Raw genomic sequence first — 121,896 nt, forward strand, 5'->3', positions numbered from 1 at the left:
TTCTTCTAGTCATTGAAATCAGGTGGAAATCAGCGTCATGCAGACAGACATCTTCCCATGATGCAGAAATGCTCACCAAGGCACTTTTCCATCATTTACCAGCAGTCCTGGCTAACCGAGGAGGTCCCAGCTGACTGGAGATTGGCAAATGTTACACTCGTCTACAAGAAGGGCTGGAAGGATCTGGAGAACTACAGACCTCTCAGTCTGACCTTGATCCCAGGGAAGGTCATGGAGCAGATCATCTTGAGTGCCATTATGCAGCATGTGCAGGTCAACCAGGTGATCAGGCCCAGCCAGCATGGGTTTATGAAGGGCAGGTCCTGCTTGACCAACCTGATCTCCTTCTATGACAAGGTGATCTGCTTAGTAGGTGAGAGAGACTGTGGATGTTGTTTACCTGCACTTCAGTAAAGCTTTTGACAGTCCTTTACAGCATCTTCCAGAAGAACTGGCTACTCATGGCTTGGATGAATGGACACTTTGCTGGTCAAAAACTGGCTGGATGATTGGGCCCAAAGAGTGGTGGTGAATGGAATTAAATCCCTTTGGTGGCCGGTCAAAGATGGTGTTAGCCAGGGCTCAGTTTTGGGGCCAGTCTTGTTTAATATCTTTATCAATGATCTGGATGAGGGGATTGAGTCACCCTCAGTAAGTTTGCAGATGACACTAAGTTGGGCAGGAGTGATCTGCTTGAAGGCAGGAAGGCTCTGCAAAGAGATCTGAGCAGGCTGGATCAATGGGCAGAGGTCAGTTGTATGAGGTTTAGCATGGCCAAGGGCTAGGTCCTGCGCTTGGGTCACAACCCCATCCATACTCCAGGCTTGGAGCAGAGTGACTGGCAAGCTGCCTGGCAGAAAAGGACCTGGAGGTGCTGGTTGACAGCCATCTGAACATGAGCCAGCAGTGTGCTCACGTGGCCAAATAGGCCAACAGCATCCTGGCATGGATCAGGAATAGTGTGGCCAGCAAGAAATGGAAAGCAAGAAAGCAAGAAAGGAAGGAAGAAAGAATGAAAGCAAGCAAGGAAGAATGAAAGAAAGAGAGAGAGAAAGCAAGCAAGGAAGAATGAAAGAAGGAGAGAGAGAAAGCAAGCAAGCAACAAAGAAAAGAAAGAAAAGAAAACCCACCAGCCCAGTAGAAGTTTAAAGAAGTAAACGTTTTCCAAGTTATCATGCAGTGTAGAGAATTGGTGACCATCTCTCAAAGTGCCTTTTGATTCCCCAAATGCTGATGGGAAATATTCTGGAGGCACAAATAGACTACAGATGTTGGAGAATACATCTTAGAATTCTGCTGAACATATTACCCTACTGGGAGGCTGTTTGGAGTCTCTGGGGACATTCCTTTGAGAGCCCAGCTGATTGTCTCGTATTGAAACAACATGTCCAAGATACATTCCAAGTCAAAGAAAATAGAACAGGGGTACTCTGACCAAATATAAATCATGGGGGTAAAGGGCAGTTTATCTTCCTTCTTTCTACCATTCCTTTCCCCCTCCTCCCCCCCCAATGAATACTGCCCCCAGGGAAACAGACCTCTGGGTAAATGACTGCCAAACATGATGACTCAGACATTAGGCACTGTCCCCAAGTGCTTCACAGATGGTGTCTGGATGGGAAACCCAGAGCTTTCGGCACCATAAGCCTTGATACTCTCTTTTTTTTTTTTCCTTTTTTTTTGTTTTTCTAAATTCACTGCAGCATTACTTCTGATCTCATGTCAAGCCCTTACAGCACTGTTGCCCCCCACAATGAATTCTGATCCTGACCTTATAACAAGCAATGTCATTGGCACGTAAAAAAGATAGGAGGGAAATCATAGCAGACCTAGGGGAGTGGGAAAAACAAAGCTAAAATAAACATATTACTTAAAAGATTCTCTTGTGTCTAATTGGGGAAAAAAAGAAGGAAAGAAAGAAAAGAAGCTAGCATCCATGTAAAAGGAGAAGAGTCTGCTGTAAAAGGCAGGCATACTGTGAAGTACAGTACATGAGCACAATTGCATAATAGTAGGTACTCTGAAAGCAAATGTTCTCTGTACAGTGTTTATTGGTCTGCTTCTTTTTGTGGAATCCTGTTTGTTTCAGTAAAATCCTGTTTCTTTCAGTTTGCTTTATGTCCCCCCCAAGCTAGCACATCTTGGGAAGAACATCTGGACATGGGCAAGCCTGAAAGCAATGGCTTAATTCTGTTCTTCTCCAGTACTGTATGTTCACACCAGACACTGGAAAAGTCCACTGTGGAAAAAAAAAAAAAAACAAAACAAACAAAAACCAACCACCAGAAACCAAATCAATAGCTATTTTTCCTCCTATGAAGAGAAGCTCAAGAAAAGCCCTGTAAAGGCTTGCAGATTATGCACAATGAATCAAGCTATCACAACCCTAAATGAAACATATCATGGGAAATGTGAAAGAGCCCTTCCTCTCTCTCCGTCTCACACACACTCACACTCACATACACAAACCCAGCTGCAAAGGATAAAAAAGGAGGACTTGCACTTTGAGAAGAACCAGGTCCAGCATGTACTCTTTTCTTCCTCTTCTTCCTCTCCTTTTGTTTTTAAGGTTTACCACCAGGATCATCCATAAGAAACAAAGAATTTGCTACAACTGGAGAGAAGAAATAACTAGATATTTTTGTGGGTTTCTTTAGATTTCAAAGGTTCTGTAGCAATTCATTGAACTTCTCTGATCTGCACAGATTCAGCTGAGTAGTAATTCCATTTAAATCAATGGAGTTACTTCAACATGTGCAGAAAAGAGAGAAGATTCAGCCATTTTGCTTCCAGGTTCAAAGTCAAAAGTCTTAGAATTAAAAGCAACAACTCTTAGGGCAGCTGATTTCAGTATTATTTAAGAAGGAGCCTCTGATATAAGTTGATAGCACTATGCAGAACCAGCCTCCCTCAGTCCTGTGTTTTTTATGGGCTGCATCAACTCTTGCAGCACTTTGCCTGGTGCATCAAGCCAGGGTCACAAGCATAGACCACCACAGGGCTCCTCAGATGGACACAGTCACTTCAGGGTCATTACACCTGGAAATGCACACTTCTCAACAGCCACTTGGTGAACTGCTGAGGAACCAATGGTGTAAATCAGCAGAAAAGCAGTCAGGTTTCTAAAATGTGCTTAGCAGGCAGTTTTCAAGCCCTGCCTGGTTTTGGAAGCAACTTTGTCAAAATTGGAGCCTCTCCACAGAGTGCTTTGATGTTGATGAATCGGTAAATTCCAACGAAAACTTGTTTAGTCAGAATTTTTCTGACCAGCTCTACTTCCTCCTCCTACCAAGCCTATTCACAAATTCTCAAGCGTTCTGTGTGGCTCCAAGCAAAGGTTTTCTGCCAGTACCATCACAGCTACAGACCTCTGTGCTCAGGGCTCTGTAGACACAGCTGAATACAGGCACTCACCTCCTGAGGTCCTCCCTTTTCATGTCCCCATAGGAGGGCAGTGCCAAGCAGCAGCAGAGATCTCAGCCTCCTTCTCCATCCACAGCACAGCTCCATCCAGACCTGTGTAGCCTAGGAGGCTTTGTCATGGTGACTAAAGTACCATTATCCAAACTTGACACCCAGAGAAAGTGAAGGTTAGAGAAATAACCAGTTAGGAAATGTCATGGCAGCAGTAAAAGTAGACTCCCACTCCTGATGCCTGGCCCTGTTTTGAGTCCAGCATCTCTTGGCACATCTAGATTCACAGCTACTGCCGTGACTTGGGTCCAGCATGGACATGGGTGAGCCGGTGCACAAACTGGTGAGGGAGGCTGGGAGAGAATAGGCCAAGATTATATTAAATTGTTTCCATCCCAGGCTTGGAAAAACAATGCACTGAGCCGAGACAAGGTGTTATTGTCTGCTTTTAACTGCACCCTCCCTTTCAAGTTTTTCTTTCTTAATAAAGTATCTGAGGTCATGCTATTGTCATTAGAGCTTGGCGAGTGCTCCGCAGCTGTCACCGTGGCAGCAGGAGTGTGCCTGGTGCCAGTCCCCTTTGTCACGACAGCCGCAGCAATGTAAGGAGAAGGGCCTTGCAGGATGCAGGACAATACTGGGAAGGAAAAGGAGGGAATCCTCGACCTTGGGCCAGGGCCTGGTGGCAGACTATTGAACCCTGCGCGTCTCGACAAACCGCAAGGAGTAAAAATTCTTGGAAGCTGCAAAGGTTGCAAGTGAAAACAAAAGATTCTATCGTGTAGGAAACAGAACAAAACACAGAGAAATTTGTTTTGTTTTCAGAGATAAAATAAGCAAACAGCACTCTGCGAGGGTCAGGAGCGCTGCACCCTGCAGGCAGTACTCAGGGCAGCCAGGAGGGTAGAAAAGCTGGAGGGAAGCTGGGAGCAGGTAGGAAAGGGCTCCATAGCCTCCCAAATCTTGAGGGACTCCCTCAAGAGAAAAAAGGATAATGATAGTCTCTAACAGAATCTAAACCATAAAGTCATCTAGCCAAACAAACCCCTGATGATGTAACACAATCAAATAGCTGTCTGTTGAGCCCATAGCTGAGGCAGCAGAGAGAAGCAACTGCTACTGAGCTTTGCCAGTTGGGCAGCTGAAAAAAAGCTCTGTGTGGGACAACCTTACACTTAAGAATCAAGAATCAAGAAGAATCAAGAATCAAGAGTGAGAGTAAAGCCTGCACCCAGTGACTGCAGGAACAGCCACTGAAGATGGTGTTACTGGTCCATGCAAATTTGTTAACATAAATGTTTCACAGTTGACATGTTTGAGTATTTTACCCCCATTTTTATCAGCAAGACCCAGAAAAGTGGCCTGGACTAGGAGCTGCTTAGCTATTGCTTTTCTGCTCACTTCTGAAGATCCACCACAGAAACACCAGCAATTACTAACCCACACCTAGCAATCAGTGCCACCTCTTTTGCACCAGAGATCCCTACAGACCGTGTGCATGACTTTACAAACTTCGTGGGTGTTCCTTCAGGACAGGAAGTGAATAAATAAATCATATCCCACTGGAATCACCAGTGGAGTTCTGGACTGACAGGATGCTACCCAGGCAGCAATTAGGCTGGGATACCTGAGCCAGTACCCCCGTGTTTTGAAAAACACCATGACATTTTGAATGACCACAACTGGCCTCAACCTCAGCTTTATTCCTTATCCAAAAGAAAAATACTTTTTGGAGCAGAAAAACCCCACAGTGGGTGAGCAGGACTCACAGTGCCACCTGCTGAACCACCAGGACTGCTCAGGGCAGCAGCCAGTGTCCCTCTGAGAGGCTGGGGATGACCTGGCTCTGTGGCCATTGCAGCCAGCCTGACAGTAGTACCAGCTTGTCCTGCCCAATTTCTTTCTGAAAAAAAAATCTCCACTTGGAAAAAAAATAAAATCAAAACCCCCCAAAAAACAACACCAAGAAAAGGACATCTTGACAGATGGCAGCAAGGGAGGTACAGGGTGCTGTGGCACTGTGGGAAAGCAGCAAGGGATTGGGATTTGTGACGTGAGAAAGATGCTCTCTTTTCAGCAAAGCTTTGGGTCACAGCAGACTCTGTGCCAGCAGCCAGGCTGGTTATTACCCTGAGACAATACAACTTGTTCTTTTTCTTTCTCAGTAATTTCACAGCTTCCAGTCCCGGCTGGAGTCCTCCACTCCCCTCCTCCCCACATTGCAGCCTGTGGATCCATTGAAAAAAGATGCTGGTAAAGCTCCCTTATAATTAAAAAGGGCCAGTTAATTGCAACAGACTAAGGACACATCTTTTAACCAGTTCCTTTTGCCTTTTTCCTATCCTCTCCCCTCTCAGTATGGGACAGCAAGTAGCTAAGACCTGAAAAAGAAAAGTGTCTGATAGAATTCCTCCCCTCCTGACAGTGTGGTGTAGTTGGTCACCGGCTCCCAGCAGCTCAGATCCAGTAAGAGCAGCAGGCCCAACCCATCTCATCCCTGGCAGCAGGTGCATTGCTCCCCTGAGCTATTCCCATCATAACAGCTCTCATGCAGACTGTCCCTCTCCAGTATGACATCACTATCTGAAATGATACAAAGCACCCAAAAAAAGGAGCAAGTGTCCCTGGTGCACCGAGAAGACTGATGCCAGGACATGAATTAGAAACAGAGCTGGTTTTGTCTAGCTCAGGTACTGTAAGGGAGCATGGTGAAGCTTCAAAAACAAAGCAGGAAGGTAAATGTACAGAATCTTCCCTCTGAGGGCAAGCAAATCCCATGGACAATCTACAGGATAAACTGGTGCAGGAAAAGGGGGGTCCAGCTGTTGGGCAACAGAGATGTTGTGCAGTCTGAAATGGCTTAGGGAACATGTGTGTGGCATGTATTTTTCCTGTGGCATGCCTACAGGAAAGGGGTTCACATGGTAGTCACAAACCAGCTGTCCTTTTCTTTGTATCTTGCTTAACCTTATTTGTGCTTACCATCTTTTCCACTTTTTTTTTTTTAATACTAGTAAAAAAAAAAAAAACAACAAAACAACAAAAAAAACCCACAGTTTCTTCTCTGCTCATAAACTACTCTACAACCTTTCTGCAGAGAAGAAACAGAAGGGGGAAGGGATGAGCAAATGTGGCATTGACTCTGTGACTGTGGTTTTTGTTTCCATAAACCTTAGAGCACAAGAATGCATGAGATATTTACACAAATCTTTCCACAATTCCTGTGGCCTTTGGGAGCATTGCATTTGCATGACTTCACCACTGTGGCTGGTTTGTGCTTTCTCAGCAGCATTGCCTGCAACAGGGAGCAATCCTGGCCATTCCCAGTAGTTCTCCCTCTCCCACCCTCAGACAGGATCACACCAGCGCATGTTACATACGAGCTATGGTTAACGCAGGAGTTCCTGTCCTGCCTGTTGTCCAGTTTCCCAGGAATGGTACAGGATGTTTCCCAATTCATCTCATAAATACAAAATGAGAAAAACGTCCTACTCAGAGAAAGTGTTAGTCATTTAGATCTTGAGGGAAATATCTTGGGGTAGGAGAGGGAGGAGGATGCTTCTGAAAGGTTACTGAAGTGAGGTAGGAGTAAGTTGATTAAAAAAAAAAAACATAACAAAAATGCTAGACAGCTTTTACATCAACAAATCACACCTACCTGCCCTGCATCACAGGATGGTGGGAAGCTGAGTGCCATGGAGACAGAATCTCCAAGTGAACAGTCTATGAATAAGAACTTGGCTACTGGGGCTCTCTCCTCTGCTGCCCTATCAAGGACTTCCAGCAATGGCTTTGCTCTGTCTATACCTCATTTTCTCAATCTAACAAAGGGATGTTGCTCAACCTTTGCAAAATACTTTGAGTCAGTGCACAAAAAGCTCTGTGTAAGGAACAAGGCTTTTTTTGACACTGAATGGGAGTATCAGGTCCCTGCCATGTGGGGAAACAAAGCCACAATGTCTACAAGGTGAGACAGTCTTGCCCTTTCACACTATTGCAGCTGTAACCATTTGGCTGTGGCAGCCTTGGCTTCTCCAGTACTAGCAGATGTCTTTAAAAGGGAGGTTGCACCCTGTGTGTTTGTTCTGGTGGATTTGACTCATCAGAAAATCATACAATGGTTTGGGCTGGAATGAACCTTAAAGATCGTCTAGTTCCAACCCCCTTGCCATGGCAGAGAGAGGAAAACCTTCCACTAGACCAGGTTGCATAAAGCCCCATCCACCTGGTCTTGGATACTTCCAGGGGTAGGGCATCCACAACCTCTCTGGGCAACCTGTTGCAGTGCCTCACAGTGAAGAACCTCTTCCTTACATCCAGTCTAAATGTACCCTCTTTCCATTTGAAGCCATTGCCCATTGTCCTATCACTGCATGCCTTTGTAAAAAGTACCTCTCCAGGTTTCCTGTATCACAGAATGTTAGGGACTGGAAGGGACCTTGAAAGATCATCCAGTCCAGCCCCCATGGCAGAGCAGGATCACCTAGGGCAGGTCACAAAGGAACACATTCAGGTAGGCTTTGAATGTCTCCAGAGAAGGAGACTCCACAACTTCTCACTGGACAGCCTGCTCCAGGGTTTTGTCACCCTCACAGTGAAAAAGTTTTTCCTTGTGTTCACAGGGAACCTCCCATGGCCACAGCTTTCACCCATTGCCCCTATGTCCTATCACTGGACATCACTGAGCAGAGCCTGGCTCCATCCTCCTGACACAGATCCTTCACATATTTACAAACATTAATGAGGTCACCCCTCAGCCTCCTCTTCTCCAAGCTAAAGAGCCCCAGCTCCCTCAGCCTTTCCTCGTGAGGGAGATGTTCCACTCCCTTAATCATCTTTATGGCCCTGCACTGTAGGAATCCTTTAAATACTGGAAGGCTGCTGTAAGGTGTCCCTGGAGACTTCTCTTCTCCAGACTGAACAACCCCAACTCTCTCATCCTGCCATCACAGAAGAGATGCTCCATCTCTCTGATTTGAGGGGTGAGATGACTAGTGGAGAACAGGCACTGCAATTGTGTAAGTCTCCAGTCTGTTGCTGTGGACTTTACAGGGCAGCCAGGTCTCATGAATCCCTGTTCAAAGCTGTGCCTAATCTCTCTTTCCCTCTTGGGCTAAGCCTGCAGGAGATCCAGCCCAGAGGCAGAACTGCAGATTCATTTGTAGGAGTTTAACACTTGATATCAGAACCAGTGTGCAATGACATAAGGCAGAAGCATAACCACAGACAGCTTGTAAAAATTCAGCTTTGTCCCTCACAAGTGAATCCACACTTGAAACTGCAGCTATTGCCCATTGTATTCTCCAGCAGGAGACTCACTCCTGCTACCACTTGAGTCAGCAAATTTCTCTATTTGCAGTAATCCTTTACTTTGTCTTTCTTTCATTATTATTAAAACAATTTTTAAACTCTTTAATGTTGTCAACCAAATGGTGTTTCAAATTATATTTTCCAGGAGAAAAAGAAAAAATACAAAACAAAAAATAGACAGCTGAGTGTTCAGAGGGGAACACTTAGTTATGTTATAGTTCAGCCTGAGACACTGGTGACTTTCAGAAAGTGTTGAAATTACAGGTTCATGACGTACAGAGTGTTGAAACACCAAGTTACTGCAACACTTGGTCCAACATGAACTTGCAATTTCAACACTTCCTAGGTCTTCTGTAAAACTCCATAAGTGACCAGAACAAATGTAAATTCCCACAAAGTCTAAAGCAATGTGCTCTACACAACAGCACAGATTGGAAAACTCTTTTATTTTCCAACCTTGCTACCCTTACATGGGATAATCATTCTCAAAGTATGTCTAATTTGTGAGGGAAAAAAATGTCATCCAGGATTAGCTACTCTCACAGCGAGATATTGGTCTCAAGGTACAATTGGTCTGACCTGGTAATATCTCAGTTCTTCCAACTACTCAACTTTTTCCTTGGTGTCACAAAAAAACCCCCAACAGTACCTGCCTCAGCCTAAACAAAGGATATTTATCAGCCACCTCCGAAATGTGCTGTCCTGCAGCTCAGCAGAGACCATAATAACAAAATGTTAAACACAGGGATAAAAATCTTCTTGACCAAAGGGAAGCTGCAATTTAAAAACACAGCAAAATTTGATATTTAAAAATACACCATGGCATTATTTCAAAATACCATTTGTTATACAAGCAGGAGGCAGCGGAGCAGGCAGGATCATGGCTTGCAGTGTTTGTTTTGAAGATGAGGAGAGTACAGGATTTGAGCTCGACCTCTTTGTAGGTTACACTTAGCTCATTCGGTTTCATTTACAAAAGAAAAGAGTTTTCACTCAGGGGAGCTGCTGAGATGCAGCTTTATGCCCTGGCTCCTGTAAGCAACTCAGATCAGGAGACTCCTACACCTGAAGCCAGCAGAGATGCAGCCAGCTGGAGCACTTGGCAGGACAGGGACACTGAGAGCAGACAGGAGATAATCCATGTGTGCCACAGCCCAGGGACAGGGAAAGAGATCAAGTAAAACACTCAGGCTGCGAGTCCAGACGAAATCCAGGTCTCCCCTAGGGGTTAAGTGAGACTGGCAGGGACACTGGACTGCTGGAGGAATCCCACCACTTTCATGTATCCTCCTCAGCACTTACGCAAAGCACCCTCTAATAACGGAGATGAAATGGGAGCTTTAACAATACATTTCCTTTTGTTTATCTGGCTCCGTTCTGAATATTTAATGCTAATTTTAGTACTTGGGCACTTGGGAAGGGGTAAAACGGAATAAACACGTTGTGCATATTTGGGCTGTAAATATACAGCCCCCTGACATAGCAGCTTGGGTTTTTCTGCATCAGTCAAAGCTGGAATAAGCTTTTGGTGTTATATACAGCTACAGTTCTCATTTATTTGGGGAGAATATAGTTTCTTAAGATAGCACAGAGTTTACTTGGAAAAATCACGATAAATGATGATAGTCTCTCATCTCTGCAACTTCTAACAGAAGCTGCCTTTTTTTTTTTTCTTTTTGGACAGTTGCAGTGTGCTGCATACTAGGAAGAAGATACTTATGATAGGATTTATTTGTAGCTGTGAGCCAAAATACATATTTGCCTTAGACAAGAGTCAGAATTATCACAAAGAGCCACACCGACTGGGGTTTAATAAAATTGGACCAGGGTGTCAGGTTTAAGCTTGGTAAAGTTGGCAGCTGGGATGAATTGGACCAGAAATGTGCTGTGTAACAGGATTTCACTGGAACTCTTCTGCAAAAAAAAAAAAAAAAAAAAAAAAAGAAGAAGAAGAAAAAAGTATGTGGAATATGTCACGGTAACAGTTGACAGTGTAGCTGCAACACCAAACATTAAATAAATAAATTCCATACGTAACACAGGCCCAGAAAAAAAAAAAAATAAAAACTTTTCAGGAAAGCGCCTCGGAGCTGCACAGCCTCGCGTCTATAAATCTCCATTAAATCAGTTTGAGTGGGGCGAGTGTTAGAGACAGAGCTGCCAGAAATAGCTCTTTTCCTGCAAGATGTAGAAAAGATTACAGCTGAGATTGAGACGGGGTGGGGAGGGAAAGCAGGGGAGGGGTGGGGAGGGGGAAGAGAGGCAAAGGAGTTGAGCTGGAGGAGGAGGGGGAGCTGTGAAAGGCATCTCATAAAAGTCCCATTTGTTGGAAGGCTGCAGGAAGTGGAGGCAGCTTTGGCACACGTGGCCATGGTGCTAAATTAACTGTTAACACAAATAATCAAAGTGCAAGGCCCATCAAGCCGCTGGCGCCAGCGAAATGAGGGAGCGGCCAGGTCAGCGCTGCCTCTGGAGTGAGTGGGCTAGCAGGTGGAGACCAACCAGGGCCTGGACAGGATGGAAGTGCTTACAGGACACACTGACCCACTGGCAGAGGAAAACACCGCTGCACTCCTGCTTTCCAGCTATTGTGTGCACAGCCACTTCTCTGTGTATTTTTATTTTGCATTTATTATATAGTATTAAAAAAAGTTTCCCCTATTTTATCTCTTTAAAAAACAAACAAACAAACAAAAAAAAAAAAAAACCACAAACCTTTTCAGCAAGTTTGTTTCTCTCAACTGCAGTTGAGAGCTTGGACACCCCAGGGTGAGCTCAGCCTCTATTTGGCAGCGTTGACAGAGGGAGAGCTAAGCAGGACAAAGGAAGAGTTATCAGGCACAAAAGAACCAGTTGCCCTCCAGTGCTGCCCTTGGGAAGGAAAACCACTGCTCCTCAGGAAGAGATGCTACTTGCTTTGTTCTCTCTCTCTTTTAGAGGTTCCACAGTCCAGTTCTCTAGTGCAAATAGGATGCAGATACTTTGCTAAGTATGGCAAAGCAACTCAGCCGTGATGCACAGAAACCTACTGCTGCCCTGTGCGGAGTGGAGCAGACAGGGTGGTGGTACTCGCTCCCACTGAGTAGGATTAGACTTGTGAGCAAGCAGGGACTGCTCAGGTCTGAAAGGATCTCACTGTACTGCCCTGGGGAGACAGAAAATTGCTCCATCATCCTGCTCTGCCCTCAATGAGACAGCTGCCTGGCTGCCACACCAAAATAGTAGGAGTCCTGTGCTGGATTCATTGCCTGCTTCTCTCAGCTTCCTGACACAGGACAGCTGTAAACCCCCTTTAACTGCCCAGTAAAGCCAGGTTTACAATTACTTTGCATGACCAAAGCACTGCCAAGCAATCACAGTGCAACAGTGAGTCACAAATCATATATTCACCAAAAAAAAAAATCCCACTTGTAGCTACAAGGTGTGATAATAGAGAGCACGTTATCATTGATTAACATAAAATATGCTCCAGAAAACAAAACCTAGAAATAAGCAATCATCCTGGATTTAAGTATTTATCATTGTAATTAGTTATAATTTATAATATATCGTTTCCATCATTGGAAACATTCCAGGCCAGGTTGGACAGGGCTCTGAGTGACTTGATCTAGCTGAAGATGTCCCTGCTCACTGAAGGGGTGTTGGACTAGATGACCTTTAAATGTCCGACCAAAACCTTTCTATTACTCTATGATAATGAGCAACATGATGCAAAAAGGGAATTGTTTCAGTGAGGATACACATCTTCAGAGCATCTAAACCTTAATTATACCTTTAATTCATAACTGAAAGTATGAAAATCTAATGTTTCTTTAAAAACTTCTCCTTAAATTTATCTCAGCTGACAGCAAAATGTCCAACACAATTATGGAGGGCGTGGGTGTAAAATCTTATCATAGGGCACAGTCACTGCTTTTAGTAAAAAAGTCACTAATAACTAAAATTGGAAACAAAATCATCATTAAGTGTGGCAGTAATATTCACACATCTAGAAATGATGTTTGAGTTGAGGTTTAAATTCATACAAATTATATGTAATCATCCCTATCTTCCATAGGGGCACTCTGCCATCTATCAGATATAAAGTCTGTGATAGATCCAGAGATGCATCTTTAATAAAAGAGCTCATCCTCAGTTAACTCTGCAACCTTTAACTGAACCACAGCCAGCTGCATGATCTGTACAAAGAACATTCAGGAACTCTAGCAGCAGACATCTGATGTGATCCAAGGAGCAAGGTATAAAGATAATTTGCTCATAAGTCAGTCAGATTTGTGTTGACTTTTACAGGATAGGAAAACGTAAGATATCTCAGGAAAGAAAAATAGAAAATGGGGCAGAGACAGAAAAACAGAGACAGAGAAAGAGAGAGAAAAAATCATGCTGTCATAGGCCAAAATTACTTATTATTACACTTTGCCCCCCTCTTGGTAAGGGTTAAACTGACTTCACTGAAACCTTCCATGTGTGAAAGTCAACTTGACACAGACAGAAGTTTTCTGCAAGGGAAAGTTTCACAAAGCTGAGAGCTATGACTTACACCAGAGGTTAGATCCCCCCTGTTGTACTTGTCACTATCAGGTTTACCTCTATGGACACGTTATAGCCTCCCCTAAAGATACCATTGTATGTCACTGGCTGGGGCATGTGTCAGATGACAAGTGCTATCACAGATACCAAATTAATGGAAAGTAATGGAAATGTTATAATTACTCTGACAAATGGAAGCCAAGCACTTCCTGAGCAGGCAGGAAAAGGCTAATTGCAAATTTTAGCAACTAGAGACTCTTTGTTAATTGAATGAGAGAACTAAAAGCCCATAAACCAAAATGCATATGATGATTAAGAGCCCCTTCTCTGACCCTAAACCAACTTAGAGAAAGAACATAATTGCTGCAGTTTGATAAAAATTACTGAAGATACAAAAGAACCAAGTCAGGAAAACAATGTTCCAGACATATAAAGATGAGGTCGCTCCAAACACATCAAGATTGTGTAAGAGCTGACTTGGCTCCTGTCCTACAACTAATAAACCCAGCCAAAATTTGTTATTAGAGTTTCCAGAGTATATTGTAGTTTGCACTAGCTGTGTAATGTTTAGCATAGCCAGTTAAATGGCTATCCCTTTTCCATGCCAAGACACAGCTCTGGGTCTGCTCTTCCCTGTGCCCAGACCTTGAGGCAGGGCTCTTCATAGCACTTGTCTCCAGCCTGTGCTTCCTGCTGATCGTGGGACCTGCTGAAGTGTGGCTCTGTTTCATTTTGGCCTGGGTTTCATTCTAAAGAATGATCTGTCATGAGAAGAGCAATCCAACAAGAATTTGGGATGTAACTGAGCCAAACAGCTCTGAGAAAAGATGGGCATGGGGGCAAATAGGTTTCCTGCTGAGAGATGCAGTCTGTATCACTCTGACCTCACTGTGGATTTACACTGGTGTGAGGTAAGAATGATCCCCACCCTCCTTTACATATTTCTATTTCTGAATTGTCCTTCCTTTCAACTGTCAGGAAGGGATTTCTCTTGCCCACTGCTCAAAGTGAAAGCAAGAACAAGGCTCTCACTTATGTGTAAGAGACTGGGAGCAAAAATTCCTGCTTCTCTTTACAAGGACAAAATAATTCAGGAGACTGCTATAGAAACAGACTGGAAAGGAACCAGTTGCTTCCTAACACATAAGGAAGAATATCTCCTAGCCTGAAAGAATAAAGGTCAGGTAAAAGGAGAAAGCAGCCTGGGCTGATTTACAAAAGCCTTAAGTGGGTTCAGAGGCTTTTTTATTAACTAACATCTAAACCCTCCACCACCATCTGCAAGTGAAAATCATGGAAATTCTCATTCCACTCATTTTTTCTGTTTTAATAAAACCCAAAGTATCTAGAGTAGGAAATATCAATGCAGCAAGACATCCAAAACTGTAACAAACAAGGAAGAAAGAAGCAGTAAGGGTCTGCCAGAGACAAAGAAGTGGGTGGGAAGACACAGACAAAGTTCTCTGTGCAGAGGTACGTTCTTCCCACTCCCCATTGTTTGTTTGAATCATTCCTGTGTGCCTTTTGCAAGCTCTGTTCTAAACTGTCAAGAACCTGGAGCTGTGTCTGGAGAGCATGCAGTGCAATGTGGCCAGTACTTATTGGAACTGTCTGTGACCTTATCCACTACACAAGTAAAGAATATCTGGGCTGTGCACAAAGTGAGTCACAAGTCCTGTATGACACCAACATTGTGCAATGCTGATCCCTAAGGGAAGCTCTTACATATGATCACTGGCAACAGGTTCCTGAAGCACAGGGGTACGTGAACTCCAGAATTATTTTGCACTGTTTGGAATGGAGGCCACCTACCAACATGCTCTCTCAAGTACAACAACAATTCAGTGGTTTTCTACTGCTTACTTCTGTGTTTACTTTCTTTCAGTCATTTTCCAAACAGCATTAGTGAAGCTTCTTCCTCTGCAATGTACGACATGCTTGGAAAGCCCAGTGGCCTCCCAAATACTATCTATATTAAAATTGGAAGGTTCAGGCTTGTATTAAATCCTTTCACTAAACTCATCCAAACAAATGTCAGTTCATAAAACATGGCATCTAATGTGGAGAGATTTCCAGATCTAGTTTCAAGCAGTTTTTTGCCAGCCTCATTCTGACACATCATGCACCATCACTAGCTCAGACCTTACAAGCAGTCATCATATTAGTCAATTAGCCCTGCATCCTTCCCCCAGCTCCACAAGGAATAGCTCTCAGCTGTAGAGCTAGCTAAGCCTTCAGATCCCAAGCTAGCTCATCTATGGTGGTTTGGGGATGTCTACACTGCTTTACATTACTATGTATTTTCATACCCCTGCTCTTTCTTACAGACATGATTGTCAAAAAATTCAAAACTCTATAGGCACAATGAAATTGTCAGATAATAAATCCAAAAAACATCAGAGGTCTGACAGCAAGCCTCCGTGCAACTCATATCCATGTGATAACAAAATAGGCCTCTATCTCATTTCAGCCAATTAATATAAAACTCATTTTTCCAATTTAGCTTTCTCACAGCAAAGATGAAGGGACAAAGGCTCACCTGTACCAGTCTAGAGCTGAAAATGCAGAGCAGTCAGGAGCTTTCACTGATGCAGAGAGAGGCAAAAACCAAAGCAAGATACTCAAAAGGCGGTTCCTGATCCAGCACAAATGGATACACTCTCTTAAGTTCTTCTTTTCCCCAGATCCTGCCAGGCTGTGAAATTCATTTCCCAGGAGTCCTCCAAAGGCAGGAAAACACAGCAGAATGGACCTAATGAAGAAAGTTTTCCTGTTGTTCTGAAAGGGATTAACAAACACATGCTATAGCTTTTGAAGAATTGACAGCTGTCAGTTCAGCCCCATAGCAGCACACAGGATGAAAAGTGAACTTGATTTAACTTTGACTTCTTGTATCTTCAACAGAAAACCAAGGGGGGAAAAGATCACTGGGAATGGTCACTGCAACACTCTTTTCTAGAGGATGGTGTAATATGGCTGTTGATATCTATGGGATATCACAAGGGCTGATGGCAAACCACCATTGATTTCTTTCCCATCTTTGAAACAAGCAATTCCCAAAGTACTGACAAGCAAACTCAAGAACTCCTTATTTCATAACCTAGGTGTCCACCTACACTAACCTAATGTGGTTTGCTGCCTTTAGTTTCCAGGCCACATGCAATCCTAGACTCACACAATAGGCAGTACTTAATATTGCCCAAGTGGCCTTAAATAATCCTTTCATTTTCAGTTGCCACTAACCTTTGAAAGGAAAGAAGAGGCTGCCTGAACTAGCACTTTCTCAGTTTGTTCTATCATGAACTGGTTTTTCTCAATGGAATTTTGCAGAAGCAGTAAAGATAGCTATGCCAGGAGACGGGGAGGGGGGGGAGGAAGGAGGTTTTTTATTCCTGAGGGCTTTTCCTTTTTCCTCATAGTTTTCCGCATGATATAGCTCCTCTTTTCATTGCCCAGCAGGGAATCCCAGAGGCCAGAGGAGAATTTTCCCTTTGGTCTTAGAGCATTCATGACGGATTCTTGTTTTAAGAAGAGGTTATTAGTTGTTTGCTCTCGAGTATTATATCATCAACCTTACAGCAAAGCTGGTCTCATTCTAAATTTTGTTTATTCTTTGGCATACATGAGATATCTTGGGTTACACAGCTAACACCCCTTTACACACCAAAGTCAATTAAAACCTTTGCACTGGCTCCAGTGGTGCCAGATGAAATGTTGCAAAGGTGCTGAAAAAATTATCTCTTTGGGGCTTAATTCTGTTTCCACTGGTAAAATTCTCTCTGACTTTGACAGGAGTTGCTTTAAGTCCATTGATTTAAACTATTCCACGACCATAGAAGGTTGTGCTTGATAAGGAATGCTCATAGACCTCGAAGTCTGTTTGTTGTACCTTATTAATGGAAGTTATCACTTAAAAATGTCTTGGCCACTGTTGATTTTCACAGGATATATTATAGCTCGTATAAGTTACTGCAGAAGTAGCAAAAGATACAGAGAAGATCTCCTGTTAGTGACAGTACCTAGCTAATTTTTGAAACATCATAGCATTTCCAGCTCCTTGATAAATAATTGGAATCATAGAATCATCGAATGGCTTAGGTCAGAAGGACCTTAGAGATCATCTACTCCAACCTCCCCACCATGAGCAGGGATGCCTCTCAACTAGACTCAGCTGCTCAAGGCCTCATCCAACCTGGCCTTGAACACCCTCAGGGAGCAGGTATCCACAACTCTCTGGGCAGCCTGTTCCAGAGTCTCATCACCCTCGTACTGAAGAACTTCTTCCTAAGATCCAGTCTAACTCTGCTCTCCCTCAGCTTAAAACCATTCTCCCTTGTCCTATTGCTAGACACTGTTACGAAAAGTCCCTCTCCAGCCTTCTCGTAGGACCCCTTCAGGTACTGGAATATTGCTGACTTTGGTCAGAAATTTCACCAGTGCAGACTTCTACCTATCTGTTACCTTATACAGCCATTTTCAGCCCCATTGTTATCTGTTTCAGAGCTTGGGATGGCATAACCTAACCTCACCTCAGTACTTAACTTCCCAAGGCTCCTACAGCAAGCAAAAGATCCCTTTGACGTTTTTCCAGTTTTGTAGTAACACTGATGTGCAGGAAAAGATCCATTACTCAAGAACACTCTGTAGTAGCCATATGCATGGATTAAGCCTTATTTTTATCATTTTTCTTTTTTTCAGTAAGTCTTTACTTAATATTCAATCATGCACACAGAAAATCAATCTTCCATGCAGTTAAGGTCTGGCTGCGAAATGCTCTCTCTTTATTTTGGTCTTTTGTTGTTGTGCCTGAAGAATTCTTTTTGCCATCCCAAAACAGTTGCTGTTATCATGTATTAACTTCAACAAGTCCACAAAACTGCAACCAGAAAACCCCCAATGTTCAAAGAAGGAAAAGGGCACCTTTCATCTTATCTGTTCTACACGTACTTTTAATTCTGCCTCTGACATCATTGCTGGCAAAGCTCTCACAGTCACCAGAGAACTTACAAGCTCACCACAGCAATGAGTTTCAAAAAGTAAACTTACAGAATCTCTGCTGAGAGATGCCAGCACTGAAGAGTTTGCAAACTCAGTGTTCCCTGATACTTCTCACAATACTGACTTTAACTTTCCACTGTTGTCATCTCTGTTAGCTCTGGAGATGGAGTGTAAGGACTCCAATACAAATGACCAGGTTTGCTTTGCAAAGAGACCTGAACACAGTTAAAACCAACCCAGCTGATTCCAAATTCTTCCAAGCTTGCTCTGGATACTTAATAAAATTAACCAACCCTCCCTTCACTTTTGCCACCACGACCACCCTCTTGGGACTGGAGATTCCCGTGTTCCAATACTTTAATTCATGGTCCACAAGGGAAGAGAAATGACATGTAGGTTCTTGGAAAAAAAAAATTTACTTTTACACAAATATTTCAACCACTGCTTTATGAGGTGCTACACATCTCTAGGTTTGCTGCTTGCACCAGAGCAGGATCTAGCTCTGCCAGTGAATGACTTGGATAGACTGTCCATATTTATTAACCATCTAATTTTTGCAGTGAATGTCAGGTATTGATGCCTGATACTTCTCAATAATTGTTTCCACAGAAAAGGTTTGCAACGACTTTGAATTTTCTTTTCAAGGTTATCAGGATGAGGTCATTAAGGGAAGTCTGTGTCCTGTTATGTATAACAGAGCACTCCCATCTGCTTTCTCTGCTTTTGCACAGTATTCCTGTTCTTGCACAGGTAATGCATCCTGCAGGAGCCAACAGCCAAAGAGGCCTTTTGTGTTTACAGCTCAGCAGATGTTTGGCCAGAATTTCCAAATGTGAGCACCTGCTATTAGACAAAAAAAAAAAAAAAATAATTTTTTGAACACATATTTAAGGGCTGGGAGCATCAGAGATGCCAGCAAGGAGTCATAAGGCTACATCTTACTCTCTTCCTTGGGTTGTGAGACTTGGGCTTGAGAATTGAGCTGTAAAACTTGGGCTGTGCTCTTTTCTACCCAGGGCTATGGCAAAGCAGAAACATTCACACAAAGGCTCTCTTCTACCCAGGGCTATGGCAAAGCAGAAACATCATACAAAGGCCAGCAAAGGCAGAACAAACAGCAGCCTCCAGGGCAATGGAGATGGCACTGCAGCAGAGCAGCAGGTGTTCAGCTCTTCCTCTCCTAACCCCACCACAAAAGCTCAGTTTGTGTTTTTGTTAATTTTTTTTTTTCTGAGTCAGTCATGCTTCAGCTTGACTTCGTGTTTTTGTTTTGAGGAAGAACAAGGCAACAGCCTCATAAGGGCTTCAAATACTGCCATTATAGGCCACAAGTGGGAAGGAACTGGTTAGTTGGTTGGAAAAGGAGCTGCTTGGGGAGGAGGGGAGGCAAGAGGAGCTGTGGACAAGAAGGAGAAGCAGGATGGTTGCCATAGGGCCCCCTCAAGGCCATTACACAAGCTCTTCTGCTCTCTCTAAGCACCATGACCTTCTCTGGGTATTAAATCTGGTTGTTTTGTTTTCTTCGAGCTAAGATGATTCCTGCCATGTATTTGATATTAGGATCTCTCTCTAGTGGTTTGCAAGTATTTGATCCCCTAGGGCTTGTGATGCTGGATCCACTAATGATTCACACAATGGCATTAATGTCATTCATGGATGAAACCACATTTCCTTACCCTACAGGGTGAGAGAGAGAGATGGGAAGACTGTGGCTAACATTAGGAAGGGACTGGGTGGGAAATAAAAGTTGAAGTATTCAGGTCAAAAGACAGTGGGTGGCTAAATAAAAAATCCGTGATTTCTGATCATTTTGGAGGTGGAGTGAACAATAGAGATTTCACCCTCAAATGCCTGAGGACCCACACTAAAAAAAAAAATAGACAATAAATGACCCCCCAAGTGAGCAATTTAAAACCATTCTCTTTGAAAACGAGTTGGCAGAACAGTTAGATCTCCCCACAGCAATGCATCATGAGATCACGTACAAGGAAACAGCAGAAGTATCAAAGCATGTTTTACTAGAGCATGCCCTTAGTTGCTCTGCTCTTTCAGCTACACAGCCCAGACTGAAGCCTAAGAGCAGAGCCTGCATGAGGAGCTGAGTAGACATTGCCAGCTGAGCAGTAGCTCAGATCCTTCTTGCCTTTCAGTAGGGAATGGGGCTTTTAAATTTTAATTATTTAAAGTAATCACAGCAGACTGAAACTAGGAACTTGTATTTAATTGCTAATGGGCATGCAAATTTTGAAGGAATATTTCACACATATTTCCACTGATAGAGGGTGTGAGGAAAGTGAGAAGTAACACAGGAATGTAGGAAACAATGATTTCCAGGAGGATGGAGGGTCTGAACCAGCCAGTTAAGGTTGGCATGCAGGAATGTCTTTACCTAAAACACAAAAGAAGGTTGACACAAAAGCAAAAGGCAAGAATGAAAGGTTCCTGAAGAAGTGTATCAGAATTATCTGCTGGAGTAGAGGGAAATATGTTGAAAGCACCAGAGAGATCAGCTCAGTAAAACACGCCAGAGAAATTTCCAGCAGAAAGGTCTGTTCCAAGGCTGGGACAGACCTAGGTGACTCAGAGGGCCTTCCCAGCTCCAAAGTGGAAGAAAGAGGAAAGATTTCCAGTTCCTCACAAGAAGAGAAACAACACTTGGATCAGATACCAGCCTAACAACCAAGGTGCACTTTCTGTAATCTCAAAACATTCAGGCTGAGAAAAATATACATTGTTCACTGGTTAACAAAACACAGTAACTGTCAGAAAAGGGGCTTGCATCTTGATTTGTGGATATAATTTATATGTAGGAGAGCCTCAGCTCCAGCTTCAGTTTTGTGGGTGCCAATCCTACCATTTAAGGATTTGATCTTGGAGACAGCTACTCCTCTGAGCTATGCCACTGACGTAATTTCCCAGTGAAGTCCCCTTACGCCCACAAATCAGGTGCTGAAATCCCTCTGTAGAATAGTAAAAATGCTGGCACAACTAACTGCCAACGTAAAGTTATTCCTGAAAATGAGAGAGACAGGTCAAAGCCCCCTTAAAAAAACAAAACAAAACAAAACAAAAAAAAACAAGTCTTGGGGGCTATGCAAAAAAAAAAAAAAGAAAAGAAAAGAAAAGAAGAAAAGGATTATATTATGCTTAGCTAGTGCGTGGGTGTAGAGAACAAGGGACAGAGGCAGTCTTCCTCAGTACACCCTCCCCTCAGCCCCTTGTGAGGCAGAACATATAGGCAACATTTCAACCTCAAATCCACAAACAGATCAGGATTCACTGGAGGAGAGAGAGAGAGACAGATTTCTTGGTTTTTAATAAAAGATAGGATTAGGAGAAGACGTAGGTGGGGAAAGTGTAAACCAAGCAGGCAGGCAAGCAGTCCTTACTCAGCTTCCCTCTTCTATTCAGTGCTCGGTAAAGTGGACAAGCCTTTGGAAGAAGTAAGACACATGGCTGTGGGTAAAGGGGGGGAGGAATTAGAAACTGTAATTCAATCTAATATTTGAGGCTTGGCAAATGCACCTATGGGATTTCATGAAAACCCCCGAATCTTTTTCATTTCGGAGCAATTAACCAGATCCCAGCATCGCTGGCTCCAGTGAGCCGCTTAGCTCTCTGTTTTATTACCCATTTCCTTTCCCCCTCGCCAGCACTAGCTCCCATCCTCACACTTGGGGAAAAAAAAAAATTAAAAAAAAAGAGGGGGAGAAAAAAACCCAACCCCACACTGTTACAATGCCACAAAGGGGCCACCACAAACAAGTGCCAGCCAGTGCATTTCAGAGCAAACACAGAACACACATAAATGAGGCTCACATTTGGATTAAAACGCTGTTGTGCTCAGGCATTTATGTGTGGCATAATTAAAAACATCCAGCCGTAATTTAATAGTTCCCACCAAGCACAGACATAAAGTCTAGCAATTTTTTTCCCCTCTGCATATTTAACCCTTAGAGAGAAGGAAGAGGAGGTGGGGGGCAGGCAGAGGGAGCCGGAAGCTGGGGAGAGATGGAGGTCTTTCGAACACATCTTTGGGTTTTTTTTTTCCTCTCCCTTCCTTTGTGTTGTTCTAGTTTGCTTTTTACCTGCTCTGATCTTTTGCTTCTACAAAGAGAAAGGCAGCAACTTTTGGATGCCACAGGAATAGGAATGCCATTCAGACAGCATTTCTGTAGTTCAACAGCAGCACGGCTGGGTACGGGATCCTCGACTTGCAGAGGATAACATCTGTAACTGGATGCACTGATTCACAGTTTGTGAAGATGCCAGATTTTGCAGGCTTAAGAATCAGCTACTAAAAAGACAGACCAATTTCACCACCATTACTCACCCCAAATACAGTCTTTCTATTCAGAGGCTTCTAAATCAAAGTCAGCAGTGACAGGGCTAAGCACAGTGGTAGGACAGGAAGGATAAAGCAGCATTTGCAGCCCTGGTTAAGCATCTGGGAGACCATGGTGGGTTCAAGCCCCTGCTCTGCCACATCACTGATTTTCAGAGAGACATCTCTAGGGACAGTTTGAAAAAGCCTATCTATCAGCTACGAGAGTGAAGCACCATCTGTACCACTGGAAAACTGAATGTTTTAAAGGTGGGGTTTTTTTTACTCCCCACATTTCAATTCTCTACAGGCAGATTTGGGAAGATAACATCGTCCTCCATCCCAAAGTATGTTACAGAGAGAAATGTACTAAAGATTGGGATGTGCTCAAATCCCACAGCAAGGAAGGAAATTAATAAAGAGCAGAAAATCTACTTGGCCCTGTGTTTCTAAACGCTGCAGTCTTCATTCAGGCAACAACCCATTACCCTGACTCAGCTGCACAGCAGGACTTTGCTTGAGCAAGGAACACAGAATCCCTCTCATTCTGGAAGAATGAAAACTGAAGAAAATGAACTGCATAAGTTCACAATCCTGATCTGTCCCGATTTTCCATCAGTTGTGTATATAACAATTAGCCTAGAACCTTAAATCTGCTAGTCTTCAAAGACAGAAGACTGCCTATGCATATCACTTGCTCTGGAAATATCTTCCTGCCCCACAGAAGACATGTGCAGAAGTACAGAGGGGGAAGGAAGAGGACTTCCAGAGCAGTTAATGTAAAGCAGAGAAAACCAAAAAACAAACCTCTTCTGGGTGTACAATTTTGGGGTTTAACATCATTCAGTCCTCTTTTCAGCCTTTCATTGCCATATCCAGGTCAGTATCTACTGGCACGAAAACTTATACCAATAAAGTATATTTCAATCTTGCCTTCCTGGGGAATAAGAGAAAGCTTCCAACCTATCTTCTCAGGATTATAAAAGCCATCAGTGCTGTGAACTTGTCCCAGCTAGGTCAGAAACAACACTGTGAAAGTCCTAGCAGCTAATTGCAAAATGGAAATCAAGAAGCCTGGTGATGTGCTCACAGAATGGTTCATAAACAGAATATAGAGAAAAGACCAGTGGAAGATAGACATCGTAAATGTGAGAGAATGGTTGGACTTGATGATCTTAAAGGCACTGGTTGGTTGGTTGCAGTGCAGCACAGTGTGGTGCAGAGACATGGAGAAGCTCCCACTCAGATCTGGTGGCAGGATACCCCCCAGCACATCCCTGACAAATACAGGTTTCTTCTTAGGTGCATCAGTTAACCTGGTGTAATATGGCAGTGATGCAAAGGTATTGCCCCTGCCCCCAGAGTCACACTGCTGCCTCTGTACTCCATACCTGCAGTGCCCAGATGCCTTTCCCTCTCTGCACTTCCTCTTCCCAAAGATAAAGCCTTCCAGGCTGCTGTGAGACAGAACTAGATTTAAGATTCTGATGGCCTCAAGCACTCCAAAGAGGAGACTCATGTAGGTGCCTAAGACAGATAGCTGTGTGGGAGGGGGTTAGGTAAATAAGTTCCAAATGAAATCCCACAAACTGCAGCTCAGGACTACTGAAGCATTGGTTTTGATTGCCACTTTATTACCACCTTTATTGCCTCTCAAATAGATTGCAGAGAGCATGGCATGCCAAGAGAGAAGAATGAGCCCCCCTGTCCTAGTAAAATCGTGGGTTTCTTCCAACTAGAAATCCTAACCCTGATCTCTTTTTATATAAATAAAAGTCAGAGCAGGTCTTGCACTGTGGCAATTTCTTACAATGTCGTTTTAAAAGCGCTCTGCAGCAAGCCTCTCTGCAAATGAAAACAATCCGTCTTCCCAAGGCATCCTGCAGAGTGTGTAACTTTTCAGGCAAGGCAGGAGTGGGTGATGCTGAAATGAAGATGGAACATGGTGACACAGTACACCAGCACTTTGTGAGATCTGTTTTCTGCATACTGACTCTTACTAATGAGAAAAAAGCTCCACTGAGCCTTAACCATCAGGAAATCACAGACAAGAACAGCTAGGTGATGATCTCTGCCAACAGTGCTGCTTTTCTTTCTCTGTACCTCCATGCTAAGCAGTGAGTGCTGGGCTTCAGTAACACCACAGTGTAACATGGGCTAATGACACAGTGGCACCCAACCAGCTCAGCAGCAAAGCTGCCAACCTGCTGCTTTTGGTATTCTGCTAGAATGATAAAGTCCTGAGCACACAGGGTAGGACACTAATGCTGTACATTGTGAGATAGTACTGTCATCAAGTTTTCCAGATGAGAAACACTAAAAGTGGGGAGAGTCACAGAATGAACAGGTTTGTGCTTGACTGAGACAGTGATGATGACGAGGTTCCAGCCAGTCCTAGCAAAAAAAGTCTTTGTTTCAGCAATATGGGTAAACTGCAAAGCTGCCACCTTTCCCACACAGATACTCTGCTTTACCTGCCACCTACCTTCACCATCCACCATCACTTCAGTGCAATAGATTGAAGCTACAAAGTTGTCAACAATATTAGAGATAAAGTAAGAAGCAACCACATCAATTCTATACATCTTACATCACCACAGCACCCTGACATCACCATGATGGGTGACTTGCATCACACAGGCTGAGTAAACCTAATGACATCAGTAACGAGGCTCCACTGCTCCAGAAATCTGTATTGCCACCAGAACACAACCACTGCTGGACTGGAAGTCATCAACTGACTCATGTCTTGCTGCACAACAGTTACTGTGGGACATAATTATAGTCAAGAGCTCTGCAGCAAACCACCACTCTGAGGCAAAAGCACAGCGGTGTCTTTAATGTCTGCACAGAGCAGATGGGAACTGGGAGTCCAGCCCTGCAAGCTTGACTAAGCACATTGGTAAGGCTGTGAGCCACACCATGAAGCTTCCTGCCAGGGTGGGGGCAGAAAGTATGAGAATGAGTTGTGAGGAGCTGAATTCACACTTCAACTACAGCCCACTGGCACTGCCAGGCCATAGGCACAGCTGTCACTCACACTCCCTTGGAAGGCCTTTTCCCTTTGCCAATCTGGTAACAGTATAAATAGGACTCAGGATCCAGGGCCTGAAAGAATGAGCCATTGTTTTTCTTAAGGCTATATGTTAAAAAAAAATAACAACAATCCTCCTATGCTTTTCTCCTGTGCTTTGCATGCTAGTCAGAATGCACTTTCCTGGGAAATGCATTACAATAACAGGCAATGTTTAGCATCACATCTGAAGTGAGCACATCCCAGTGATTAAAATCCAGGCAACAGAAATAAACACATCAGCAGGACACGCTGCACAGTACTGAATTGGGACTTCTTTGTTTTATGACTTTCTTGAACGCTAAATACTGTGTGAGAAAAACATTGTTCAAACTTCACCATCTGCATTTGGTTTCTTCTTGAGTGCATTACAATCATCAGTAATCACTGTAAGCCTAAAATCAGAAAACCTGGTTGTACTTGTGGGAGACTAATAGTGGCAGTTAAAGGTGGCTCGTGTAGCAACAGCATTGTTTTATTTATTTTTTTAAAGTGAACATATTAGAAGCTTGTTGTTTCTAAGTGGGGCTACTCCATGTTATAGTGGCACAGCCTATTATGTTCAGCTGAGAGAGAAACATTTGCCCTGTAAACAGTTTTCAAGACATTTTCTATTCCACATTTCAGAGTTTGGGGGAAAGGTTTAAATTATTAACATTTTCAAAGCTAAAGACCTAGAGCAAAGGGGAAGAAAAAAAAAAAAAAAGCCTGGAGTTCAAGGCCAACATTCTGTTTTGACAATTTCAAAACATATCTTTTCAATGCAACTTCTCAAATATGCTATTATGTTTAATTTTCAAAACAAAAAGTAGTTCTGAATGAGAAAGCCATTTAGTTAGAAACTACTAAAACATTCTGGCAGTTCCAAAACGTTATTTCCACAATAGAGATATTTGTGAAAGCCAACCCTTTCCCACAAACAGCCTCAATTTCTGTGAATCAGCATGTTCTGTCTTTGAACACTTAATTACCAGCATGATAGGAAGGCTCCCACCTCACAAGACCTCTTCTCCAAGAGCCTGTTACTCTCACATCCTCCTGGGAGCTGCCACTGCAGTGAACACACTGGGTTAAGCTTCTGCCCCGCACTGAGGGACAACATCCTGCTGCCAGCTGCAGTTCTCAGCAGAAGTCTCTGTCTGCAGAAGTCTTCCATCTCTCCAGCCAAATGCCAGAAGATAACAGAGAGGGAGAACACAGTGTAAGAGCAACACCACACCTGCAAGCATCACCTCTTACCTACCTCTTGGGGAGATTCACATCCTTAGAAAGGCCACTTGGGGAAAATTAGCATGAAGAGGAAGAAGCTGGTCATCCCACCCACAGCTCTGTGGAGTCTCACAGCTGCTGTACAGAAGCACAATAGAATCATAGAATTGTTTTGATTGGAAAAGACCTTTAAGGTCATAAAGTCTGGCTATGATCTAACTTCACTAAGTCTGGTGCTAAACCAGATAGTAGCCATCAGGGTATCTGGCTATATTTGAATCATCCACACTGAAAGCACTGAAATGGTCTCAGCACAGCATTCATCCCACCTCAACGAGCAATGTAGCTCTGGCTTGCAGCTCATGCTCTGGCATCTCTGGCCAAGTCCATGGTCACAGGAAAACTGTTACCCTAGATGTGTCACCTCAAGACTCCCCAGCCTTGGCCTTGTCACAGACCCTTGTCCAGCCTGACAGCATACTCTTGCATCTCCCAGTTCCCCCTACCAGAGTTAGCAGCTGCTGTCATTGCTCTTGAGCTCTACTCACAAAATCCCAGCCCAGGCTCAGAAAATACTGGGTAAAATTTTCTGCTCCACACATTAGATCTGTTTGGGTGCTGAACAGTGACTAGCTGGCTGGACATGCCAGTGTCATTCTGGAATCTTAGTAGGTTAACCAGTTGAGACCACAGAGAGCAAAAAGGCATGCTGGAGAATCAGACAGTTCTGTATCCAAATAAGATAAAATCAAAACTTGGTTACTAAATTGCACACAAAAAGACTGTCCACAACACCCCACTCTTCCTTTCTTTAGTACTGTTGATGTTAGGGGTATTCTGTGGGACTTGGGTGATTAAAGCCACCCAACCTTTGGCCTCATGCCTTATAACTCCATCCAAGGCATGCTGCAGTTCCCTAGAAATGCACTGCTGTCATGTTTTATTGTTTAATTACACTTATGTCTGTTTCTTGACTAGCTACATGTGAGTTTCTATGCTCTTGAAGGCAAGACTGGGAGCACAGATGCCCTGCAACCACTGCTGCTAGCAGAACTGAGGAGCACCTGCCCTCTTCTACTTGACATCCTTGCTCATTCTCCCACTAGAAGTGTGGTCCTGCCAATTACCACAGTGCCAGCAGCAAAGTCTACAGTGGTCCTGTCTCAGACTGGGCAACATCATTTTGCCACCAGCCTCCCAATTAGGAGTTATCCTTTACAAAGCTTTGGTAATTCCATAAATAAACAGAAGTCAGCAAAGGAAGCAAATGAGCATTTGGGTAATGGTCATTATTGCATTTGGAAATATCATTTTGTAATGAGGTAAGGAGAGGTTTTTCTTTGCAAATTTTTAGCCCACAAACTGACATCAGCAGACACCACAAAGAACAAATGATCTAAGATGTTAATCAGAAAAAAAAAAAGGGGGGGGGAGGGAAAGGGAAAAGTAAAAAAGGCAAGAGGTTTGGACAGTCATTCCCAGGTCTAGGAATGAAGTCTGCACTCAGGATGGAGGAAAAGCAAAGCATCCTGATGCAGCTTCATTTCTCAAGGCTTGGCCTAGCAAAGCACACACAGAAATCTATGGTGGTCTGACAAGGTAGAATGCCGTAAGAGGATAATTATTTCCACAGCAAGAATCCTGAGGTCATTATTCATAAAAATTCCCATGGAAGTGAACCAAGCAAGAGTTTGAAGAATTCCCCCAAAGATATGAAAGTATCATAAGGGTATTTACAGTAAATTGCAAAACAGAACCAATGTTGGGTGGTGTGCTCTAGAATCACTCTCATTTTTAACAGCCATGAACATCTTAGTCCTGTCTACTTCCCTCTAGTTTGATCATTTGCAGTAAAACTAACCTTTACCTAGCTGAGAAATTCTTTCAAATAGGAAACTGCCTGTTTGGAAGTAAGGAAGGAGGGATGACAAGCACTCTCTGCAAACATCCCTTACCTCCTTTCATTTTGCTTTTTCAGAGAAGGGAATTTGCCATTTGGAGCCAGCAATGCCTTTTTCTTGCCTGCTTCTGGGTCCCAGTTGATCAGTATTTCCCAAATCACAGCACTGCTCTTTCAGAGCTGCATATTAGGCATCCAGATTTCAACAATAACAGAATTTTTCTGTTTTGGCAGAGTTTGTCTCATTTCAGAAACTTTCAGCCTGAGTTTGATGTCACTAACAGGAGTTAACGTGGCCATCCAAAAATTAAAATGCTTAGTAAATAGAGAATTATTGCAATTTCTGCTAAGGCAAGGGACACCAGTATGTGCTTCCAAAACTTTCTGGTAGTCCAAGGGTGAAAAGCAATACAGATTTCATTGTATCTGTATGCATATATGAAACAGTTGGGTCTCAAGCACAGGGAAGGCCAATTGTCCTCTTCAATCCTGCCAGAGACTGTAGACTATGCTGACACTAAGGAGGGGGATGATGATGATGATTGATATTGATGATGATGATACCAACCCAAACAAAAAAATTTGTCCTCTTGGCTACCAGAAATGCTGAGTGTGAAGGTGCCAAACACACGCCAGGATGTTTTGGTGAGCCTGCAGAAAGAGAGGCCTAAACAATAACTGACAGGGTGCCTCTGCCATGTTAATTGTTAACTCAAAGGACTGCCCCAGGACACTGAAAATGCCCATGCTGTTAACTCTTTGTTGCACAGAAAGAAGGGGGAGACATGACCCTCCCTCTTCAAACCCCAGAAAGGCATCAGCATGAGAAAAGAACACCAAGGTAGTCAGGATGGTGGTTAACATGCATGACATTTCTGTTCCACTCACAGGAAAACATTATCAGTTTTTTCACATTGCATCTTCTTTCTCTTTGACCCCTAACAAAAATTAACACCAAGACACTTTCTTTGTCATTTGCTACAAACTGATTTTTAGACTTAGCTTGTAACCTCTGGCATACAACATCATTAAACATCATCCCACACCATTACACATCAAAAAACATAAGGATGTTTGCCTATTCATTGATCACAGACAAGTTTCCATGCTAAGAGATGTTGAAATGGCTCCACAAGTACTGTGGGCTGCTCCCCAGACTGTTTTCCCAGCAGCCTGTTGTTTCTTGGTAGTTCTGGTGTGACCCATCAATCATGACACTTTTTAAGCACAGCCAAATTATGGAGTCTGTGAATCCCACAGCTTCAAGAGCTGGGACACAGAATTTGCAAAGTTGGTTAAAATAAACAAAAAACAAAAAAACCACACCAGAGTTTTGAGGGGGAAAGTTTCATTTAGCCACTTTGATGCTTTTACCATCCTTGGAGCCTTCTTTTTTAAAATTGGGATTGGCTTCCTAAGAAATCAGTCAATATTTAAGCAAATGAACATCTGCTTACTTGGGCTGTTACAAGTAACAAGAAGTCCATCCTGTTTTTCAGCAAAGTCAGGGCTGGTTTCTGTTTAGCTGTCCCCTTCCTATTCATTCCTAAAATTTATTTATCTTTTTGCCTAGCTGTAAGCTGAAGTTTGCATAGACCTGCCTGTGACTATTTGAAGCTCTCTTCCCAAAACAGGAACAGGTAATGTAGAGTCTAGTATTCAATAACATACAGTCACAGCTGGTTTTCCTCCTCAAGTGGATTATCTTGCATTTATTAACATAGAATTTCATCTGCTACTTTATTTTCAGTCATTAAGTGTTGTGACCTCTTTCTACTGTCCCACAGAGGGCTTCCCTGATTGAATAGACCAGCCTTGTCCTTCTTCCTCTCATAAATACACCAACAAACCCATGTAACCCAGTAAGACCCAAGTGGAAAAATGGCTTTACTCTACAAACTTACATTTTTACTACTCACATCTCTCTCAGAAGGGAACTTTCCCACTTACTGAACACCACCATCATTTTATAGGAGGAATGATGATTGCTGAGGATCATATACCATGGTGGGGAGGTCGGAGTTGATGATCTCTAAGGTCCCTTCCAACCTAAGCCATTTTATGATTCTATGTTTCTTGGAAAGGCAGCACAGGACATCCAAGCACCCTACACCGACTTCCTCAGAAAAATCAGTCTAAATGATGATGCAGGGTTACAGCACCATAATGAGCAATCTTTCACAATACATAAACCTCTGCCTCCTCACCTAGGCTTCAATGCTTAGCTTCTGCCTGCCACAACGTCAGGCACTCCAGACTGGCAACGCAGCCACTTCCCATCTCTCTCCTAGGAAGAGCTAGGACCCATACTCCAGTTAAATTGGCATGTGGGTATCATGTGGGTATCGCTTTAGCAGCATCTGTCCACAGAATTTCATTTAAAAATTATGTTAGAATCAGCCTAAAACTATTCAGCCTCAATTTGAATATATTTCCTTGCTTCACCTCCTGCAGCAACATGTTTCAGCAGCTGTAAGCTCCTCCCTACGGAATATCAGTGCAATGCCATCAGGTTTTTTCATAGGCTGATTCTACAGATATACCCGTAGAGTTTCAACTTCTAATGTGTTTGAAAGAGAAGAATTAATTTATTTACTCCAATGTCTTTGCAAATGTCTTCAAAAATCGTTCTGGTGTACCTTACTATGGTATGACATACATCTTGTGAAACTTTATTGTCTTTTGTATGTTCCTTATTTGGCATGACTTCCACGTATTCATTAGATCTTTTTATTTATTTTATTCTTTCTTTTAGTCTGTTTAGAAAGTAATTTTCAGAGAAAATGCACATTACCTATCAAAAAGAATCTAAATCCACCCCTTATACATAATAGCACTTCAAGAAATTTAACATTTTGGCTATTTTAATTTCCTTTCAAAGAGATTTCCTCAGTTTCATCTAATACCTTGATGGCTCTTTCACCCCCACAAAAAAAGTTGAGCATCAGTACATGGCAACTGCTACTACACTGACTCTTTGATAATTACCTTTTGGGCCATGCCTGGCAAAGTAAATCAGGCCTAAATCACAAACTGTTTCTCCTCCTGATTGCTCTTTGGTCATTTACTCTAAACTATCATTCATGGAGTCAAAAAAAAAAAAAAAAAACAAAAAACAAACCACAAAACAACAACAAAAGAGAGACCATGTCTTATATATCTGTACAGGAATTAAGCTTTTAATCATTATTGTGATTTTTCACTCTCTTAGCATATCAGGTTCATTGTTGGTTGCCCCAAATCAAGTGACCAATATTGTAAACACAACATTATAATATTCTTTCAAGTTGGAACCCACAGGTATATTGTGATATAATTAGTTTATTTAGCTTGTGTGAACTTGAATTTGAATGAATCATCTCCACCAGCAAAGCTATTCTGTTACTCCTTTATGCTCTCCCTTCTAATATTATAGCTGCTTTTGTTCCTTCTACCTATTGGCATATTTATCTTAACCTCATTTAAGAGCTTCTATGTATGCCCAACACAAACAGGGTGCTTTCAGAGGGCTAAATAAATTTAGGGCACTTCTTTGTGGCCTGTGAGGGCCACTGTGCCAGCTCTGCCTACATTCCACAGAAGGAGGAGAAGCCAGGGATACTCCTTCAGCCATCACAGTTGCACCAGCTAGGATGATGCCAGGAACTACCCATATGGAAGGGAAACAATCTCACAAGCAAAATCCCATAGTAACATCACTGCCAACATTCAGGAGATCCATTATTCTTGCTTCCTGAACTGACAGTGCAAGAGAAAGGATGAAGTCTTTGATTTCTGCACAGCAAAATATGCTTCAGAATCTGTAGTCAGGACCTGGACAGTAAAGAGAAGATAGAGGGAAAGAGCTTTCCTCCCATGCCCTACAACCTAAGCAAAATCTCTCAACACTGCAAACTAGCACATTTTGATGATTTTTTATAAATTAGATGTTATAACATGGCTGGTTTTTCCTGAAAAGGAGCCTACCTGTTTAGGTAACAGCAAAAATCCACAGAGTTCAAACATTCATCAGTCTTGTCAAGGTGCAACCAATTTTCAATAAAGTCCATCTGAGAGAAACCCCAAGAGATATTATTAGTAACCCAAAAAGGAGCAATGAGTCCTTTCTTCCTTACTGCTCTTCTGTGGTACAACCCAGAAATTCAAACACAAACCACCATCTGCATTTGGACCAGCCTCCTGATCACACAGGCTGTAACTTCTGGTTGATTTTCAGCTCATATTTTTTAGAAAAATAACTTGTTTTAAAGATTTCCTAATGGACAGCCCACTACACACCTTAGCAATCTTCCAATAATTACTTACCCTTAACTTATTTTTCAATTTATGCCCAGGTTAAATCTGATCAGCTCTAAATGTCCAGGACTTAGCTTTTGTAAACTGTCTTTGGCAAGGCAAAAAACTCTGAACCATCACCTACTTTTGCTCAGATACATACTGAAAAAAAATGAGGTCAAGTAATCTTTAGTCTTAGGAAAAGAAATAAGAAGCTGAATCAAACTGGGAGTGAAGAGGAACAGTGATGATGCCAGTGTTGATTATCTCTTGCTTCCCTGAGGCAACCACTGTCCCAGAGTCCCATGATCCTGTGAGATGTGGAACACAACCAAACCCTCCAGCCACTTCTGTAAGTCCTCCAGGTATCAAAGCCAAAAACAACATCATGGGTGTGTCAGCTTCATTAGGGATGATTCAAATGATCACACAATAGAAGCTTCTTGCATGGCTCAGCAAAAGATAATTTGAAGACTTAAATCCAAATCAAAGGCATGGACATCTTTGTTTTACTGTTAACTATTTGGCTATTAATTGCTTCTGCAATTCCACAAGGGAATGTAGCATTAAAATAAAATAAAAACAACAACCAAAGACCATGACAGGGTAAGACCTCTTCTTTACAATGAAGCATAATTTTAGCAAAACATCTGCAAAACAGACATACTCCTGCACTCAAGGAAGATAGAAAGGAACCTGGCAACTTAACAGAGCAGATCCTGGATATAAAAGCAAACACGGGAGCTCATTTCCCCCAATCATACAGCACACGCATCATGTGTACATGTGAACAGGACATCTCCACTCCACAGTTCATCATCTGAATAAAGAAGGCACCCTTCAGCTGCTGAAGCAACACACAAGACTATCAGTAGTAGACTTTTTTGAACTTGTCTGTCAAGAGAGTCAAAAAACAGTCCTATGGCTGTTTCTTTGGGCTCTAAAAGGAGATTACTGTGCAAGTCTACCACTCTGACCATCATGCAGGTGGCTCAATAAGACTTCAGTAACAAAGGTCAAAGAGCAGTTCTGGAGGGCCTGATTGGAGAAGAAGATTTTGGCTTACAATTTCAGATTGTAACTGGACAACAAACCACACTGATTTCAGCTGCAGTTCTCTACCAGATATCATGCACTCAACACAGCATAACCAAAAGCTGATTCCAGGAAACAACCTATCGAAGTCACTAAGGCTTTTCTCCAAAGGACTAAATAGGAACTGCAAGACTGATCCAAGGTGCAAAAAAGGAAGGTGAACATAAATGAAGTATGAACTGATGACTACAAAACGTGTTGATTTGGGGAGAAAAAAAGAAAAGCTTTAAAAAAAAGTGGCAGAATGTGTTTGAAAGTAGAAGCAAAATGACAGAAACAGCAGGAAAGAAGCTTGAGCACATTGCCAGTAGCAAAGTAAAAAGAGTATTTCCTTCTCTATCAGTCATGCTACAGCAACCAGCAAATCAAAGCAGACAAAATGTCACATAAGTTCTGCATGGATTTATTTCTTTGACTTGTTTTTGGGTTTGGGGGGTTGGGTTTTTGTTTTTTGGGTTTTTTCAATAGCCATCCACAAATAAACCCAAATGAAGTCTGCTATTGCTCTTCATCAGCAGGAGGGCAGTCTGCAAGATGGGGAGCTTTTTCTCATGTTATTTCCCTGCAATGCCGGTGGTCTTGGGTTCCTGGCCTTTTTAAACTCTTTGTGCAAACCAGACCAGCAGAACAGAGGCTGGGAAGAATTAATACCATTACAATAGTAAGAGTCCAAAGCATTATTAGCTACACCTAAAGAAATGGATCACGTTTCCAAGTTACATTGCAGTATAGAAATTGCAGTGTAGAGTCAATTGAAACAAAAACCACCAGTCACCATAGACATGCTGTTGTTTCCAAACACTATAGACTGGACATGAAAAGCATGTAAGAACATGAAATTTAGCTAAGCAAAGAAACATCACCAGGGCTTCTAAAAACCCTTTTTAAGACCAACATCTGATTTACAGAGACAGCCTCTTCTCCCTGGTGGCAAGCAACAGGACCAGAGGAAATGGATGCAAGCTGTGCCCTGGGAGGTTCCAGATGGATATTAGGAAATATTTCTTCACTGAAAGGGTTCTCAAACATTGGAATGGTCAGCCCAGGGCAGTGGTGGAGTCACCATCCCGGAGGTGTTTAAGTAGCATGTGGACCTGGTACTTAGGGATGTGGTTTAGTGGTGACCTTCCAGTGATGGATTGAAGGTTGCAGTGGATGATCTTGAAGGTCTCTTCCAACCAAAGGTATTCTGTTATTCTGTGAGATGTTACATTTAGCTGTTAGCTCATGAAAGCTTAATTCTCCTTGACTTCAGTCTATACAATTCTCACCAATAGCCATGGAGAGATGTGAGCATGTACTGAGAGAACAGGCAGTACTGTAAATAAAATGTTGATGCATATGTCCAGTTTTCTAATAAGCCCTCCCACAAGATACTAAGTTTTATGAAATTCTTTAATTGCCTCTATTTGTTCTTGGATATATGACAGATTTTAAGGGCTGTAAAAACATAAAACTACGGAAATTAAATTCTTGAGCATAAACCACGTGTGCCAAGGTTGTAAGAATGATATAAAAGATAACCACTGTATACCAGTGCCTTACAATAGCACCATAACTTTGGGGCTGTCATTTGCTTTCTAAGTGTCTATGTCTTGCTAACAGTCCACACAAGTTGTGCTGAAGCAGCACTGCTTGTTATTTGCGTTGTGTGACTCTAAACCTGTCATTCTAGCCCCACTGAAACACAACATCAGAAAAATTTATCTTCACACTCAGCAGTCCTAGATGTAAAATGATGTGCACTGAAATACAGACGTGCCTTCTTACTTCTACATGCACCAATGTCCTAGAACACAGGTGAAAGAATATTGAAATTATGTCTCAAATTCCTGGTATCCTGAACTGTAACTTCCTCCTCTGCATTGCACACGTTTATGTTTAAGGCAGATGAGATTCTGGCCTTTCTATTTCCATTCATGCAAAATGCATATTTTCCCAAGATTTTTCTTAAGGTCCTAGACAAAGATTTGATAAAATGTCAGTAATTTCAGTTTATTAATTATTCACAAGTAGAAGAAAGCTGGGAAGGGACTTTTTACAATGTCCTGTAGTGATAGGATGAGAGGGAATGGATTGAAGCTTGAGGAGGGCAGACCTAGGCTGGAGATTAGGAAGAAATTCTTTAGAGTGTGGGTGGTGAGACCCTGGTGCAGGTTGCCCAGAGAGGTCATGGATGCCCCCTTCCTGGAGGTGTTCAAGACCAGGTTGGATGGGGCCTTGAGCAAGCTGTTCTAGTGGGAGGTGTCCTTGCCCATGACATGGGGATTTGAACTAGATAATCTTTAAGGGTCTTTCCAACTTAAACCATTCTATGAATCTATGACATTTCATTTAGTTGATCACCTATAGAAACTAATAACCTTGACACTTCTCTCATTTAAGCAGTAGTTCAAAACCAAACACCAGCTCATTAATAATAACAACCAAAACTTGCCTCATGCCCCTGTTTTCAAAGGCTATTTAGAGGATATTTTGTATCTTTGGTTTTCCTACCTTGTTCAGAAAGCATCAAGAATTGATCCAGATCTGGGGTTAGATCATTCATAAATGTACCAGCAAGACTTCTCACTAAAAACTAGACAATACTGAATTATTTTCTGCCCAACAAGCAAAAACAGATGACAGGCTAATAGTTAAGACACTCTTAAGTTCTCTCTAAATCCATGCCTGTTTCCATAGTCAAACTGCTGATGATTTTCGATGCCAGAGAAATGGCTTCACTTTGGACCACTCACTACAAGAAAAGACATTGAGTTGCTGCAGTGTGTGAAAAGAAGGGCAATGAAGCTGCTGAAGGTTCTAGACAACAAGTCTTATGAGGAGCCACTGAGGGAATTGGAGATGGTTAGTCTGGAGAAAGGGAGGCTGAGGGGAGACCTCATTGCTCTCTAGGAAACTGGAGAGAGATGGGTGTCAGTCTCTTCTCCCATGTAACAAGTAACAGAATGAGAAGTTGTGGCAGCAGAGGTTTAGGTTGGAAAACTAGGAAAAAATTAGGAAAAAAAATCTTCACAGAAAGAGTGACCAAGCCCTGGAACAAGCTGTCCAAGGAAGTGGTGAAATCACCATCCCTGGAAGTGTTCAAAACGTGTAGATGTAGCACTTAGGTACAAGGTTTAGTGGTGGATTTGTCAGCACTGGGTTAAGATCTTGGAGGTCTTCTCCAACTTTAATGATTCTGATTGCATGACTCACAATAAGAAACCACTGAATTCAGACAACTTCAAGTCACAACTTTTCTGTGGTCACCTTCATCAAAACAGGTATTGCAGTCTACTAATTTAGATACAAACACACAAGGATATTCCTACCACCACTTTCTCTTTGCCACTGACTCATCTAATAATTTCTTTGTCAGATGGTTAATATTAGACTCCAGTCCCACAGGAAATGGGACCACCTTTGAGCTTTTCATTCAGTTAGTGTTTATAGCACAGAAAATGCACTAGAAATTATAACAAAAAATTTATTAAAATCATCTTCTGTACTCTAAACCACCTCATACTGCAAATATTGAAGTTCAGCATTGGACAAATAATACATGAGAAGCTCCCTGTTTTGCTTTCTACAGTCTAAATTTCTCCTCCCCACCCCTCTTGTTACCTAGGGCTTGGGTTTTTTCTGGATCACAATTGGTGAGGCACAGCAGATCTCCCTGAGCTGCCCTGCTCACTGCAGCTGGGCAACAGCCCCATGACTCCTTGGTGGTCAGAGAGCTCACCCAGGGACTGAGGTCTCCCTGCCAGTTCTCCAGACGGGCTGCTGAGGCCAGGAGGGCAGACCACACAGGCTGCTGCCAGCACTGCCACAGCAAACATCACCACTCTTGCAACACACCAGATTCCCAAGCTGGTGTAAATAGTCCCTTTTCATCCTTAGACCCTACCTCAGCAAAACATTAATACACGAAGAAGTGCTCACTTACATTGCTGTGCTGCAAAGAAACACACTAAAGATTTGTTCAGTCAGAGATTTACTTGGACACAGGTTAAAGTTTAGAGTGTTTTAACTTTTTTTATGGAAAGATTAGAAAACATGACAGGGGGGAAAAAGAATCCACTAAAATTCACACAAAGACCCTTTCGTCTAACCAGAATCTTGCAATAATGATTTCCACACTGATTGAAATATTTCACTGGATCTTGGGAACCGGTGTGAGTGCCACAGTTGGTGTGGTAAGCTTGTCCACCTAAACTAAGCTTTAATTTGTGAAAAATGTGGCCTTTAGCATGAATACTCTAAAAAAAAAAAAAAAACTGGTTATTTTTGCAGCTTCAGAATAAATTAGCTCTTCATCTGTCCCAAGTACTCCTTGAACATCTTGGGTGAGCTGAGGGCAAGTCTCTTAATTGTTCTTTATTCCTGGCATTTATAAGAGGAGACAAAAATCAAAATACTGATGTTACTTAACAGTTTACAGTTTTACTTATCATAGACTTGAAAGGATCTTCTATTTCCTACATGAGCTCTTTCATTCTTATATATTTGTCTTATCTTACAGCACACATCATTTCATGGCTACAACAGCACATGGAATCCACAAATATCATAAACCATCGCTCTTTGTCTGCAAGCTGATGTGTGCCAACTACAGCGTATAAGATAATGAAACACTTCACATATTATTGGCAAAGTATATGAGCTGTTAAATATGGGACCTCACAGTCTTACAGCCAAACACCTGGCAAAGTTCAAATGAATTCCACAGGTTTGGTAAAAGCTCATTTTTCATCACTTATTACATGTCTACTCAGAGGCATTTTGGTTGTATAAAAAGCAAATATTTATAGTCTAGTGCCTGGGGAGGAGCATCTTTCCCATCAGCCTCCCCAAATAAAAAGCAACCCAAAAAGCATCCCTTAACATTCTGCCAAAATAAGCCTCCCTTGGAGGCTGAAAAGATTTGGCAGGAACAACATCCTACAATCAGCATTTTCTCTCCCGTTTTTGCCCAGTCACTGAACTCAAATTGGATCAGCAGAACATCGGGAAAAAGGTCTTTCTAAACACCTTCTGTTAAAGGCAAAACAGGAAGCCCTGTCATCAGTGAACCTGCTCATTGCTTCCTCTCTTCAGCCTGAAAAGTTCAGACAGCCTAGATGAGTCACAGAGAATTTACAGATGACTTCTGGGCTATTCAGGAAAATAAATTCCAAATTTTAAAAGTCTTGAAGCCTAACCATCTGTATAAGCACCTCCTCAATGAGGCTATTTCTGTAACTTCAGGATGGGCATTCCAAGGCTCCTTCATATATATGGACAGCCTGCTCTGCAGGATCGTGTGGTTTGAAATTCCCGTTTGACTTTAGAATCTGGTGAGTGCTCAACACAGCTTTTGTTTGCTATATACATACTATGTGAGGAACGTTCTTTTTCCAAACCAAACATTTCCAAGTGTATGGCATACTTTGCTGCACAGGTATGCTCACTGACAGCCTGCTGCCACCTTGAAAGCATCTGACCATGCTGACAGAAAAAGACTTCTTGGAGATCTCAGCTCGTCTGCCATTACAGTTGCTTGTAATGCTGTTCTGGGAATTCTCTTCTCATAGTTTTATGGTTTTAAGGCATAACCTTGCACAGCATAATGTATCCTGTCAAAGCTAATACCACAAAGTCCTTTAGAGATGGGACACCAATGGGGATAAGAGATGATTAGAAGAACTGAATGGACCCACAGCAATCCAATGATGTCAATGGTCCTGTCTAATCTACTTGAGCTCTGGAGGAGGATAACATCCAGCACACTCTCGTGGGTTATTTAAAAGCCTAGCATGAGACTGAAAACACATAGCTGAGAAGGATCCATTCCAAAATCAGGGAAGTCAAGCAAGGATAAAGGCATTCAGAACCTCTCGCATCCAGGACATTGGTTAAGACATGAGATAACCAAATATATTCTCATCTGACAGCTGCTCAGTAGCCTACACAAAATGAAATGGTGGTTTCAGTGCAGTTGGTAGACAGATGTTCACATGGAACTACGTGGCAAGTTCAGCAGAGAAGCCAAACAGTTTTGCTAGGTTAACACATCAGAAATAACAGAACATCCAAGTTCAATACTGCTCACCCCCACTTGCTGCTCCTGGGGTCAGCCCAGGTCACAGCCAAGCATTTGTGCAGGAAGTGCTTCCACTTCTGCTATCTGCTCCTTTTGCAAATACAAGGACTCCAGACAATACAGTATTTCATGCAGACACTAAATCTGCAATTGCAAGCAAATTTTTCTGTAATACAAATCCCTCTCAAATAAAACCAAACAAAAACAAACAAACAAACAAAAAGCCAACCAACCAACCAAAAAGTGACAATTGCCTGTAGCCACCAGCCCCTAAACAATATTATACTGCAAGCTGGCTTTGAAATAATCCCAAGATCTCAGTGGCTTTGGCCTCCTCGAAAGCCAGTTGTGAATTGTGGACTGACTGTTCTTGACTTTTTCTGCCATGAATACACACAAGCTGTTACAGCATGGGGCTGGGTTCTTCAGGTGATTTTGCTCCCCAAAACCATATATGCAGTAAAAGCATCTGTTCTTTTAAGGAGAATACTCAAAGAGGGAAAGTGAATCACACAAGGTTCAAAAGGGCAGCAGAGGCAATTGCTACTGAAATTCAAGATCCGAACTACTTGCTCCAATCCATTTCAGTGCTGCTTGTTGTCCATTTGTCTAAGAAATTTCTTTACTGAAAAAGTGGTCAGGCGCTGGACCAGGCTGCCCGGAGAGGCTGTGGAGGCTCCATCTCTGGAGGCATTCCCAACCTGCCTGTCGGTGTTTCTGTGTGAGTTACTCTAGGTGACCCTGCTCTCGCTAGGGGCTGGACCTAACGGTCAGAGATCCTTTCCAAACCCCACCTGTCATTCTGTGACTCCGCGAAGTTGCCCTCTCCGGAAAACGCCGCGGGGCAGCGCAGCCTCCTGCAGTGCTCCCCAGGACAGAAAGGCGACAGCGCCAGACGCCGACTCGGCACAAGCGGCGGGATGAGCGCTCCCGGTCCGGCCAAGCAGCGCCGCTAAGCCATAGGCAGGGCGGCATCTAGTGGCCGCTGCCGCCGACGCCGGCCGGGGACGGGCCGCGGCAGGGGACGGGACCGAGGCGCCGAGCAGGCGGGCAGCGGGGGGAGCAGGTGGCGCCTTCCTGCCCCGTCGGCTGCTGTCGCTCGGTGGTCTCCCGCTGCCCCGAGTGCGATCTGGCGCCTTTCGAGCCGTAATTCACCACCAAGCGTAGCTTCGGCCTCTGGAGGCAGAGCTACGCAGGTACAAACGTGGTGCTACATCAGATGCCTTCTGCTGGCCCTGACCTGAGGGGCTGCTGCCTGCCTGACTGTCCTCGTACCTTCCTCACAAGCACCTCTGCAATCACCACATAATGCTGACGACCCCCGGCAGAGATCTTTTGTTTTCTTGATAAGTCGATCAAACATTATAGAAAACACAAAAGGAAATGACCGCTGTTTTGCAAAAGTGCCAGAAAGTTCTGGGTCAACAGCTATGCAGAGGCTTCTTCAAGAAGAGAGAATCATAGGATCATTGAATCATTTTAATTGGAAAAGACCCCTCAGATCAAGTCCAACAGTCAACCTAACACCACCATGGCCACTAAGCCATGTCCCAGAGTGCCATGTCCACATACTTCTTGAGCACCTCCAGGGATGGTGACTCTACCTCCTACTTGCACACCGTATTCCAATGCGTGACCATTCTTTCAGTAAAGAATGTTTTTCCTAATATCCAACCTAAAGCTCCCCTGGTGCAACTTGAGGCCATTTCCTCTCATCCTGTCACTTGTTACTTGGGAGCTGAGGCAAACACCCACCTCACTATGAACTGCTTTCAGATAGCTGTAGAAAGGGGGTGCATAATCCAGCTCACAGCGCTGGAATGGAAAGCTGGGCCAGAAAGGAAAAGGTGCATGTGCCAAAGAGAGGGGTGGTTGCAAAACACAGGCTGGAGATTAGACCAGATGTAGGATCTGAAATCCATGCTCTAGAGAAGAAACAGCACGTAATGCTTAACGACATCAAATGGTCACGACCCGGGTTTGAAACCTCTTCTGAAGGAACAGCATCTCTACTAATCCAATTCCCACTATGAGCACACCAGGGCAGTGGTTCAAGGATGACTCCGAGGGAAGGCTGCCATTTCCTGACTCACCATCCCCACTTCCTGGAGCCCAGCCTTTCAAGTCTTCCTCCTATTACCAGCTCCTGAAGTGAACCCTCTTATCGTGTGAAGTGGGATGAAGTCACAGGCCCCCACAGACTGTGTGTGTCTATGCATACTCTGTCTCCTCCAGGTTTCTGTCTGGAAATTCTGTTGCTCATGCTGTTCATATTAACATTTTTCTCACTGAGATCCAAGTAAAATTATTCATTAAAATGAATCAGGTTTGCCAGAACCTGCATGGATTGTGAGAGCTGATTAAATTATTTTGTACCTGTGGATGCTGTAAAAAGGCTTCCTATTAGGTTTCACTCATAAAAAGCTGAAAATTCACCTGACAGTGCTCTGCTTATCAAAAATGCAAGTAGAATGAACACCAAAGTATTTGGTAAAAAACCCCTCCCATCAACAATGAGCAGATCCGAGATAGGGATGCTACTCCCAAATGATAAAAAAACTATTCCTCACTAGCTATCTTGGTGACAGTGTGCTTTATTTACCTTCTCAAAAAAAAACCCCAAAAAATACCAAAAACCACCCAGAAGAAACCTAAACCTGAACATAGTGAGAGGTCACAATCTTTTTGCTATAATCTTAACCAATTAGCTTTGTCTCTTTAAGTCCCTTCGGGCAAACCTAATTAACAACTTCAAACAGCGTTTAGCAAAATGCTAGCTCTAGTCTTAAAATAAATAAATCCCTAAGAAAAAAACTGCACATAGCCCCCTGATCTGCTGTGTTTAGTTTTGCAAGAGACCTTTCACACAGCTCTACTCAAGTTCTCTCAAGTGTACAAACCTAAATGAAAGAGGTGAAAATCACTTTAGGTGACATCTCACCCCGGGTGGGGCTGTGAGCTTGCCCTGGGTAGCCTTAGGAGGTGTGTTCTGAGCCCACTCAGTCAGGACCTGTGCAGTAATTAGCAAGCAAATGGGCAGCAAAGGCAGCCACTCTGACCATGCCTGCAGTGCCAGACAATGGAAATCTGGTTTAAAAGTGAAAGCTCAAAGCTTGGCACAAGTCAGAAAAATTACTTTGTAACAAGAAAAAACAAGGAGAGATCAAAAGTAGAGCATACTCTATGCCAATATCCAGGCTCTTGAAGTAAAGTGAGCAAAAGTACCTGAAATTCAGCAGGTAAAAAGATTCTCATGCAAAGCAATGAGGAAGAGGCAATCAGGAGCAAGGATGAAAAAATAATGGCCAAAAAAAACCTAGAAAAGAAAAGAAAGCAGAAACATGAGAGAAAAATAACACAGTGAAATCCATTCTGGAAAAATATTGTTAACACGTCTGCATTGCAACTAAAACACAACTAAATAGGAACTAAAAAGATGAGAGAGAAACAGCAAATGCTCACGGGACTAAAGAGAAAGTGGCCACAAATGAACTGTGAACTGATGGGGCATTAAGGCATCTGGCCTGCAGCACCCAACCATGCTTTTAGCTCCCTGCTCCATGCACCTGTCTTAGCAATATTCCAACTCCATGCCATGGGAAACCTTAGCAAGTACCAAACCTACACAATAGTTTGGTCTTGCAGGAAGTGGCAGGCAGAGGCCAAAAGGGCCCTACAGAGCCCTTTGACCCCAATCTCCATCTTGCTTTTCAGGGGAAGTGCCTTACCGTAAATGCAGGTTCAACATGCATAGGTCAGCTTCATCTTGAGGTGCTCTCTAAACTCTTCTTCTGGCTCTCATTGCTGAAGGCACCCCACTGGAGATTTTCCTAATGGTGCTTGCAGCCTTATGTTCCATCCCACACACTGGAAGCACCCCATTTTCAACATTTGCTGTGGATCTCTATTTTCTTTTGCCTGCCATCTGTTGCCACCAACATGCAAACAATTTAATTCTTCCTGGCTGCGGGAAGCAACAAAGCAAAGCAGAGAATAATAGATAGGAAATGAGAGTCTGTGGCTGAAAAGGGTTCCATGTTGGGCAGACATGAAGACAGCAGCAAACAAATACAAAATCAATGAACCCATACCAGAGAAATTACCGAACAGTACATGAGAAACAAGACACAGAGGTACAAAGCTCTGCTTGTCCTAAGCCAGAGAGGCTGTTGACAAGTAAGTTTATCATTCTGTGTCCCGCCAACCTCCTATTACAGCATCCAGCAACCATCAGCCCACCCAAGTCCTACTGTCAAAAGAGCTATATGTTCTCACTGACAAACGTAAAGAGTTGTGGAAAAATATGTCCAAGGCCTCACACACAACACCTTGCAGGCTTTTGGCTTTTATAAAACCACCCTGAGTATTTTCCTAAATCATGGCCAGACCCTAATGAATAACGTCTCAAAACAATGTTGTGGATGTTTCTGTTAACATGTTGAGAGTATAATTTTAATTTCTTTGCTTGGAGTTACTCTGTGCTTATTAATAAGCATTATGTTCCTTTCAAGAGACAGCAGAGAACAATGTGGCTGCACTCAGTCAGGGGGCATCTTCTGGAAGGAGGAGGAAGTTGTGCTTTTCCAAGAGCAATTGAGCAACTTTTCGGGGAAAAATTTTCTGGAGTGCAGAGCAAGTCAGACAGAGTGGAGAAATGCACAAGGAGGAGGAGCCTGCAGCATAAGTAGAGACAGAAGTGCTCTGAGAGAAGCAGAGAAGACATACACAAGCAAGGGCCCAAGCTGATGCAAACTCTTCCCCCAGGACACTGAAAGGGGACTGTGAAGTCTTCCTCACAGTGCAGGAAGCCACTGAAAAATGTTGGCTGAGAAAAAGACCAAAACATAAGGATATGTTGAGTGACAGGGGAGAAGGCAGAAATGAGTGAAATACTTCTCACTTCAGTTGTCTTCAAATTTCTTCTTCTTATAAAATTCATTTTTCTAGCTTATCCTCTAATGAATTCATGTTGGTTTTGGCAGTAGATATACTAAAATTTGATGGATACAGAGAAGATTAACATGGCACCTGTGCAAGTTGGTTTGGGTGTGGTGGGAAGGCTCCACAATACAGGAAGCCCAGCAGTGGGCCACCAGACTGGTCAGGGGGCTGGAGCATGGGCATATGAGGAAAGGCTTAGAGAGAAAGAGAGGTCCATTCAACTTGGAGCAGAGGAAACTCAGAGGAGACCTGACTGCTGAAACTACCTGACTTCAGGGTATAGAGAAGACAGAGCCAGATTCTTCTTGTAGGTGCACAATAATAGGCAATGGGCACAAGCTGGAGCATGAGAAATTCTAGTTAAATATCAGAAAAATATTTTACCATGAAGGTGGTCAAATACTGGAATAGAGGATGAGGGCTGTCTGTCTTTGGAGGTGTCAAGTGCTTGACCAGGCATGACTCTGAGTTATCTGATCTCATTAGACCTCCTCTGAGCAGGGAGTTGGACTAGATGACATCCAGAGGACCTTTCCAATCTAAATTCTTCTGTGATTCTGTGAAACTCAGCTTTCTAGGTTCAAAGAGGTGATGTTTTCAGATGTTCTTCACCTGAAAGACAAAGTGCAAGAGAGACCTCTGTCAGAGATTCAACCCATGCAGGCAGAACATTGAGTCTTTGCACATAATCTATGATCTCAGAGAAGCAGGATTTGCCCATTTAATGAGATACTGCAAGTTAATCAAGCTTGTCATTGCTTTGGCCCCTCAGAAGTGTGCTAGGCATTGAATACCATCACATAGTGTAAGTTTTTCTGGCGTGTTTGGTACCTCAAGCAAGCAGCAGTAACTCTTCATGTGTTTGAACTCTGATGCTGGCATTCCCACACCACACCATGTTAGACATTCAGACAACTCTGCTGATCACATATTTCCTCTTACTTTAATAGGCCTTTCAGGAATGAACAAGCATTCCCTTGTATACTATTATGGTTCCCATCTCTTGATGGTCACACTTAATTAAGCACTGGTTTAGTAGAGAGCTGGTTACACTTCATTTCATTAAGTGATTTCATGATCACCAGAGGTACACTGACAGCTCTGTTAGCGAAGCTATGTGCAAAGGGGCAGCAGAGACAACAGTAACATTTTGCAGCACTTCCCTATCTCTGATTTTCCAGACGCTACTCTTGCAGAATTACATTTCCATTCTTGTTTAGCTTTTGGCTCAAGGCTATCTCTGACTTGATGTCATGTAGTCTATATCCAATTACTAGTACCTTTGGCAATGGTTGTCCCTGAATCCTTAAAGTCATCATTTTTATATATAGTAGGTATTAAGAATTTATTCATGTCTTCCCTCCTTCAGGCTTTTCTATTCATGGGCAGCAAATAAATGTGATTAAAGCGCAACATCCCATTTAAAAATGCAAGCAAGAATCAATTGGAAAACAAGAAAATATTAAGAGGTTCTACAGCATGATAAACCAGTTAAGAACACTAGGTAATTAACTCTGAAGTATGTAAGTATCACACGACAGGAAAAGCACCACCAATGTTACACTCATTAGCAAAAGCACATAGACGTTACAGGATACCTATAAAACCAGACATTAAAGCTGCCCACTACAAAAACCTTCTCACAACAGTTTCTACTCATTCACAGGGATATGCAATGCACAGGTGGTTTAATGTTTCTAATGTGAAAGCATTCTTTTGTAGATGAATGGAGGGATTTTAGAATGGCTGTATTCAAACCTGGATCTAAAGTTCAGTTTGAATGTGGTTTTTGGGCTGTATTTCAGTTTAAGAGAGAAAGAAGCATTAGGAAAGTGCCATCAATAAAGGAGGGTGAGCACAGCACAAAACAAGCATAATGCAAATTACTTTTTTTTTCCCTGTGAAGTCCTTTGCCACAGAGATTTCTGTTCAGAAAGTGTGAAAATTCATACACAAACTGTATTTCATATTAAAATAGCATCTTTGCTCTAACTACCTAGTCTTTAGTGCAAAATATTAGTCTTTAGTGTAAATTATATAAAAAAATAGCAGAACTGATTCTATGAACATTTGCCATTCACTATAAGCAGACTTCTTTTACCAAGTGATAGAACTACTTGTTACTGCCATTCCTTAGAGACCTGGGTTGTATAAGAATGACAGGAAGCACGTATTAATGGAAAGCTTCCTACAAATTTCATCTTTTTTTTTTTTCACTCTCCTATGTGCATTATGCTATTATGGCTTGTGATGAGATGGATTCATAGATTCATAGAATGGGTTAGGTCAGAAGGGACCTTAAAGAGCATCTAGTTCCAATCCCCCTGCCATGGGCAGGGACAGCTTCCACCAGCCCAGGTTGCTCAAGGCCTCATCTAACCTGGCCTTGAACACCTCCAGGGAGGAGGAATCCACAACCTCCCTGGGCAACCTGTTCCAGTGTCTCACCACCCTCGCTGGAAAGAATTTCTTCCTAATCTCCAGTCTAAATCTGCCCTCTTCAAGCTTAAATCCATTCCCTCTCATCCTATAACTACATCCCTTGTAAAGGGTCCTTTCCCAGCTTTCTTGTAGGCCCTCTTCACGTACTGGAAGGCTGCTCCTTGTCACCATGGTTCAGAATATAAGGGAGCCATTTGTTTGTGTAAGGCTTGGGAGGAATTTGGGTTTGTGTGTCATCACAAACACATATATTACAAATAATACTCATCTAGCAGTAGAACTTGATGGTAATAGTGCCTGGGAAAATGTAGCATGCCCCCTCCACACCCAGCTCACACCATGGTTATGAGGAGTCCCACATAAATCGTGGGTGATGGGTTAGACTGGATGATCTTGGAGGTCTCTTCCAGCCTGGTTGATTCTATGATTAACTTTTCCTTAGAAATTACACTTGCTCCTGACACATTGCTTTGTGCAAATCACCTGCACAAAATACTATGGTAGTTTATATTCCTATAACATCTTTCATGTGTACTCCTCACAGTGACTATGGTGGATCCATATCACTGTTCCAACTTTAAAGACAAAGCAAATGACATGCCAAGCATTTAAGTGACCTGTTCAAAGTTGTGTAATGAGTTACAGATATCCTGGCTGTCTCCAGCCCTCCTCTGCTTGGCAAAGTACACCCTTACTGTAGTTTGTACTGAGTCATTTAGTCACAGATGCTGTAAGCAAAAAGAAATTAAATTACTCAGGTCTTAGAAGGATGATACTTTGTGTACTTAGTTAATCAAGGAAAAGGAAATCAGCAATGGGCTTTGAACCAAAACTGCAAATTCGTGGCAAGGTTATTCAGATTTGGTTATCAAGAGGAGGAGAGGCTCTTACTGCCTGAAGCGGAAATCTCTAGGCATTTCTAGATTACATCTCCTGTTATGGTAGCACACAAACCCTAATTCCTTCAAGAAAAACTCCGCATTTTTCAGGTAGGTGAGGCATAGATGAAAAGTGCCAATGACCTGACTAGTGTACTTGTGAATAACAGATTACCAACTGCAACAGGATCTGAATAAACATCCACCTTCATGCCTTTTGGGTGGATGATGTGCAAATCCATTTCTCACCCTACATATGACATATTTTAACTAAAACTATTTGAAGAGCTTTCCTCATGTACCTTTGTGAGTTTCTGGGCTGCCAGCTATCAGCACTGACTGACCACTTAAGTTTTAAAGTGCTGTGCTCTCTGTGGTGCTACAAAAGCAACATTATTGATAATAAAGACAAGATCCAGCAGGGAAAACAGGAGAAAATCCAACAAATCTTTGACTCCAAGCTTCATGTTTCAAATACCAGCAACTCACTTCCAGGAATTTTGGCAAGTTTTTATAACCACTAAATTATTACTAGTTTTCTTTGCTATTCATTACAACTGCATTAATGGCAGTGGATTCCTTCATACATGCTTGATTTTAATATCTAAATCTGTGGGAATCCCTCTGGTATTGAACAGAACAAAATGAAACACCAATTATAAAGTCATAGAAGGAAACCTAAAAAGTATCTTTATCAAAAAAAATGATGTTCATATTAAATTATTAACAACACTTTCCAAAGATTTAAACATTGTATGACCCCAAAATCATGAAGAATGATTTAATTTGTGCTCAGCTGGTAAATGCTGCTATCTACACAAAAACTTCTCCCACAATTTATCATGTTGCTTCCCCATCATTAAGAATTTGCCTCATACCTCACTGCATATGAAGTTAACTAAAAATGTTCCTGTATCAAGTGGAAGGAGAGAAAGAGAGCCTATTCCACAATCTGCTGAAATTGACATAAATGTAGGCTTTCTCTTATTGAGATAAAAGTGTGATGGGAATTTGGCAGAGGCCCTACAGTCAATACCTTTCTCTTACATGCAGGTCTCCTTTTGATTCTAATCCACATGGGACAGCAAGAAAGGCCAATCACTTGCTCCTTCCAGTTGTCCACCTCTCTCAAGACAGTATTTTCTCTCAGTTAAGCATACATCTTTCAATATGAAGATGTTGATATGGGAACATTCTCCTTTTTAACAGACCTATACTCAGAGGTTGAAGATTGAGTCCTCACTGAAAGGCTTTGGCCACATAACTGCTGCTAAGGGTTATGACATTTTCTTCATTGGGAAGCATAGACACAATATGACAAAAGCATCCTTGACATCCATCCTTCACAAACAATTTTATGTATATATGCCATAAACAGAAAAATTCTTATTTTTGTCTCACAAGCATTTAAATTAATGAATTTTGCAATCACCAAACTTTTGAGAAGACATAGCTCTGGGCTACAATCCTACATATCCAGATGCAGCAGTATTTAAGCATCTCTTCTCCAGAAGGGATCAAATGGAATATCTCTGATTATTTTTTCCTGAAGAAAAACATGGGCTCAAAAGAAGTGACAAAGCCTAAGGACACATTTGTGGCTACTCAGGGCCATCAGGGCTCTGTGGTGCCAGCTGGGGCCTGAGCCTCCCCTCCAGTGTGAAAGGCATCAGGTTCTTCCTGGTGATCACCCCAACCGCTCAGTTCTGTGAGGTGGCACAGCCCCAGGGTGCAAAAGATGATGTAGGTGCATTACAGTGAGAAATGAGCTTGGACTGACATTGCAGACTTGTTTATGTGTGGCTCCTGTAAGGCAAGGAGAGAAGGCACATGGAGAACACAAAAGTATGAGTGCACCCCTGACACAGGGGTGAAAAGGAAAAGCAGAGGAAGGAGGCCAGGCAGAGAGAGGTAAGAGGCTTGAGGGACAGCAGCCAGTACGAACATTAGTTCTCTCCTGTTCCCCATCACCAATTACACCTAAAACATCAGGAAATACCATAGTAAAAGAACACTTTCTTTTTTGGTAAGCCATCAGGTTCACTCTAAATAAACTATTATGACTGGAATGTACCCAAATCTCACAGGCTTAGAAAAGCAAAGTTGAGCTCCATTGATATGGTCTGAGTTTTTAGTTGGAAATAGTCAGTGACCCAAATATTTATTAAGTCTGAAGATTTTTTTATAGCTGCTCTCTCATTACACAACCATTTATGACATCCTGTAATATTTTGCAGTAAATGCTTATAAAAGTCGATCCACACAGAAACAAACTGTGAGGAAGAGGACAAAGAAAACAATCATATTACTTTGAGAAGAAGAGAGCCTGCAAGTACTAAGCTCTGATCACTGACAACTATGAGGGCTATAACTGTTTCTGCACAGGAACAGAATTAAAGACCATTTTATTGTTAGCCAGGCTTGTCTTTATAGCTTGTATCAGTATTCACTAAGGTTTTACTTTTCACATCATTCTACAATGTCCTTCTTATGACTCAGCCAGCTCTGACAAAGGTGTATTATGCTTCCCAAGGGTATGGCTCCCCAGAGGAAAAATGAAACAAAGACATGATCATAGAATCACAGAATCATTTTGGCTGGAAAAGACTTTTATGATCATAGAGCCCAATTGTTATCTTACTACCAATTCTGGTGCTAAACCATGTCCCTCCACACCACATCTTTGCTTCAGATAAATTGATATCAATGCTATGATATGATAAAATAACATAATAAGTCCACAATACAGAAGGACACATCTCTTCTCCCTCTTTCATTTACAGGTCTGACAAAACATTCAAAGACATATGGAAAAAAAAAATCAAAGGCAAAAAGGTTTCCTCTTTCTACATCACAGGCAATTTTGCTGTGGAACTCACTGTCACAGGAAGTCATTACACCTAAGAACTTCACAGTAGATATTTCTGTGGATATCAGAAACAGATCTTTCACAAGTGATGGCAACAAATTGCTGGAAGGGATGAGTGTGAAACCTAAATGAGCACTGTATGACCCCCCTGGACTAGGTCTCAGTTGAGTTGTCATGTTCATGCCACACGTTCTGTCTCCATCCCAGTTTCCCTGTCTCTTAAAAGGTAACTCATAAACCAGTTTAGATACTGGATATCGGGAGCAATGTGGTTTTATAACTTTTCTCTCCTTCTAGCTATTCTCAAAGCAAGGAATTCAAACTAGATGGATCTCAAACTCATCTTCTTTACAGATGAGTAAACAAGAGCAAATTTTGTATCTTTTTAAATAAAACCCATCCAAATTTGGTTCTCTGGCCACAATTTCCCAATATGCTCTCACACCTCAGTTTCAATGCTGCAGGCTGGGAATTCGCTGAGGTAAAAACTACACTTGTTTATAACATATTTATTTTAGGCTTTATTCAGTACACCAAACAGATTATTGCCTTTGGGCCCAATGTTTTAATACTGTATTTAGGAAATAAAATGTGGCAATGTCATAGTAGGGATTAAAATAAAGAGAAGGGGGGGGGGGCTGTGTGAAGGAAAAGGGGAAAGAAATACAGCTTTATTTATAAGCTGATGTATAGGCAGTGTACAGTAATGGAACCTAAAATCTCAAAAGTGTTGCTTTATAGGACTATAAGAGCCAAATAATGACATTTAAATGATCTATTCCATTAACATTGTATCATTTTGTCAATCTGGAATGCATTTTAATCAAAAGCCCCCTTGAAATGGTCTCCTTTGTTGTATTTTCTCTTTTGGCTCATTTTATCAACATCTGTTATGTTTATACAATATGAATTAAAACTTGGGAATGCTGTTTGTACTCAGCTACTTTTGTTGAGAATGGAAGGTCCCAGGATTGGCAGTGTTTATGTAAATCAGTGCGGCTGACACAGCCATCATAAACAAATGAGGAAATATAACAAACACATTGTTCATGGAGGAAATGTTTGTTTTTAGAGTTGGCTTCAGTCTTACCAGATTGATGAAGAGTTGCTGATACTGGGGATCTGTAGTGTAGCAATTCAGCAGCATGGTCAGGCGCGACACATTGGGCAGCTTCTCCTCTGTTATCTGGAAGAGGCAAGAATCTATTTCTCTTTCCTTCCTCAGGCTTCAGAGCTTTCTAGTTGGACCCTTAAGAAGAAGTTTTCTAGCAGAGCTACACTGGCAGATCTTGTCCAAACTTATTAGAACTTCTTTTGCCAGCAAGGCTTAAATTAGCAATTTAAAATAAAACTCTTCCCTTACAAAAAGATTATTATTTTCCCCTTAGCGTAACTGTCTCTCTGTTAAGACAATGTCAGTTATATTGGCTTCAGGGTGAGGTTTTTCATGCTGTGAAAATTCACACAGTAAGTGGTAATTACTTGATAGCACAGAGCAGAGAAATCCAATAAAACTGCTATTAACCATCAGCCGAGCTCCAGCTCTCCTCCACAGAAGCACCTATTTGTATCCTGGCACCTCATCCCATACATAATTGCCCTGCTCCTTCCAATACTGTTTTGCCAGATGGATTCCCCTGTGTGGACCAAGCTTTAGTAATGTATCTGATGACTTTCCAGTTGTGTCTGTATAAATTGTTCAAAACTGCATTACCAGTCTTGCCTTGCTAACACACGATTTTCTTCTGCCACACTTAATGTTTACTGTTCCTAAAAACCCTTTAGTCATCTGTCAGAGGGAAGAATGCTACATGCTTTTCAAGCTTGACAGCTTTTATAAACACTCATCGTTCAGAGAGGTGCTACCCATACAGAATTAAATATTATAATCATTCTGCTATCCATAGAGAAGTTGAGATTGGAACAGTCTACCTAAGCAAGGAAGTTGTTTGCCAGCAGTCTTGCAAAATTTCCAGACTCTGAGTGGCTTTATAGTTTATGACAGCTGTCCCTGGAAGGTCTTTGGTCATCGTTTAATTTAAATTGTACCTGACCACCTCTTTAGCTCAATCACATAAGTTACATCATTTCTTTGTTCATGGAGAGCTCATCCTTAATCACCCAATATACAGGCTGATTAAACAAGGAAAGAACTGAGAGAAAAGAGGTTACCTTCTCATAGGAGAGAGGAGGAAGAAGATTCATCATTTGTCTCTGGGTCAAAGATATTCTCATTCTCCAGCAGCATACAGAGCTCCTGCCTGGGGTTAGAAGGCTACATTTATTATAAGGTGAGGAACAGGGAGTTGAACTCAATGATCCTTTTGGGTCATTTCCAACTTGAGAAATTCTCTGATTCTAGGGTATTAGTGGGTCAAACATATAATTCACCTTCCTAAATTTCAAAAGCAGCATCACACAAGTGTTTTCTGGTTTAGGATTGGCTAATTAATGAACATCACTTAATCCTGTATGTTCTTCTTGACTTGAAACAACCTGCTTGGCAGAACCTGTTCATGTACTGTCTAGTCTGCACCTGAAAAGACATTATCAATGCTAAGCAAATACAATTATGTGAATATAAATGGATAGACTTTTCTTCCTTCTCACATCCTTCTTAAGTAACATCTACATTAAAACACAGGATCTGCAAAATAGTCATGTCACATTTTAAATCATCCATGAAACTCTCTCAGAGGACTGCACTCGGAGTTCAATAAGACATTTAATAGTCATATACTTAGTCATGTGAAAATGGATATCTTCATCAATTATTGTATCATTACAAACCTTTCTTTAGAGCTTTCCCCTTCTGCACTACACATATAAAGCCTTGACTAGGAATACGTTTTAAATTATCATTGATATCTTAGTGTTTCCTTGCTCCCCCCATCCACACACACTCCATCCCCAATATCTACCTCCAGCCTTTTAATTTATATTTAGAAAACAAACACCCCGGGGGACCACCACAAAGGTTTTTGCCTTGCAACATCCTTAACATTGTGTTAGTCCTGGACTATGATTATAGCTAGGAGCATCTACAGTAGTACAAAGATGTGCAACTCACTGCAAAATGATATGCTTGATATGCTTGAGGCTCTGGCCAGCCTGATCTAGTGTGAGGTGTCCCTGCCCATGGCAGGGGGGTTGGAACTAGATGATCCTTGTGGTCCCTTCCAGCCCTGACTGATTCTATGACCCAGAGGAGAGCAGACACACGATCTTCGTTAGGGCATCAAAGAAGTACAAATGAGGTACAAAGTGGCTTTTGTGACTGGAGCACCAAGTATGAGCTGGGAATATTTCAAATAACTATTTCTGTATCCAAAAATACTGGTTTGCTCAACCAAAACCTTGTTACAGGAATTGACTACTTTTAACATAATATCTCCTGGGAAAGATTAGTCTGCTTCAAGGCAGGATTAGCACTCTGCAGCAGAGGACTTACACCATGATGACACGTCTGCCAGATCCAAAAGCTGGTGGTTTGTGCTCTCCCTAGGGACAGGATATGGAAGAACTAGGTTCAAGCCCTTTCTCCACACTCTCCTTCATAGCAAGCACATTAGTGGCTATGTATGGCATGTCTGAATGTCTCCCATTGGAGGGGTCCACGCTGAATAAACAGGGATCTGAAGAACCAACCAGGTCCCCCCGGTTCCCACTGGCTGCCCTGACCAGCAGGCTATTTGCCATTTTATTATTTTCTTTCCAAACAGTCTCCCTTTCCCTGCTCTATACTTCTTTGTCCTGAATTGGATGAAGCTGGATCAAAACTGTAAAGAGTAGGGGGAAGGGGAAAAAAGTAAACTAATTCTGAAATACCATTGAAAAGGTAAAGTTAAACTAGTTTCCTATGTAGAATATTAAAATGTAATTTCACATGTTTGGGGTCTTTTTATGTAATTCTCCAACTTAAAAACAAGGTACTTTGGGAGCATCTAATTCTGCATTTCAGTTTAGATCTGAACACACATCTGCAGGAAATGTGCACCTCCCATGAGCTGACTACCACTGCAGAGCAGTTCCTTTTCTCCTGAAATAGTCACCTGTTTCACTCTGTAAGTCCAGTCTTGAAATCTGGATTTTGCTCATGCAGATGTGGCTTTGGTCTCTCATCTGAGGTTCTCAATGGAATCTATAAATAAGATGCTTGAGGATGGGATATAAGCATCATCCTTCTACAGGTGAAGACCTGAGTGTGAATATAACTTGTGGAAAAACATCAGTTCTGAAGAAAATCAGTGCAAAATCTTGGAATACTAGGAGCCTTTAACCTGCCCCCCTCCTTAACAGCACATCCCATTCACAGGACAAACAAGGAATTTAGTCTCCTTCATGAGTACTGAATTTTTATTTCTCTCAATTTAATATCTGACTGCCTTTGGTAATATAAAATCTCTTTCATATTACTAAGGAGAGCATAGCACTGCAGCAGAGCTGACTGCTGAGGACTCCACTGAGAAAATACTTCACTCTGGATTCACATTTTCCCTCCTGGAAAAGTCGCTGGCTTGCCCTAAGCCTCTTGTCACATGCAAGCCAGCATATGGAGATGTCACATAGACAATTAATGGACTTAGGTTTGAGGACAATCATGAGAACACACTAAAAAGAATAGAATAGGCATGCCACAACAGGTACAATCTAGCCCCCTCCTCCTTCATTTGGAGGAGGAAAGGGGAGAAAGCACTCATGAGCTATTCACTACAGCAGAGGACATGGAGAAGAAATGAATCCAGTCGTGCCCTGTGAATTACCTTTGGTGCATTATGCACTTGGTTCTGCAGGACTCTCTGAAGACTCACGTTCCACAGCCTTTCACAAAGAGGTCTGCAGTTGTTGTATGTGAGATATAAGTATAGAGATCTAAATTCTGCTCCAAGATCATCAGGTACAGCTCCAAGAAGTCAATTTCAAGGGTGATCACTGGGCCAGAAATAGTCTCAAGACTTTACTGGTAACATGAATACATAGATGTCAAAGTCCATATATGCAAGAGTTATGATCCACCTTGATGTCTTGCCAGACACTGTATGCTCAGGTCCAAAACACTGTTCTGCCCATAGTCCAGACTTCACCATTTTCTACTTGAACATCATGGGCTGGAATTAAAAAAAAAAACAACCAAACCAGCAACATTCACCATGAGCTGAAAGAGCAGAAACATTTGCTCATCACCAGTGGTCTGTTGGCTGGTTTTGGCAGCTTGCAATTTGCTCGGCACCACTCTTAACTAAACCCAGCAGGGAGTCACCTAACAGGGCTTTGGGAAGTGTGAGAGAAATTTGGCTGGTCAAAAAAAAAAAAAAAAAAAAAAGGCAAGCACATACAAACACAATGAAGGAAACCATTGGAACGTTTCTGATAAGAATCCAAGCCTATGAAAATCTGCCATATTCAGGAGAAAAAATGAGCATACATTATTTCACTTGGACTTCCAGAAGTCATGCTTCAGAGGTATAACAACATCACTCTTTGATGTTACATACAACATCCTTCCTATCACATCATCAAGCCTTAGAAAGCAGACCAAACATGTTTCTTGCACTATTTTGTGAGGCTTAGCAGGAAGTGCTAGGATTCAGACTTGGACTCTGCGATTGTTCATTTACTCTTTATTTATTTAAGAAGGAAGAAACCCCTTAAGTAGGGAATCTCATTTCAAAGATACCCTGGCAAGGCATTGCAGTAGTTTCATATGCTCTATCTGTTGTAAAGCATGCATCATGAAGATACACCTAATTAAGATAACACATTATTATCCCAATATCCACATGTCAGATTTGGCATGGAAGCCAAGAATGAAAAGTATCTGACAGTTGATTGTGTCACTCTTCTTGTCAAGATGGTCAATTATCTGAGAAAACTGCAAATTCTAAATATTGGGGGAGTGACATAAAAGGAGCTGGAGCTCCAAAGTAGCTGCAAATGAACAGATTAAAAGGTGATGTCACTGGCAAAAGCATTCAGGGCAGGACTCTCCTAAATTAAGTGGATAAAATAGCTACACAGTGGGGCAGGGGGAAGAGAGAGGACTAGAGAACCTGAAGTATCATTTTTAGCTTGTTTCTGAAAGCTTTGGACTCATTTCTCCTGAATTAATTCACCAAAGGTACCTGCATTGTTTTTATTCTTGAGCTGATTTTTAGCTGATGGTTTGGCCAATATCCAGCTCAGTGAGGATCAGTGATTAACGTATTCTGACCAGAATAAAGCAAATCTCCCTTCCATGTAATAAAAATCATAGAATCATAGAATGGTCCAAGCTGGAAGGAACTTCCAAAGGTCATTCAGTCCAAATCCCCCTGCAGTCAAGCAGGGACATCCCCAACTTGATCAGGTTGCCCAGGCCCTCTTTGAGTCCTACCTTGAATATCTCCAAGGAAGGGGACTCAACCACCTCCCTGGGCAACCTGTTGCAGTGTTCCACCACCACTACTGTCTCAGGGCTTCTTTCAGACACATTTAAAACCCAGTGACATCAACCACTAATTTTTTGCACACTAAGACAACAAGATAAGGAACTCTGAAACTCTTCATGGTCCTTCCTCATCCTAAGACCTGGTTGGTGTGTAAATTATTTTATAATATCAACACATCTGCAAACTTGCTGCACTAAGACTTAGTGTCTTGCACCTTCAACTTTCACAGGACTCAAGATGAAAAGAATGCTTAGAGGACTTTGCAGGATTTGATGACTGCTCCGCTCTCACCAAAAGTTCTAGCAGAAGCATGTTACTCTTCCAAAACTCTTCTAGTGTACTAAATGCATTTTTCCTGACTTTGAGTAGCATCGTGCCTTTTGTTACTGGTAAAAAAAGGTATTCTATATATAAGGAGCTAGACATTAGAGGAAGACTAGACCATCACATACCAAGAACTGTTTTAAAGTCCACCAAGTCTTCCTCTTACATAGCAAAATCTCAGGGTTACAGGGTTTTTTCAGGTTAGGCAGCCTAAATCATTACTGTTTACTTACTATTTTCTTCTTGAAATCAGGAATTTTTGGCATTTTACCTCCCAGATGATAAAAAGGTCATTATCAAGTACTGGACTGAGGATTTCCAGAGCAAAGATCAAATCCTTTCCATGCCACAACCTTTCAAAGGATGCTGAGTGCATATTTAATCTCTGTATCTCAGTTTTCAGATCTGTAAAAGAGGAATTTCTTCCACCTCAGATCTGAGTTTTGAGGTTAATATTCATTACTTCAGTTGCCAGCTTTCTGGTTTTATGGGCACCATAGTCAGGGTGAATGAGCAGACAGTAAGTCCACAGCCTCCAAATGAAAATGCTAAGGCAGCTGTTAAATTGTAAATGCAAGGTTAGTATTTCAGACCTAGAGAAAGGCTAGATTTAGGACGAAGACCTAGGATCAGATTTGGGTTTCCCTGCAAAGTGCCTTGTTACTAGGCAGATTTTGAGAGGAACCTACCACACGTTTGAACGACAGGACAAGTATGTGATCAGTCTTTCCATTCACACACCAGTTTTCCCCTATGCCTATATTTGATTTCAACAGTTAACAACACACTGCACTTGCCTAAAAGCCACCCACATGCTGCAGCAAGGCTGCATACGTTTTTAATTTGGCTTTTTAAGCTAGCACACAGCCTCTGCAACACTCCAGCTTTCCTTCCAAAGGGCTCTGTCACAAAGTCCTACAGCACCTGCACAATTATTGGTATGGCCAAGCAGGCCTACTAATTTTAAAAGTATCATATAATGTTGTTCTTTGGAAGAAAACTCTCACACTTTGGGTACAAAATAAAACCACTGCCACAGACTCTATAAAGCTTCCTCCATCTGTGTAATTCATGAGCTGCAGTGCCCCAGCACTCTGACAATACATGGGAGGATCAGAACGTCAAGGGCTTTTGTTGAAAGTGCTGGATTCCATTTATTTTAATAGGCAAGATCACTGTACAGTGTATCATTGAAATTATCTGGATCAGCTTTTCAAAAGCAGGAGTCCAGACAGTAAAAACAAACAATGTGCTGACAGACTCTACCCTCTAACACGAAAACCAAGTAATCACAAAAGCACTTTGATATTGCCATCAGTTCCCTAGTCTGCACACCTAAAAATAGTTTTCAAGTCTCTAACACACTCCCCCTCCCCTTTTTCTCCTCTCTGCTGGCTGAGCTTAGGTGCAGCCTTTAAACCACTGCCAATGGTGTTCCTAGCTTTGGCCTGGTAGAATCATTGTTGCCTATAGCTTATAGCAAAGCCATGGGGAAGAGGAAGGAGAAAAGCTGTGATCCTCCAGTAAGAAACAAAACCTCATTTTTATCTCCATATATTGCATGAACTTTGCAGACTTCTCTGTTTGAGTAACTTTGCATTCCTGGGATCTAAACTTAGCAACCTCCCCACAACAGTGCCAGAAGGAAAAGGCTCTCCAAGAAACTTTCAAATTTGTATCAGTAATTTCAAGGGTGCCAGCAGCGAAACTGTTGCAATACTAAAGTAGATATCACTAAGCTCAGTAATTAATTTATGAATTACATGGTTTAGGTCACAATTCATCTTTAACTTCCCATTTGTCCCTAGGCTGTTGTACCACATTGCTTAGTGAAGGCAGGAACTTCTCTTCCTAAGAAAAATAAAGGTACTGCCCCATGAAATAAGTGTGTGGACTCTTCACACGTGCGCACGCACACGCCTTGAGGCTGGGGCTTCGTTAGTCCCAACTGGGAGGGCAGATTAAAGCGAAATACCAGAAACCATACCTACAGCCTGACGTATCTGTGCTATGCTGCAATGCTAGATCTCCTTCCCCAGAGCACACATCAATACGCTGGGCTCAGTTGTACCGAAGTGCTCGGCAGAAAGCATTCCTGACTCACGATGCTTTCTGTTCTCTGGCCTGACCAGAGGCTAGGCCATACCTAATAAGCTGCTATAAAAGACACATACTCACCAGTTTGGATCAATGATTTCTCTGCTCAAGGATGTTACTGTGCGATACAGCTTTAAGTTTTCAACTTTGTCATATTTTCTAAACTCTGATCTCTTCAATTTACTTTCAGTTATGTGACATTCGCCTTTAGCAGAGTGAAAGCATGCATTAGCTAAACAATGTGGTTTGGATTTAGTGTTCCCATGCATCATCGCAAAAATGTTTGTCTCAGCAGTAGTGTCATTATTGTTACTGGGAACAGCTGCTCTACCATGTCTTCTGATGGTGGAAAGCAGGGAATCTCCCTTTCCATACCAGCTTACCAGCCGTGCAATGATAGCAGGACCATGGGGCAGGAGATTTATGAGTGCACAGCGTTCCGTACCTGGCTTCCTCCTACTAGGAAGGAAGCGCAAAGTGCCGCGCAGCAAACTCAGCAGCACAATAAATACTGCAACTAGAAACGTAGTTTGGCTCCCTCCACTGGCAGTCCTTCTGCCTCTGGATCAAGGACTAACCTCAGGCAGAAATCTTCCTCTCAGGTGCAGCTCTCTGACAGCTCAGCTCTATTAGATCCTTTGAGCAAGAATTAGAGCAGGGACTTTGTTCAAGTGGATGTTTACTATCTTCCCTGAAGCTTCTGAAGTGGAGGGATGTAACCCTCGGCATTCCTGCCAGTGCTCCCAGCCTTTCTGGAGTCAGTTTCCACATCCAGCTCTGTGTGAGCGATGGAGTCCCACCAGGCTCCCCAGGACTGTCGCAGCAGTGATGCTGAGCTCTGCAGACCCACGCAGCTTGGCTCAGGCAGCTGGACAGCTTTAAGGAAAGCTGACAAAACTTAGACCTATTCACATCATTGCACAGCACCTTTCAGGACAAGATTTCAGAAGCAATTAGGTTTTGTTTTAAGATGGATAAAAAAATCTGCTTTCCAGAATATTTGACCTTTGGAAATGTCTTCAGGTGGGAGGCCATGCTTTCACTCACTAGGTGTTCTCAAAGTCCAAGCTCTGGTAGTTTTTCAACTACAGCTTTTGAATATGTTTATTTATGATTTAGAGCACAAAGTTCTGGTTTTTAAAGGACTTCAGATCTCCAACTTTGTTCTGAAAATGGCACTCTGAACACTTCACTTGTATCAAACAAGCACAGTTTGAGTCAGGCCATTACGTAGCCAGTCCCCTATAGCAGTCCCCTATAGCATATCAAAACATGTAAGAAACCAGTTCAAACAGACATGGTAAACTACAAGGATTTTTGACAACTTTGCCTACAATGTTTTGATTAGAATTTCTTTTTGGCATGAAAATAACAATTTCCATCAACCACAAAATGTTGAAGTTTAAGTAAACTTGATGGGTGGGAAGAGATGATGTTTCCTAGGTGAAAAAAACCACAGACAAAAATGCATTCACAATGCCAGAAATGTCACATCCTGTACTGAAGTAGCAGAAAACCAAGTTCTACCCATTTCTGCTTAGACACATACATTCTGTACAGTCTGCTTACAGTCAGAGATACTGTGGGGTTTACATAATTACTTTCCCCCAATCGAATTAAATTGAGCAAGACAAACAAAAATAATTCTTTCAGCTAAAATACACCACCAGCAACATGCAGAACAATGGCTAACAGCTGTGTAGGTAAAGGTGCAAAGGCAAAACCAGGGAATCCAACCTTCAGCCTTCCCACAGGAGAGCTATGTATGGCACAGATCTGAGAGGTTCAGGCACGAACAGAATGGTTTATTTGTTATGCTAAAATGTCCAAACAGGCTACTCAGTGGCATTTGTCAGCCCAGTAGTTTCTCCAGAAAAACTGTCTCATAGCTGTGTCCAAGGCAGAACTTGAGGTTGCTGGACAGTGCTCCAGCCTCTGCCTCTCAACATCACTTCTCCTCAAAGGAAATGGAAGGGATAGATGCTGGCCTAACAAGACACCAGCATCCACCTGCTTTTCTTCAGTGAATACCAGGAGGATTTAACTACAGGATGGAAATATTGTTCCTTCATTTTCCTTGGCAGTAGTAAAGTAAAGGCAAGAAAAGCTACAAACATCAGCACAGTCCCTGGGAGGATCATGGTGTTTGTCAGTCACAAATATGCAGGAAACCTACATATAAAAAGGGATAAACAGCATCTCAGGAAAAAAAAACACCCAAGCAGAGAGCAAGTTTGCCATCCATTTGGGTGGAAGAAATCAGAGAAAACATGGCTGTCACACACATGCAGGATGCAGAGCATGGCAGCAAAGATGAAGCTGATGGCCATGAGGTGTCATCACCCTCCAACGTTATAGCCCAGCCAAGTCCACAGCCAGGGAAAAGAAATTTTTTACCTACAGCTTTTCCTCCTCAAATCCTCCATGCCTGCTGTTTTTACTGTGGTTACACTATAAAGTAACCTCTGGCAAAGAAGAGGGAGCAGCAAAACACAAGTGATGATGTGTTTAATCTCTTCATCATGTCAAAGAACCACTTCATTGCCCCACAATGGCCCTACAACAGTACACTGTAACGTAGTGGAAGTGGAAAAAAAAATAAGCTCTTTTTGCAGTTTTGGTCTCACAGAAATTAGGCAGAAGCATAACTCTATCTTTTCCCACTGGAGGAGAATCTGGACCCACAGACTAGAGCAGCCAAGGCAAAAGAGAGCCAGGGGACCTCACAACAATTCCTCAATATGCCTTTACAGTCTCATGCAGTGTCTCTGGCAGAAACTTCCTGGGAAGGAAGGCAATGGTCCTATCCCCAGGTCTCTCTGAAGAATGAATTGCACCTAGCCAGGAGGGCATGCCATTTAGGGCATGACATTTATAGGTCTCAGCAGACTCTGGGCTGACACATTCATAACAGCCCAGCTCCCTTCCAGCAGTCACTGTGGGGAGACAGGGGAGGCTGCAGTGCAGAAGAATAGCTTGTTTTATTCTGATCTGAAAAAATCATCATTACTGTGGGAGAAATGAAGGGGGGAAGCTAGTTTCTCATCCCTCTGTGTTGCACAAAATGAGTCAATCACCCCCATCAGTGCTGTTCATCAAGCTCACCAGCCACACGTTTCTCAAACTGAATTCTGTGAGGGTTTCCCAGGCATGTACAGAGCTCTGCCTATGGCAATGTGTCAGAACTATTACTCTAAGGAGATCTTTGTTTTGGAAACTTGCTTCTCAGCTACAGTTTGCTTCCTCTTCAATGATTTTAAAGCCAAGGAGTTTTCTGTAGTAGTTGCTTTTGGTTTTAGTCTCTACTGCTTACTCAACCAGGGAAGATAACCGTTTCAGATTTAGTTCACCTATGTAAAAATGTGTTTGGTGATCTCATCTTGATCCCCAATGGGTAACCATGCAATCACAAAGAGTAGGAGAAAACTCTGGCCCCACTAAGCAACTCTAGAAGATTCTGGGGGGGTTGTTTGTTGTTGTTATTTTCAGTAAAACTGGGATATCTAAGTGTTTGCTACAGGCCAGCACTGAGATGCATTTGTAGGCTGATGCAAGTTCCAGCCAATATTGCTTGGCCACGGTCCTTGCTGTTGCAGGAACTGACATTGACCTTTTCTCTTCAAAGGATCAGAATCATTCCTACATATTACAAAACATAACAACACTTTGTCCTTGTACAGCAATTCTCACCACCACAGTTTCCAAGTGTGGGCAGGTACTGAATAACTTTTGGATCTGGCCTAAATTTACAGTGTTTCATCCATGCTTATTTCTTGGGAAGAAACAACAGAATAACACATAAATAAGAAACAGTATTTAAAAACTATGAGCTGCTGCTGCCTTCATGCAAGCTTAGAAGATTGTTTGCTTCTTTCTCTTCATTAGCTTGTTGCCCCCCTCTTTTTAACCTAAGAACAGTATTTTTGTACTAGAAAAAATAAAACACATTTTGGGAATCAATAATGCCCAAGGCAGCTCTCAAGAAAAACATCATGACAATTATTTTTTGCATCTTCCCAAGCCACCTCTTTTAAAACATGCCAGACAAACCACATTTGCTTCATTTTAACATTATTGATATACAAGATGCAAAAATAACTTTTTGTCAATTTTCCTGCCTGTGGTCATGTCACCTCCACATGGGATTGCATCTGATTTCGGAGGGCAAGAGGTTGAGCAGCACCCTTCTCCTTTAAGGAGCTCACAGCATTTCTCATCTTGTTCATGACAGTTACATGCTGCAAGAGCTGTAATTTTATAAGTAAGATGGAAAACCTAACTGTTTATGGTTATGAATACACTAATTCCATGACACATCACATTTTTGGAGGCTTGTTTCAGATGATGGCTGCAGAGCATTCCCTTCCTTTGTGTTGGTGAGAACAGCAAAGACACTTGTAGTCCCTACCAGGGACGAGGTACCCAGAACTCCCTGTGCCAGTACTGAGGCCACTGGGCATGCCCCGGGGCGAGAAGGGATGTTGCCAGAGCACCCAAGAATGCAATGCTTGCTCCCAGACAACATCTCTGTGTGGGCTTCACTGGAGTGAGCAACTGACTGGCCCAAAAAAAGAAAAGCCATTTGCTGCTTCTGTGTCAACCATTTACAACATTATCTTGGTTTCACTCAAACCGACCTAACAGCTCATTTATGATGCAAGTGACAGCGAAATACACTTTTTCATTCATCCCTTTTGAAAGGCTCTAACAGAATGTGTCATAAAAGAGCTCTGAGTATTAAACAAACCACAAGTCAACCAGAATTGTCATGTAGCATCCCCTTTTCTCTAAAGGGGTGCCACTGAGCAGCCTTCTATCCCCACTTTTCGCTTGCTCCCACACCACTTTGCTCTGCATTACAAAGCACAACAGTGTTTGTATAACCTCAACACCCTCCTCAGCAGCCTGGGACACTCACTGCAAAGGCAATTTGGTGAATTAAATAAGGAAACTATGAGACTCTAATTGAATTTCAGAAGAATTTTGGTTATATCAGTTGTTAGTGTTGCTTTCTAGTTCTATTGCCTTGGACAGCTGAGAACTAAAACAAGCACACTGCTTTATCTTTAGTTTATCTTTAGGTTGGTGCACAGTGCAGATTATCACTCAGAAATTTAGGGTTTAGTGCCTTATCACATTTGTTCTTAATAATGTTTATGACAGCATCATACAAGCATATAATCCTCCACTTACTGTTGTCATTACTCCTGCAGTCCACTGCCACCCAATCCCCACTGTACAATTCTCATTCCAAGAAGATATTTATCTTCCTAAAACATCCATACAAACTCTTTCATTTGTCAGTGAAGCAAGTTAACAGTTTTTGTTAAATATTCACTCCCTTCTCATCCTCATGCTCCAAAAGAGCAGCTGCCCACATTGCTACGAGGTAAGGTTGTGTGATCCAGCTGCCAGTGGTTCTTCCTTGAAAATTTGTTATAAAAGCGGCAAAGAGACAAGCCCTAACCAAATTTCCACTGATGAAGCACAAATAACATTTTTCTCCATCCAGACCAACAGAAGAAAATACTTTTATCCTTGTTTGCTCACAGACAGCTCCTAACTGCCACCCAGTTAAGGCATTAAACCAGAAGTGGATTTAAAGGGGGAAAAAAAATCTAGAGGAAAAGATATAGAACACTGTGGTCATTCAGAACAAGAGACACCATGAAAGATTGTAAAATCACAATATGAAGCTGGACATGTGTTTGTATTACAGTTATTGGAAGCATAATTCACAGGGCTTTGTTGCATGAACTCCTATGCAGTAGGAGTTGTGCCTGCCTCTTCCCTTTTCCTTTAGGATACTCAAGGTAGAAATTCAGTCACTGCCTCTCCCACTCACAGCCCACCAGTCAAAGGACAGTTTTAAGATACCTTCCTGAAAGGATGGATTCACTCTTGTAGCCATATGAAATACAGTACCATAAATACTTCATTTATCAGGAGATTTTTATATGCCTTTTGAGAGTCCCCCGTATGGCAAGGATTCCTTCAGTCTAATTTTGTTTACCCTAGCGTGTTACTTCCAGTGACTTTGTTGCTTATCTCATCTGTGATATGATTTATGTTAACTCATTTCCTGTAAGAGCATACACTAATAACATGAAAAAAATTGTGAAAGAAGAGCAGGCCAGCTTTGAATTGGCATGGGACATCTCTCGAGTAACTAGATTCAAATCCTTTTAAATTACTGTTTCAGTGAACCTTTGAGGCTCTGAAGGGCAAGCCTCTTTTTTTCTACTGTGCCTGCAAGATCCTTCCATTGGTGGTGTTCCAATAAATCCCTGATGCAACAGATAATCTTCTACTAGAAAGGACAGAATCACACAGAATCAATAAGGTTGGAAAAGACCTCAAGGATCAAAGTCCAACCTGTCACCCAAGACCTCATGACTACTAAACCTTCTAGGAGAAAGGACTTAGGTCCTTTCTTCAAAGGACAGCTGCAGTTCATGCTAGACAATGTAGGAACAAGTTTCATATCCATCCCAAATAATGTTCACAAGCAGATGCTTAAAGACAAAAACCCTGATAAATGGCCAGAAACATCACAGGATATCAATCTGATAGAACTTTACCTTCTAATAGTTCCCTGGAACACCTCTGCATGATCTGGCTTGCGCCTGCTAACCGCTGGGAATCCGCCATGGCTTTTACTTGCAAGAAGCTGAGCCAAGGAGGCAATGTTTTCCTTCAGGTGAGGGACTCTGACACCAGGCTCCATGATGTCCCTGGCACAGAACCATTCCAGGTTCAACCTGGAAATCACAAAGCAGAGAGCCAAAAGATTATGTAGTAAACAGGAAATGAGGTGTACTATACCACGCTAGCTTTTGCCGAGTTCACAATGGGTTAGTAAATTACTTCAAGATGGAACTCAATCTGCTTTATTTGCAAATGTGTGTGTGGGGGGGGGGGGGGGAATGTAATTACTTAATAAAAGTGTTTATCAAGCATTGCCTCTTCCTTGTGTGAGATATGTGATAAACCCAACCATATACATGATGTGTTCATTCTAGACAGGATATCGCAAGACTCCTTTATCAATTTGCATGACTTTTCACATTAAAAAAGGGCTTTTAATCTGAGCTGAAATCCTCTGGAATTCTGGCCGAGATCAACCAGTTTAAAGAGAAGCACTTTGGAGAAATTCAGGCTTATGCTTGTCACCCCAAGAGCTGTTTTTTGCCGCTGTAGCAGCTAGGAAGATAGCCCCTCCAATGAGAGCTTACAAATCATAGATGCATTTTCCAGTATTTTCAAACACTTCTCAGGTTCTAGGCAAAGTTTGGGTAAATATGAGCATTTAAAAAAGAAAAAAAAAGAAAGAAGGAAAAATAGATGTACTCACTATTTCTGATGGGAGAGTGAAATAAAAAACGATGCTTCCTGCAAAATTAAGGAGTCACCTCAATGGAATTGCAGTAGGCCAGGTCCTTACAAGTGAAATCAATGAACTGCTTGAGTTTTAAGCTTGTTTTATGTTTTCTGTTTTCGAAAATAAGAATATATCAATATCCTGACTATCATCTGGACATATCATAAGCCAGAATCTCTTGTTCAGACACAGGCTGACACAAACCACAGAGACAACTGGAGCATAAATTTGCCCACATCCTGTTTTACCTATGTACCTTTCATCCCTGTGGTTAAAGCAACTCTCTCCATATGCTGTTAATTATTGTCCTCCCTCCTGAGAGACACAAGGGTATTTTTTTCACACCAGTTACCCTGATGCTTCATGACATGGCCACCTAAGAGCAACTGAGCTGAGAAGACAATGCACTTCACACATGGCAGCTACATAGTTGTGTAAGTTTCCTCTTCTTTTAAACTGGGATAGATTTAAATGAATCCTAAAAAAAGAGTAGTCTTTATATGCATCAAAACACATCACATTCATCCTTAATTATATGAAACTGACTGAAGGCCATGAAAATTTGGATCACCTTATTATAGATCCATGTTTTAAGGGACCAGAGCATCAACTTATAGAAAAATGAACCTCTTTGAACAGCATTTTCCTTCAGAGTTAAAATGAGCAGTAGTTTACCTTGCAAACCAAAATGGCTGAGTGAGGAATTCAATATCAGCTAGTGAAAACAAAGCCTAAAAATCCCAAAGGGATCGATTTTTTTCATTCTTATACTCACAGAGTGCTATCTTGTACAGATGCAGTACAAGTGATGGAACTCAGTGAGAACCACAGATGCAGCTCAGGATGACTTTGCTGTCAGAACTGTACCACTGTTGCATAAAACTCTCCACCAGACTAGCTTTATTTTTCCTAAACTAGTAGATTTCTGTTCATCCTCTGCCTCTTTTCCATCTCCATAGACCAGATATAAATCTGTATTTGCCTGGCTTAAGCTTTTTCTAGAAACATTATATGCTGTATTACTATTAAAAGTACTGTACCTAGCACAGTGGACACATGAAATCGTGATTAATGATAATAGCTACTTCCTGAACTACATGAAATATGTGCAAACCCCAAATGATTTTCAAATAAGAGCAACATGAATACTGTTACATTCCAGCAGTTTCTAGAGGATATTTCTTAGCAGTACATGGGTTTTCCATCCTCCCAACTTTACAGTTTTGCTCTGTTGCATGGAAAGTAAATGTTCCACGTTATTGCAGAAGTCCATGAAACATCCTTAGGTTTTGTCAAATCAGTCATTTGTGTGAAAATGAAGGATGCCTCCTTACATGGTTCTGTGAGCTTGGCTTTGTCTGGGGTTATAAAGCATCTGTGTTGTCTGCATCAACTACACCCCTTGCATTATCATCAGTCAGCCTTCTCAGACCTAAGAACACTCTAAGGACTGGTGCTGATTCACTTGCTCATTGTCAGTGACATTTCTTTCAATGAGTTTTCTGTCTGCTGCTGTAAAGAATAATTTTGCTTTGGGGGATGGAGAAGACAAGCAGGCCAAAGAGCTGTTTTATGAAAGACTGTTGCATGGCCAAGGCATCTTTAAATAGAATTGGCTAAAGGAAGCTTTTACCAATATAATGCTTCTCAAAAAACACCAAGCCAAAGTGGAGTTGTATCTGTAGGATCATAAGAATTAAGGATTGTTCCAGTGGGAAAGAACCTCATTCTCTAGTACAGCCTCCCACTGCAGGTAGATTCAGCCATGAGCTCAAAACATGTGCTTGGCCTGTTCTCCAGTGTTAAACTCCAAGGAGGGAGGCTGAGCAACTGCCTTGGACAGCCCCTGCCCCATTGTCCTTATGGTGAAAAGGTATTTCCTCATACCCAGTATGAATAATTCTTATTTCAATTTGTGTCTGCCATGCACCACTGTGAAGATCACTGCTCCATCTTCTCAGTGCTCTCCAATAGCTACAGGGAAAGGTGGGGGCATACTATTAGGTGCCTTCAAAGCCTCTTCATATTGAGCTTGAACAAGCCCCAGTCCTGCAGCCTTACAGGGAAAGTGGCCCCTGCAGAGCTTGACCAAATGCCTTCCAAGGACACTTTGCTTAGCTGCTGAGGGCCCCTGCTGCTGCACACTTGTCTTCATGCATCAAAGCTCTTGGTGTCACAATGCAATTTCAAGCAAGGACATTTCATTTACCATTTGGAAAATGCTTTTTGTATGGGACAACAAGAGGTACTTTGATTTGGATTTTATCAAGTCAGTCTTTTTTACCTGGTTAGACTTGCATCAAGGAGAGTGACAGCCCCATAGCCATGCTACTAAAACAGATCTAGCATAAATTTGACTTTTATAGGACATGTGAGAACATTTTCTCCCAAAATGTAATTCACTATGATAGTGTGATGTGTATTCAGGCTATTTCACCAGAGGTATGACATCAAAGTTTCAGGTTCCTTTCAAGAACACATCCATGAGGCTGGATGTAACATGGAACAAAGACAATCTGCCTTGTGACTCAAACAAGACAGTCATTTGGGAAGAAGCCAATATCCCTGAATGGTAAACTGTCTTAAAATGATTCATGGAAATATAGTTCATGCTCTGTGGCTATTAAATCCAGTGGAAGTTTTCCCACTGAAATAAATTGTTAAGGATCTAACCCTAACAGATCTAATCATAACATGGAGGTTTCCTTAGACAACACACAGTACAAGAGGACTTTTCTTCGAGCAGGACTTACTCTATATTTTATGCACATTTCAAATGATTAAAAGGACTTAAAGAGGGGTGGGAGAGAAGCATAATCCTAACTCAAACACACTCAAGGCCCAAGGTGCATGAGAAAGCAGGCTGTGCCTCTTGCTTGGATTTATTCACAGATTTGCCCTCCTCTTTTTCAGCTGTTGCTCCCGGCCCCCTCTTTTGGCACTGGGAATGTTTACCCACTGACTCGCCACAGGCTGTCCTGCTCAGGACAGCCCTAGGTTTTATTTGGGCTTCTTGTAAACCATTGTTTTATTGCCCTGCTTGACCACCACATCTTGTATAACTAGTTCTCAGGAGGTTGTTTTTGGGGTTGCTTAATGCTTGTGGTGGTTTGCAGACTGAGCATAGTCAGTACTTGGAACAATTGAGAGGGTGGGCTGGTTAGCTTAGGGGAACATCATCAGGTTGGAGGTCATTAAAATTAATTCTCTGTGGTACAAACATCAGCAAGTACTAGAGCTACTCTGTTCTGGTTTCTACTGTTCATGCATTTTCTGAGACTAGGACATTCTGGTTTGTTTGGGGTTTTTTTTAGATACACTTTATTTGGCCAAAAAAAAAAAAAAAAAGAACAGATTTATTTTATAATTTGAATTCCAGTACCAGAACCAGTCACACTGCTACAAAGACCTATAGCTGCTACTGCATTATAAACACACTTTATTTACATTGGCTTTCTTTCACTCTAGCAAAGAAACCCCGTTGTGAACCAACTCACAACAATGCAGGAAATTGCTTACATTTAAATACAAACCCTTTTTTTTCTTATTAAAAAGTGTTTTTAAAAAAATATATATTTCTACATCCTTGCCATAGGCCCATCAGTTTTCTTTTAAACAAGGCATTTGGTAAAAGCAAACTATGAAAAAGCTTATCCAAAAGGTACCTGCCAATATTGATCTCACTGTATAACAACATAATTAATCCCAGAAATGTTAATCACATGCAGATCACTGAATTCAGTAGTTTTTGCAAGTGATTTCTGAAAGGGGAAAAAAAAAAAGAATTTAAAATTGGTTGTAAGTATGTTCACAGAATGCCACTGAGATCAATAAAGGGAAACACTCCTTACACTGGAAAAACAACACCATTTAAATTAATTTCAAAACTGATGTGCTCCACAAAGTACTAAGCCCTGAAACAGGCACAGACTTAAAGTTAAATTGGACCAATAAAATCACTGTGTGCATTGATGTAAGTGCATGCATGCTAGTGGTGCTTTTGTTTAATTAGATCCATTTAAAACCAGTTTTCAGAGAATCATTAAGGTTGGAAGAGACCACTGAAATCAAGTCCAGCTGCCAGCCCAGCACCACCACACCCACTGACCATGTCCCAAAGTGCCACTTCTACACTTTTATTGAACACCTCCAGGGATGGTGACTCTACCACCTCCCTGGGCAGCTTGTTCCAATGTCTGAGCACTCTTTCAGTAAAGAAATTTTTCCCAATATCCAATCTAACCCTCCCCTGGTGCAAGTTGAGGCCATTTCCTCTCATCCTATCACTGGTTACTTGAGAGCAGAGACCAACAGCCACTTCACTGCAAGCTCCTTTCAGGTCATTGTAGAGAGCAGTAAGGTCTCTCATCAGCATCCTCTTCTCCAAACCGAACAAGCTCGGTTTCCCCAGTCACTCTGCACCAGCCCTGATCTCCAGACCCTTCCCCAGCTTTGTGGCCCTTCTCTGGGCATGCTCCAGCACCCCAATGTCCTTCTTGTAGTGAAGGGCACAAAAATGAACTCGCTGCTGGGAGGTGCAACCTTATCAATGCCCAGTACAGGGCTCATGTTCAGCTGGCTGTCAACCAGCACCCCCTGGTCCATTTCTGCCAGGCAGCTCTCCAGCCACTCTACCCAAGTCTGGAGCACTCTTAGGGTACTTATGACCAAAGTACAGGACCCAGCACTTGGCCTTGTTAAACCAAGTTAGTTATGTATGACTTAAACCTCATATAAAGGAACTTTGCATGGCAGACAAGGCCTATGACTCCTTGCTGCCTCTGCTTTAGCTGAATGCTAAACTGAATGAGAAAATCTTCTGGTTAAATCAGGAGCCAAAAGCTTGGCAGAGTTGAGTCTCCATCTACAAATATTTACACTGACTGTAAGATGACAAGCTCCTCAGCATCCCCTGCTCCTGGCTCCCTCAACATCCTTAAATGAGGGGACATTTAACTATTCTGTCTAAAGGCCTTTTGATAGTGCAGCACTTATTGCCAAACATTTTGTTTGGATTAGCTGAATGTCTCTGTCACTTATTTCCCAGAGGATTTGCAAGTTATATATGGTTAGCAACTACTGTATGCTAAAGACAAATGGGTTTCCACCAGGTCTCTAATTGCTGGGAAACTGTCTCCCTCTAATGCTTGAAAAATTGCAGAACAAAAAAAAAGAAACAAAGGAAACAGATAAGAAAGGCTTTGGGTTTTGGAAAAGAGATGGATGGGGGCAGGGGGAGAATGTTGAGTGTTTGGGGCTCCTCTGCTAAGAATTTGCTTTTCTGTTCCTTTATCCCTTAGGAAGTTTTTCTCACCAGCACTATTTATAGAAAATACTTCTAATTTAGATAAAAAGGAGCTCCTACCCACTTTGCTTAGATGTAGCTGCTTATACAAGGGCATTTAGCTAAAAAAAAAAAAAAAAAAAAATTAGGTTGTGCATGAGACCTGGGGATGAGCAGGTAAAAGACAATGGGAGTGGATCTACATGCTGGAATTAGTCAAAGAGGAGCTTAAAAGAGGGACCTCAGCACACCATATGTGAAACCATAGGCAAAAACCACAAAGGTCATAGTTCTTGACTTAGTTCTCACAGTCCAGTAACAAGTTTAAAAATTATAAATAGCAGCCTACTTTAGCCATGTCAGTATTAAGGGGAGCACAGGCATCTAAACATTCAGAGCTGTTGACAGTGCCTGCTCACTACTTCCACCCAAAGCTGAAGGCATCTCAGCTCACTTGGTGTTCCTGCTCAGACCTGTGCGTTTCCCCACATGATTAGTAGTGCCTGCAGAAATCCCTCAGGCAGTGCAAACAAGCAGCTGTCTGTCTCACACCTGTTCTCAGCCCTTACATGTGTCAACAGCACTGCAAGTCTAACACAAGGCACTGCATCATGGCCACTGGAGAGTGGCATCCAACAGACATGACTGTAAGAAGACTACATTTGGTGGAAATATGAGACATCTGAAATGGGTTCTCACCTCAGCTGTGGGGTATCCAAACTCTCACTTGGGATCTCCAAGACATGGAGGATGCTGCAGCACCCAGGCTCACAGAGAGCCAGGAGCAAACACCTTCCAACTGAGGATGGTCAGCTGAATGGTCAGGAAAGGAGGACCACTGCCTAGCTGGCTCTAGAACGAAGATATTTGAATGTGTATAGATGTACACAGAAAGAGAGGTAGGTAATCTGGTTTTGGACCTATCTGTTAACCCTGGTGGGAATACTAATTACTGCTGTATTCAGATTGGGAATGATTCAGTTGTTTTCCCAATTATGATCTGAGCCTGTAGGAATCTTTTCCAAAACTCATAATAATAATAAAAATAAATAAATCATTTGCATTAAAAAAAAAAGTGTTAAGCTTGTGTTAAATCCATCTGCCCTGGCATTATAACCAACCAGAGGCAAAGAAAGTAATTTCTCAAAGTGACACCAGCACAAGCTATGTAAATGCAAAGAAATGTTTCAGACAAACTTCCATAGGAATAAAGTGAGAGAAGCAAGTCAATTGAGCACTAAAATAAATCCCTCATGGTCTTTCTTATAACCAAAGAAGCAGGGAGATGCCTGTTCTCTGGACACATCATCACAGAGCCATTTCCAAGGGAAGTTCGTAAAACACTAAGCTGGCTCTTGCAGTTTGAATGCAATGACATGATGAGTTTCTTGCAACTGTGTGCCAGAAAACCTAATCCTAGCTGGAAAGAAGAGAGGAAAGCTGCAGTGAGAGAGTTTTTATAAAAGCTTCATTCAGGGCCTCCACCCTCCTGTACTGTACCAGCCACCTTAGCTTTTCCACTCTGCCTGGTCCAAGAAAGCACTGACTGGTAAATTAAAAATGCTGGCTTTATAATGTTTGGGCACAGCCAGTGACAGAATGTGTGTTGAAGTGATCATAGAGTTGTTTTGGTTGGAGAAGACCTCTAAGGTCAGTGAGTCCAACCATCGACTTAACACCAGCACAGCCGTTAAACCACAGCCCAAAGTGCCGTGTCCACACATTTCTTGAACACCTCCAGGGATGGTGACTCCACCAGACCCTGGGCAGCCTGTTCCAATGCCAGACCACTCTTTCCATAAGAAAACTTTCCTAATGTCCAACCTAAACCTCCCCTGGCACAACTTGGGGCCATTTCCTCTCATCCTATCACCTGATAGGATGATCGTGATTTAGTCTTGAGAAGACTAAGAGGGGATCTGATCAATGGCTATAAATATCTGAGGGGTGGGTGTCAAGTGGAGGGGGCCAAGTTCTTTTTGGTGGTTCATAGTGATAAGACAAGGGACAATGGGTTGAAAACTGAACATAGAAGATTTCAGCTCAACATGAGGAGAAACTTCTTTACAGTGAGGGTGACAGAGCCCTGGAACAGGCTGCCCAGGGGGGCTGTGGAGTCTCCTTCTCTGAAGACTTTCCTGTGTGGACTACCTCAAGTGATCCTGCACTGGCAGGGGGGTTGGACCTGATGATCTCTTGAGGTCCCTCCAACCTCTGATACACTGTGATACTAGAGAAAAGAGAGCAACCCCAACATCACTACAACCTCCTTTTAGGTACAGATACAGATTGTCAGATAACCTTTTAGTCCAAATGAGGTGCAGAGACTTAGGTCTAGCAGATTACAAAATAAGCAAGCTAAAGTAATACCAATAGGAAATAATATTAAAAAGATTTCAAACTTTTCAGTTCCTCCAAGAATCAAGCACTCTCTAGTGGAAAAAAAGGTTATCAAAACATAACACTGGGTATCTGGTGATACAGATTATACCTTGTCCCCATTCCAGTAAACAGGAGTTTTTGACAGTCACATCCAGGATTTCAAGCAAAAACACTTCTTCCAGTTGCCCAATCAGCTTCCTTGGGAAAAGCATTTAACCCCTCAAACCTCAGCATTCCCATTTCTGAAGCAAATCCATCCCACTTCTTACACCACAAGCACACTGAGAACCAGAAGTAATCTCTCCTAAGAACACTGAGCTACATCTTTCTACACAGATCCATCTCTCTTTTCTTCAGCTAACCCCCCTGCATTCATGTGCAGCACATGGTTTGCTTCAGTTATGACTTATGGTAGGTAAGGACTCATCACTACAAGTGGAGTGCTTACATCCCAGTGAAAAATAAGATGTCCAATAGTGGTATTATTTTTCTGCTCCTCCAGAAAATGGGTGACCTCTCTGCACCTGACTGCATTATCAGTGCAACACTGTCAATATATGAACCAAAAATTCTGGGAATGGATTTTTGAGTGTCTGACTTGCTTTCTCTCTCTCCATCCTTATCCCCAACACTAGGGCTCAGCTTCCTCAGGTTTTTCCCCATCTGCTGCTACTTGCATCTCCCACTCACCTACTGTCACAACTCCATGAATTGAATGGCAGCAGCTAATAAAAGTATGCTCATAGCTTTATGGCTTTTCATAAAATTGCTCCTTTCCTTTTTTTTTTATTGGCCTTAGTTCTGCTGTGGCTCTGTGCACACAGTGTACTGAAGAACAAGACTCCCTTGTGATGCTGTGGCATAGCATTTAACGGCTTCACAAAACTGATATTATTTCTTAAAAGGCTATTTCATCCTTCAAACATGCTGAAATTCATTAAAGTATTCAGTGCCATCTGTTTCCTCTTTGTAAATAAATAATTCTTTCCATCATGGCAACCACTATGACAAGCCACTAATATTTATGAGGATGTAGCAACAGTCACAGGAAAAGAAAAAGTGACATACATGTGAACAGCAAAAAGAATCCATTTAGGCTCAGGAAGTGCCAGAATGAAGATGATCTCCTTACATGTAGCTTGGGAACACTGAGGTATAACTCTCACATATCCAGCAAAGACCCCCAGAGGATTTCAGGCTGCATCAACTCAGACCCACCATTTCCTCAGTGAGTTCAAGCAGTTGGTCAATGACACCTTCCTGAGATGGACTGCTCTGCTGGCACAGCTGGCTCTCCAGTGAGCTTGGCTGGCTTGAAGTGGAAACTGTCAGTATCTGCCAAATGGTGGCCAGACACCAGAGCAGACTCAAGCAATTAGTGGAATACCCCATCCCAGGCTCTGTGTGTGTCTCTGCACGCTCCACCTGCACGCTCCCACATCTGAAGGCTGCGGTGGGACCCGCACAGGCAGCCTGTCCTCCCAGGTGAGCCAAAACGTCTCCTCCTGGCTGGGCTGACAGAAGCTGTTTCAAGCCTCCTGCAGCTGCGAGTCACTGCGTGCATGCTTTACGTAAAGGGCTGCCGGAGCCGGAGCGGCTCGCCGGCTGCCCACCAGTGAGCTGTGAAACACAGGTGATTAGTTCCAGATGCTGCCTCAGTGCCTTGCCTTCCGTGGAAAGCATGCAGAAGTCACTGCTTTTGGTTTCATGGGACTCCCCAGAAATGGAAAACACACCAAAAGTTGGCATGGGTTTCTTATCCCTCCCTCAACATCAGGCAGGCTGCAGCAGCAAGTAAGACATCTGTGGAGAGACTTCTCCATCAGCTGAAGGGATCTGTGTTACACTCCTATGGATCTTACATCTGATTCATGACTGACCTTACAGCAAGAAGCAGAAGCTCATATGAAGGCCCTGCCCATTGTCACAGCATGTCCAACACTTGCAGCAGGCGTGCCAACCCCATGACAGTCCCATTCACACTAACAGGGATCTTGCTTTGCACAGGTAAGGGAAGTGCCCTGTGACAGGAACCAGAGGAAGAGGACAGCTGCTTCAGAACTCACTTGATCTGATCTGCTTGCTCATGCTTCCAAGCTTTCTCCTTATGATTTTGACCAACTGTACCAAACCAGCCTTTCAAACTTCTTTTGAGTTTGTCTCTTAAAAATCTCACTACAGAAAAGCTATTTTTGTCACTGCCTCTGCATTACAATGAAAGCAGCTCACAGAGCTCCATCTATCTGATAATTTACACTACAACATTCACTTGTAAATTCAAAGTGTTTTCTTCTTAGCACAGTGTGACCAGAATCAGTATATTATCTTGGCAGAACTTGCCATTTACATTTTGCATATTCAGGGGCAGGGAGGAATTCAGCTTTAATTGTTCATGGAAAGAACAAGGTGATAGAGAAGCTGAGCCTGCAGTTTTCAGATGTATCAGAAAAATGTAATTCCTTAGAGCCTGAAAACATTCCAGTGTGAAACATTTTGGACTCATGGAAAAGTACTTGTGCAAATATACAAGCCTTGTGTAAACATTAAAGTCATTATATTTTTCTGTATTCATGCTTCCCTTGTATATACCTGGTTATGAGCACTGTAGTAACCACCAATACACTTCCAAGTACAGCAGGTCAGCAGTGACCTATTAGTCACCCTCCAGCCCTTTCTATCAAAGAAGGGTGCTGCTGCCCAGGTCTTGATGAGCCCTCCTCCTTCCACCCTGCTCCACACTTGCTCCTCATCCACTGCTCTGGGTAAGCCTGTAGCTCCCAACCTTGAGGGCCCAGCACCAGCTCCAGCTCTCACCCTAGACATTTTAAGAAAGGGAATGACTAAGGATGGGAAAGGTTTATTTTAGTTTGGAGGACAGGTTATATCTGTTGGTATTTGTTGTAGCATGGGAAGAGTAATTTGTTTTGTTTTTTCAGACTCCACTCTAAAAATAAACAGTAATGCAACCAGAACTTTGGGCATCTTTTGATTCATTTTGATTCGTGTAGTACCTTTAGGTAGCAACTTCATTAAACAGTCAAAATTAGAGCAAAAAAATCACCTTCTAGGGTCCACAGAAGTTTTGCCTTTACACAAAGCCTTTCAATTGGCAAACACAACAGACACTGAAAGCCACATGAGGTATATGGGCACTGTTTTCCCTTCTGTAACCAAGTAGGTTGAAAAGGAGACAAGGCTGGACCTTCCCACAGAGATCTGCAGGAGCTGGTGCAGCAGGGACACAGTATGTCCTTTGCCCATCCCACATGGCACCACCAGCCCCACACCAAGAACAGGGCAAGGCCATGCTGCTGCTCCTCCTCCATGCACATAAAGCAACATCTGGTTCTGCCATAGTATTCTTGCTAGGGGCTCAATACTGTTGTCTATGGCTCATACAGTTACTTCTCAGGTAATGAGGGCATCTGTTTCTCAGGTAACTCAAAACCAGCACAGGAGAATAGGCAACAAAAGGCACTAAAAAAAAAAAAAGTTCTTTCCTATGTTTGCTTAAGCCTGACACAGAGGCACCTGAAAGCCCAAATGTAATTTTAATAAACCTCACCCACATCTCAACACCTTCCCTGCATCTCTTCTGTAGCAGCCAGGGTTCTCCCCAGACAAAGCATTGCCTTGTTACAGCAGCTCCCTTTTTCCTTTGTGCAGCCAGAACAGGATCCAGCTTCCACCGCAAACACTCTACAAAAGATGGGCTGGATGCCCTCTGATGTGAAAACATTGCCAAGTCCACCCCTAATGATGCCTCCCAGGATGAAAGGGCCAAGCAGCCACGAAACACACCAGCTTCTCAAAGAGGCAGACAGGATGCACCATGTGCATCTTGGAGAGCTGTCTTTGAACGCTGGTGTCAGCAAGATGGGTGAGGAATCTTCTGCTGTACTAGCTGCCAGTCCAGACCCAAACCAAATGCACTCTCCTGCCCCCAGGTCCAGTGATTTTCCAAATCCAAAGCCTCATCTAAAAAGCTTGCTAATTATCCCAAATTTTATAACAGGCCAGACCAGGACCTTGGATCTCAAATATCCCTCAAACTTGGGTTAGCTTAAATTTTGGATCCAATGCCTGCGGTGTGGGCTAAGGCAAAACTAGAACGGGGGGTGGGGGGGGATGGGGGGGGAAATCAGCCTTGCTCCATGGATCTTTAATATAGGGCCACCTCTGATACACTTTTAAAAAAAATATAATGAGACCACTATAATATATATTCCAGCCAAAATTCTTGGCTCCTGAAACCAACTTTATGTGGTATGTAATACAGAAACACCCAGGAGACACCGTAAGAACTTTGACAAGGCTAATATTAAGCTAGAACAAAACAGAACTACTGGCACCAGCTCCACTCAGCTCTTAAGTAAACTTGTCCCATTAAAAAGTAGCCTCTAAGATATTTTCTCTCTGAAGTGTATAGTAGCTTATAAAAAGCAGGAAGGGTTGCCAAGTTGTAGATGTGTTCAAGTACTCCTTACCCTCATTAAAGAACATTCCCTGGCAGCCAGCAGCTTTGAGTGTTCCAGTGAACCAGATTTTATAAGGGGGGTGTTTACAGTGGTGTGCAATGTAGCTGGAAATCACAGTGCACTGTAGCAGCCCTCCACTAGATACAGCTGTGCTCACAGCTTTAGCACCCAGGGCACAGAATGCAATAAGCAGGGTGATCAGGAAGGTTCCAAAAAAACCAACAAACACTACAAAAACAAATCTCAAGCCTCTCTGCTACATAGGAAGAAAAACATCCAGAGGTGCCAGTGCCTAAACACAGATCAGGTTGTGAAATATCACTGAGGTCTCACTTACAACAGTTTCATCTTTAGCAGTATTTACAGAGATGTCTTCACAGTGAGCATGTACAGACTTTAGCTGCTTAATGTACCCTCTGGCTTCTGCAGCAGTTAGGAGTTAAATTCTTTTGTGGATCTGGACCTTCATGCCACCCTGACCTTGTTGATGTAAAGGTTATTTTGTTTTCTCAGTTCAGTGTCTAACACATCTTCTGCATGAGGATGTTATCCAGCCCTGTAAGAGTCAACCAATGTCAGTATACAGAAGGTCCTTTCACCCCTGACACTGATGGAGAAAAGGGAAAGAGAAGATCCTCACTTTCTTTCTAACAGTATGAGTGTCAAGGAGCTAAAAAGGTGTGCTCATGAGTTTCTCATTTTCCAAGCCAGGCACTGTTTCCCACAGACTTTTCAGTTTCATCTGAAGAAGGATCCCAATTTCTGTGGCATTTATGCAAGCTGTTAACTATCCCAATCTTTCACTCTGCAACACAAACACAATTTATCACCTGTTTATAAACACATGCTGGCTACCAGTTTCTACTCAGCTGACCTCCATCCCTTCTAGGATTTAGGGAACCCAGCAACACAGAGTTTATATCTTTTGTGACCTTATAGAATAATTACCACTGAACAAAGGGGATGCAGAACCTGCCACACATCTACTTTCTTCACTGACAGTTGCCCAGGGCATCAATGACATGGGTGCAAACACACAGCCAAGCTAACACAACCAGAGGCAGAGGAAAGCCTGTGCAAAATGACATCTGGCTGTAGGCATTTGAAGATAAAAATACTCTCAAAGTGGAACTTAAAACCAGCAGAGCCTCACAAATGCTGTGTGGTCACTCTGAGATAAAAGAAAGACTAGAGGAGTAGATAGGCAGGTTCCCACAGCATCTCATTAGCTGCAGAACCAGTCAGAGATAAAACAGATGAGAAATCATGGTCCACAGGGAAAACACATGTAGAGAAAAGTCATGGCCAGGCACCTTTCTACAGGGTTTTGACTCAAGTTTCAAGGATGCTCACAAGTGATGAGGAAACAGAGATAAGGAAACATGTACAGAGACTAGAGTTTGGGTTGTTTTTTTTACTGTCTTAATTGGTGCATTTCTCATGCTAGGTAAAGTAATAAGATCTTGGCTTTGGAATTCTTACAAAGACAGCATAAGACTTCATAATTTGTTTCAATTACAACATTTTTTTATTTTAAGAGGCAGATTATAAATCTAGAGTTCCCTTGAGTCAGCATTCAGGGTTTGGGATGCCTAAGCTATAAGACAAAAGTAGGAATCGGTCCAAATTCTGGAGCTGTAAGGTGGCTGAATGGAGAAGCTTCATTTGAGGGGACAACAAGGTAAGAGAGTAACCAAGAAGTATACTGGAGAGCCTCAGAAATGAGCCACAGGATCACAGGATGTTAGGGGTTGGAAGACACCTCTGGAGATCATCGAGTCTAACCCCCCCTGCCAGAGCAGGACCACAGAAAGGCCTTGCAGAAGACCAAGAAGATGGCATCCTTAGCTCTTCCCTTGTCCACTGATGCAGTCACTCTGTTGTAGAAGGCCACTAGACCATCAGGCATGATCTGCCCCTTGTGAAGCTATATTGGCTGCCTCAGATCACCTCCCTGTCTTGCAAATGCCTCCACAGGATCCGCTGCGTGATCTTACCTGGCACAAAGGTGTCTGGTTGCCAGTTCCAAGGTCCTCTTTGAAAATAAACGTGATGTTTCCTTCTTTCCAGTCACTGGGGGCTTCACCTGATTGCCAAGACTTTTCAGGTATGATGGAGAGCAGCTTAGCAACTGCATCTGCCAGTTCAGATGCATATCAGTATATTCACACTATGGGTAAGAGGATTTAGACTAAAAAATTGGCAGCCTGTGAAATGTCTGTCTATAAAATCTTTACCAGGTCGTGACACTGTCTCCCACTATTCAAAATATTCAAAACCCACCTGGATGCTTTCCTGTGTGATCTGGTAGAGGTGATCCTGCAGGGGGGTTGGACTGGATGATCTTTCGAGGTCCCTTCCAACCCCTTAACATTCTGTCAAACTATGTATTTTGCTGCAGAGTATCAGTGTATTCTGTGACCAAGTCATCCAGAAACTTCCTTTAATGTTCCTGGAGAGGAAAAGGAAAGGAGTGGGAAGGAAATTAAGTTTTAAATACATGCATATATATATATGTGTGTGTGTATATGTCTTTCAAGTGACTAGAACCTCACTCTGAACCAGGAAAGCTGCTATAATTCTTTCCATGGACTTGTCAACTAACTGGAATACCATGGGAAGCTTTATGGCTTCTTCCCCTCTGTTTTATCTGCCATGGTACATATAGAAGTCATCCATAATGTCATAGACTGTTTTTATTTCCTCCTACCACATTGCTGGCTCTTTTTCCTCTCATGTCACATACAGTTAGATTACACCCAGCATTCAATGTGCTTGTTACAATCTTTCAGATATGGCTACATTTGAAAGAAAGTTATAAAGTGTGGACAGAATGAGTTGCCAATATTTTATTCTTCTAAAGGGTGATTTGAAACTAAGAGATTGTCTAGTAGTAGACCTCAATACTGAGAGAGATGACAGCTAAAGTGTCCTGCAAATAACTTTGGCTGTGGATATGCATTACCCAAGTATGCCTTAAGGAAAACAAAAAGTCTTTCTATGGTAAATGAGTGAATCCATTTTTTCCCTTCTATTTCTTCCCCACATTACCTAATTCATTCCTTGAGAATATCTTAAAGAATCAACATTTCTACTAATTATTTTATAGAAGATACTAATACAGAGTTCTCACCATCTACAGGTAAATGTAGACCCGGCATCTAGGAGAGAAAATAGTTCTCATCACTGGTTACAAATACCCATGAACAGACTGAAGTTTTGGATACTGTTCCACACCCTGGACTATACACAGGACAGGCTGGATTAATAGAAAATTAAACATAAATGCAGCAACGTTTTTCAAAGCTACTCATTTAATCCACAGATTGTCTTCCAGAAGACAATTCATCCCACCTGTCTTAAATGGCTATCCTTGAATGGCAGGAATCACTGCCTGAAAATGTACATTTTGGAGTACCAAACACACAGGAAGCCCAGACCCAGCATCTAGAGGTCAGGTAAGGCAACCCCTATCATAAGGGACTCCACATATTCTCTTGTTTTAACTCTGCTCTGTGGCACCTGCTCACAAGAAAGAAGAAGGTGTTTAAGGCCAGGCTGGGTGAGGCTCTGGCCAGCCTGATGTAGTGTGAGGTGTCCCTGCCCATGGCAGGGGGGTTGGAACTAGATGATCCTTGTGGTCCCTTCCAACCCTGACTGATTCTATGATTCTATGATTCTAAGAGTCACAAGTGTTTGAACAGCACTTACTGTCCTCAGCACTCTGGTGGCAGTGGTAATTCAGATCCTAACATAAACCTGAGGAGATTCTCTTGTCCTGTTTGTACAGCACATCACACCGTGGGGACATCGTTCAGGATCAGGGTCTCCATTTACTCCTTTGTCCCTCCTCCAAGCTCCAGGTTTTAGGGAACCCACACAGTTCTGCACAGTCTCTGTGCAGAACATAACACAGAAAACTTAGAGATTGGCAACAGATGAGACCTCAGCATTTTCTCCTGTGGTGAACAAAAGGTTCCACATCCAAGTAGGGAATACATTTCAGCTTCAGCAGGGAACTGCACAGTGATGGCAACCAGGACAGCCAGCAAGGACTGGACATCAATGGAGAACACAGAGCAAAGGACTTTCCATTTTTTCACATACCTGGAGATGATGGCAATGGTTGTACCTAATTCTTTCAGGAGGGAACAGGATGCTAGACATGGAAGGGTGCTTCCCTCCCCTTTCCCAGGGACAGGTAATCAATCAAAACTTCCAGCAGAGAGCCTTGGCTGATGCAGTGACAGCTCCCCCTCCCGTTCCTATCAGCTTGAAGCACTGTGCTTACAGGAGAACTCACATCTGATTCCCATATTTCAGGTGGCTTGTGATAATTTTGAAGTATCAGAGGAGGGTAAGTAGAGATGGAATAGCCAGATTGCTTTAAATAGCCTGGCACTGTGACAAATACTAAAAAATGCAAACAAACCCAAGTATTTTTTCATTCTTGCTGAGCTCAGGAGATATAAAATTGTTTTCCCATACTGCTGCTTCCTGACAGAACAAGCTCCTTCTGCAAACTCTCTTGAAGGATGCCAGAAAAGGAAACAAGAAGCTTTCAACAGAAGTCCAGCTCAGGAGATCAAGCAGCAGGAACATGACAGTTACCACACTGAACAATGTTTGGCAGTACAAGATATGGTGCAGGCATCCCTGTCCCAAATCATCCCCATCTGTCAATGTGGCACTGCAGGGCTGATCATAGAGAAATGTATGGACAAAGTATTGTATCTCACCTAAAACCTCTTCCCTAAGCATGCTTGCCCTTTCTCCCTGTGCAGTAAGGGCATAGTCAGAGGAGTGGCCAAGTGTGTGGAGTGTTTTAATGCTCTGTCCCCATTCAGCTGTTAGGTTCTGCCTCTGTGCTTGGACACAGCCACCATAAGAGTGCTGTTAGCTCATGGCAGCACAAAGGTAGATGGAGCTCACTTCACCTACTACTGCAAACGTGATGGCAGTGACTTAAAGCACATCACTACAGCTGCTGTTGAACAAAGGATTGGGAGTGAATCCTTGTGCACAAAGAGTAATGTGGGTGCACTTACTACTGCTTATGCCCAGCTCACAATAAAACACTTTTCATGGTGAAGATAACTGCACAGAAATTCTTTACACTACCTCAAGGCTTTTCAGTAAAAACTACTATCTCCTTTCACTCCCACGATTTCCCCTACCACTGCATCTTATTATAAAAGGATATTCATTGGCAATTATCCTGGGATTACATATGCAAGCTTTCCTCATAACATTAAGAGGCTTTTGCCCAGAAACTTCTTTCCAATTCAGTCAAAGTGAATTGCAGCACATTGTCATTTAATAGACCTCATTAGCTGGAGATTGTTAAGTACTCCAAGAACCTACATTCAGAGAATGCCAATAAACACATTTCTGCCTGATAGCAAATTTATCCAGGCTTAGACTTTATCCAGGCTTAGACTTTCACCCTCCTTCTGGGACTGGAAAGATAACACCCAGGATGATTTACAGCATTGGCCAGCAAGGGACTCAGATGGCATGGTCAGCTGTGTATAACAGGGTCATGAAACTGTCCTTTCTGCTTAGACATAGCCAGGGATTTCTAACACCACCACAGCATTCTTTGAATGTCTCTTTAAACCTAGCATTCAACTGTTTTATTTTAAAACACCAGGAACATGTCAGTTGAAAGGGAAACAGCAACTGTGGGATTTTAAGAATTGCTTCATCATATCTGCCACAACTCATTCACACAGATGGAGACTCCTTTCTTGTGGATTCCTTTTAGGGTTCTTTTAAAAGTATCTTGCTATGGGGAACTCTTCTGGAATAAAAACTATCATTAAAAATTAATGCAAAAACAGTGAAGGAAAAAATAAATCTATAAAAAGCACTCTGAATTTTAAAAAACTTGAAACTCAAACTCTAAATAATACACTCAGCTGAATTCTTTAACCTATAAAGACTATCTCCAGAACAGCAACAACCAGAGCCTGGCTTTCCAGGCTCTCCACACTTGTCTTTCATCCCATTTCCTCCTGCCCTCCCATCCTGTGGTGGGAACTGTCAGACTGGCCTGGCCCTTTAGCCTTTATTGTCGCAAACATTCAGCAACATTTTACATCTGCTGTTGAGAAACACCAAGGCTTGGGCTGATTTACCCCAGCCCTGCAGCCCTCCTGAGTGCTGGGATCTGGGGGGGGAGGACTCCTCTACAACAGCACATGGAACACTCAGAGCAAGTGCCTCTGGGTGCAGCGTGGGCTTCGCTTCCTCCAAGAGTTCACGCCTGCAGAGCAGAAGTGCTGTTTATCTTTGGCAGGCTACTATGGCTGAGGTCATTAAAGAGAGACATGCTAAAAGCATTTTGAGCAATATCTTTTGTATGGAAGTAAATTTAAACTTTGGCTAAAACAGAGCTGATAGAGCTGTCCTCAGCTCTCACTGCAGATGGAAACCGGAGAGGCAATTTTTGTGATACAGAATTTTCTTGGATATAGGCAATGCTAGAGCAACAACAAAAAAAAATGCAAATCTGCACATGAATCAGAAATCAGGGCTATATGTGAAGCATGAGCATTAAAAGCAGATAAAATAATTTCTAAAAATCTCTAGAAAACTTTGTATGAAAATTTAACCAACTATGTCATCTTAAGATAATGTAAAGCTGTACACTAATTATAGATCAAATTATTTATGAAGCTCAGCCTAAAGCAAAAATTTAATTAAAAAATTGACTTGCTTTCATAGCCAGGTATTTAGAGAGCTAGAGATAACCTTATTTCCTTCTAACTGGGGGTTCTCAAGTTGTGGTAGAACATTAATTAGCTATAAAAGCATATCAAATACAAGAATAAACTCCAGAGATCAAATAAGAAATGCTGGGGAAGGGAATTGCAATGAAAGATTCATACACCAAAGATAAGAAAAAGGAAGAGTATGTTGCTCTTAGCACCAAGGAAAAAGGAAGAATTCACCCAAACTTGCCCAAAGCCTGTAGCTAAAAACTTAAGCCCATTAATGCCAAGGATGATGGCAATGCAGCAGTAAAGTTCTCCTTAGAGCATCCTGATAAAAATCAAGGCAGCACAGATTAATCCAAGAACTGTGACAGATTCAAGTCATCTCATAGAAACATATGGACACACACAAACCTACAGACACACAGATATGTGCTCTTCATAAGGCTTTCCTAGTATCCCCTGGTTAAAGGAGGGCCATCTGCTCCCCGCTGCAAGAGACAAAGAGCAGAGCCCCAGGACTTGGCTGCAGGAGGAAGTCAGCATGTGGTGAGCGTGGGTGTGAATTTACTGTGTATTAGCTACCCTGCACTAACTGCCTCTGCTGGTGCTCTTGGTGCTCAGCAAGGGAAACCAACATACTTCGTCTTCAGAAAGCAGCTGACCTAATTCAGGCAAAAGCACTCTTCAAGCTAACCTGCACAAAAGCACTCTTAGTAGGTACTGGAAGCATCCACCCAGGGAATTCACACCAAGTAACGAGCAGGTTGTAAATTCACCCATGAGTACTCCTCCCAGCAGACAGGCTCTCATAAGCCCAGAATAGCAATCAAACAAGCCCAGCCACAGCCTAGCACCTCTAAGAGTCCACGTGGTCCAAGGCTGGAATGTTATGCAGCCACCTCTTAAAAAAAAAGATCATAGAATCATAGAATTGTTTTGGTTGGAAAAGCCCTTGAAGATCAACAAGTCCAACCATTCTCTAACTCTACCAAGACTGGTGCAAAATCATGTCCCTCAACACCAGATCTCTGCATCTTTTAAATACCTCTAAGCATGGGAATTCAACCACCTCCCTGGGCAGGTTGTTCCAGGATTTGAGAACCCTTTCAGGGAAGAAGTTTCTTTTAATACCCAAACTAAACCTCCCCTGGTGCAACTTGAGGCCATTTCATCTTCTATCACTTGCACCTAGGGAAAAGAGTCCAATCCTCACCTCACTACAATTTCCTACCTCTTCAAACTGGCTCCTAAAGAATCTAAGAAAGGAACAAATTATACCAAAAGTATTACAGAGGGAGAGATAAAGGTTGACAAGAGCAGAGACAGGAAGTGGGGAAGCTGGGGCCAGCCATCAAATGCCTACAGCTCTTCAACCATTAAATGTGATGTTTCATTTATTGATAGTCATTCCAAGCCTGCATTTTAGGGGCTGCTCTTTAGGATGCAATTTATGCTCTGTGCATATTGCCAGATTACACACACACACACACACCCCTCTTTTGATCCTAAGGTGCAGCAGGCTGTGCCAAAAATGCCTTTGCCTAGGGCACCCGTCTGTGTAAAGCCAACAGCTCTAATAAGCCCTGGAAGCACTCGGCGCTGACACTTCATACATCAGCAGCCCAGTAAATTGCACCTATTTTTTTTTTTTTTTTGCTTCAATATTCTCTCTGTATATACAAAATCTTGAAAAATGTCATTTACACACACACACACAGAGGCCACAATTAAGTTATTAGCACAGTTATTCAAACCTCTTTAAACATCTTCTTTGTCACCGGAGGCACTTTTCAACAACCCCCGTGGTCCTGAGTTTCTCAGGCCTCCACATCATTATAATCTATTAGGCACCTTCATGTTAGCTCTGTTTTATTACATAACACATAATTATGCATTTCATTAACAGCACCACCAGGCATGGCACATCAAAGGCAGAAAGGCAGCTGCCCAGGAAATTCAAAAAGATGCAGTTTACTTAAAGCTCACTGTTAAAAACCCTTCCCCTCTTTTCAGTCAAATTGTGGTCAACATGTTTCAAAGGCTTTTACTCCAGCTCAGAGAACAGAGTCCAAACAACCTCATTAGAGGCTGCTGATACAGTGAATATTCCCTGAACTGCTGATATTTCCAACAATGTAAAAAGACAAGACTGTCAGCCTGCTACAGAGTGCAAATCAATGTTCTTGCTTCTACTGCAAACCCACTTTGCAAGAGAGCTCTCTTCCTGCTTGCAGCCTGCAAGGACAAATGCAGAAGAAAGAGCATATGGAAAAAAAAAAGAATCTTTTGTAGTCAAATTCATTGTTCAAGGTTTGTTCAAATAACAAAGCTGCCTGCCAAAGTGAACAAATAAGGAAGATAAAATCTCCTTCCTTCCCAGGATATAAAGACCACCATCCCCCTTGGCAGAAGCAAACTCTCCAGAAGTATCTTTGTCATTCTTTACAGGTTACACATGCTTAACTGAAAGGCCTGGAATTTGGAAAAGATTTAGGGAAAAAAAAAGCAGCTGCTGGACAAAAGTACAAGACGACATGGCTGAGAGTTTGAAAGAGAGGTGGATGGGGAAGGACATGAAGTCTTGGTACTGCCAAATGAAAAAGTTTTGCAGTTGCGCTGCAGTTGGCACTGAACACAAGCTCTGGGCAACCTCCCAGTCTCCATGCTACCATATTTTGTGGAAGAGCACACATTCCCCCAGGAAAGCACCTTCCATTTCTCTCACCTACAACCAGAACTTCTCTCACTTGAAATTTTTGCTGCTCTTGGTTACAGACACAAAGAAAAAAATAATCACTCCTGGTCAACAGAACATTTCAAAAGGGTGGAAAGCCTTGTAGCCAGCAGAAAAGTTTTGGTCACTTTTTTCTTGCAGCACATGCCAGCAAGGTTGCAAGCTGGCCACTTCATGTGAAGAAGGGAAGGAGAGAACTATCCCCTCTTCACAGCCATAAAAGAGTTGTTCACGCAGCTTTTCTTGAAAATACAAGTTGGTGGAAATAATGTCTCCAAAGATTGAGTTTTTTGTGTTGTCACTGCTATTTCATAAACAATGCAAATCTGCATTTCTGTTTCTTTCATCTATGGATTACCATCTGCTGGCCCTTAGCAACCTGTGTGTTGAACACTGGTGAGGGACTTCTTAGGGTGTCAGGTAATGATAGGACTAGGGGGAATGGAACAAAAATAGAAATGGGTAGATTCAGATTGGATGTTAGAAAGAAACTCTTCCCCATGAGGGTGGTGAGACACTGGCACAGGTTGCCCAGGGAGGTGGTAGAAGCCCCATCCCTGGAAGTTTTTAAGGCCAGGCTGGATGTGGCTCTGAGCAACCTGAGGTCCCTTCTAACCCTAACAATTCTATGATTCTATGTCTGGACAAACTATGGATTGAAATGCCATTATTATGGTCCACTGTTTTCACCTGGGATGATGCCAAGAAAGACACCTTCTTCACATAGCAATCCAGCTGAATACTCCCTCCCAGAAATGTCATTAATCTCTTTAAAACTAAAGGGAAAAGATTCCTTTCCTGCGCACTTCACCTTTGAAGAAATCTCTTATAGTCTGTCCTAGGACTACACCCATGAACTCCCTTTATCTCCTTATCACTCATCACCATCACTGCTGGAAATTTTTGGACAAGGGGGATGCTGTGACAGTAAACATAAATCTCTTACAAAGCCACTATTGTCATGCTAGCCCCAAAAGATGATGCATTCAAGTTCCCTCACACTGCTGAAAACGATTATTTGGTGCAGCCTCAGGCACCCGGAGCCGTGCATCACACTCTGCAAAGGGCACACCCAGCCTAGGTTCACCCTGAGGAAGTCCTGCCAAACCTCCCTGCCAGGAGGATTGCACAATTAGTGAGATACTTCCTCTTCCACAGCTCAACCCCATTGACTATTCCAGGCCATTACAAGGAGCAGGCAGCCTCTAGCACCCTAGAGCTTAATTACTGCCGAGACAGCATGCAAAACTGTCTCAGCAGAGGGCAGGTGCCTTTCCTCTTGAAGCAAAGCAACTCTAATTAATCACACTCGTGCACTGCTGCTTAATTTACCTTAATTCAGGCTGTTCAGTGAGACCTCATCCCACTTGTCTCTGATGTGGATTTAAATATCTGTGTGAGTTTTGCTGAAGCCAGCCAGCATTCTGTTGGTGGTTTCCTCCTTTAAAGGCAGGAATTATTTTTTTTTTTCCCTCTAATTCCAAGAGCTAGCACAGCAGCAGGAGATTGCTAGAGAGAACACAGAAATACCCAGCACAGCTAAGTAATCCCTGGAAACATACCAAAAATCCTTTGAGCCTCAGTCCTTGGGAACTTGGATGGGAGATGCTCTACAAATGTTTGATTTCTTGTTTCAGTCCCTCAAGGCCTATAAATACACCTGTTTTGACAGGCTGTGGCAAGGGATGCAAGTGATATCGGAAACAGCATAGGTGAGAGCAGCAGCTCCTGCCAAGATCCCCTGGAAAGATATCCACCAGGGAATTTTTTTGTAATCTGGCTCTTCATCTTATGTACATAGCAGACACCAAACCCTGAAAGGGGGTTTGAAAGCTGTCTAAATCTGTGTCTCAGGAAGGTAACAGTTGTGTGTGCTGTGGCAAGTGACCCTTCTATTCATAAAAACCAGCAGGATTGGGTATGTGCCTTGCTGAATGCACCTAAATGTTCAGCAGGGTCATGTGTTACAGCTTTTCAAAACAAGCCTTGTGCCCTATAACAACACAGCTAAGCAATCTTGCACTTTTTTAACCCACAGTATCACAAAACTCTCTAAATTATGATTCATGAGCATTAAAAAAAAAAAAAAAAAAAAAGAGGCAACCACAATGAATCTCTGTCATTCTTAAGTGATGCTAAAAGCAACATCTCCAGACCACCTCAATAATACAGCTTCAGCTCATGAGGTTTAGAAAAGGCTGAAGAAGAGCCCCACAATTACAGACAGCTGCAGACTGGACAGTGGATTTATCAAGGCTATTTGGTTGCAACCTCCATTTCACCTTTAACTTCAGCAGGAGATTAGATCAAAAACATCAGAATAGCAAACTTACAAAAGCTTGTTGCTTTCAAACAAGCATAGGTGTTTCTTCCCCAAGCCTGCTGTCTCTTAAAGACATGAATTACTTGGGCTCTTTTTGGTGGTTCAGTGATAAGACAATGGGTTCAGATTTGAACACAGAAGATTTCACCTCAACATGAGGAGAAACTTCTTTACAGTGAGGGTGACAGAGCACTGGAACAGGCTGCCCAGGGGGGTTGTGGAGTTTCCTTCTCTGGAGACTTTCCAAACCCACCTGGATGCATTCCTGTGCAGACTCCCCTAAGTGATCCTGCTCTGGCAGGGGGGTTGGACCTGATGATCTCTTGAGGTCCCTTCCAGCCTCTGCTATACTGTGATTACAAAACCTGAGGTCCTGAAACTGTTTCCCATCCCTTTCTCCCTGCAAGCACAGCTTCACTTCTTCCACTTTTCAGACAAGCTACTGCCAAAACCCCACACGGTGCTCTTCCCCGAGTTGGAGCAAATTCAGCAGAAAATAATAGGACTTAATGCACTCAACAGGTTGCTGATTATACATTGTTACTCCAGTTATTCTGGGATTTACTTGAATAAGACTAGGACTGGTACAACACTACTCTGCATCTCCCCTTCTTTGTGCAGAGGTGACATCACTTGCAACCAGGTTCCCAAACCCCATCAGATAGACCATTCAAACACACCAGGCAGAGCAAACACACACCCTGTTCAGAATAACAGCAGGCTTGGAGATGTTGAAAAATTGTTTTCACTAGGGTTTAAACTCTTCATTAGGAAAGAAAAAAAAAAGAAAGAAAGAAAATCAGGCAGCTTGGTAAAAGAAAATTAGGCCCTGTCAAAACAACTTCTGTGAACCATCTCAGGTGTAATCAAAAACGTTAAGTGAGCTCTAAAGTCTTCAAGCATGACGGGCTGATGGGTTAAACAGCCTAGCACTGGAAGAACCTGCCAAAAGAAGGCTCCAAATAATTAAGCACTTCCTCTGCCTGCTTTGAAAGAAACATGAAGTGAAAAACCTTAAATGCTACACATTCGCCACAGCTTCTGCAAAGATTTTCCTTTCCCCACCAAAACCGGGTGGGCAAGCAACCATGGTGCTGTCTCTCCTGAGGAGTTCAAAGACTGTGGCTGTGTGGAGAATCCTGGCCAAAGCCAAGTTCAGGACTGAGTGACCCTGCTGGAGGAATTGTACTAAACTGCTTTTAAGCATCTAAAGAGAGAAGAATTTGGACGTGACTGTAGAGTGGATGTGTCTGCCTGCCCTCATGGTCAGGACTCCCCAGGACGTGTCTTTTCCACCAGCGGAGCAGAAAGTGCTCCCTGATCCAGAGCATGTACATGTGCACTCATTCTAAAGTGAGGATCAACTTCTTCTCTACACCAGTGTAGGACAGCAGATGCTGACATGACCTGCCATGAGCCTCTATTGCTTTCTCACACAGGAATGGCTCTCCTGACAGACAGCTGCGTGCTCATTATTATTTTCTCTCCAGAGCATCAGGCTATGCTTACCCCAAGAGCCAAATGTCCCTTTTCATGTCCCTCCATCTTGAACAAGTCAGAGGAAGGCACAATCAGAGATGTCCCAATGTCTCCACTGCCAAGCTGCACCATGAGAATGTGTTCATTTTTAACAGTCGGTTCTTTCCCTTGTCTTTGTTCTCTCCCAAGTATTGCAAACAGTCTGCTACGCAAGGAGGAGAAAGGGAAAAATATGACTCAAGCTTTCCAAACAAATTCTCTTTTCTTTGAACAAGGGTCAGGCTGAGGAAGAGCATGTGATGGAGCAGTATAACCACAGCAGCCTGAGGTCAGTCTTTATGTTGTATGATCTGAAGTACCAGACAGCTCCACTCCAGCTATCTGTACAGCTGTGCAACTTCCTCCTTTCTAAAGCCAGACTCTGCTGTTCCACAAGGTGCATCAGTACCTGCAGAAGTCACCTGCTGCTCCAGGGCTCACCAGTTGACAACAACCTAGGTGGCTGCTGCCAGTTTGGGGTCTTGGGTTTTTTCACTTTTTTAGAGATGCAAGGAAGAAGCTCAGGTCTGGCACCACAGCCTTGCCTGAAACACAGGCACCAGGCACACAAGACTTTTTCCATCATCACTCTTTCATATTATAAAATCAGACAAGAGCCATCATTAGGACAGGTCCCACTGGCCACCACCTGTGCTCCTCTTTTCTGCAGTGCTTTTGTTTTCCCGTGTGCTCTCACAGGTTCTCTTTGGTGCCCACCTGCATTCAGTCTTGCTCACCACAGCACCAAACCTTTAATGTGCATTCACCATCACCTCCCTGCACGACCTGGACCGAGTTTTATTCCTCTTCCAACTACAACCAAGGAAAACATTGAAGCTGCAACAACAGAACAGGTTGTCCTGCCCATCTTGAGGAGAGGGGCGGCCATGCTCCTCCTCAGGGGTTTACCTCTCAGGACCTACAGTAGGAGCCTTCTTCCCACCAACAGACCATGTTCAGCCCAGCAGCTGCTGGGTTGTGTAACAACTTGCTCCTGTTTCAGCTGGGTCCAATAATCAAAGAGGGAATTCTGGCACCCAGCCCCCATTCATCAGAGCACCCTCTTACACGGGGGGTTTCAATTCAAGATGATGATAAATGCTTCAGGCTGGAGAAAAGAGATAGACTTATTGTGGTAGCTTTTGTCCTTGGAGATAAATCACTTTCTTGAAATTTTGGGGGGAAAAAAAGCAAACAAACAAGCAAAACACCAAACCAACAACTATTGGCAACATTCTGAAGGTTTTAAAGCTAAAAATAGAACAAAATTTAATGGTTTCAGGTGCGCTTTTTTTTTTTTTTGTGACAATGTAACTGAAAAATGTCTTTAATTTGGCAACAAATTAAATTTGGCAAAGAATTAGTACATCAGACAGCCTGCCTGCATTTTGTAATTTGCAAAAAAAAAAAAAAAAATTAAAACCAGATAAGATACTGCAGATTAAAAATAACTTCTGCACACTAAATCCTCATGAACTTCCATTAAGGTTTGCGTTACACGTCCCAAATGGACAATTGTAGGGTGTGATACACTAGATCTCTTTATTTGTAAAATACCTTTAAAAGATACTGAGAGCTAGAGCCAGGCAAATGACTGTGTAAAAATGTTATCCTCTCACATTACAGCTTCATTCCCAATGTGTGTACTTAAACCAGAGGAGCAGGCTCCACTTCAATATTTCAGAGGCACAACTGAACTCTCTAAAAGGTGGATGCCAATGGAATCAGTGTACAGTTCAGTCATTTCTTTGTTTTACTGAGCAAGACCTGGTGCCAAAGCTGAAACAGCTATGGTAGAGATAAAGCTGGATTCTCCTCTAATTTGTGAATCACCTACAGACTGTCCAGCTGTCCCAGAGCTGCAGTTCTTCTTTACAGGTGATGGATGAATGAATGAATCAGAGGGGACCTGTTTGGACTTTCTTGGGCTGGGTTCACAAGGCTGCCATCCAGAAGGAGGAGGAGAGGAGGGAGGAGAGGAGGAGAGGAGGGAGGAGGAGAGGAGGAGAGGAGGGAGGAGGAGAGGAGGAGAGGAGGCAGAGGAGGCAGAGGAGGCAGAGGAGGCAGAGGAGGCAGAGGAGGCAGAGGAGGAGAGAAAAAGTTTTCCTCCATTTTTCCCTACAAGCATACATTTTTGTAATGGAATGTTCCAGTGGCTTGACAAATCGATTAGCATCCCTACAGAGCACAATTTTTTCAGGTTAAATCCTGAAAAGCTTTCATTTGGAGTGGTGTTTTGACATCTCTTGAGAATGTTAAACTCGTGTTTGGCTTGGCCTCTCAGATTAAACTACATCTCCCACGATGCACCATGCATTGCCCCTCCTTCCTCTGACATCCCTAGAAAGCCTTCTTGGTGTTTCACAGGAAATATTTCCTTCCTTACACAGAAGTGCTGACATTAAATACAACAGCTTATAGCAAGACAGTTTAATAGTTTCCCCCCCCCCCCTATATTTCTGTTTCCCATATAGAATAGAAGCATAGAATTGTTTTGGTTGGAAAAAGACCTTTAAAATCAGCCAGTCCAACCATTATCTAACTCCAGGGAGTCTGGCACTAAATCATATCCCTCAGCACAGCATCTCTGCATCTTTTAAACACCTCCAGGAATGGGGATTCAGGAATGGGGATCCAACCACCTCCCTGTTGAGCTCTTTGATGAAACATCCAAGGTTTTTTGAAACCAGATGAGAAGGCTTCACTGCCAGTCAAAAACAGAGCAGAACAGAAGTTTTGAAATCTTTCTAACCAGGGTGGTGCTGACAAAACAAGTTCTGCAAGTTCCACATTTCTAGTCACTCCCACCCCACAGCTAGGCACTGCAGAACATTTTGCTGTATTGTCTCACAAGATTATATTGATCTTATTTGACCATCAGATTTTTCACATGAACATGAAAATTATGTATTTCAAACCAGCCTGTCCCCTGCTTGCTGGTACACCAAAAGTGTCATCAGCACTCAGAGAAGTTTTCTTCCCACACCTGAGCAAACCATAATCCTTGTCATGGAAAGGATTGCACTTTGGATGGCATTATGAGCTTGGAAGGGAGCACCTTTCTCTTCAGCTAGTCAGATGCCAAAAACAAGATTGGTTTCTTTTAAGATCAGTAGGACCAACTAAATCATTTCACTTGACATCTTGCAAAATGTCCTGCTTTCATGGAGTTATTCATGTCCCAGGAGCTGTCCTGAAGAGCTCTCATGGACCAAAATCCAAGACCCTCCATTTTCTAAAGCCCACAGCATGACAGCACCACAACTCTTGAGCACCATTGCTGCAGGGTCAGCTGTGTCTCCCTTTGGAAAGAACATAAGGGCACTGGTACACAATCCCAGAAATAAGATAAAGACACATTAGGTGGAAATGATGTGTTAGAGAAAGCCACCTGCACTGAAGCTGGTGCTTTAAAGTCAGCAGTTTAAAAGGTATTTCTATTGTTTCCTTCTCTTCCTAGAGCAAGATCCAAGAAGACTGTAAGTACTTGAATAAGTCTCACATAAGGCACAGTTTGCATTGTCCTGTCAGCTCTGCAGGAGCACCTCCTTGAGTAACATCCATCTCCCTTCACAGCCCCTCCTTGTTGCCTACACAATAGTCCTGGGAATTCATAAATCAGGGACAAAGAGTGACACACCCTGGATAATGGCCAAACAAGACAACTACTTCATAGCATGAGCTGCTTCCATCCTCACTTTCCAGCTCAAGAAGAAGAAGGGAAGAGGGAAAAGCCCAGATGAAGGTGGAGGCTGCCCAAGGCAAAGGGACACTGCTGCTTCACATGACCAAGAGCACTTCCACCAAAGTCATCCTCCCTGCTAGCAGCCAAACAGCAGCAGGTAACAGGAGGAAATGTTCATGTCCTGAGAGATGTGCAAAACATCACAAGATAAGCCCTTCCAAATCCTAAGGAATATTCTTCTCCTTTAGTCTGTCTAAAGCCTGATATTTCAGTGTTTTGCACTCAGAGGTGGTTTTGAGTCTTAACCTTTTCAGAATGAATTGCATTCCCCATCAGAAGAGATTTCTTGGAGAAATAAGTTAAGCCAATAAATTGATATACTGCTTTATTTCTGTTTGAACAGAAGAGGCAAGAAAGGGGAGGAGCCTGGGCTGTTTTCCACATAAAAGAAAGACAACTCAGGGAACAAAGGATGCAAATGGGTGTAAATCAAGCTTCTCGCAGCTTGCAGACAGAGGCATCACCAGTGCTGGACAAGAACACTAATCCTAGGCTAACCCAGTCCCACCTTTCCTCTTTAACCCTTCCAAGGCAGTGTTATTGAGAGGCAGAACCAAAGAAAGGAACAAGTACAGAATGACCCAGAGACAAAACACACCACAGGAAGGTGGCATTCCCCCTCCCACATCTCGGCACCCTGAGGCCAGCAAGCTCAGGACACATGACGCTTAAAAAGATGAGGGAGACAGAAGGCTGTGGGAAGGCAAGTCATGAGTCTGGTCCTTGTGCTTGCCAAGGAAAATGTCATTTACTGTTTGCCACAGAGCTGGGATGCTGGTCAAGTGTCAGCATGGGGGGTAGAAAGAGGCAGCAAAGAAAGAAGAGGTGGGCAGATGCCTGTGGGGTCTTGCAATGAGAAAAAAAGTAAGAAAGAAATAAAAACCCAGCAAAGCATCTTGCAAACCTGTTCACTACAAGCCTCACATTCATAACCTCTTCCAAATGGAAGGCTGTGCAAAAAGCCAAAGCAAACATTCTCAATTCTTTTTGAACCCATCAGACGCTATGGGGGGGAGGTGCATTTTATGGTTTGAGGGCACAACCTTTTAATTATGTTTTTGCATTGTCATGTCCAAGACCTTTTTTTCTTCTCAAAAATTAATATTTCCTCAAGCAATGCAGCTATTTATTTTGGAGGCACATGAATTGAGCCGCGATCTGCCTGTGCGGAGTGAGGCGCAGAGGAGTCAGACCGTGACACCTAGGGGAATTCAGGACACATTGCAGGGCGCTCCTCAGCCTTCGCCTTCTGCCTTCCTTCCCAGATGAGATTCCCTCAGCTCCCTTCGCAGCTTCCAGCTATTGTTTTGCATATGCCATACGTGCACGCTCACGGAGGGAGGCGCCAGGAAAAAGATGAACAAGTGCAGGTATTGGGGAAGGCAAGGAGAAACTGAAGTGACTAAAATCAGAGGTCACAGGATCACTGGATGTTAGGGGTTGGAAGGGACCTCCAGAGATCCAGTCCAACCCTCCTGCCAAAGCAGGACCACAGAATCTGGCACAGGTCACACAGGAATGCCTCCAGATGGGTCTTGAAAGTCTCCAGAGAAGGAGACTCCACAACCTCTCTGAGCAGCCTGTTCCAGTGCTCTGTGACCCTCACAGTGAAGTTCCTCCTCATGTTGAGGTGGAACCTCCTGTGCTGGAGTTTCTATCCATTATCCCTTCTCCTATCACAGGGTGCAGCTGAGCAGAGCCTGTCCCCACACTCTTGACCCCCACCCCTCAGATATTTATAAACATTTATTAAATCCCCTCTCAGTCTTCCCCAGGTATCTCAGCTTTTTCTCTCTGCTTCAGCCTGATGAAACTGTTCTCATATCCAAGCCCAGCAAGCATTCTGGCACACAATCACTTCTCACTTCCCTGCAATGAATACATCCTCATGACCACAAAGCTAAGGAAGATGTCAATCAACTGCTTTTGCCACTAAGGACTTACATCTGCAGCAAAATCATAAAGTAATGGCTTACAAGTGATGCTTAAATTAAAATGCATTGACCCATTGCAAGAAAATTCAGGCTTACTCTGGAAAAGAAATTATATTTACTGGTAACTGGGGCTCCAAAAATAATCACACCTAGTGTACAGGCACCAGCTTTTCCCCCTTCAAATCTTACAGACTTAGTAGCTGACCAACCAATCATACAGCAACTTCCAAAGTAACTGCAATAAAAGAAGCAAAAATACCAGAGTGCATTTGTACTTGGTGGAATGAAGTACCAAGAGGACACTGAAGCAGGAGTGTTTCTATAATCAACCTCCTTATTATGGAATCATAGAATGGCTCAGGTTGCAAGAGGCCTCAGAGAGCATCTACTGCAACTTCCCCACCATGGGCAGGGATGACTCTCAACTAGATTCAGCTGCTCAAGACCTCATCCAACCTGGCCTTGAACACTCCCAGGGAGGAGGCATCCACAACCTCTCTGGGCAATCCATTCCAGACTCTCACCACCCTCATACTGAAGAACTTCATCCTAAAATCCACTCTAAACCTACTCTCCCTCAGCTTAAATCCATTCCCTGTTGTCCTATGGCTAGAGACCCTTTCAAGCTAAAACAAAAAAATGCTTCCTGCACAATTTAGACAATTTATCTCCAAAATGAACCCAGTTGGGAGTGAGTGCTGATAAACAGCTACTTCATCAAACATTATGTACTAGGAGGGAAGGTCCTGGTTTGGTCACTCCAGGTGAATTCTGACATCTGCAAAGATTTTAATGAGATCCTTTTGGGCAAAGCCAGCCAGGCAGCCAAGACTGGATTTAGTCATGGCTGAAATTTCCACACAGATTAAGACTCACAGGACCTGAATGTCCTGCTGTGGAAGGGTGAAAGCTTCCCCTTGTGACCTCAATATCACTTCTCTGTTGACTAAGCTGAATTTCAGCTGCGCCTTACAACTCACCACTGCCAGGTGTTGCAACCAGGGAGAGAACATCCTCTCTGATGATAAGAGAATTATTTGCAGATCCTTTAGATTTCAGAGGTTTGTCTGGAAAGTATTGTAGCACAGACTCTAAGTGGTTTGTTACAAAAGGAGAAGGAGCAGGAAATAGAAGCATGAAACATGTTCCAATCAAACTCAACATTTTGAAATCCATAAGGCGTAAATTTACCAGAGACACCCAGGAGGCTTCCCATTGCAACACCTGCCTGAACTACTGCAAATCCTTCACTTACTCCATCCAGAAGGCCATATTCAGCCACAACATAAAAGGGTGCATTGCACAAGGTCCTCAGCCTCCACAGAAGTCAGTTCCCAAGACAAGCAGTATGATTTACTATTTCAGAAGAAACAGAAGATAATGGCATCAGTGTCTTATAAACAAAACCCCAGAATTGCACTATCACCCCTGTGCCCCCCCCCCAAATTTAACAAAACAGCAATCCAGAAAACAGAGTCAGATTGCTCAGGCACACTCTTATTTACAAGCTTACACTACACAAATAAAAGGTCCAAGAAAACAAAACAAAATAAACAAAATAAAACAAACCCCCAGACAACTCTTCAAGCAAGCTAGGAATAGCCAGGCCAGTAGTTGGGGTTGTTTTCCTTGTAGTTCACTGTGCACAGGACATCACCTGTTCATTTCACTGCAGCAGCAAAAGCTCAACTCAACCCTGAGCACACAAACCCCTGAAAGCTGACCACACTTACCATTACCACAGTGAGGGAGACAGTCTTGACTCACCAGGGAAAAAGGAGGCAGCTCTGGAGGCAGCAGAGAAACCTGGATCAATCCATGCTCTGTATTCATTAGCCTGAACACCAAAAATGGAAGTGAAGATCAAGCCAGTGATCCTGCCCTGCAAAGCTCCCCTGTACCTGTCTGCAAGAAGAGCAGCGATCCTCTTGCCAATGACAGTGTTTCTGGAAATGCTTCTAATATTCTGCTGATCCCAGATTAATTTTGTCAACGTCTGTAGCAACACCTCTCCCAAGAAAAGCTCTAGCATCCTTCCTTAGTATTGGCATTTATTTAATGCAAATCACTAGCATGAAACTGCCAGATTTACCATATCTGTCTCAATGTCTTTCAAAGAATGAACCTTACAGGTGAAGTTCAAGTATAGGTCACACTGGGATACTTCAGGTAAAAATCCTGCACTTCCAGAGCTCCAGCCTTACATAATTTCTTAAAATTAAGTCTATCTGTGCCCTGTAAACCTGGCAAGTAAAATATTACAGCTGTGTTATAAATGGGGGAAATGGAGTAGTAAGTATTAATGACCTGCCCAAAGGTAACCAGGAATGATGCCGTGAAGGGAACCTAGAAATCTTCAAACTAACCACATGCTACAAACCCAAAATGTAGCAGATTTGGGGATGTAATTGCTGGTGTGACACACAGCATTCCTTATGCAAGGAATTAAATATACAGACTCCAGCATCAGCCAATGGAACTGGGTGTGTACAGATGTTCACCTTCCAGAAATGGTGAATTATATAACAGCCATAGATTTTCCCCCCTTTTTATTCATTTTATTGGTGGATGTAGTTCTGGAATGGTTACAAAAATTAGGTTATTGGGGCAAAACCCATGGATGCTGGCTGATGGACTTGCCTACCAAGATCTTTTCAGCCACGTATGCCACATTTCAGCAAACACTGCATATTAAAGACTGATTTAGACAGCAGTTTGGGAAGGGGAGGAGGTGACTATTTTGGAGTAGAGCAAAGGCAGAAGGTTGTACACACAACCATTTCTTTTCAGAATATTTCCAGTGTTTGAATTACATCATGTGAATACTCACTCTCCACCCATGACTTCTTGCTTGCTGAACATTCAGCTCCCCACATGACTGTAAGAACTTTGCTCTAGTCTACGACAGCTTTCTGAAACATACAACAGAAGACATAATTCAGTTTTCTCCAAAGTCTAGGGTGTTGATGTCCAAGATTAAGATTCAGGCTATTGTGTGCATAAGGAAGAGATGACAAACCTGGATCTGAACCTCTGTTTCTACAGTTACAGAGATGGAGCCAGCAGCAGAGATTCTCTCTGGGCCCCTCAAAGGATTCAAATGATCTATACTTGGAATGTACACAGTTTTGGCTATGGTCCTCTCACAGTTATTCTCAGATGATTTTTCTTCATTCTTTTCCTCAATTTTAGTATCTCTTTCCAAGCAAACCATCCTGTTCCACCTACGTAACCTCTTCCAAGCAACCATAACTTTGCTATTGCCAAGCTTTCAACTTGCAATTCAGACTGTTGTTACTCAACACAAGCCTTTTGTACAGGAAGCTCAAACCAAGACCCATGAAACTTACAGCACAGGAATAACCAGGCCACTGGCAACAGCAGACCCTGCTGTCCAACAGCTGAGGATGAAATAAAATGCCAAAGCATTGCAGAGGGATGAGGATCCAAACTCCTCGTGAGCGATCTCTTGCTTCCCATTTTTGACTAGAAGAGCAGCAGCTGCTACACAGAGGAAAAGGTGTGGAGAGATACAAAGCTTTAAAAGGACCCTTTACATAGATACAGTCTGTAGCAGTTTTCATTTGCCTAAGCCTGATAAAAAACAAAAACAAAGGGCAAAGTGCACAGACCAGTGAATTGGAGTTTATGTGACAGCTTCAGCAGCTGGGGCAAAACAGGGAACCTCTATTCTCTGCTCTGTTAATCTTGACCTAGCCAAGGAGAAACTGCAGCCATTTAAGCTGAAGAAAGGCAACCACACCATTTCAGCAGTACTCAGGCACTTCCCTGCATATTTGGTTCAGATACAGGGTTTAGTTCTGCTCTATCTCTCAAAAGGGAGCACTACATTGCTTTGAAGAAAACCTACCTTACTCAGCAGCTCAAGTTACATAAATTCAGTTTGTTCCCAGGTGTTCCCTTACCTTGATTAGAATATCTGACTCCATCTGGACCAATCCATGTGCTCGATGAACACAGCTATATTCTGAAATTTCCCTCCTGAATTGATGTATGCTTCAGTATTAAAAATGAAAAAAATTAAATGGATGAATATAATTTACCTTAGTGCCTGTACAGAATGTATTTATTTGATACAATTTTTACACCAAAAGCCTGCTCTCCTTCACATCTCCCAATTAAGTTGTTTTATTAACTAATAAATCTAGTTTACTAGACCAGTTTATGAATTATTCTACCAGACTAATAAATCTGGTTTATTAATGCTCATATTCCTCTGCATAAACCTCCTGCTGCTGAAACTCGAAGTTTCACAGAATCACAGAACCAAGAAGCACATTACACTGCCTAAAACAAGAAAACTGGGGAGGGGAGAGTGGAAATCTGATCAAAATGCCCAGCCTGGCCTTGATCTCCTTGTCCACACATATCATTGTAACTCTAAAGAACAGGATGAGCAGACCGAGCATGTAGCATTTCTGAGTGGGGTAAGCAGAGCATCCCAGGCTTGCAGATGCATCCACACTCAGGCAGCTCTGCACAGGAGAGCACCATGGAGAGCTGGAAAATCTTACAGGTTTCCACAGCAGCACAGGCTACACATCTAAAAGATGCTTGCCTCATTTAGAAACCACATCCAAAAGATGTTTGCCAAACACTTCAAGCTGTCCCTTCAGTAAGTACTGCCACCAGGTATTTCAACATCTTGCCACTTAGCCTGCCAGTTATCCTGCTGACCATGACCAGCCTTTCTGTACAGCATTACTGTTCCTGGACATTTTCTCAACCTCTCTCATGTGGAGCAATTGCAGTCTCCAAGCAGGTACAACTTCCTTCTTCTAGTCTGGAAAGCACCCAGCATGTTTTGGACATCACCACAACCTGAACAGTAACAATACAAACTCTGTTTCTGGGACAAAGAGCAGATCTGTGGTATTTGACCCACCTGATCCCTGCTCAGAACTACAAGGAAAACTTAAAATGCAGCCAACATCTAATGCAATAAAATTTCTTCCAGACCCTAGATTGGCAACCAAAGGAACACAAGACACTTCCCAATCTTGTATTTGCTTATAACATTAATCCAACCACTCCAACAAGAGCATATTCCAAATTCAGAATGGTCAATTAAAAAAAGGAAAAAACACATTACTTGCTCCATCCTGCTTTAGAAATCATATGGCTGTGTAAACCAGTTCCAGCAAAGCCCCAAGGTCCAAACAAGTGTCTTTGGTACCAGGAAAGCAGTGCACACACAAAACCCAGCACATCTGAGAAGCAGTTTGAAGCCTGCAGCAATGCCAAAATAAGAGAGAAACAACAGAAAAAAAGGGGGGTTTACAATTAAAATACATGGTTGAGCAAGAAGAACAAAGCAGAGAGAATGGAGATGTAGGACTTGTTTACACACAGGGCTGTTTGCAATCAGTCTGTTTAGTGGAGACAGATTGCTGCGAGGTGCCAGTGGCTGCTGCACGCTCCAGGAGCACGTGTGCCGTACAAAGAACTGCTAATGGAAGAAGTCCATCACTTCTTCACTGCCTTCTGTCTCCCCACAGCTTCCTCCTCCTCCTAGCAATACCAAGGCTTGCTGGGAGTGCTACAAAAACACTACCAAAGGCATTTTTCCTGTGTAAATGTCTGAGGATAAGCTATGCTAGAAGGAAGCACTGTCATACCGACATAGCCACATACAGCCCCGTCTTGTACCGCCAGGGTTTAAAACAGACACTTCCAGACTTGGAGCAGTACCAAAGACAACACTAAATATTTTACCTTTTTTTTTTTTTTTAAATAGAATTTTCACTAGATATCTTGAAAATGGCAAGGTTGTCACTGACTAACCTGTTGGATCTCCAAAAATTAATATTTACCTGCCTCTGGGACACTAAGAATCAGAGAATGGTTTGGTATGGGAGGGCTGAGATGAGCCAAACTGAACTCTCACAACTGCAATCAGAATTCCCCTATTTAAATTTCTAAGAACAGGAGAAGAGTGAACAAGCTTCTTTTCCATGTTCAGTCTTGTACCTTATTACAAGCTTACTAAAGACATCATCACTACCTTCAGCACATGAATGGCCTTGCAAAGTCCAGGACAATCTGGTGCTTCAGATCTACCCATTTTCAACAGGATGTACTCTTTATAACTTGCAGCCACAGCAGATGAAAAACTGGCACTAAGACTGTTGAGCCTCTAGGATGGATCAGCATGACTATTTTTGATTCAGAGACAGACAAAAAAAGCCATGAAATTATCGTGGTTTCAGATGTTTTTCCTTTAGAGCAAAAATAGGTTTGTTTTGAAAAATAATATTTTGCAAGCATTTAGTCCTTGAAATAAAAAAAGGATGTCAGAGTGAGGGGGAAAAAAAAGCTTTTCCTGTGGCAATCCAAGCAGTCATAGTCACCAAATCTTGGTACTAACTGAGTGGCAAAGTTTCCTTTTATAAAGAATGTGTAATATACTATAAAGAATATAACAAACAGCACTGAACCAGGTACTGCAAGTCAAACAACAGCATTTCTGCTTTCTATGTACTTAAATCAGCTCCTCAAAGTTCAAGTCACTAATGGCAAGTTATTCAGCACTTACAATTCATATTATGCAATATATTTGTGATGCTGCCCACTTGGAAGGAGGAATTCATCAGTTCTACAAGTTTATGAATTTGTAAAGCTCCAAGTTGGTTGTGATGGTTTGAAACTGTCTTTTTAATTTTTCCTTGCAAAGTTCAGAACAGAGAAAGTGAAAGAGTGTAAATAAGTCACTACTGGGTGTAAGAAAGCAAAATAACGATTGTTCTAAACACTTCCATTGGATAGATAGAAATGTTTAAGAACTATTACCCAAAACAAAGTAGGCACTCTGCACATTCTGCGTTCGGCAGTGGGGGCAGTTGCTGGGCTGTCTGGCTGCTGTTTCTTCTTCTCTTCTGGCTGAAGATAACACACTGACCTTGGCAGCTAAGTTAACAACTTTCTGCTTAACTAACTCTGCTTCTCTGTCCAGGAGGGTCTGGGGGGGAAGCTCCTGGGAGAGGGAGGCCCCTTTGGGAGGGTCCCCTTGCGGGGGGAAGCAAAGGGAGCTTGGTTGTGTTTTTCTGTTGATTGTATATATTTGTAAGTGTTGTGAATTTTGTATATTTGTACATATTCATTGCATTTCATTGTAGATTTTAGACTCTGCTTGTAAATACAGCTTTTCATTTGCTTCCAGACTGAGCTAGCCTGGTTATTGTCGGTGGGGGGGGAATTTCAGCTCACACCGACACATTGGTAGTGACCATTTGCCCTGACCATGACATCAAGCTGAGCACTTCTTTTCTACTTCCTCTTGATTCCTTAAACATCTTTCTCAATATACTTGGTCTGCAAAACTTGCATAAAATTCAAGCATTTCTTCAACTACATCACTCATAAAATCCCTCACCATCCCACCACATATTCCCTGCTTGTTATATTAATACAATATTTGTCTTTTTAAGTCCCCAGATCATGCTGTAGTGGGATGTGCCTCTGATGTGTTACCTAATATAAGAGGACTGATGAAATGATGTCCCTCAGTCAACAGTAGTAGTTGACTGAAGCTGAGATGAACAAAGGTTTCTCATAGCTTTCCAGATCCAGCTATCCACTTAAAGCACAGCTTGTCTCCTATAGGCTTATCTATAAGGCCTCCACACCTTTTAAAGCAAAATTAGAATTCTAGACTGGAAAAGTGCTTGTGTAATACACATTTTAGTTTCTTCTCATCTTTTAACTCCCTTTTGTTCCTTTCTTCCTTTTATTTTCTTTCATTTGATGTGATGGCAAATGCCTCTCACTGGGAAAGTTTAAGTCTGATGACATTTCAGTGATTAAAAGATTAAGTATGATTCTTCTATTTACATAAATTCATTTCCATCATTCAGCTCTGAGGCACTTCAGAATTTTTCCATCCCAAATCCTTCTAACTGGGAGAAGTGGTTGGTAATTGTATTTACATAGTGACTCTCCCCACTTACCTTTCTGAGTTTTTTCTCAGCTGGTAGTTTCTCATGGCTGGCGTACATGGAAAGAAACATGGTAAATACCACTGTAAGTGTTGTTGTACATACCTGCAGGCATTAAAATAAGGAAACAGATTATCATGAGCTTTAGAAATAGACCAAAAAATAAAGTGTCTAAAATCACTAGTGCCAGCAGTTACCAGAAGGAAATTGTCCTTTTGTCTTGCCTTTCTATCTCAGAGCTGTGGCCAGCCAGAGCTCCTAGCAGGCTAGCAATTTGTGGACAGCAAAGACTTGAGATCTGTGCATCCTTCATTAAAGACCTAGTTTTAGAGCTAGTACTTAAAACTGTGCTCTGTGTCAAAACCAGTCCACTGTGTCAATTTGAATTACTTCCTGATTCATGCAAGCTTGAAGTCCCTGGTCAATAGGAACCACTAAAGGCTTGTTCCCAACTTGCACACTCTTTGCTTATAAGGAGGATGTTATGAAAGGACTGGTGTCCAGTTAATCACAGCATTATAGAGTGGTTTGGGTTGGAAAGGATCTTTAAAGGTCATCTAGTCCAACCCCTCTGTAGTGAACAGGGACACTTTCCACCAGACCATGCTGCTCAAAGCCCCATCCAGCCTGACCTTGAACACTTCCAGGGATCAACAGCAAGAAGTTCCTTGACACCCTAGCAATACTAGACAGCTGTAATGCCCAAAGCATACATAGAGACACTGGCATTACAATCTGGGTGGATGAAGAGACTTCATAAGGTCCTTCTACTAGGTTTGCATATAACCATTTGGAAGTAAACATGAACAAACCCCAAAATATCTTGAAATAAAGCACAGCAGAAGGTGATTTTTCACTGCCTGCTTTGCATTCACCAAAAGCAAAGGAAGTTTTTACATGAGGTGACCATTTCACTGATGCATACATTTCAACATAGCACTGTTCAATTTGACATAGTTATATTTCATTCAAAACAAGTGGCTTTTAGCTGAGGTGAGGGCTGTTAATGTTTCTAAAGAAATGAAGGTACTCCTGGGGGAAAAAAAAAAATTAGAAAATATTTTAGTAAACATCCAGATAAAAATTACTGGAGCACACATTGATAATATTTTTTTTTTCCAAGCACAAGGTTTCATGAACTCTGTGGATTGTCACAAAACAGCTCAGGTAGCACATTTATAGAAGCCCTCAAACTGAGACCCAGCTCTGTGCAGTTGTCACTACCCATCAGACAATCATATCTCAAGCCTTTGTTTCCCTGTATCTCAACAATTACAGGTTCACAGGCAGAGTGCATCCACAAGAGACAGGTGAAACTGGGAGCAGCTCAGTCTTCACAAAGTTTAAGTTTTGGGAAACAAAATCCAGCCTAACTCTGGGATAGTTCAAACCCAGGTCAAGTTTTTTGCCAAAGCCCCAAAGGGAGCTAGAAGGACAGCTAGCCTGCAGCCAGTGGCTGCATATTTAAAGCAGTAGCCTATCTTCACAGCAAGCTAGAAAAAATAGTAACCCTCTCAAGTGACCTTTTAAAGTTTTGACAGTTTAATATATAAGCACATACACATATATCCTTAAATTGTCCACCCTGCCCATGGAAACACTGAGCATTAGTCAACTTGATTAAGAAAAAAAAATAGAAAAAAAAAAAAAAAGAAGAAAGATAGCTCTGCCAGATTCTTGGCAAAACATTATCTACATTGTGATTTCCTTGCAGAGAGAAAGGTGATGAATTGAGAAGCAAACACAGGCCAAGGGGCAGAAGGGCACTTAGGAAGAACAGCTTTGCCTAATCTATGGGCTGGAGATTAGATATTCAATTCCAGTCAAAGGAATGGCACCCTGGGTTATGTTGTGGGTGGGGAAGAGTCTGCAGTGGGTTCTTTCCAAGTTTAAATGCAGACTGGTTTATACAAGATTATTTTGGGTTAAAGTCACTGTGACATAGTTTCTTTTAGTTGCCTGATTATGTGAGTTTATGAGGGGGAAAAAAAAAAAGAATTGTATGGTTCTCACAGATCAAACAGTTTCTTTCTTGCTGTTTTTTGCCCTTTCTTTTTTTTGCCAAGTTACAATTAAATAAGGACTGTGACCTGAGCAGGATCTTCTAGAGCCAATAAAAAGGAAAAGACAGTTTGAATAAGAGTTTAAGCTATGGAGTTAATGTAAAAAAAAAAAAAAAAACAGGATTTGGAAAAAAAAAACAAAAAAACAAACTACAGGCTGAAGACAAAAACATATAAATAGCAAAGCTCTTGTAAGCATTAGAGCCCTACACAGCATGTGGTGTTCTCCCAGTTTCAGGTATGGTCTGGCAAGGTACTAAACGCTCCATGAACTTTTGGAGTCAGCAAGGCATCCCTCCCAAACACTGCTAAAGAAATTTTTAAGAGGCATTTTCTTTACATCTGACACTAAATCTTTGCTAGCTGATCTTAACCTCAATCCTATAGCATCTCCTAGCATGCTGGATCTTGCTGGCTTATGTTGTGGCTTGTTTTGTTTTCCAAAAAGCAACAAGGAACTGTGTGTGCTTTGATGTGTTTAAGCAGTTTATGGAGGGGTTTTGTAATGTATTATGAGAAAGCCAAACCTTTGACAGCAGCTTCCTTGCTATTGGGAAAACACAGAGCTCCAAATTGTCAAAACAATAATTGATACAAACCTGACCTCTCACAAACAGAGGTACTCTGGAAACCATGGAGCTTATTCAGGACAAATGGGACTGTACTCCTCATCCTGCTGGCTTGAAAGCTGGATTTTTGTTAGGCTGTCTCACTGCAGTGCTCAAAAGCACCAAGTCTTGAATCCTTTGCAAGACATGGAAGCAAATTCATAGCACAACGAAAGGCAGCTGGGCAGTGGAAAGACTCATCCTAGAGCGAAGGAAAATCATCTTCCCTACCTACCTTACCTGATCCTTCAGACATGGAAAAAGCTTCAAGTGAGCTTCCTCAAGGTGTCTCCTCTCAGCGAGATGCTGAACAGACTGCAAAGCCAGCAGCCTGCCACTGAGAGGAGCTGAAATCCAGTCATCATCCATGGCAAGGACTTGCTCCAGCACTGCCCGTTCACAAGGATTCCTCCTCCGAGAGGTCAGATTTTATCTCTGATGTATCAGCAGAAAGACCAAGAAGCAGGATGCTGCTCTGAGCAACAAGCAGGACCAGGTAGAAGAGTAAGAGCTGGATTGCCAGAGCATGCACAGCTTTCAAGGACTCAGTGAACGCACTCCTAGTGATCCTATGGAGAGTGCAACCTATGGGAAAGGCACACATCTTTGTACTAGCCTGTGGAGAGCTAGCAGAGACTTGACTACATGCCTCAACCTATGGTTATTCACAGTTTGAGCTCCAAAAGTTTCCTCTCTTGTATTTAAAATACAAATTGTTTTCCTCCCAGTATCACCCAGGTCACAGATGCCAAACCAAGGTGAGTGGTTTTCCCTGAAGCTTTTGTCTTTTTGTTGGCTCAAAAGAGAGGCTGCTGAAGGCACATGGGAGAAGAGCATCTACATGGCCAACCCAGTGGTTTATGATTAACCTTCTCTCCAGAAGAGAAGGAAGAGAAAGTACATTACAGTGTGTATAAAAACCATACACAGGCTACTTAAAACATACTGGCAAGTCTGCCTAAGGGAGGGCAGAAGAAAGGGGCTTCAGTGTGTGTCATTTTCCCTAAAGAGAGGTCATCCCAGCTCTTAAAAAAGCTCTGAAGACTCCTCAGAAACACTCCCCCCAAAAATGGTGTAAAGAAAGGAAAACCATGACAAGCAGGTACACACTGGAAAAGCTTGCAGGAAAAAAAAATGGACAATTTACTAAAAAGCACAGTAGAAAAGGTCTGAAGGTTCCCCCATTTAACCACATACTCAAGCTATAACCACAGCAGAAAACTATGAAAATGTTCAAAATATGGGAATCTTTTGTCTACATCCTTTTTGTACCAGTGGTGTGACTCTCCCCAGAGCCCTACAATGCCAAATGGAAACTCCAAAGCCTAGAGGTAAAATGGCCCCACCAAGCCTCCTCAGGACATCTGAGCTCCAGGCTGACCTGCTTCAGGAACAGCTTGCTTTAACTGACTCCAGATACATGGGTAGATCCAGAAAGTTTTCTGTGCCTATCCATAACTTTTAATCCCTTTACAATATTTATTCTCTGTGCATCTACTCTTACCATAACAGGCAGAGATCTCCTTTGCTATCTGAAGGCAAAAAATACACAGCTGAAAAAGTGCCCAGGTGCAAAAGTGTGGAGCAGGATGTCCACCTGGTTCTTCCACATGAGCAAGCTGGAAAGGAAAACTAGGAAGGAACAAAATGGATGAAATCTACTTGTGACAGCCTCTCATAGATTACAAATAGGCCCAAAAGCAGACCAACCTATTACATGTCACTAGGTTGATCACTGGAGTAGAACAGCAGTGTGAGAGCAAAGCTACAGGTAAAATACTTCAAGTATCCTAAAAATCAACCAACCAACCAACCTCAAAGCATATATTTTCCATTCTTCCATACCCACCAGCATGAAATATCTCTATGTACTTTGGAAATCCATGTTTGCTGTAGTCTGATGCACATGATCAAGTAGAGCAGGTGAAATGCACTTTTCCATCCAGTCAGTACACAACCTGCCCTAATTAGCCACTGCAAACCTTATACAGCCAAGGGAAGCCTATTGTTTACTTACAAGGACGAGCAGAGTTTCCAACTGCTTGCTTGTTTTTCTAAGGAAAGATTTTAGAATTGAACTCAGGAACCCCACATGCAATTTACTAATCTTTATTATATTCAGGGAAATAAAGAGAGCTCCTAGAAGCTCCCTCTAAGCATTCCAAGAAGGATGGTCAGAATGAAGGCCATGATGTCCAACAAGTTCTTAATCTGAGTAAAAGAAAGGAAAAATAAACCCACAGTGTTCTGATGCCCAGCACTCACAGATAGAGACATGATCACATGTATAGGAACTCTACAGTCTAAGCAAAACTTTAGCAATGCCATTTTTACCAACAGCTGCAACAAAATCCATCCTTTTCCAAAGGATTTAAAGGCATCTAATGATTTAGATGGTGAAATTCAGAGAGAAGTAGCTTAATTGGAAGTAGAAAAATCTGCATTGGATTCTTCTGCATTCCAGTCCTGTATTAAAACTAAAAATGGACACACATGGGTTTATTGTTTCCTCTCCCTACCTCCATTTTTCCTAAGGGAAAGCTGTGATGTGGTGTTTGGTTTAAAGCACTACATGCACATCACACTGCATGTGTGTGGCAATAAAGTCAAGTAAGCACTCCAGAGGCTGGGAATGAAAGGTGGCACAGCTTACTGCTTGGTTTTGTGGCAGCATCAGCCACAGGTTTTGGGCAGTCATCAAGAAAAATCTGTTACCTGGAGAGCCAGTTTCATCCATACAAATAATCCAAAGGGTCCACGCTAAAACAAAGTGAAGGTTGCTGAAAATCTCATGCTCTGGAGTACAATAAATCCCCACTGCAACATTACACTAGGTAGAACGAAACTAAAACAATTTTCTTGAGAAACATAACCCACAAGCCTTCAACTCTGTAAACTCTGTTGGCTAATGCCACAAAACACAAAGGAAGCAAAATTTCCCCTGAGCCCCATGTTCAGTGAAATGAAAACGTTTCTGGTTATCTGTACCACACCGAGAGCCAAAAACTCTTGAACCTTGGCAGAAGGCACGTTGATAATGTTTTTAGCTAGCTTTCTCCTCTAATGACACCAACAGAAGATAGGAGACAGAATCCACTGCTCTTTTCAGAAAACATCCCGGCAGGAGTGTTAAAAGAGAAATGCTTACTGTAAGCTAGCAACTGAGGTGAACCCAGCTGTTTGTTACACAATACTTTGGCTTCAGAAGGCCTGACCTCTTCCCTCTCCATGTAGTCTCACCTTTCTGCCACAAATTGTTATCTCCTTGGTTGCATCATTTCAGCTGTTTAGGGAACTGGTCCACAAAAGAAAAAAAAGACTTAGGTTGAAAATCATTGTCTTCTCTGCTTGCCTCAGCTAAGCATGTGGCAAAGCAAACACACCCCAAATGCTTCTGCACAACATAAGCAAAATCAGTTATATCAGGCAGCATTCACACAGAATTATGTGGCTCATTTTCCCAACCAGGCTGTCTCTGTCTACCTGTGGAAAATACCCCAACCTCTGGCTTCTGCATTGCTAGATGCAAGGCAGAAGAGACTCAGACATCAATAAAAGTGCCCAGGGAATTACCTTAGGAAAATTTACATAGTAGCAGAAAGTAATTCAGAGGATTATTTTCATTCAGAGGACCAGAGGTTTATTTCTAGCTCTCTAAATAATCTTCAAGTCAAAACCACTTCACTGTGAGCCAGCTCCAGATAGAAATAACTAAATAACTACACAAATAAATGTTGCAAAGAAAAGCATTAATAGTCAGTCTTCCTTTATACATTTATTATTATTATCCCCCCACACAACATGATTTTATTTCTAAAGCATTTATTTCATTACATGAAAACAACATCCTGCATCAGACAAATACTGCATTTTTAAGGAAGGTCACAGTGTGAAGAACAGAGGGAAGGATATAGACAGAGGAAATAAAATTATGCTTGAATTCTGTGTGGGAAAATTAGATTTGAATCCAGCCTTTGCAGGGGATAGTAGATAAAAGTGGGGATGCTGATACATACAATCACTGGTGCTCACCAGCTTATGAAACCTGCATCCTCTTGCTGTGCCACCTGGGACCTCAGGGACAGTGTGCAGAAACGCTGAGCAGTCAGCACAAGCTAAGTCAGCAAGTATACACAACACTTGAGCAGCTTTAAGATTAAGAAATGCCAAATTCCAAGGGACCACAAACAACCACAAAAGTCACAGCAGTCATTAGGGGGTCCTTCTGACTTCTCTGTGGTGCCAACAAATTTTATCAGTAGAAAGATGGGTGGCAATGAGGATAATAGAAAATTAAGGGAAAGATTAGAGAGCTCATGTGTCAAAGCCCTTAAGACAGGCCACCACTAAAGCTGCACAGGCTGCTCTGTGTCTGACATATCCCAACTCAAAAACGCTGTTAGACACTCCTGTACGGGTTTTTACTTACACATTGTATCTTCACAGTGGCATTGTTTCCAGCAGCAGGGAACTCAAATGGTATTACACACCACAGCAAAAGCCAGGGCAAGCTTTGCTTGGACATCTCCACCTTCTTGCTCCAGTCAGTTGTACAGGCTCCTTGTACCACTAATAATAGCAACAGTGAAGCTGGACCCCCTCCTACACACCCATTACAGTTACCCCATGGAGGGACACCTCAAGATCCTTCAACATCCTACTGCTGATCTGCTCTGCCTGTGACTGCTTGGAGGAGGTACATCTCTTGAGCCTACTTAACTCCAAAAGATCCCAGGGGAGAGGGAGCCTTTCGTTGAGGTCTTCCTAAAGCAGCAAGCTCTCACTTAGACTGGCATTTGTTTGCTGCTCACCAGCAGCCTGCTCTGTGAAAGAGACTTCCAGACAACTCCTCTCTCCTGGGATGGGTTCTGACTGCAAGCCACCACTTACTTTCTGATTATACTATTAATGAACCTTGCAGAATAAGGCACAAGTTCTTGCTGCTTCTGCTACTGCTGTTGCTGGTTTCTTCCATGACTAATGTTTTGCTTAGCCAGCATGTCTTGGATTCATTTAAATGATTGATCTTAAAAGGCTAGAAGGCAAAGGAGACCTGTGTCTTCCCTTTGGTGCTTTTTGATTTTCTTTTAAACAACAGATAGCTCACAGTGGCTGTTCATTTGAATTTTTGAGTTTCTTTAGGAAACAACACTTTTTTTTTCCCCCTAAAGCAAGGGGGAAGAAAAGAAAAAAGAATACTGCATAGGGGTATGTGTGTCAATAAAGACCATCCAGAAGACATAAATGGTTTGTAATTTCTTTTTCTGAAAGTTAATCTCATTAATTTCAGCAGAACTGTTCACAAGAGAACTTACCAGATTTATCTCAGACATGCACAAGCAGAGAGCAGTCAGATTAAAAAAGTGTCACAAAATTTACTTTTTAAAAACTAGATAAATAAAGGAAGGGCCTCTGTGAACGTTGTGCAGTCCCCATCATCTCTTTTTTCCCTGGGCCAGCATCATTTCTTTAAGGATAAAAACCCTGCCTTTTTCTCCCTCCATTTTTCTTGTCTAAGGACAACTCAGAAGGCAATGGGAAAAGGTCTTCAGTATTAATCTATTATTTCACAACTATTGAATACAACAACTTGTGAACTTCCTTTTAATTAAAGAACATTAAAGTCATTTAATTAGACAGTTTTCTTTTAATTAAAGTGGGTAGCTTTTCCCCATTCCAAAGTGACATGCAGCAGGAAGGTTGAAAGATTGGTGGAGCAATCTCTTCCAGGGGCTCATCAAGGACTTACTGGACACCCCTGGGTCACCAAGGGCAGGTGGAGGGGTAGCCCCCTGAGATCACAGAATGTTAGGGGCTGGAAGGGACCTTCAAAGATCATCCAGTCCAACCCTCCAACCCCCCTGCAGAGCAGGATCACCTATACCAGATCACACATGAACACATCCAGGCAGGTCTTGAATATCTCCAGAGAGGGAGACTCCACAACCCTCCCTGGGCAGCCCGTTCCAGTGTTCTCTCACCCTCACAGTGAAGAAATTTTTCCTCATGTGTACATGGAACTTCCTATGCCTCAACTTCCACTCATTGCCCCTTGTGCTGTCATTGGGCATCACTGAGCAGAGCCTGTCCCCATCCTCTTGGCACTCACCCTTTACATCTTTACAAACATGAAGGAGGTCACCCCTTAGTCTCTTCTCCAAGCTAAAGAGCCCCAGCTCCCTCAGTCTCTCATAAGGTCTGCCCATCATTTACTTATCAGCTGGATTCTGAAAGCTGGTGAAGATGGGGAGGTGGAGGCTGAGGGTGTCTGACTGCTGCTTGCTCAGGCCTCAACCCAAGAGAGCACTAGAAGTGATGTTGTATAATTGAGAGCACTTTGGGGTAAATTATTCACAAATGGTTAAGGCAGGGGAGGACAGAGCCTTAGCCAGGGTGCAGCAGCAAAGTTAGATTGGTTTCAACAGATTTAAACATGGGAAATGTTGAACGTGTCTTCTAAATACACAAAATCCATTGACATAAAGCAGAAGGCTACAAAAGACTTTGAGATTCTCGACTGAGGGACTGAAATGTCTCTTTTGTGAGGAGTGTTGTGATGATAAACCACTGAATGCCTTTTGAAGAGCTGCATGTCAACATCTGCCCAAGCATGGTGACGTATTGGACTGCAGCCCAGCATTTCACTCAGCTGTTCCCAGGTTAATGACCATGGCAGCCAGAACAGCCCTACTTTTACCAGAAGATGTGTAATGATTTAAATTTGTACAGTGTGTTCTCAGGCAGCACTTCAAACTACACTGAAATGGGGGGGGGGGGGGGGGGAAAGCAGGAAAATACAAACCCTCAGTGAAATGAAAAATCTATTCATTGTATAATCTTGGAAGAAGTTTCTACAAGACTTAAATTAGGAGCCTTAGCCAATCTCTCAGAGGCTTTTAGCAACTTATATGTGTTTATGTTTAATAAAACTGGTGCAGGGCTCCAGCTAAATTAAATTAAACTAGTTCTTAATTCCTGTGTTTTGAAAAGGCATCACGTTAACACCGTGCTGACTTTCTTCATGGAAATATGATTCAGTTCCTTGGCTCACCCAGCACTGTTACTAACCTAGCACAAAGGAGGAAAAAAATAAAATCACAGCTGCAGTCTCTGAGCTCCTGGAGACAAATGTCTGAAAGCAAAGAAAACAAAAGAAACCTAAAGGGAGAGCTAAACCTTGGTAAGCATTGTCTGGAAGGTTTGTGGCTGCCTCTGACTAACCAGGCACTCCTATTTTTCAACATCTGAGTCATCCCCCTGGGTGCTGCACCTCTGTACAAATAAATAAGTATAAACCCACAGAGTAACAGCAAATGGGGAAGGGTGGTGGGGAGGAGGATAGGATAGGATAGGTTTGGTCAGGGCAGTGAAAAGGAAGACAACAAACCTCAGGGGTGAATACTTTCCAAAACCAAACAGCGTCAGAAATAAACCAACAAACCAGTCAGCAAACAATCTACACCATATAAGCAAAGACCAAGGGTACCATCTCTATTCAAGATATAGACTAAGAATCATAGAATCATTTTGGTTGGAAAAGACCTTTAAGATCATCAAGTCCAACTAGTCTCTAACTCTATCAGGTCTGGAGATAAAACATACCCCTCAACACCACATCTCTGCCTCTCTAAAAGACCTGCAGGGACGCAGATCCAACCACCTGCACGACGAGCCTGTTTCAGTGTCACTTACCAAGAGCAAAATTTGGCCTGCAATTGCTAGGTTTGGCTGTACTACAGCACAGTACATTTTCAGAACCACCCTGACCTACAGAGCAGGACTGGGCACCCTTCCTCTCCCCTTCTCACAAGGCCCTGGACCACAATATCGTGATGGGGATTCACTTCCTTTGTACATAGCCAAGGAGGATAAAATCATTATCCTATCAAAGTGTACTTCTCCCCACCTAGAAGCACAGCATTACACTCCTGCATGAACACAAGCAGCTCTGGCAAGCTGCCACCTGCAGAGCTTGCAAAGCAATACCTGCTTGCTGTGGTTGCCCTTTGCTGGCACCAGCCAATGCCTGAGGGCCTGGCTGTCCATCACTGTGTGCCTTGCAGGGCCATCTCCAGCACTTCTGCAGGTGGCTGGAAAACTGTCACCCCTTTTATGTGCAGCCACACTACTCTGGCTTTGTTGTTTTACAGACTTGGCATAGGTAAAAGCAGTTAGGGAAGATGCAGAGCAGCCAGTAGGTCATGCTTCAGGATGGGCTGCTCTTCAGGAACAAGACTGACTGCAGTTGACCACATAACTCTTTGCTGAGCATCATGAGGAATCCTACTAGGAACCCAAGCCAGTATTTAAAACAGGAATCAAAAAACCCAAAAGTTTTCCTTCACTGCATGGCATGAAGAGTTGTGCTAATGCAAAGGAGGAGAGAGCACAATTGAAAAGAGGCCCTAGTGCAGGGCATGTTTTAAGCTAGCACTGCCACCAGACCAGACATTGCAAACCCACACCCTCAGCTTTAACTTTCCTCTGCTATTTCTTACCCCAAATGGATCACAGGACCTTCTGGCCCACAGAAGAGCCCAGAGGCTACAGCCAGCATGCATGAGACAAATAGGATGTGTTCCTGGGTGACTTACTCTAGGTGACCCTGCTCTATCAGGGTGGTTGGACTAGATCTTCAGAAGTCCTTTCCAACTCTCACCATGCTGCACTTCTATGATTAAATGTGTAACAGCAAACTCCCTCTTCCTACTGTTGCTGTGTTTCAGGCTAAGTTCAGTAAAACTCCCACTTTTTCTCTCACCTATGCTGTTAATTGCCTGCCTGTAATTAAATTGAACACAGGAGTACAGTAAATGACAGAATGGCTCAGTGTTTGAGCCTTGCTGCCTCATAAAAGTACTGATTTGGGCTACAAGCAATACCCACACAGCACAGCTAAAAGATCAACCTAAAACCAACTGTTGGTCTTTGGCTTAGGCTCCTTCCAAACACCAAGTTCTCCTAAGTTACACCAGCTGCCACTTGTATTTATTTTATAAACACCACATGCTAAGTGTAAATTGCATCGTGGCCACCACTGATTACACCCCAGACACTTTTATACAAGTTATGGGTGGTGGAATCCAGCTTTAGGCTGAAGGCCAAGAAAGACCTCTCCAACTGGGCTGTGTAATAGAGGGGGGCTTAAAACAAAATACTGAATCAACCAACATTGGGGAGAGCAAGAGATTCTATTCATCACCGCATGAAAGACTTGCTGCATAGGAGGTATTGCACTTAACCAGCAATGAGCCTGAAGAGAGGACCACCATGGCCAGCCCAGTCCCAAGCATGCACAGCCAGGTCATGTGGATCTTGCCATCCTGTCCAGCTGACAAATAGATTACTACATTGGCACAGCCAGACCAGATCTTGCTTTTCAATATATTTTGTCCCACAGATTTCTGCAGGCAGAAGGTGTACCATAGGGAAAACTCAAAAAGAACAGTGCAGGCTCTTTAGAAGGATGGGAGTGGGTAAAGGTGAGGTGAATGACTTCTAGAGTCACTTTTTTTCCCCAGGATTTCTTACCCATCTCTAAAAACACCATGAAGAATATGCTGTTACTCATCAAAGCCATTTTCAGCTCAGAAACACAGTTAAGGAACCTTAAGAACATGCACAAGAAAACACTAAATGGTGTCTTCAGGACACATCAGAAATTACCTTTATGAATTTGCAGCTATTAGTAGTAGACTGCATGTATGTGAGCAGGCTCTTCCTACCTTATTTTACCCAAAAAGACATCTCTCATACTAGGCCTTCTCTCATTTGAGAAACACTCTTCAGCCTCCCTGGGTTTGGGTTGGTTTGTGTAGGGCTGACCACAGCCCTGCCGTCTCCAGAAGCCCTCAGCTCCCACAGGCTTTGCCGCCTGCCACAGTGCTCAGTAGTGATTCATTGTGGCACAGGTCAAACATCTCCTGCCTTTCTGAGGTCACTGCCAGCCACCAGCCACCACAGCCTTCCCAGCAGCACATCCCACCAAGGCATTTCTCAGCTCGTCATGCAGCACAGCCAAACAGCAAAGTGCACAAACATGAGGTTTGCTCGTAGATTCCTAGAATGTTTTGGGGTTGGAAGGGACCTTGAAGATCTGCTAGTTGGCAGGGACACCTTCCTTAAGACCACATTGCTCATGGCCTCATCCAACCCACTTCTGGTGATATCTCACCTGGAATACTGTACCCAGGTCAGAGACATCAATACAGGAAGGGCATGGACCTCATGGAGCAGGTCTAGAGGAGGGCCATGAAAATGATCAGGGGGTTGGTGCACTCTGCTACAAAGATAGGCTAAGGGAGCTGGGGTTGTTCAGCCTGGAGAAGTCTCTGGGGGAAACCTAACAACCTTCCAATATCTGAAGGGGGCACACAGGGATGATGTAGAGAGACTTTTTACAAAGGCCTGTAGTGACATGACAAGGGACAATGGCTTCAAACTAGAGAAGAGTAGATACAGATTGGATGTTAGGAACAAGTTCTTTACCATTGAGGTTGGTGGAACACTGGAACAGGTTGCCCAGGGAGGTGGTTGGGACCCCACCTCTGCAAATATTCAAAGTGAGGCTCGACAGGGCTCTGGGCAACTTGACCTAGTTGAGGATGCTCCTGCTTACTGCAGAGGGGATTGAAACTAGATGACCTTTGGAGGTCCCTTCCAACCCAGACCATTCTATGACGCTGTGAATACCTTCAGGTAGGGGGCATCCATGACATCTGCATCTGAAGGAGGTATTGAGAAGGGAAGATCCTTCAGATCAGGAATTCCATGTTTGTACTGATGTCAGAGCCTGTGGGAGCTCACCTCCTGCCCCTCTGTGGTAGTTTACAATAGGACAATCTGTGTAATATAACAGGACCAACAGCATGTGTAAGGGTTGCTGTGATGCCCTGGAGTCAAGCTCTGTGTCATGTTCTCCTTCAGTGTGTATATATACACATGCATGGATACACACACAAATGCATACAGACACATATGCATGAGGAGGCAGCCACTGGCTGTAGATTTTATAAACATATGCATAGTTTGTATATAAGAAACCCCAGGGAAATAAGATTCCAAGAGCATTATATATGCTTTCTTCATGGCAAACCTAAACTACTTTCTTTTTTTTTTTTTATATCCTCTCTGATATACTCAGCAGATAGAACTCAGAAGTTACTGAGCTCTATCCTTGAGCAATTGGCAGGGGTATTGCATTACCTTGATTTCACACAATGGTAGAGGACACATCCATATCTCCCTAGTACTGGGATAGCCCAGAACTGGACACAGTACTCTGAATGTGGCCTCACCAGTAGCCTCTCAAAAAAACAGAGTAACTGTCCCTCCTAACCATCCTGGTCTGTCCTTCCCAAAGAGCCTACATGCAGCCACTGCAGCACTCCAAGAGTATTAGTTATCCCACCACATCCGTGCAGATAAGGAGCTTGTCTGCCACACCCCCTCCCTCAGGAACTTGCTCTGGATTGTGACCTCTCCCAAATCAGGGGTAGTTTCTCCCCTGGATGCTGGGGAACATCACCAGCAGCTCCTTGCCACCACTGCTGAGCACAAAAGCACTGTCAGCCTTGGAGGCAGTTCAAGGCCAGGTTGGATGAGGCCTTGAGCAACCAATTCTAGTTGAGAGGTGTCCCTGCCCATGGCAGGGGTGTTGGAGTAGATGACATCTAAGGTCCCTTCCAACCTAAGCCATTGTATGATTCTATGAATAATCTGTTTCAGCATTAGCAAAAGACACCTGCCCCAAACAGAGAAACAGCATATCTGATACCACAACCACATTCACTAAGTAGCTTAAGAGAAACCTAAGCCATTCCCTTGGACACCAATGTGTCCTTTATGTACAAGGAGGAAGCACACAATATTTTAAAGACTGCCTTCATCAATCTCAAGACTAGACCACCACCAGCTATTACACTGTGCTGTAGGCTAAGCTGTAGCAAAGGACACCAAAACACACCTACACAGCACCACAGCTTATCTGATGTCCACCCCACCCACACAGGCTGCACCCCTAGTCAGTGAAAACTCTACAATGTGGATGTATTAACAAACACAGAACAGTTCACTCTGGCTTTCTCTTACTCACCTGCAGGTAATTTTCCACCAGGTCCCATTTCAGTCTGCTGAGTCGATGATCTGATGAATCAGAAGCCCCAGCATCCCAGCTGCTGTTCCAATTAGCCCCATCAGCAGCCATTGATCCCCCTCTTCTCTGGAAGCAGGAAAGCACAGCTATGTCTCAGCCTATAGCCCAGGACTATTTCCCATGTTTCCTCTCACAAATAGCCAAGTGCCACTTCTAGTGCACTTTGATTATCAGCCATGACTGCAGCAGCAAGAGGCTAGTTTTGCCAGTACGTCTTTAGAAAGCGTGTACTTAACAAAACTCTGCCTTCAGGTGAAAGCCATTCCCATTTGGGTAAGAAATATGGGTGGATTTTGGGAAACTGTTTCATTTTTTGATATATAAGGAGCAGTGCAACCTGCTTGCAGATGCTGACCGTTTCAAAATCCAGCAACGTGAGTCAGTAATTAAGCATTCCAAGTGCTAGTTCATCTCCCAAAGCCATTCTGCAAGGCTGAACCCTCT

General features: G+C 42.7%; 1 pseudogene; it reads right to left on the reverse strand.

Moving 5' to 3' along the window:
• Window positions 1–50,054: 50,054 nt before the first annotated feature.
• LOC128977179 (chloride channel protein D-like) lies at window positions 50,055–121,630 on the reverse strand (annotated as a pseudogene).
• Window positions 121,631–121,896: the final 266 nt, after the last annotated feature.

Source organism: Indicator indicator, chromosome 31, assembly GCF_027791375.1.
Source record: "Indicator indicator isolate 239-I01 chromosome 31, UM_Iind_1.1, whole genome shotgun sequence".
Classification (NCBI taxonomy): domain Eukaryota; kingdom Metazoa; phylum Chordata; class Aves; order Piciformes; family Indicatoridae; genus Indicator; species Indicator indicator.